General features: G+C 42.3%; 14 protein-coding genes and 2 non-coding genes across 21 annotated transcripts; 9 read left to right on the top strand and 7 right to left on the bottom strand.

Moving 5' to 3' along the window:
- Positions 1-1,805: 1,805 nt before the first annotated feature.
- On the bottom strand, positions 1,806-3,940 carry LOC108093390. Its single transcript, XM_017193409.2, has 3 exons — positions 2,992-3,940; positions 2,098-2,934; positions 1,806-2,038 (listed from the first exon to the last, which is right to left on the bottom strand). Exons 1-3 carry the CDS (start codon positions 3,745-3,747, stop codon positions 1,865-1,867), a joined length of 1,767 nt encoding a protein of 588 aa, XP_017048898.2. The 5' UTR covers positions 3,748-3,940; the 3' UTR covers positions 1,806-1,864.
- Positions 3,941-7,057: 3,117 nt separating this feature from the next.
- Positions 7,058-11,648, top strand: LOC108093416. The gene is made up of 4 exons (XM_017193459.2): positions 7,058-7,730; positions 7,788-7,867; positions 8,086-9,138; positions 11,422-11,648. Exons 1-3 carry the CDS (start codon positions 7,360-7,362, stop codon positions 9,135-9,137), a joined length of 1,503 nt encoding a protein of 500 aa, XP_017048948.1. The 5' UTR covers positions 7,058-7,359; the 3' UTR covers position 9,138; positions 11,422-11,648.
- An 823-nt stretch (positions 11,649-12,471) lies between these two features.
- LOC108093415 (nuclear hormone receptor FTZ-F1 beta) lies at positions 12,472-18,152 on the bottom strand. Its single transcript, XM_017193458.2, is given in 8 exon segments — positions 12,472-12,931; positions 12,999-13,153; positions 13,222-13,324; positions 13,454-13,603; positions 13,662-13,964; positions 14,866-16,421; positions 16,424-16,669; positions 16,762-18,152. Coding segments are annotated over 7 exon segments (2,466 nt in total). The 5' UTR covers positions 16,539-16,669; positions 16,762-18,152; the 3' UTR covers positions 12,472-12,847.
- A 21,853-nt stretch (positions 18,153-40,005) lies between these two features.
- LOC108093414 (skin secretory protein xP2) lies at positions 40,006-41,285 on the top strand. The gene is made up of 2 exons (XM_017193457.1): positions 40,006-40,110; positions 40,211-41,285. Exons 1-2 carry the CDS (start codon positions 40,108-40,110, stop codon positions 41,096-41,098), a joined length of 891 nt encoding a protein of 296 aa, XP_017048946.1. The 5' UTR covers positions 40,006-40,107; the 3' UTR covers positions 41,099-41,285.
- A 1,101-nt stretch (positions 41,286-42,386) lies between these two features.
- LOC108093413 (titin) lies at positions 42,387-53,359 on the bottom strand. The gene is given in 11 exon segments (XM_017193456.2): positions 42,387-43,397; positions 43,399-43,562; positions 43,662-43,765; positions 43,827-44,602; positions 44,605-45,416; positions 45,975-47,706; positions 47,994-48,919; positions 48,922-51,325; positions 51,377-51,877; positions 51,941-52,122; positions 52,851-53,359. Coding segments are annotated over 11 exon segments (8,151 nt in total). The 5' UTR covers positions 53,086-53,359; the 3' UTR covers positions 42,387-43,082.
- A 530-nt stretch (positions 53,360-53,889) lies between these two features.
- Positions 53,890-62,784, top strand: LOC108093427 (WD repeat domain phosphoinositide-interacting protein 2). Its single transcript, XM_017193482.2, has 4 exons — positions 53,890-54,205; positions 59,926-60,656; positions 61,276-61,839; positions 61,903-62,784. The coding sequence occupies exons 1-4, from the start codon at positions 54,168-54,170 to the stop codon at positions 62,001-62,003; spliced, it is 1,434 nt and encodes a 477-aa protein (XP_017048971.1). The 5' UTR covers positions 53,890-54,167; the 3' UTR covers positions 62,004-62,784.
- Positions 56,096-59,355, top strand: LOC108093426 (ankyrin repeat and LEM domain-containing protein 1). Of its 2 annotated transcripts, XM_017193481.2 has the most exons (2): positions 56,096-56,694; positions 56,743-59,355. In XM_017193481.2, exons 1-2 carry the CDS (start codon positions 56,207-56,209, stop codon positions 58,319-58,321), a joined length of 2,067 nt encoding a protein of 688 aa, XP_017048970.1. In that variant the 5' UTR covers positions 56,096-56,206; the 3' UTR covers positions 58,322-59,355. The 2 variants fall into 2 exon arrangements, with proteins under 2 accessions (XP_017048970.1, XP_017048969.1); XM_017193480.2 differs by having other exon boundaries at positions 56,096-59,355.
- Positions 59,213-59,352, top strand: LOC122320593. The gene has a single exon (XR_006245713.1). It is a non-coding gene; the product is annotated as a U4 spliceosomal RNA (small nuclear RNA).
- A 337-nt stretch (positions 62,785-63,121) lies between the features above and the next one.
- Positions 63,122-68,047, bottom strand: LOC108093425 (glutamate receptor ionotropic, kainate 2). The gene is made up of 11 exons (XM_017193478.1): positions 67,857-68,047; positions 67,641-67,787; positions 67,489-67,551; positions 67,229-67,432; positions 66,959-67,170; positions 66,563-66,904; positions 65,911-66,342; positions 65,339-65,697; positions 64,851-65,281; positions 64,518-64,786; positions 63,122-64,337 (listed from the first exon to the last, which is right to left on the bottom strand). Exons 1-11 carry the CDS (start codon positions 67,927-67,929, stop codon positions 63,864-63,866), a joined length of 3,006 nt encoding a protein of 1,001 aa, XP_017048967.1. The 5' UTR covers positions 67,930-68,047; the 3' UTR covers positions 63,122-63,863.
- A 2,006-nt stretch (positions 68,048-70,053) lies between these two features.
- Positions 70,054-71,373, bottom strand: LOC108093424 (cilia- and flagella-associated protein 299). Its single transcript, XM_017193477.2, has 2 exons — positions 70,920-71,373; positions 70,054-70,839 (listed from the first exon to the last, which is right to left on the bottom strand). Exons 1-2 carry the CDS (start codon positions 71,247-71,249, stop codon positions 70,444-70,446), a joined length of 726 nt encoding a protein of 241 aa, XP_017048966.1. The 5' UTR covers positions 71,250-71,373; the 3' UTR covers positions 70,054-70,443.
- Positions 71,374-71,413: 40 nt separating this feature from the next.
- Positions 71,414-76,847, top strand: LOC122319704 (cilia- and flagella-associated protein 299). Its single transcript, XM_017193469.2, is given in 3 exon segments — positions 71,414-71,803; positions 75,946-76,198; positions 76,201-76,847. Coding segments are annotated over 3 exon segments (726 nt in total). The 5' UTR covers positions 71,414-71,464; the 3' UTR covers positions 76,335-76,847.
- Positions 72,271-74,105, top strand: LOC108093422 (serine/threonine-protein phosphatase 2A 56 kDa regulatory subunit alpha isoform). The gene is made up of 5 exons (XM_017193468.2): positions 72,271-72,549; positions 72,615-72,805; positions 72,862-73,195; positions 73,326-73,555; positions 73,618-74,105. Exons 1-5 carry the CDS (start codon positions 72,370-72,372, stop codon positions 73,916-73,918), a joined length of 1,236 nt encoding a protein of 411 aa, XP_017048957.2. The 5' UTR covers positions 72,271-72,369; the 3' UTR covers positions 73,919-74,105.
- Positions 76,848-77,119: 272 nt separating the features above from the next.
- LOC108093421 (glutamate receptor ionotropic, kainate 2) lies at positions 77,120-81,195 on the top strand. The gene is made up of 12 exons (XM_017193467.2): positions 77,120-77,438; positions 77,495-77,644; positions 77,707-77,769; positions 77,833-78,039; positions 78,331-78,548; positions 78,603-78,752; positions 78,809-79,245; positions 79,303-79,480; positions 79,538-79,761; positions 79,816-79,953; positions 80,203-80,633; positions 80,693-81,195. Exons 1-12 carry the CDS (start codon positions 77,342-77,344, stop codon positions 81,115-81,117), a joined length of 2,718 nt encoding a protein of 905 aa, XP_017048956.1. The 5' UTR covers positions 77,120-77,341; the 3' UTR covers positions 81,118-81,195.
- A 507-nt stretch (positions 81,196-81,702) lies between these two features.
- On the top strand, positions 81,703-95,597 carry LOC108093420 (glutamate receptor ionotropic, kainate 1). Of its 2 annotated transcripts, XM_017193465.2 has the most exons (13): positions 81,704-82,107; positions 82,165-82,311; positions 82,371-82,433; positions 82,927-83,136; positions 83,496-83,707; positions 85,301-85,459; positions 85,521-85,679; positions 87,793-88,073; positions 88,130-88,319; positions 93,267-93,628; positions 93,699-94,129; positions 94,822-95,081; positions 95,144-95,596. In XM_017193465.2, the coding sequence occupies exons 1-13, from the start codon at positions 82,026-82,028 to the stop codon at positions 95,336-95,338; spliced, it is 2,751 nt and encodes a 916-aa protein (XP_017048954.1). In that variant the 5' UTR covers positions 81,704-82,025; the 3' UTR covers positions 95,339-95,596. The 2 variants fall into 2 exon arrangements, with proteins under 2 accessions (XP_017048955.1, XP_017048954.1); XM_017193466.2 differs by lacking the exons at positions 87,793-88,073; positions 88,130-88,319 and having other exon boundaries at positions 81,703-82,107; positions 95,144-95,597.
- On the bottom strand, positions 90,562-92,598 carry LOC108093423 (serine/threonine-protein phosphatase 2A 56 kDa regulatory subunit alpha isoform-like). 4 transcript variants are annotated; one of them, XM_017193474.2, is made up of 5 exons: positions 92,388-92,598; positions 92,103-92,313; positions 91,710-92,043; positions 91,350-91,579; positions 90,562-91,287 (listed from the first exon to the last, which is right to left on the bottom strand). In XM_017193474.2, the coding sequence occupies exons 2-5, from the start codon at positions 92,216-92,218 to the stop codon at positions 90,996-90,998; spliced, it is 972 nt and encodes a 323-aa protein (XP_017048963.1). In that variant the 5' UTR covers positions 92,219-92,313; positions 92,388-92,598; the 3' UTR covers positions 90,562-90,995. The 4 variants fall into 4 exon arrangements, with proteins under 4 accessions (XP_017048963.1, XP_017048962.1, XP_017048964.1 ...); XM_017193473.2 differs by having other exon boundaries at positions 90,563-91,287; positions 92,103-92,293; positions 92,359-92,598; XM_017193475.1 differs by having other exon boundaries at positions 91,177-91,579; positions 92,103-92,293; positions 92,359-92,598.
- Positions 95,598-96,049: 452 nt separating the features above from the next.
- On the bottom strand, positions 96,050-96,194 carry LOC122320594. The gene has a single exon (XR_006245714.1). It is a non-coding gene; the product is annotated as a U4 spliceosomal RNA (small nuclear RNA).
- Positions 96,195-106,522: the final 10,328 nt, after the last annotated feature.

Genomic DNA, 106,522 nt, shown 5'->3' with positions numbered 1-106,522 from the left:
TCATGTGTGATTCGTGGTTGTCTAAAAGCAAAAGAGCTGGTGAGTCTAGCGTTGCGCGAGCGTATCTTTTGAAATGTGCCAGGTATTTCAAAAATTGCTCCCCTTTCATCCAACCTGATGGGTTAGCTGCTCCGTCAGCAGCAAGGAAGTCATTCTTAAATTTCTTTCGTGGAAATACGTAGAAAGGTGGCATGCAGACACCTCCGGCAGAAATGGCGAGAGCAAGCGTAACTAAAACACCACGTTCAGCGGATGTGATTGAACCTAAATTCCTCACACCACGTTGTGCAACAACTGCTAAAGGTTTTTGCACAGTCGTCAAAGCACTTTCGTCCATGTTCCATATGTTTTCGGGTCGGAGTTTGAAGCGTTCAATTACGCTTTTCAAATTGGAAAAGAACATGTTAACGTTGTGTTTGTTGAAAGCAGTGGTTCGACCGAGGCTTGTTGCTTGCGGTATGCGCAAAGATATCCCGGAATGATGAGTCATGAAGCCATAAAGCCAGTCTTTTGAAGCTATACCTGCATCTCCATGCTTCGATCCATGCCAGTTTTGCGGAATTTTCCTTTGCATTTGATGTCGTCGAACTGCTGTCCGAGAGAAACCATGAAACATAGCTGATGCTTTTATGAGATATTTCTCAAGCGATGCCTCTTGGTCGTCAGTAAAAATCTGTAAAATAAGAATTACGTGGTTAAAATAGTTTTAAACTAAGAAGAAATGTCGCATTAACAAAGGTTTGAAACTGAAAATTAAAATATTCATATTTAAAAGATAAAATCATTTTATATAAAACTGTTTGCAATTATCTGTTCAAAAAGAAATGCTGTTATTTTTAAATTGAATTGAATTCAAAATTATGACTTTACATATTGTTTCAATTGACAAAAATTGTGAATATTTGACACTTTACCTGGTGATGATGGCCATAATAAGCGTTGGGCCCTTAGTTGACTCGGTCTCGCAAAGTCTCTCGGGGAATCCCATATTTTTCGGCAACAAGTGCCACCTTGCTGCCCTCCTGAACTTCCTCGATTGCCCGTTGAAATATATTTTCATCAATTTTTGCTTTTTTTCTTGCGTAATTGCGAGGCATGATGCTGAAAGACATTCATTCTCGATTAAAACGAGTTTTTCCCTTATCAAATTGTGTGGCGTTTTTACCCCACCTTTTCGCGGCGTTTTTACCCCACGCGCCATTTTTTTTCGAGGTGATTTAGTTTGTACAATTTTGGAAATATTGGCTAACTTGATACATGTACATCAGTATCAAGGTTTGTACTATAAGCAGACACTTACCTTTTTTTTCAGCCGTTCACTTACACTTGATTGAGCAATCTTTATAACAAAAATTTTTTGGCGCCAAGAAGTGAAACAAAAATGGCGCAATAGAAATTGTCACAACAAAGCTGCAGTATTCCGACCGACTGCAAAAACTGCGCATTATCGATCAGAATCGACATTATCAACGGTTACTCGTTTCGGCGGTTCATTTGAATTTAAAATCCAAATGGCGGTTTTACCCCATCTTACCCTACAGTGTAATTCAAATACGATTTTGCGCCCCTTAGATTTGGCGCCCGGGGCACTTGCCCCTTTCGCCCCCCCCTAGATCCGCCACTGTCCTAAACTACTTGTATTTCCCGTAGGTCATCAACGATTGCTGCTCAAATTGATCGGAAGAAAATGCCACAAGCTCAAATGTGGAAACTAAGCCGAAGTTCGAGACGTAATCTTGCTTTAATTAATTATTACGGTTCTTTTCACTGCAATATAAAATGCCAAAGAGTAATGCCATTTTTCTTAGAAACATTATCAATTAAATCATGTATATTATTAAACATAAAAATTGTTAAAATCGATCTATAAACCATACTGCTCTCTCCATAATCTCTTTTTTCTTGAAACTTTCAAGGGAGGATGATCAGCGATTATTCCGAAAGGTCGAGATTTATACAAAATAGCTTCCAGAAAGTGCATTTCGTAGGGCGAGACGTTGTGCATTGAAATCGAATAGGTGGAGCAGCACTCCATTCCCTGAAAGTAAAGATGATTTCATATTATTTTAATTACTCAACAGCAACCAAAGTTAATACCGTTCCAGCCGAGTGGGAGAGATATTTGCCCAGCCAAAAGTCCTCTTCGTCACGACTTGGAATTAAAAAGTGTTCCAGGGAAAGCGAAAAAAAGCGATGTCGACCGTAAAGATCTCGGGAGTCGCCGGCTTTGACCTTCAGTATGCGTAGGCACTTGCCCATCTCGAAGTCTTCGGTTCCTCGATTGCCTGGTTGGCACTTCTTAGCTGCTCCTTTGACCAACAGCTCCACTGCCCTTTTGCTGAGCACATAGCCAGCTCCACCGGACATGTAAACCCGGGAAGCCAACTTGAATGCCGAGCCAAAGTAAATCGGAGTTTCAGGGGAATGGGAATGAAGCAACTGCCGCATATTCTCCATTATGGCGTAGGTATCGTCATCCGCCTTGAAGAACCACTCCGCCTCGTGGCCATAATTCCTGTAGGCATGGCCAAAAGCGGCCTTGGTCTTGCCCCAAAGATTGCTGCGAGAGTCGCTGATGTTTAGGCCCACAATCTCCACTCCAGATGGAGTGGTTTGCGAGGAGCTCCCATAGAACACCACTCGATTGCAGTGGGTTCCCCACGTTTGGCTGATTCCCCTCACGCCACTCATGTAGTTTTTGGGCCAGGTTAAGACCAAGCAGATTATCCTCACCGATCGGAACATAAACCTGGCCACTCGATCGCTTAACGGTCGGTGGGTTATTGTTGTGGGAAAAGTGGGAGATCTGAGTTCTGGCAGGGGATTCACATGGCCAAAGGGTCGGAGGTGATAGAGTAGAAACTCCAGCACATGCATTTGCACGTCACGGCAATATGGGTACAAGATTGATCCACGGAAACAGCTTTCCCAGCTCTAAAAGAATATTAATTAAATTTATTAAATATATAATACTTTCCTTTAGGAACTCACCTGGTTTTTATAGACAGCTTGGAATGCGCAGGGCCACAGCCAGAAATTAAGTCGCAAAGTGAAGGGAATCACCATTTCCGATACCTTGAAGGACTGAAGTCCTTCGCTGGAAGCCCTTTTCATCCTTTTCAAGCACTCCCTGAGGAAGATCTCATCCTGCAGGCAGTTCCTGGTGGCCAGTTGCTCCAATGCCTCGCGGCTGAATATATAATCGGTGGTGGAAACCTGACCCACGTGGGCATAGATGTAGAAGTCATGCTGGGCCTCGAAGAAGATCTCTTCGGCTGGCGAGTGATGAGCCAACAGGCGGCGCAGGTTCTCCATGACGACATAGGAGTCCAGGTAAACCACCAGAAGCCAGTCGAACTGACCGTGGAACTCCTCGTAAATCCGGAGATATGCCTTCAGCAGAGAAGTGTCTCTTTGGTTTACAATGGTAAGGTGATTGCAGCGACGTCCCCAAGTGTTTCTAACATGAACAGCCTTCTGGGGACCCAACTCGAAGTCCGAAGGATCCATATAAACCAAGCAGTGAATGCGCACTTGCTTTTGAAGAAGCTTTGCTATGCGATCATCGTTCCACCGCTGACTTCTCAGGCCAACTTCATAGGTTCTTACCTTCTCTCTATAAGGCTTGAGAACGAACTCGACCAGATCTGCAAAGCCAGTGCTGTTGAAGTATATCAGCAACTCGATTGTCAAAAGCCAAAACAAGGTTGACAGGATCAAAACTCGGACCAAGCCAAAGAAGCGCATTTTTTGTATTAAACGAAAGGTTTCTGATTTATTTGCCGTACTCAGGAAAGGCAACTCGAATAAATTATTGATTGTAAAGCTTAATGGATGGAATAAAATCCAATTGTAAATTTGATCAAAATCGGTCCAGCCGTTTAGGAGGAGTTTAATGACTAACACACGTACAGAAGTTTTTACAGAAGATTTCCCGTTATACGGAAACGCTGTCGAAATGTTAGGGGAGGGTGGTCCCATACCGACCGGTCGTACCATACCGACCCCCCCATGTTTCTCAGAGATGGCGATGCTAGCCGAATTGTCGGTAACTTCAGTGAAAAGCTGTTATAACACAGACATTTTGGAGATAGATAGCCACTTTGACTTATTTTGTTTCACTGCAATTTTTCCGTTTGTTTTGTTTCAACGCCTGTGACATTTATTTTTGAGCTTTACTGAACTTGAGCTTAAATTTTTTTTTTCTCCGCATAAAAATCGGAGAGTACATTTTTCTGATCGTTGATAGTCCTAGCTTTCACTCACATAATTAGAATTACATCGATCTTTGCGTCTTAAGTTAATGCCGAGCAGTTAATCAGAAAAGGTCGTGGTGGTCCGAAACCGACCGCTAGGTGATGGTCCGAAACCGACCCCCATTTATTGGCAGCTTAATATGTCATAGCGTGTTTTTGAGGGAAAATATGAAAAAGTAAACAAGATTCAGTAAAGAAAAGTAACAGAAACAGCAAAAAGATTAGAAGAAAGCGAAGAGACAGTCATCAACGAGCGGCTTTCGAAAAACAAGGTTTTTTCAAGGCGAAAACTTACTATGAGAAAGAGGACAACTCAGACTTCATCAATTGACTACAGTGCCCTTTATTTCATACATTAATTTTTATTTTCTGGAAAGAACCTTCAATATATTTCTTAATAAACGTCAAAATCATTAAATTCTATTTTATGTTATTAAATTTTTCTGTTAAGAAATAGGGGGTCGGTTTCGGACCACTACTTTTGAGTACGACCAAAAAGTAGAGTTTTATATTTGCCTGAATATCTAACGCTTCAAAGCACCTACGCACTTACTAATCATTTAGATGTATAGTAAACTGATCCCTCTACATAGTAAATTTTTGAACTGAACTGAAAAATTGATTTTTCTCACCTTTATCGCTTTTGCCTTTTAGGGGGTCGGTATGGGACCACCCTCCCCTACATAAAACGAAGCCATCACCAAAACAAAAAAAACTTCTCTTCACTTCAATTCACCAAAACCACAAAAATTGAGTTAAAATACTATGGTAGCGTGTGTTTGTCAGTGTGATGAGGAAATAACTGGCTTTATATGCGATTTTTGGTATGTCGAACGGGATAGAAAGTATCCTATGTCCTTTTCCTGGCTCTAAGCTACCTCCCTACCAATTTTCAGCCCAATCTGTTCAGCCGTTCTTGAGTTATAAGTGGTGTAACTAACACAACTTGCTTTTATTTATATAGAAGATAGATAGATAGAAGATAGATAGAAGATAGATATACAGTAGAATCCTGTTATAACGACTCCGCTTATAGTGTCCGTCCGGTTTTTGCGACGAAAACTCCATGGCTTGATTGGTCCCTAGACAGACTTATACTCTTAAATCCTTCCGCTTAGTGCGCCTTCCGGGTATAACGACGAAAAATCGTCGGTCCCTTGAAAGTCGCTATAAGCGGATTCTACTGTACATAGATTATATATTATATGTATGTATATAGCATTCTACTCACTGTTTGCGAACTGGAACAGCAGACTTCCGATAGCTCACATTCCGTTTGCTGAAACCTGAAGTGTAGATAGTTGGGGCTGGGCACAGCCCTTGGGGCACACGCAACATTTGGAGGCCACATGGGGCAGCAGCCGAAAAAGGCAGCTGCAAACAAATTTTTTACTATTGTTAAGTGAACGATAGAGCATAGAAATGATGGAGATTTGGACAAAGAGACCGTTTCTCTTTCTCGGGGACCCTGCTTTGCAGATAAGCGAGGTTTAAAAAGAAAGGAAGCTAGCTTCGGCAAGCCGAAGCTTATATACCCTTGCAGTCATCAAATATGTCGAACAAAATGCATAAAGGTTAAACAACATCGAAGCTATGATATGACGACTTTTCTATTAATTTTCCATATTTTCGACTATTGTTCATATGGCAGCTATATGATATAGTTGTCCGATTTTTATGAAATTTTTTTCTCGGTTCAAGGGTAGTTCATAAAGTCGATGTTGTAAAAATTATGCTCGTGGAATAAAAAACAACAACGTTATGATTATTTTGCCATTATTTCTATATATATTTTTTGATCTTTCCTATGGCAGCTATATGTTAGAGTTATCCGATTTTGATCAAATTTAATCCAAAATTCAATAGTAATTAGAAAACGCCATCTGGAAGAAATCAAGTTAATTTGATGAAAAACAACGCGTAATAATTTTTTTTCCTTTATTTTTTTGACCTCTTGTATGGGAGCTATCCGATATAGTCGGCCGATCCGGCTCGTTCAGACTTATATACTGCGAGCAATAACTACACAACTTTTCGGAAAGTTTCAGCAAGATAGCTTCAAAACTGAGAGACTAGTTTACATAGAAACAGACAGACGGACAGACGGACAGACGGACCGACGGACCGACGGACCGACGGACAGACGGACAGACGGACCGACGGACCGACGGACCGACGGACAGACGGACAGACGTACAGACGGATTTCGATTCAGATCGTGATCCAGATCAAGAATATATATACTTTATGGGGTCTGAGGTGTCTCCTTCACTGCGTTGCAAAGTTCTGACTGAAATTATAAAACCCTTTGCTCTGCAAGGGTATAAAAATGAAAATCTGGCCGCTTGAAGGGTAGAAATGTGGTTTAATTTCAGATAAAATATAACGTGACGAAATCGAGTCTTATATTTTCAGATGGGAGTAAAGCATAGCCTAAGCGCTTCACGCAAGTCATGCAAATTATTTTTAGGTTCCTATCTAATTTTTTTTTTTTTTACGATCAGATAGGTAGGAGTTGGAGCGCGGGGCCACCCCCCCCCCCCAATGCGCGGGGCCCGTAGCATTTGCTACTCCTGCTATATGGCTAATCCGGCACTGGTGTTTATACTCGAGGACTCCAAGAAGGCGATGAAATAAAAAAAATGTGCGAGGATGCAAAGCTATGCACAATCCGCAAAAAAAAAATTGTATGCCAGATTTCAGTTTGCAAAGGAGCATTTGAAAAAACCACTGATTGTTTGGAAAAACGGTTTTGGGAAAAAATATATCTGATCCATCTATCAGATCCAAATCGACAAAACTTGGATTCAATTAATAGATAAAAAACTGCTGTTACTCCATACAAATAATAATATAATATTACCGGCCGTTAGAATACTGCGTCACTAAGCCTGGTACTTTAGGATATATGTATTTATTAAATTTCCGGTTTTGCCACTGACAGTTACGTGAATAAGTCCTAAAAAAATAAATTTGAACTTTCAGAACACAAGCAAACAGTCCAATATAAATCAACTAACCCTCAAAATGTCATAAAAAAAAATGTGTGTTTTTGTCCGGTTTTTTTTTGTTCCGTAAAGTGTGTTGTTAGGCAAAAATAAATATGGAGTGTTGTAACGTTTGCGACTACAAAAGTCAGAATAACGAGGTTTACCTTAGCACCATGAAGACTATCAACAGTTTTGACACAATTCGAAAACCTTATTTGCCCCAATCACCGGGTAATGCGCTGAAACGATCACCAACTTCAATCCTCAAAAACAAAACCACCAACAATTGTGAGGGTCAAACTTGCAGTTTGGCTTTTTGTCCCAATCAAGATAGAATAACATCCTTACGGATTACTCAAGACCTTAAACCGAAACCCCAACCAACTTTCAAGTGCGCGCCACAAAAAGATGTCCCAAAGGAAAATAGCTGTGTTCGAAAATATCAGGGTTTTGAAAACGGTTGCAGGAGCCAGAGCTTGGGAAAGTGCGGAAACTAAGCTTGATTTATGTATACTCTTTTGAAATTGTATTACTCCAATAGGTCACAAGAGCGCATTTCTTCAGGGCAAATGTGCAATCGATGTGGAAATTCCTTGTCCGTCAATAGCTTGTCTTTGGAAGGTATGTTAACTATAACTTTATTTTCTATATACATAGTATTGCATCGTTAATACAATCGAAGCCGAAGCTAGCTTCCTTAATTGTTTGGGATTGTTATAGATTCATCTCCAGACTTCAGTTATAAATAATTAAGATATGTAAAAAAGTAACGTTATGCTTTCAATAGATCAACAATCATTCGGATATTGAATTTTTTTTATTTTTTTTATTATTTCCAGGCGCTCCGATCTGCGGTAACCCAATGAACTTGGTGACCTTTGCCGAACCGGAAACACAAAATGAATCCCTAAACACCCATGAAGCATTTTACTCCGAAAACTTCCGATGCCCCATTTGCTCCGGTTATTTATCCCCATCTTGCTCGGACCAGCTTCAGATGCAGACATCCTCCGATTTGGGTATCGACTATTGCTACTGTTCGCAGACTCCCAACCCACCGGAGCAGGCAAGATTGCCGGATCAAGCAGATAGTTTGACTTTTTCAAATTGCAGTTGCGTTGGGCAACAGGAAGAGACTCGAACGGGTGAGACTCGAAGCTCTAGAGACGCAGCTGAGAAAGAACCAAATTTAGAGGACAGGGGATTCCAAATGCCAGATCCAGTAATCCGCAAGGTCTTTCAGGGAGGTGGAACTTCCTCTAGTGACGGCAGTGTTGCCTTCAACAACAGTTGCGACCACTCTTACGCATCGGAAAGTGAATCCATCGAACAATGTGCACCCTGGTTACTGCCCCAAAGCACTTTCGGTGCCCCGCCTTTTCCTTCCCCGGATCCCTTCAGTGCCTTTCCCCCACCCAACTGTGTGGATGCCAACTCCTTTCGGGCAGTCCAACAGCCACGGTCTCCGCCAATGCCAACCTGCGCCCTCAATCCGTGCTTCTGCGGAGCCAACTTCAGCGATGTGCTCCAGTCCCAGTCTGTTTACATGACGGACTACAGGCCATTTGTACCCGTGAGCAACCAGACCTTCGACCCTGCAGGGTTGGGATGCCAACCCGCCACTTTTGGCGGAGGCTGCAGGTGCCAGGACATGCCGCTTGGCGGAGGATTCGGAGCAAGCTGTTCCTGCTCCTGCCCCTGTTCCTGTTGCTCTGACCCGTGTCCAATCAGTCCCTGGTTTGGTCAGTGCCCTCCGAGCTGGCTCGCCCCCACCAATCCCTGCTGCTATCCACCCGAAGCCGTGTGCTGTGACTCTCCATGCCTTCTCCTGTGTAACCCCAGTGTGCCTCTGAATGGCTGTTGCATGCCCCCACCGAATTGCGGTTTTTAAGGTAAGTCTTAGGGCGTTAATAAATGTATAAACCCATTTTAACTTGAAATTGAAAATGAATAGAGTTTTAAAAGTATTCATTTGACTATCTACGCTCCCCAGAAATAATTTGGAATTCATCGAACGATAAATTTTGAGACAGTTAACTTACTTTTCAATAACTTGAACCAACATTAAACAAAAACAAGAAAGGAAGCTAACTTCGGCAAGCCGAAGCTTATATACCCTTGCAGTCATCAACAACATCGAAGCTATGACGACTTTTCTATTAATTTTCCATATTTTCGACTATTGTTCATATGGCAGCTATATGATATAGTTGTCCGATTTTTATGAAATTTTTTTCTCGGTTCAAGGGTAGCTCATAAAGTCGATGTTGTGAAAATCATGCTCGTGGAATAAAAAACAACAACGTTATGATTATTTTGCCATTTTTTCTATATATATTTTTTTATCTTTCCTATGGCAGCTATATGATAGAGTTATCCGATTTTGATCAAATTTAATCCAAAATTCAATAGTAATTAGAAAACGCCATCTAGAAGAAATCAAGTCAATTCGATGAAAAACAACGGCGTAATAATTTTTTTGCCTTTATTTTTTTGACCTCTTGTATGGGAGCTATCCGATTTAGTCGGCCGATCCGGCTCGTTCCGACTTATATACTGCGTGCAATAACTACACAACTTTTCGGAAAGTTTCAGCACGATAGCTACAAAACTGAGAGACTAGTTTACATAGAAACAGACAGACGGACAGACGGACCGACGGACAGACGGACAGACGGACAGACGTACAGACGGATTTCGATTCAGATCGTGATGCTGATCAAGAATATATATACTTTATGGGGTCTGAGGTGTCTCCTTCACTGCGTTGCAAACTTCTGACTGAAATTATAATACCCTTTGCTCTGCAAGGGTATAAAAATACTTGTCTTAAATAAATTTAACTAACACAATGCTTTATACAAAATGGTTAAACTCGGTTTTGTCGTGTTCGTTATTATTGGTAAGCCTGCTTGTTATACCCTTGCAGAGCAAAAGGGTATTATAATTTCAGTCAGAAGTTTGCAACGCAGTAAAGGAGGCACCTCAGACCCTATAAAGTATATATATTCATGATGAGCATCACGATCTGAATCGAAATATGTATGTACGTCTGTCCGTCGGTCCGTCTGTCCGTCGGTCCGTCTGTCTGTTTCTATGTAAACTAGTCTCTCAGTTTTAAAGCTATCTTGATGGAACTTTCCCAAAGGTGTGTGTTGCACGCAGTATATAAGTCGGAACGGGCCGGATCGGCCAACTATATCGGATAGCTCCCATACGAGAGGTTGAAAAAAAAAAATCGACTTGATTTCTTCCAGATGGTGTTAATTAAATACTTTCGAATTTCGGATTAAATTTTATCAAAATCGGATAACTCTATTATATAGCTGCCATAGGAAAGATCGAAAAATCTATATAGAATTAACGGAAATAAAATGATAACATCGTTGTTTTTCATCAGAAAATCATGATTTTTTTAGAGTTTTCTAACGATTCTTGAATAACAAATAAAATTTCATCAAAATCGGACGACTATATCATATAGCTGCCAAATGAACAATAGTCAAAAATATGGAAAATTAATAGAAAATTCGTCGTAGCTTCGATATTGTTTCGCCTTTGTGTATTCTGTTCGAAATATTTGATGACTGCAAGGGTATATAAGCTTCGGCTTGCCAAAGCTAGCTTCCTTTCTTGTTTTACTATATATTTCAACTCTTGTAATACTACCTAATTCCGCAAACCCATTAACAAAAATGTATCTTTTGCATTTAAATTTTTTTTATTACAAAATATTGCATTGATAAGATATTTTTAATTGTTGATCAATTGTTGTTTGAATTTTAATTATTACAATTATTTAAAAGCAATATGAAATTAAATATTTACTAAGGGATGAGTAGGTGTGCAGCGGAATCAAACACCTCAAACAAAGAAAGAAATTTATAAACTACAAACTCTTGGATTATAAATTTTGAGCAAACTTTAAATACTTAAGCGAAGTGCTTAAGTAGAAAAATTCAAGCAGCTCCGTCAACATTCAAAAAACTTGTAAATAAGTGTTTTGTTAGTTCATAATCCTTCTATTTTGAGTGTGTTTGCGATGCTAGCGAATTTCAAAAACAATTTAGTTTCGATTGGTCTTAATTATTTAACTACGGAAATCTGTAAATTGATATTAGGTTAAGGGACTTTATCCATTAAATTAACATTTAACTATTTTCCATTTTACTTAGGGTTAAGTTGACGGACAGAAGCGGTATAGGGCAGAAGACCACGATCAGTATGAAGTGAGATCCTCATGAAATGGTGCAATCCAAAACAAAAAAAGCTAACAACTTCAAAACGCGTTCTGAATTATTCTTAAGAAGACTACACGTGAACTGATACACTAAACTTTTAATACAAAGGAGCAAATAATTTTGAAACTTAAAGTGTTAATAAAACAATCTCCTAACAACAAGTTATAGATGTTTGTGAAACTCTCCGCAAGATCGCTTGGACTTCCGCCTTCAACTTTAGGTTTGTTAAGCTGTTATCCCTTTAACTTCCTTTTGTGGATATAGGTTTATTATATTTGGAAATACATTTGTTTAGTGTGATTTTCTGGTGGGGCAGGGAGTTTTAAAGTTAACGTACTCACATATAGACACACACATATGCAGGATACATATCTAACTATCTAAGATATAAGCAAAAATTATACGCTTAATATTGTTTTGTGTATTTACGTGTTTTGAATCCTGTTGCAGGATTAACTTCAGCTATTTAAGTAAAGGTAACATAACTATAATATTGTAAAAATCAAATTAAAATTACAACTCAGATATAAAATAATAAATTTGATTTATGTATGTAGTTGTGTTTTGTTTTTTTTATGCAACAAACAGCATAACTGGAATAGTCCTAGCCAACCAGGGATGGCAATTTCGAGTGGTCTTTTGTTTTATATATGTATGCGAAAACATCTGGCTGAAGATATTTATGTATTATGTAGACATGGGTGAAATTGCACTAAAACTAAATGCTACAACATTTAAAAATTGGACTTTTCATCCGTCTTCTAATGATAAATATAGTTATAGATATATTATCGAAAATTCCAGCAGCCCAGCTCTCCTTAAGAACCAAATCGGTTTCTCGTTTTATTAAAAATACATTGAATATTTTCCCGTATATAGGAAGGTATAAAAACGTTGCTAGCTGCTGCAACTAAATGTACTTCTTTGCCTTTAGTGTGTTCTCTGCCTTTTTGTTGTTCTCCCTTCATAATAGTAAAAGTAATATTTTAAATAAATTTGTTTAGTCTTTTCATTTTCCATGTGTGCTTTAGTTTACACTATACATAAGTCAAATATGTATATATAGCAAAATCAATATATACTTTTCTTACTGAAACTCTAGCCGACAACAACAGCAATCCAGGGCCCTGCACATGGCTTATATCAAAATATATATTGGTGTAAAAATTTGGCAATCTTGCGCTTAGATTCAAATTCGACCAGTGGGCTTGATGTGGCTGCTATCGTGGCTTTGGTTTTTAGGCACATGTTTTCAGAGCTTATAAGTAGAGAACTTATCCCTAGAAGATACGTATCTAATACTAAATATGTAAAAATTCTGTTGCCAGCGGCAGCAGCTCTTCCTCTCTGTAATCAATTGTCAATGTTCTCCGCGCAAGAGCTCCATTAGTAGATTGAAGTCGGCCCCATCGCGAGTTTTGATCGTCAGCATCTCTTTGCCCAGCTAGTGGAACGAATGAATGAGGCAAATATAGCACCGGTTAAATGTGGATATTCCATTCTTGACTCACCTGGCACGTTCGCTGCAGGTCGGGAATGCGCAGCAGGAGCTCTCCAAACTTCGACGGAGTGTCGGGATAATGGGCCAGGGTGTAGGCCTGCAAGCTCTGCAGCGCCTTTTCCTGGCACTCCCTCACCTTCACCGCCTCCTGCAGTTCCGTCGTATCTGCAGAGACACATGTGTTTCATAGGCGATAAGTTCGCTTTTCCTCGTATGCAAATGCAAATGCTTACCTGACTGCAGCAGCACAATCACCTTCATGGCGACGTATTCGTAGCGATCAACGCGTAACCGCCGCAGGTGATCCGTCAGATTGAGCATCCGTTCAATGCAGGTCTGCAACAGAAAAGTTTTTAAATTGCTGCCACTGGTGACTAGTTTACCTAATATGCATGCCCACGAGTATACCAATGACCTCGTTCCTAGCAACAGCTCCGAGTGAAAATATAGACTTTTAATGCTCACCTGCAGGCCATTAGTTTTTGCTTGTGAAAGGGTTATTTTTCGGCCCTGCGACATTTTGATCTCGCCGGGGGTGTCGATCGACCTGAAACAGCAGGAGAAGAGCAACAGTTCGCACCACGAGTTTATGAGCAAGCAGATCTGGTCATCGATCTGAAAGAGTTGAGGGATGAGTTAGGAACCTAAAGGAGTGAGGAACTGCACAACGAACCGAGATGTTCTTGAAGAGCGGAAGGCTCTTGCACCATTTGACGATCTTGTAGAGGCGGTGGTCGGCCACGTTGCACAGGTGGGCGATTAGATCGGGGTTGGCGTTCTCGCCGTTGGACGAGAGACCTGCGCTGGCCAGCAGCGGATTGGTCAGCTGCGGTTGCGGCTGCGCGTTGCTGCCGGAAGATCCTGCGGACGAGGTGGACGACGAGGAGCTGCCCGAGGCGAACGCGGACAGGGGCTGGTTGATCCGGGCCAGCTCGGCGTCGGTGTACTGCCAAAGGTGCTCGACATCCATGATTTCCTGCAAGCGTGCAACAGAATCTGTGTCAGATGGTGGTCTTCCAGCAAAGTGATTACGTATGTAAGTATGTAGCAAGCAGCCCTGTGTACATATACCTATTATTAAGCACTGCTTGATAAGCAGTTAACATTATTGTATATTCCTTAAGTTAAGTCATTCTTTATGTCCCCCTTACTCCTTTAAGAAACACTATGTAAACCCATCTCTATGTATGTACGTCTCTCTCTTGCTAAGCATTAACAGAGATGATGAAATAAAGATCACTTTTGCTGCGACCACGGAAGAGAAAACACCCTGATTATATCACTACAAGTAGATAGCCAATTTAAAACCAACTTTTCTATGCACACCAACAATAATGTGTTACATATCTCTCGTACATTTATTTTCTGCTAATGAATGTAATGACTTTACGTTTAATTTAAAATCATTCCCAAGTGAAACACTCTTCATCTATCATCTATCATCTAGACATCTATTATCTATCATCTATCATCTATCATCTATCATCTATCATCTAGACATCTATCATCTATCATCTAGACATCTATCATCTATCATCTATCATCTATCATCTATCATCTATCATCTATCATCTATCATCTATCATCTATCATCTATCATCTATCATCTATCATCTATCATCTATCATCTATCATCTATCATCTATCATCTATCATCTATCATCTATCATCTATCATCTGTCATCTGTCATCTATCATCTATCATCTAGACATCTATCATCTATATCGCCTCTATTGAAACCTAATCTGTTCAAATGAAAACATAACTTGGACAGAAATAATCTGAGCAGTCAAAGGATATTCGCATCTGATTTCCTCTTTCTTGCAACCCAAACATGCTGCAACCTTTCACCTTCTCTGGTGCCGCTCAAGCTCACCTGCAACAGGGGCGGTACGCTTCCGGTTCGCAGGACGTGCTTGCCCGTCTCCGCCGCCTCCTCCGATTTGATGGAAGCTGCCCCCAGGCTGGGGCTCGCTGGCAGGGAAGTCGAGCAGGGAATGGCCACGCCCCCGAAGCCGTTCAACTGATGCAGCCGCTGCTGCTGCTGCTGTTGCTGCTGCTGCTGACTGGCCACCGCTGCCGCTTGGTCCGGACTGAGGAGCGGACTGAGCATCGAGGTGGGCAGCGTGTAGGAGCACTGGTACGTGGAGCGGCCGCCGCGCGTCCGGTCCTCCCGGATCGCCTCGAGCTTCATGCCCTTCTGGAGGCACTTCTCGAAGCGGCAGGCCGGGCACTTCTTGCGCGTGGAGATGCTCACCTGGCAGGGGCCGCCGCGCACGCACACGTAGTTCTTGCGGTTCTGCACGGTGCGCTTGAAGAAGCCCTTGCAGGACTCGCACGAGAAGATGCCGTAGTGGAAGCCGCTGATCTTGTCCCCGCAGATGGGGCACGGCGAGTTGATCAGCTGCTGGCGCGAGATGCCCGCCGGGGAGGCCGGCAGCGAGGAGCCCGATCCCACGGCGTCCACGGCTCCGCTGGATGCCGCGTCCATGCTGAGGTTCTGCGCCTCCTGCCCCCCCTGCCCCCCGCCCGGTGGGCCTGTGGACGAGGCCTCGACCTTGAGCGGCCGGTAGAGCACGCCGTGGTGGTGCACGCCCCCGTTGCCGTACAGGCTGCCTGCGGGCGGGGCGTGCCGCGCCTGGATCGGCGAGTGGGTGGGGCTGAACTCGGAGCTGTAGCTGTAGCAGCTGCTGTGCGAGGCGTCGCTGTTGTTGCGGCTCAGCGAGGGCGTGTAGGGGGCGTGGCGCGAGGTGAGCGGCGACTGCGAGGGCGAGCTGTGTGTGTACACGGAATGTATGGCGGAGTCGGGGCTGGGGTTCGCGGGGAGCGGCAGGTGGCCCCCGCTGCTCGACTTGCTGCGGGCGGCCAGCAACGGCGAGTTGTCGCCCAGCGGCGGCTCGAACTTGAGGTTGATCGGGTCGCTCTGCGTCGGCGCCAGCTTCGTCTTGAGCGCCGCCGCCGAGTGCGACTGGGAGGTGGACATGGGGTAGGACTTGCCCTGCTGCTGCAGCTCCCCGGCGATGTTCTCCAGCTCCGTCTTGATCGGCTGCAGGGCGCAGGCGGGCTGCAGGGGCGTGCCGGCGGCGACCACCTCGCTCTTGATCGCCGGCTCCATTTCCATCAGCTCCCCGGCCCCGTTGGCCTCGGTGTCGCTCAGCTCGCCCTCCCAGGACATCGGCCGCGGCCCGTTCTTGTCCGCCGCCGTCCTGCGACGCACCTTCAGGCTCTCGATGTTCGCCAGCTCCGCCTCCGAGTCGGACTCCTCCTCGTGGCCGCCCGCCGGCTGCCCTCCCAGCGGAATGCGCAGGCTGGCGTGGCCGTAGTTGGCGATGACCGGCACCAGGTTCCCGTTCGGCGTGGGCAGCTCGTCCAGCTCGCACTTGATGTTCGTCACGGACACGTTGTGCCGGGGTCCGCTGGCTCCTCCGGCCAGGGGGGCGTCGTGGTTGCCACGGCGGTGGTGCACATGTTGACCGGCAGTTGGTAGCCGCCGGGTCCTCCGAGCGGAGCACTCTGCTGCTCGGCTTTTATGCTGGACATGTTGGGCATGTTGCTTGCTCCTCCTCGGGGATCTCGTTTCTCCTGAGAATGGCTCACTAATCAACGGCTCTGGGCTCTCAGTTGTGCAGTTTGTAAAAGTTGGAGAGGTGTCGCTGATGCAGTTCCATTGTGTTGTAAAACTGGAAGGCAAGACGGGATGAGAACGTTAGTGATCTTCTCGGCCAAAGTGGACACGCATTTTAAAAGCGTTTTTGTGAGCTTGGGAACTAACCAACCAGTTTGCCACCGACTCTGGAAACTTTTTCCGGCTGGGCTTCTCCCACAATTCTATTTAAATGGGTTCTCTCGATTGCCTAGCAACGCGAACAAAGGCCTTTCACGGGAATGCGGAGGGCATACGGTCGGCAACGAGGTCAATGCCACCCTGCAGCCACCCACCCTGGCGACCTTGCCCGACCTTCCACCGGCACTTATGCTAATTGGGTTCGGCTTCAAAGAACCGTTCGAGGCGGTTAGCGTAATTTCGCTCATTCACTCCTTATCAGCGCTGCGCTGACCAATCCGTACCCACTCCCCCTCCCTTCTGGTCTCCCCATTCCGCTTTGGACACAAACAATAGCTCGATACATACATACGTACTATGAACATACATACATACATACATACATACTTACATACATCCATACAAATGAATGTACATACATACATACGTACGACTTATAGGCTATGGGCCAGCAACGAAAAATGTCATCGACCCGCGGCGATGGAACAAACGAGCGATGAAGCAATCGGCCAAGCGAAAGAGCCGCAAAGCCGATGGGATGGATGGAATTATCATAAATTTAGGGTACAATAACCCAGGGCCACTCTGCTGTGGTCTTTTAGTGGACACATGAGTTGTGAGATTGGGCAGATGAGATGATCGGAAATTAAGTGCAAAACATTTGAAGACTTTTCTACGACTTATTTTCTGTCTGTATCCTCCGAAATGATATTTGCTCATATGTACATATATGGAATTTCCAAGGATGTCCAAGGATCGGTCGAAACTGGCCGACAATCAATTATGTACATATCTACTGCATGAATATGTACAGAGTATTATGATTTACTGCTAAAAAATAAAAATTTGCATTACTTTCAGACTTGTTTTTATAAATTACCAGGTACCGCAAAAGATGCGTTACATTGTAAAGCTGAACCCAATCGACCCCGAAGTAGAGTTTATTGCGTTTAGCGGGGACAACAACCCACGCACTGCACCAAGAAAAACTGAGAACACGAAAGAGAGGGATAATCAAACCCAGCCAGAAGGAGAGAGGGAGAGAGAGCGGGCGAGTGATAGCGAATAAGAAGCGACGCGCAGAACGCAGAACAAGCAAAGGACGACCTTCAAATAATGTTGAATTTTGTACGCAAACGACCTTGCATAAAACAACAACAACCACGACGACGACGGCGGCGGCGGCGAAGCAAACCACGAAGAAGAAGACTCAGCAACGAAGGCAGCTCCACACACACACGCCTGCACTCAAAGAGACATACATACACTCTGAGTAAGACGCTACAAGCGCCCACAGCGAAGCATATAGGAAGGGGAGGGGTCAGATGGAAAAAGAGAGAGAGAGACAAGCCAAGAGAGCGCTTAGCTTGCGTCAGTTTTTGTCTTTACTTTGGGGTTAGATAAAGAACAAAAATATTCTTTGTGATGTATTGCATGTGTGTATGTAAAAAATTAGCACAAAAGAAAATAAACAAAAAGTTTTTATGTACATTCATACATGCATACATATGAAAAAGAAAAAGAGGCACAAGATTGATTCTCAGCTAAGATTGCGTGGGTGCTTCTCCAAAGGGAGAGTGTCGATAGGGAGAGGCGAAGAGCAAGTGGTCAGTATTTGTTTTTTTATACCCTTTAATCCCACGAGCATGATTTTCAAAATATGTTTGGAGTTTTTTAAAAACCCTTCAGACGAGAAATTTTTTTTATTAAAATCCAACAACGTTATCATATATGTATGTACATATGTACATACATAGCTGCCTTAGGAAAGATCGACAAATTTACATACATATATAGAAATAACGGAAATAAAATTATAACATTGTTGTTTTCATCAGACAAGCATGATTTTTGGAATATAGAGTTTTCGAAAGACTTTTGAATTTCATCAAAATCGGACATGCCATATGAACAATAGCCGAAACTATGGAAAATGAATAGGAAAATCGTCAAAGCTTCGATGTTGTTCAGCCTTAATGTATTTTGTTCTACAAATTTGATGACTACAAGGGTATACAAGCTTCGGCTTGCCGAAGCTAGCTGCTTCCTTTCTTGTTTTTTTTTTTGCTGATTTTGATGTTCTGGTTTTCAGGAAAATACTCTTTTGGGGGTTTGGGGTTCGGAGGGCTCTCAGAGCCCGACGAATGCAACCAAGCGAAGTTCGACGAGGGCTCTTTTTGGCTTCTCGGTTTCCGGTTTTTGTCACTGTTCCTCTTGTTGTTGTTGTATTTGGGACAGAGCTCTACACACACAGATGGCGTGAAAAGGTGGACAGGATTCAAGATTTAGTTTTAAAGGTTTTAATAACAGATTTTATTCAAAGAGTTTTTCTTAGATTTTAACAAATGTGAGGATTTGTCTTAGCCTTAAATTCAATGCAAGTGCCTATGTACATTTTTATGTCTTACACCTGTCTTCTCAAGCACGACTTGCATAGCGTTTCTCTAACAAACCAACTATTCGGTCACTTATGTACAAATACATACTCGTACATACATATGTATATGCATGTATTCTTTCCATTTTCAAAAGTTCAGGATTGAATTTTGTAAGTTTTTTTCTAACTTCACTTTGAGTCACTGACCACCAATTTTTTAGACCACCCACAGATGAACGGTTGAAATTTAAAATCAAACAGAACCACATGTCCATATTGGTGAAAAATAGGATTTCAAAACAGAATTTTCAATCTATGAAGTGGCCACCACAATCTCCCGACATGAATCCAACAGAAAACTTGTGGAGTCATGTGACATCGCGGCTGGCGAAATATGCAGTTCCTTCAAGTGGAATGAAGGAGTTGTGGGAATGGACACGGGGCGTATGGAATGCTATTCCTCCGGAAATGGTACAGCGGTATACCCAAAGTATGCCCAATCGCATACAAGAGCTGTAAAAGTCCAAGGGGATGTGGACTCATTTTTAAAAAATCATTAATAAAAATATTTGTTAAAAAAATAACCAGAGTGCAAAACTGTAACATTTGACTTTTTTTTACAGTTTGGCGTGTCATTTTCTTTAACTGATATCAAATGGCCTTTAATTTTAGTAAATAGTAGTAAATGATATAACCTACAAAACAAGACTAAGATCTTTAAAATGCGTTCATTAGAAAAAAAGTTTCAGACCTTTGAAGTTGAAACAATGAAATCGTGTTACAGTTTTGCTCATCAGTGTATATAGTCGGATTTTGATAACATTAATTTGAAATTCGATAGTAATTAAACAGAAAAGGAAGCTAGTTCGGCCAGCCGAAGCTGATATACCCTTGCAGTTATTAAATATGTATGTCGAACAAAATACATAAAGGGTAAACAACATCGAAGCTATGAAGATTGTTCTATTCATTTTCCATATTGTTTATATGACAGCTATATGATATAGTCGTCCGATTTTGATGCAATTGAATTCGAAATTAAAGCGTTGTTCATAAAGTCTTATTCCTAAAATCATGATAGTCTGATGAAAACAGCTATATGATATAAAAGATATAAAAAAGGAAAAAAATGGATGTTGTTTCAAATAATCTAATTCATCACCGTATTGATAGATGATAAGTTTTTCTGATAATAATGGTTAGTTTTACTGTCCTATACTTTTGCCAACATCTCAAAAAACTCCTATCCTTGAATAAAAGAAATAGTTTTAAATTGCATTGCTTAAGATGCAAACATGCTACCAAAGTAAAGTTATTTAGGATTACCTTTAGTTTGAACATAACTGACTTAAAACCTCATTTATTCAGCATTACCATTCTGAAATGCATTTTTGGTGCATTTTGACAAGCCCCTAAAAAATAAAACAAAAACCCAACATGGCATTCCAGAAACTCGAGGTCAGCTTGGTTTATACCATAGAGTGGGGAGCGAGCTGAAGGCATGACAAGTCCGCTGACCGAGAACCCACCCACCAGAGAAGGGGAGTTGGGCCCCATTGTCCATTTGGTGCTCGCTGTCTGTCGTTTATCGATTTATTATCGGGCTCTGACTTTGACAGCCCATCGAAAGCAACTCCAGCTACACAGAAAACTCCCCTCAGAGCAATGGCAAAAAGGGTTGACCTTCATGTGTTTCCTATTTAAAATTTCTTTGTTCTTTTCTGTTTTTGCGGAAGTGTGCTCCCTTTAAAAGAACATGGCGTACTCGTTGCCTCAGCCGAGAGTTTGGGATTTGTGTGGGTGGAAATTCATGTCAATAATATTCATGACATTGGCATGCTTTGTGGGGCACGAGCTTCGGGAGAAGGACTTCCCGTTTATTCCTCCCTTGCGACCTCGGGCCCTCTCCGAGGGGTGGATAACATCGCTGTTGACTCCGGAGTTTGCCCACTGAGTAGGAAGTTGGTTTCAATTATGCGACTCATGAAAGCGGCGAGGGTACTCTTTTTTATTGCATATCTGTTTTCATTTAACGACAGCAACCCCACAAACCCGTGGCGATGGGGGTTGGTAGGATGCACTAATTGAGGCTAACGGAATTCCGTATTGAAAGGCTTTCATGTGGTGTGGCCGTCCCAGTGAGGGGCTACAAAGTCTAAACAATTTTGGCTTTTCGTTTCCTAGCACGAAAATAAATAATAAACTATTATGTTATGCACCTAAAACAACTGCAATTAGTATCACTTTGAAAAAGCTTTTTTGTAAGCAAAATTTTAATAATTATATACAAACTCGAAACTAAATGTATAAAACTGATTTGTTTTTCTCATTGTTGCAAAAACTATTATTTTGAACTGCAGGAAAGAAAAACCAAAGCAAGCGGACACACGCCTTTAACACTTTTGCCAATTGAAAACAAGGAGCCAGATATTGGAATGGGTAGACACTAGCGGTTATCTATAGTATAGGTCAACACTTGCAAATTGTATTACCTGGCAATACGGCAACATTTTTTTATGTGGCACTGTCTCTGCGAGTGCTGTGAGCTTTTTGATTAATCACCTCGACCCGCAGAGTCGAATGGCTGGACGGTGTTTTGAGAAGGGGAACAGACGAGGAGAACAGCGGCAGGTCATTAGCATAATGTGCAACAGAAGTTGGCTTATGGAAAATGCAAATACAAATTGCGAAAGTTGTGCTGCAAAAGCCAACAGGTAGGACTGCATTAAAACAGAGTTGCCAAACTCTATTGTTAAATATTTTTTGAAAAAGTGTATTTCAAATGACAAATGATTTGAATAGCTCGCTTCTACACCTTAACTACTTTTAAAAAATTGAACAACTCTCTTCAGTACAATCTATTATTTAACGTGTAACGCGTATGTAGTACGCTTCCAGTGCAGCTCTGCCTACTTCACTTCTATACATAAAAAGTAATATGTAAAACTGCAAGAACTTGATTTTCAACAGGTGCGCCAGGTCTCGTCTCGTATCTGGCATCGATATGACCATTGCTGTAATAGCAGAAAAGATAAAATGGCGAACGAAATATGTATAAAACCGGTACCAGTGCGATTACTTCACTGAAGAAAATGCTAATCTTGTGGTTACGCTAAGCAGTAACAAATTAAAAGATTTAATTTTTGACTACATGATAGATTTAACTAAGATATTTAAAATTGGGTTTATTTCGAACTCAAAATGCTGATTAATTTGCGAAGGATAAGTTCGTTTTAAGATAGTCATGACTACCAATTTAAGATCTAATTTTTTTTCTTGCTGCCAGAAAGTTGAAAAACAGAGAAAACGAAGCGAACATTGAGAGCGGGTTTGGTCGCCTAGGCCAAGAAACCAGAAGACAACGTTGTCAACTCAACAGCAGGCAGTGGAACGAGCAATATAACGACCTAGACACATTCCGCGAGCCTGGAAGCTCCAAGCTCCACCGTACGAACAGTCACCCAGCGGTGGTGAAGCCCAGACATTTTCGGGAAATCGCAATGTTGCGGGCAGGTTTTCGACTTCTGCATAGCAATTACAATTTACCGTTTGACAGACCAGAAATGCTATTTTTTTTAGTTTCTGCTTTATTATTCTGTTTATTTTTGCCGTGTTTAGGGGAGACGTACTGCCCGTCAGATTGCCAAAGACGGAACATTGTTGCATTTCCATTATCCATAAACTACGTTATCAGCGGGGCCTCCACTCCATCGCGATTATCGAGCTTCGTAGCACTATCAATATCAACAAAAGATAAGTGAAATCGGTGGAGCGAGAGCGAGGGAATCGTTTTGCTCACAAAAGAATATTTATTTATAAATCTTGTTCTTGTTTTTTTGTTTTTTAACTTGTTTGCAGCTGACTACACTACAACGCCGACTCAAGGTCGTTGAGAGTGTTGCTTATGAATACAGGAATGTAGTTGAAAAGACACGAAATAAATCTGGGTATCAGTTCCCGGATTAGCAGACTTCCGTGCTCTTGTTAGCCATAAATCTTGGTTTCGGTCGCTATTTCAAAATAACTACTGCACAATAAACTTCAGAAAAAATTAGTAGCATTGATATTCAATTTATTTTAAAAAGTATTTTAATAAAATCAATATTCCAAGCAAGTTATTTTAATAACACACCTGTAGGTCTGTTTAAAAAGTCATAAAGTTTTGTTTACCAATGCAGAAAAAGCCGATGGCCGAAACTGGTCATTAGATATTTCGGACCGATAGCTTCTTTTGACCTTTGATGGCAATCAACAAATTGATTGCAAACATTGCTAAATTGCCTAAATTGCTGTTTTAACCAAACTAGATCTCTACTAGGACATACCAGCGAAATAGGTTAGCTTGATAAACGGTCCTGGAGTATATATGTTACCCTTCAGCAACCCTCTGCCAATAACAAGCAGATTGTTTTCAGTGTTCGCACAGAGTAGAACAATTCTTGACTACCGCCCACCAGCAAAGCAACGCACTGAAAACGTCTCGCAGCCGACATACCGACTTTTTTCTAAGCCCGACTCCATTTGGACCCGCTTTTAGTTTGCTTCTCTTCTCGTTTTGCAGCAGGTCTGGGGTGCCTTGAAACCCGTTTGAGCTCGATGCTGCTGCTGGGTGGCATGTTGCAGGTCTCGAGCTGCAACTGCCGTTGCCAGCGGCTCTAAATACGATTTTGGCATGGTCCGGCTGCGTGCGTTTAATTAATATCAAAAGCCAGCTCGGCGACGCGTACGTGCAAACTTCAAGAATACGAGGCCAACCGACAACACGAAAAAATTAAACAAAAACAACAACTGGATGAAATATTCAGAAATACTGGCAAGTTGTACTGGGACAAGGTGGTTACGATCGCATTCAACCAAATGCAGCTGAGTTGTTCTCGCAAATGTTGTTGCTGCTGATTTTAAATTTGCTTGCATGCGTGTTAGCACCCGGCTCTTGGCCAAGTTAGATGCATCTGGGGGGTTTGGCTACATTGATCAAACTGATTTGGCTGGTTGCAATTTAAAGTGTTTGGGTAATCGATAAACTGGAACGGTTCCTCTTCATTGAGATAGTTATAATACCTTCGTTCCAAGATGCGTTTAGGTTGACTGTTTCTATATTTAATTTAAAAGGTCCAATTCAATTTCATTTGCTCTTATTTAAAGAGAACATGCAAGTAAAACCCCAGTTCAACACAAACGGAAAAAATGGGTATATATATGTATTTTGTTAATATCCGGGTAAAAGTTTCATAGGTTAAAATTTAGGACCAAAACAAAATGTACTTAAATATTCCACAAAATTTCGCAACATACGGATAAAGAATATTGATTAGTGAAATAAAGAACAAAATTAGAGCACCGCTGCACCGCTGCCACTAGAAACAAGTGTCAAATTAAGTTAAAATCTTGATTCCCAATATTATTCAAAATTGTTCGAATTTTTGTTTAAATACCATTTGTAAGTATTTGAATATCGATAGTTCCATGTGTGCTATATCTACTGTACCTCAATTTGTCTTATTTATACTCGTTGGTATCGAAAAGACCCGTTGCTTCATTCGCCTTGGCCCTGTGCCCAAAAATGCATCCCGCCTCCCACTCTAGGTTTTCTCACCCAACTACATACGTCTTTCTCTTTCTTTTCCTCTCTCTTGTTTGTCAACAGCTGCATGCTCCCCAATCTTCTGTCGCTGCTGCTTCTTCAGCTGCAGTACTGTAAGTGTGTGCATTTGCTGCAACCCCTTCCTCGACTTTTTTCACTTTACTATTACATTTTTCGGGCAAGGTCATCAGCGAGACAAAGTCAACGGCCGCCAATGACCCTTCTCTCGCTCTATCTCTATCTCTCTCTCTCTCTCTTTCTCTATTTCCCTCTCATTTTTCTGCGCTCGACTCTTTCCGTAGCTCTTACGCTGGCTCTGCTTTCTGCTGCTTTTCTTTCTGCCTCATTTACAACTTGTTCTTGGCGCAGGCGAAGGACCTAAAGAGGATGAGTGGGGGAAGGTAGGGGCAAAGGCAGTCAGCATGACGTGTTTTTTTACTGTTCTTGACGGTCGTGGCTCTCTTGTGTTCCTCCTCCGTGTCTTCCAATTCTTCGTCACATTTGCTTTTGTTTGAGTTTTTATGTCTTGGCAACAAGTCGTCGTGCCACTTCTTCTTCTGCTGTCAATGCTTGAACGTACATACATACATACATACATAGTTGGCCTTTCTTTTGTCCGTTTCTCTACGTTGTGCTTCGACTCTTGCCCCACCTCATTCTCTTTTCCTGTGCCTCGTGTCTCGTTCTTGATGTCTTGTTTGTCCCCCAACTGTGTGCAATGATCTCTTTTTCACTGTTCTTCAATCTTATTTTTATTGTTTTTGGTTGCTGCTCTTCTTGAAACTAAGTTCTACAACACCCAGGCCATGGGTTCAAATTGTCTAAATACTCCCAATCGCATCACCCTTTTTCGATGAATTGCTGATTTTCCTACTCGTCATTTTTGTGCTTTGAACAAATATGTTAAGACCAATTTTGTTTACAAGTTTAATCCGGCTGAAATTTTAAAAAAATCGGAGCGGTTGAGATCGGAACAGTTGGCAAAAATAAGTTTAAGTACACCATAACTAAATGTAAAATGTTCTAAACTACATATGTATATAAAATTGTAATATAACAAATAATCAACTCGTTCTTTTTAATGAAAAGTTTTTAAGGACTTGAAAGACGAATAAATTTCGAAAAAGTTGGACATTTATATCATAAAGATCATATAACCGGAAAAGGAATAATCGGAGAAGCTATAGGAAATCCTGCAATTTCCTCGTCATTTAGCAATTTGTGTCTATAAAGTTTTATTTCTATATATTTATGTATATGTAAATCGAACTACGATGTTTTGTATCTTCCATATAAAAAGTTTAGAAAATAATGAAAAATTTGAAATAACTTGTAACAATAGGAATAAATGTTTTATTAAAGATTTGCGATAAGTCTAGTCGTTTAAGAAACTCAAGGTATAGCTGCAAGAATTTAAAAGCTTAGGCTCGCCGAAGCTTCCTTGTTTTTTTTACCCTTGCAGAGCAAAAGGTATTATAACTTCAGTCAGAAGTTTGCAATGCAGTGATGGAGACACCTCAGACCTCATAAAGTATATATATACATACGTATGTTCTTGATCAGCATCAGCATCCTCCTGTCTGTTTCTATGTAAACTAGTCTCTCAGTTTTAAAGCTGTATTGATGAAACATTCCCAAAATTTGTGTAGTTATTGCACGCAGTATATAAGTCGTAAAGGGCCGGATCGGGCGACTATATTGAACAGGTCCCATACGAGAGATGGAAAAAATATTATAACTCCGTTGTTTGTGATCATATCTACTTGATTTCTTCTATAGGGTGTTTTTTAACTACGTACTGTAGAATTTCGAATTATAGAAAATGATCGAAATATATATACATATATAAATAATGGAAAGAAATTTATAACGTTGTGGTTTTTTATCCCAAGGACATGATTTTTAGAACATAGAGTTTCCTAACTACCCTTGATTCGGAAAACTATGTCATATAGCTGCCATAGGAGAGATCGAAAGATCTATATAGAATTAACCGAAATAAAATTATAACATCGTTGTTTTTCTTCAGACAAGCATAATTTTATGAATACAGAGTCTTCTAATGACTCTTGAATTCCGAATTAAATTTCATACAAATCGGACGACTATATCATATATGTACATACATATGTAGTTGTCTTATCAATCGTCGAAAATAGAGAAACTGCATAGAAAAATCGACCTTTATGAATTTTATTCGATATATTTGATGACTGCAAGGGTATACAAGTTTCGGCTCTCCGAAGCTAGCCTTCTTTCTTGTTTTAATACGTAATAGGAACTTTGTGTTTTAGACTCATATGAAAATTGCTTAAGAGAACCATTAGTCATGATGAAATACTGTGCAATTAATCAGATAGTTTAAAATAGTCAAAACAATAGTAAATCTAGTTTATACTTAATTTTCAAGGGTACAAGGATACGAATGGTAAATGGTAAAATTACCACTTTAAACGAACATCTGAAACAGAAGCAAATTTTCACTTTATAAATGTATGTACATATGACTGCTATTAAAAATTTATTTCGCTTCCCTAACATTCTTTGGTACTACCTAAGTAAAATTTCGGCCCACACCGATGTTGATGTGTGAGTTTATTCTCAGCCATCTTAAGAGGAACAGGTGTTTATCAATCAAAATGTTCTTATCTATCGAATATTAACTTTATTAATTTACTTTCGCGCTACTTTTATTACACACGTTGATCGAGAGACTTGAGATAATAGCAAGACAACTTGTAAAACTACTAAGCAGCCTTTCGTGGTTAAATAATTCGGTGTATTTAATATTTATTACATTATACACAAACCGCGGAGTGAATCATTTTCAAAACAGTGAAAAGCGATTTGTTGGTACTTTTCCCCATATGAATGAATGTACACACACCAACGAAATGGTATTTTATAGGCGACTTCCCAAGGTCGTTGGTTGACTTTTGGAAGAGGGGAAATATTCGCAGTAGCCGCGACACAAAACAGTCTTTGCTTTCGTGACTGTATTTCCTGTTAGAAATGTGATAATTTTTTTACACATATCTACATACATATGTATGAACATGTAGTACATACATACATATGTACGACTCTAATTATTTTTTTGCGTCAATCTGCCATTTGTGATTAAAAGATGGACACACTAATAAGCCGTGCGGTCCTAACCTGTTTAACGCGCTGCTATTGACTGAAGTTGCATTTTGAAGGAAATAAATTAAATTAAAAATAAAAATACAATTTGCTGCTAAACATCCAAATTAACATTTTTTTCAAATAATAAACGGATAATTAACGACAAATAATTAATAAAAAAAATATTAGTTTTAATTTTAATGTAATCTGTCTGTTCGTTTGTATGAACGGTGCGGTCTTAAGGGGTTATATACCTTTTTCAAAATCAAAAAATCGAAAAAAAATTTATGATTTTTTTTTAATTTACATACTTTCAACAATTTTTCTGCAAAATTTTTTAGAGATCGGGGCACTAGAACCCAAGATACAGCCGTTCATAGCGCACGGTGTACACGACAACCTAATGTCCAGCTAAAACTTTAAACGCGATTATCTCGGAATCGCATTTTTGAGAAAAGGTCATTGCGGTGAGCACGATATCTCGGTAACCACACACCGATCGATTTGAAATTTTGGGGGATTGTTTGTAGATTCAATAGCTAGTTCGTGAACGAAGGAATTTTATTTTCGACAAATTTTTCTATTTTTTTGGAGCGAAAAACTAAATTATTAGACCTCAAAAAATCAGTTTTTTTGAAAAAATAATCACTGTAACTGTATAAAAATTTTTTTCGTAAAATCCTTCGTTCACGAACTAGGTAACACTATATACTAACGTAGTTTTTTTTTTTTTTCTGTTGAGCCGTTTCCTTGTTTTCATGCTCACCGTGAGCGCCACTACTGAAAAAAGGACTTCTGCGGCAAGGACTATAACTTCCACAATTATGAATATTTTCACTCGAAATTTTATACGAATTTACTTAAGGACACGTACGTTGATAAAATTTATATTGTATTTAAATAAAACAATGGTAACATGCTAAAAAAAAATAAATAAAAACCCTGTATTTCTCTGGTGAAAAAGGTATATAACCCCTTAAAAATTTTTTTAGTAACAAAATTGGAATACAAATGCTTTCTAATTACCAATCATTCTAAGTGATTTATTTGAATCATTTTAAAATATGTAACTTATTTTAAAATATTTAAATCATTTTTAAATATTTAAATCATCTTAAATTATTTTATTTTGTTTAAAAGCAATTCACTTAAAGAAATTTATTAATCTATAACACATAATTTGTATAAAATATTCTAAAGAACTCGTTATGTTTTGTATCCTTGTGTGAAAAAATCAAGGACAATCTAACAAGGTAATTATTAACAGGTGGTAAAATTACGCTCCAATATATGTTTCAAATGTTAAAACATAAATTGGACTAATTTATAGTAATGCGGCCATTAAGCTTCACGACACCTCAAAGTATTTAATTTTCATTAGGGAACTGCATCATGCAGTCATTATGCGCAGCGTCATATTCTTTAAAAAGCTATACTCTTAAAAGCTTAACTGGGCATTGAGATGCCGAGAACCGAAATAAACCTGAAGCAGAAAGAAACACGTTTTTTCTGGTGGGGAGCAATGGTGAAGAAGGAATGAGTGGAACCAATCAAGCAAAGCGACTGAGAGGACAAAAGAAAAGGCAAAGCGTACGAGGGCGGAATAAGATTTTACGCAAAATATGCACACCCTACCAGCTTAGGTACAATTTTTTTTTAAACAAAAATTTGTATGAATTTTAAAGCAAGTTCTTATTAATTGATAGAATATTAATACAGAGAACTTAACCGTTGTTCAATCGACTTCTTCAAAATCTTTGATAGGCCCTCGTAGGGGCAAGCAAATAAAAAATCCACACGAACTGAAGGCGAACCCTCCTAGCTCAACCTATGGATGGTGGCAATATTCGAGTGGTTAGTCATCAGTCGCAAGTAGATTGTGAAAAAAAAATTCAGATAGAAGATTTCCAGCTTTGGCCAATGCTTTCCAGACCCGACTTCTCGATCCTCTACGTCGCATTATAATAGTTTCTAAAAAATTTATTGATTGGCTTTTTCTGGAATTCACGGCCAATATTTTAACCAGAAGAAGCTCGAGTTGAAGTAAAGCCAATGTTTGGGGTATCTAAAGGCGTTTGTCTGGAGCCATGCGCCAATCCGTTTTTATCGTTTTGCCTTGATTTGATGAGATTTTTATCGATTTCTCGTTTCTAAACTCAAGTCCAGTCGAGCCTGATCCCACCAGCCAAGCCAAGCCAAGCCGAGCAGAGCAGAGCCGGCAGCTTCTTATTCATCACCAAGTTATTCTTCGCATAAATTAAATTGGCTAATGGTCATAAATTTCGGCTGGTCTGGGCCCTGATTGGTTTGAGCTTCTTTAGCATCGCTTTTGGGGATTTATTGGCTGACCTTCAGTCTTATAAATAAATAAACAAAAAAATCTGTTGTTCTTTGCGTTCTGTAGACTCTCTGATGGTTTTATCCTTAATTGAGTGATGGACAAAAGGTGGGATACCTTATTGTTTTGGAAGGAGTTTCTATTATTTTATTTTTTTTCACAACCGAATTTTAAGTGTGCAGCAAAAAGATTTTACTTGATTTAAGTATTTAATATTTTTATGTCATGTGCCATAAACATCAACACAACACAACAAAACTACCGTAGTTGAAAGCCACTATTTTAAATTTATTTAAATAGCATGAATTATTATTGTTATTATTGATTTTAATATGTATAAAAAGACGGGAAATCTAATCCAGTGATCCCAAATTTATCAAATAGGCTACGTTCCTTTTGAATTTCAACAAAGTTCAAATGGAGTCCAAAAATGCTTCCAAATGTTGCACAACAATCAGCAACAACTGAGTGCTACAGCAACTGCAACTGCAGCAGCAGCAACATTTAGGCAACATGTTTTTCGTCTTTTCTGCGGTCCCGCGTTACCTTCTACCACCAACTGAAAAGTGGCGAGCCAAGCCAAGAAATCGGGCAATGTGATCATGTTTATATAGACACGTATAGACAAAACAAAAACGACAAAGGCAACATACAACGGCAACCGAACAAACGGCTGCACAGTTATGGCAATCGGTAAAGTTGCCAGTTGCAAAAATCAAACAAAATGGCACGAAAATAGCGAGAGGGCAACAGCAGCGGCAGGCAACAGCAGCGGCAGGCAACTGCAATGGCCAAAAACTGAAAAAAGACCAAAAGAAGAAAAAGCCAGATACCCGCTACCCACTTCCCTGTTTGCACACCTTAATGCACCGCTAATAATTAAACGCAAGCGCACATGGTAGATTTTGTAAGTGTATTTGAACCAAATGACAGTATTCTTTGATCGCAAAGATTCTGTAAAATCAACAATCTTGATTTAAGTTTTATGCGTTTTTTCCTTTACTACTTTACTTTCCGTCCTACGAACATCTGAACAAAATAAAATAGCCCTTTAAGAAATGAAATCTAAAGAACGGCAAGCATCTCTGTTAGCAGCAAATGGAGCTGCCTTTCAGCTCTTTCTCTGGTTCTGTGGAAGAAAAGAGCTGCCACTTGGCTGGGTACTTTTTGCCGCTTTTCACCCAGAGTTCTTGGCGAGGTTACAACAAGGTAAACCTGCTGCCATGTTATTGTATCTTTTAGTTGGATCTTTCGCCTTAAACAATGGAACAAAGCAGAAAGCGTTCTCGCTACTCTCGTGGCTGGCTTGTGAGCTGGAGTAGAAAAAAAAGTATGGTGAGGAGGTCAATGTTGCAATTGTTAACTGCTAATTAGCAGTCACAGTCAAAGCCAGGGAGAGGAACAGCGAACGTCGAAAAGCATGTATCAATTTATGTATAGCGAAGTGGGGGTGAGATGCCTGGGGGGGAGGTGGGCATCCGCGGAGGGGAAATCGGTGGCGGCTGGAACGCCCAGAGGCATAGTAAAGAACCGGTTAACAGCTGGCACCCAACTGACGAACGAAAAGTAGTCAGCAGCAGCGGTTTAAGATCACCGAAAGATATGACTAGAAAAGTTAGTTTTCTGACATATGGAGTCAGTCTTAAATATTTTAAATTGTTGGAAACATAATTTTTTTCTTACAATATTGAGTGGCAGCAACTAAACAAATGTGACTAAAAGTTTTTATTTCTTTAGCCAAAGTTATGAGAACGAGTGCTGTAAATTAACATCTGAGGTCGCGCACTTACAAAAGAGTTCAAGAACATAAGCTGCCGGACATGAAGGATGAAACGCGGAGCCAATCAACTTGCGGTTAACCTTCAGACATGTGGAGGGGTGGAGGGGTGTGGGGGAGGAAGGAGTGCGTAGCCCAGCTTACAAAATGAAAAGAGTTAAGTCTGCAACATCGGCAAAAGAGTGAGCGCGCTAAATAAGAACAGGCAATAAACACGAAAACCGCGAGTCGACGCAGTCAAAATAATAATGAGCCAGACATTTAAAATGGTTTATGAGACAGCCCCTTCTGCAGCTCCAAATTCAGCCAAGCTAAACCTCATCAGCAGCATTGGCAGCCGCAAAATTGGCCAGTCTTCGATTTTTCTAGGTCAAGCCTCACGCGAAAGCAGAAAGAGCAAAAGACTCAGCCAAGAAATGTGTGGTAAAGTTCAAAACGTGCCTGGGCCATATTGTTCAGAGACATGCAGTGCTATACCCGGCCAACAATTCTCCTCAGATATTTTCTGATCGAGCCCAGCTCTGCTCTCATTTTCTTCGACTCATTGTCGAAACAATTTCCGGTGGCCTGCACCAAAAAAAAAAAATTTACTTAAATATATATATGGATCGACATTACATTTAGGAAAAAATTCTACAAACTCGAAATCTAAAATTTATTATTAAATTTATATTGTGATACTTCGAAGTAATTTTTAAAAACTCACTGATACCTTCTTTAGATATCCCTAGTACTCGCTATAATAAGCTTTATGTAGAACGAGTGAGTCAGCCAAGCGCTGCACAGTGGTCCGGCTATATGGGAAAAGTGGTCATAAATCAGAAACTCAACGTAGAGAGTTCATAATTTGAACTCGGGGGTTTTGGGGATGGTAATTTGCATTTGTTCGTAAATAAAAAAAAATTACATTATATTTTTATAGGATTTTCACCACTTGTCACTTTTAAGGTTAAAAATTTTTATGTAATCGGAATTGAAACTAGCTAATACTTTGGTGAATTACAGTTCAAATATTCGAGAATTGATGAGCATTACAAATTTTTAAATCCAAATTTTTAAACAAATTGAAAAATTGGATTTATGGCAGCATCCGGATAACTGTGCGCTGGCTCGGATTCAAAGTCGGCCCAGAGCCTTCGCCACATGAAAGTAGTTCAAGTGGCCAACGGCGCCGTTACATTTCACTGCTTATGAATTGAAGTGGCCGTCCAGTCACCGACTTCCCGAATCCCCGTTCCGATATTTCCGCAGATTGGGGCGTTAATTAAATTGTTTTGATTTCAGGGGCTCGAATGTTTTTCTTTTTTTTTTTTTTTTTGGTGCGGAGGCCTTATGTGTACGCGTTGGGAAAATAAAAAGTTGGTGACTCGCTGCCCTTGAATGGAGTTACTTGATTTGATATGTAGATGTCTAAACATTTCCTTCAGATATTAAAACTAAACCTTCGAAAAACGTTCAACCTTAGAAGAAAAAAGATTTGATGCCGAGATGCAAATTTTATACTCATGTTCAACCAACTAGATTTTTTGTATGAAGTAAGCTTATTTTATTTTTTGGAGATATTTTACATATTGAAAATGTTCAGCTTACCATTTTAAAATAAGTTCCAATTGTCCCTTTTTCAGTCTATGAAGATTTTTATAAATTTCCGTTACTTGGCTGAGCAGAATTACCAAAAAAAATCCAGTCAGGAGTTTTGGTTGGACATTGTTTTTTGAATGCACAATCTAGTTTGTTACATTTTACTTATACAATTTTTTTTAATTGGCTTGCACTTCGTGCGTACTGATCGGCTTATAACTTTTCCTGTAAATTATTTGTCCGACTGGGAGCGATACGCAAAACAATGGCAATTGAGGAAATTATTGCACGACAAAAATCGGCGGCCACTCGGATTTTTCACCTGTAAATTATTAACGGTAAATTACTCATCCAGTGGCGAGGCGAGCGCTCTTGTATGGGTTAACGAGCGACGGGCAGCGAATTGACAATAAAATAAACAAAATGCAGCCGCGAAAAAAGACAAAACTTGTTGGAGCTGCAAACGCGGAAACTGTTGCAACCGAATCGAAACCAGAAAGACTTTTCTGCACACACCGTCCAATCAGAACCAACACACGCTCGCACTTTCCGACACACACGCACGCCCACATATACACACACACGCACGAAATACGCTCTGCACTTGCCTCTCGGCTGCTTTCTTCGAGTTGCTTGGATTGGGTTTATTTTACACTACGGCGGCGCTCTTGTTGCGTTTTCCTCACCTTTCGCAGAATTTATTGACATTTTCAGCGTTCGCTTTGTGCGCTGCTTTCTTCGCGTGAGCGAGCGTGCGCTCTCTGCTAGTCCGTTCTCTACGTTCTCCGCTCTCACTGTCTTTTCCTCTCCCCCACTCAACACTTGCTTTTTTGTTTACAATAAAACACTCGCAACACACGCACAAAAAATAACCTTCAATTTTAACTTATTGCGCGCTCAAGTCGCTATTTTTTCTTTTACTTTGCGCGAATAAACATTGGCTTCGGTGTGCTAGTGCAGCTTTAAAACTTAATCAACGCCTTTGTGCACTTTGTTTCGCTTGTTTTCCACACTCCCCATTGCCCAAGAACACACACCCACACCCGCAGCAAAGACGACCTTTGCGGTGCGAGCGAGATGGCACGAACCGAAACGAAAACTCCGCCACTGGTATCCCGATCAGCAAAATGCTGACTGCGAAAAGGTCTCCGGTCTTGCACACATATTTTATTCACCGACTTTATTACAAGATATTCGACAATTGCGGGCGGCGCAAATGCGCGACCTGGCCACTCTTTTTCACTCACATTCGCTCGCAGCGCACCACGAACGGCTTATCCGCTCGGTCCGATTCCACAACAGTCCCGCTCGCGATGAGAAAGCAAAATGTTTGTTTTGTTGACAAGCTAGCGGGCTGCCAGACTTCGACACAAAGAGAGACAGTTCCTCCGAGCTGCCGGACTGGCGAAATCGAGAGCTGATAGAAAAACTTCGATGGCGCACTCGCTGGTATCGATTGTTGGTCGGTGGTAATCGGTAATAGAGTAATAGAGTTTTTAAACAACTCTTGAAATTTGAATTAAATTTCCTAAAAATCGGACGACTATATCATATAGCTGTCATATGAACAATAGATGTTGTTAAACCTTTAGACATAATGCTCGACGTTTGTGATGACTGCAAGGGTATATAAGCTTCCTTTCCTTTTTATATAAAATATTATACGTTTGGGTTGTATCGAACCAATTATGAAACGGAAATCTTTGCGATTAAATTTCTCCGGTTTCTAAGCGTCTGACGAACTTGTAACTTCGCATACGTTTTAAGGACCGATAAAGAAATTTTCATTATCCTTGTTGGAACCGCCAGGATTCATAAATTCTTTCACTGATATCCCGTAAATGGGTAAAAGATACAGAGTTAATGCGTAATAGTAGGGCTTATATTAAATTACGAGACGAAACATTTCAGTACCACATGACCCCAAAGAATTAATTAATAAATTGTACTTAGAATAAAAAAAATAATAGCTTAACGAACTAAAAACTTAGAGAATAATTTTTAACAAGCTAGAGTTTATATCACAGTAGCGGCTGAAGGTCGAACAATAAATCATAATTAAATTCTCAAAATAAAGAAATAATAAAATAAAGAATAAAACAATGCATAGTACAAAACCGTGGGGTGTTTGATATAATAAAGCTTACAATCATTCTATTGGCAAGACTATCTTTGAGACAAGAGTTATGAAAACGTAGTAACTGGCCCACAATGGTGTAAAATAGAAATCCATATATGTATGTACATATGTAGTTTTGTTAAATACAGCTTTACACAAAAAGAGGTCAGGGAAATACTTTTTTGAAGAAAACCAATATTACCAGTAAATTTTCTTTTTATACCCTTCCAGAGCAATGGTTATTATAATTTCAGTCAGAAGTTTGCAACGCAGTGAAGGAGACACCTCAGACCCCATAATGTATATACATTCCTGATCAGCATCACGATCAAAATCGAAATATGTACGTCTGTACGTCTGTCCGTCTGTCTGTTTCTCTTTAAACTAGTCTCTTAGTTTTGAAGCTATCTTGCTGAAACTTTCCCAAAAGCTGTATAGTTTTTGCACGCAGCATATAAGTCGGAAAGTGCCGGATCGGCTGACTATATCGGATAGCTCCCATACGAGAGAATGAAATAAAAATTCTCACGCCTTTGGTTTTGGTCAGATCGATTTCTTCCAGATTGCGTTTTCTAACTACTATTGAATTTCGGATTAAATTTGATCAAAATCGGATAACTCTATCATAAAGCTGCCATAGGAAAGATCGAAACAAATATATATATATTTCAAAATATGGAGTTTTTTACTAACCCTTGAATCGAGAAAAAAATTGCATTTAAATCCGACAACGTTGGCATATAGCTGCCATAGGAAAGATCGAAAAATCTTTATGGAAACAACGAAAAAAAAAATTATAACATCATTGTTTTTCATCAAACAAGCATGATTTTTGGAATATAGAGCTTTCTTGAATCACGCATTGAATTTTATCAAATTCGGACAACTACATATATCATATAGCTGTTGTTTAGCCCTTATGCATTTTGATCGACATACAGTGGTGGCCACGAGTTTAGCACACTATGCAATCCCCCCATTTTTGAACTCCAATTTCACCTTTTCACCAATTTCATTTTTCGCCGAATTTTTTTTATATATGTACGTTTGCTCTATTAATAGGACAACATGCACCGTTAATTTTGTCCCATTCGCTTTTACCGTTTTCCCTTACCAAGCCTCTGAACCTAAATACCTCAAAATCAGACTGGACACCAGTTTAGCACACTCTTCATATTTTTAGTTTTTGACAACGGTGGTCTCGTATTTTTTGGTTAAAGTTAACTGATATTTCTTGTTGTCACTTAGAGAGTATAAAAAGATGTGTTTGCAATCCCACCAGCTTCTAAGTGCTTAGAAGGACAGCAGGAAGTCATCCAGACTCTTAAATCAGCTTGGAAAACGATTTTAGAGATTTCTGAAGACTTAAAATGTTCCCGCAAAATGGCTTACAATGCTCTAGGACATATTGAAAGCAATCAAAGTACCAAACCCACCAGGGAAAAACCCAGATCCCGAAAAACAGATGACAAAGAAAAACGACTTGTCAAAAGTGTTTCTGAAAAATACTCATTTAAGGGCTCTAGAACAATAAACATCATCAATATTTAATATAGATTTGTTCTCGAGGACTGCAAGAAGGCGATGAAATGGTAAAAATGTCCGAAGGTGCATAGCTGTGCAAGAGCTGCACGTATCCAAAAAAAATTTTTATGCCATAAGTATTTCAGCTTTCAAAGGAGCATTTGAAAAAACCACTGATTGTTTGGAAAACGGTTTTGGGAAAAAATATATCTGATACATCTATCAGAACCAAATCGACAAAACTTGGATTCATCATCCCACAGAAAATTGTTCCAAACAATGCAAGATAGCTTTAGAACTGAGAGACTAGTTTGAAGAGAAACGGACAACGAAAGATAAATTTTAAATATTATTGTTATACGCAATTGGTCGACACTAAATACATACGTTTAATAATTAGTCAGCTAAAACGCTTTGGAAATTAATACATTTGCGACAAGCGAAAGGCCTTTTGACCTAGCAGTTTGTGTGCTTTATTTCTCACATAATGCTATTCCTCCCGCAAAGTATTATTTACATCAAATGCAGTCAATTCATTATATTAATAAAACCGTTTAGGTATCATGGCTGCTGTGTGGCGAGTCAATAAAGACTTCCAAAGCTGGGCTTCGCTAGGCCAAAAGCTCTTGTTTAAGCTCATTTAAGTTGGTAGACCCAACTAATTAGAGTCAAAGATGTCGAGCTTCGGTCGGCCACTTGATTTACATTATTATTGGGCAATGCTCAAAATGATAAACTGCGGTGGTATGCTAATCCGAGAGGCTAAGTCCACATGGTATTTCATTTATTTAATCATTTTTTAGACTCACAAAGCATTCTTGGCGTGCAACAAATGAAATTGGCGTGCGTTGGTCGTGCATAAATTGGACATTTTACTTTTATTTCCTTTGAACGTGGTTAGCTAATTGGTTAATTAAGTGAGACCTGGGGCAAAAAGTATCGACGAAAATGTATTTTCTGCTAGCCATGCTATTTTGGTCAAATTAAATGTTTGTTGCTGTGTGATTTTTTTTAATGGCATTATTAAAACGGCTTACGCCTCATCTGCTGTCCATCTGCTTCTTCTTCTTCGTAACAATATCTTGTATTAGTTTTTTAAAGTAGGCTAAGCAAATTCGCGAAACGCCATCAATAGATTTCGTTTAAAGTGAAATATGCTTTTGGATGCTGCATTCATGCATTAGAAATTAACCAATATGCAGGGGTCTCGATGGGTTTTTATACAACAAATGAACAAAGCGCATGAAATGTGTGAAGGTCGTACACGTAGAAAAACCAGATGATAACTGTGGTGATATGTTTAATAGTATTATATATTATATTATATTTTTTACAACCCTGCACCATCAGTTTCTTTTTTGTAATATTGTTTTTTATTGATAAAATCATTTTCATAAACTGATTACCAAAGCCTTTTTTTCAGTTTTATAACGCTATATTGGCTGTGATACAAGACCTATCAAAAAGAGGTGGGGAAAAGTGCCTCCTCACGATTGGGTAAAAAAGTGGCAAACAGTCAAAAAAAGACAAGAGAAGTGGGAGCAAAAGTGAAACTAATTTGGCCCTTGGGAAAGCAATCGAAGAGCACACTGGCTGGGACTTACAGGGCACCTAGAGTTCGGATATACCCATGCGATACCCAGTGGAATCGCCTGCAGCGGAGCAGCTCAGCCTGCTTGCTCATTTCATTAGTTACAAGTTCACCGAGGCTGCGGCGGAGCTGGACATCCTTGAGCGCTCGGCCAAGCATGTAGTTTGGCCATTAGCACCGGCTAATAGCCAAACAGACTAATTTCCGCTAGCTGCAGCGGCGAGCGTGGATCGGCTGACCTTTGACATTAGCCGGCGGAGGCCCTTAAATCGCTGCGTGGCAGCTGCCGCGCATGCAAATGAGTGTTGGCGTGTCCCGCGGACGCTCAATCCACTCCACTCGGTGGAGGTTTGTGCCCTGTTGACATTGCCGAGCCCATCAAAATCTTCCGATAACGTCGAGCGGTTCGAGCGGTTGCCTCTGTGCGCAGCCACGGACTTAACCCTTTGCTGGGCCGCCCTTTTCCATATCTGTCTATTATAATGGTTTAGCTTGGTAATTTTTTTAAAGACAAGCAACTAACAGCGGTCTTAGGGTAGACTTTAATCACTAGTTTTTGAACAATTGTAGGGTTTTAGCACTTCTTATGTTGCCTTCAATTGGAATCCACTCAGATCAGCATAGTCACCAAATGATTTCTGTCTCAAAGCTTACTTACTTTGAATTACTATTATTGTAACGAATTTAATTTTGGAGGGAATATCTACTGGTTGAGATGATCTTAAGTCGACTATTGCCTTGAACTAATCCAATCGGCAAATATGGTTTGCCTTTGTAAAGTCCCATAAACAGAAATCCTAAGCTGCACATTCAGAAATTAAATTCGAGTCCAGTTATTGAGTTTCAGGTTCCCTTTTCCTTTTGAGCACTGACAAAGGGACAAAACCTTTGGCGAAGGGATCTGGAACTAATTGATAAAAACGAATACATATATCTATTTGTTATTCTTAAACAAGTTAAAGTCATAACGATGTAAATTAAAGCCTACGGATGTAAGTCAGGCCGAACTTTTACAGATTTAATTTTGTTGAGCTGTGATCGCCCCACACCCATCGCAGGGTTAACGATCGCTGCCGCACTCTCTTCAAAACGGACTGCCTTTTCTTCGGCAAGAAGAAGCGCAAGCCCTCGCCGAAGACGCGAAGACCGGTAGACGGCTGGCCAATCTTATTTTGGCCCAGACCGAGCCGAGCCCAGCTTTCGTATAAAAGTGACGACCCATCTGCAGTGGGTCATCATTCAGCTTGAGCGTCTTGCGACCAGAGCTTCCCAGCAGATCCAACGAACTTTAGGAGCCACTCCAACAAATCAACAACAATGGTGAGTGCCCCGTCCACTTGACTCACCGCTGGCCAGACAGCCGCCGACCTTGCCGTGCCATCGTGCCCTCTTTGCTCATCCGCTTCCGCTTCCCTTCCAGAAACTCTTCGTCTTCGCTGTGTGCGCCATCGCCGTGGCCTCCGCCGATGTGTCCCACCTCAACCTGGGCAGCGGCTACAACTACAACAAGCCCACGCCGACCTTCAACATCCCCTCGGCCCCCGCTCCGGCCTACCTGCCCCCCGCCCAGGAGGTGATCTCCGCGCCCGCTCCCGCTCCAGTCTACTCCGCCCCGGCTCCGGCTCCCGTCTACTCCGCCCCGGCTCCGGCTCCAGTCTACTCCGCTCCTGCCCCCGCCCCAGTCTACTCTGCGCCGGCACCCGCCCCCATTCCGGAGTACCTGCCCCCCGTCCAGGACATCCCCGCCCCGGCTCCGGCTCCGGTCTACTCCGCTCCAGCTCCCGCTCCAGTCTACTCCGCTCCAGCTCCCGCTCCAGTCTACTCCGCTCCAGCTCCCGCTCCAGTCTACTCCGCCCCTGCTCCTGTTCCCGAGTACCTGCCCCCCGTCCAGGACATCCCAGCTCCAGCTCCAGCTCCAGTCTACTCCGCCCCTGCTCCGGCTCCAGTGTACTCCGCCCCAGCACCCGCTCCCGTTTACTCTGCCCCAGCTCCTGCTCCCGCTCCTGAGTACCTGCCCCCTGTCCAGGACATCCCAGCTCCTGCTCCAGTCTACTCTGCTCCTGCTCCCGCTCCAGTCTACTCCGCCCCTGCTCCCGCTCCAGTCTACTCCGCTCCAGCTCCTGCTCCTGAGTACCTGCCTCCTGTCCAGGACATCCCAGCTCCAGCTCCCGCTCCAGTCTACTCGGCGCCCGCTCCCGCGCCAGTCTACTCTGCTCCTGCCCCCGCTCCAGTGTACTCAGCCCCAGCTCCAGCTCCCGTCGAGTCGGGCTACCAGTACAACGTGCCCGCCAAGCGGTTCCGCTTCTAGGCGGCAGGCGACAGGTGGCAAATGGCAGGCAACAGGTGGACCAGGTAGCGCCACAGCCATTCGCGCGGGGACCGCTTGTTAAATTAACAAGCGCCGTCGCCCATTGTTGTTGAATATTTGTTGTTACGCAAAGTTCCCGTTGAGATTTTAGCTAATAAATAAACATATAAAGTTATTAAAATGTGAAGACGAGCGTTGATTGCAAGCGGATCGATGGGGAGAAGGGCCTGATCGCCGTTGCGCGACTTCGGCGACCGCTTTCATATACATTAACTCGGCCCATTACGCCTGTCGAGAGATCAGCAAAGTCGCGTAAGCGGTGCTCCAACAAAGATCCAGGTTATACAAAGGTGACCTCGGGTGTAGGCCATGAGTGCATTGCCAAACTTTTGCTTGGCCGCTTCGACAAGACTGCTTAACTTGTATATAACACGCTGATATGCGGCAGTTAAGGACTTTTGATACTCCTCGATTTTTCAAGGGGGTTGGCCAATGTGCCAAAAAATAAATATATGTATATCAGTACTCCGGCAATCGAAAATAGCTTTCAAATATATTGCAATCCCAGAGTCTTCTTAGTTTATCTTAATCTTTACCGATATTAAACGCTATAGTCGTGTGCCCCGACAATCAGATACCTGATACCCATATATGGAGTCAGATGAATTGAATTGTCTAAGGATCGTGCGTAGACATAGTTAGCTGCGTTGGCTTAGGTATCTACTTTGGGTAAGTTTGGAGTACCGGATATCAAGACGGACGCACCCCAACAGAGGTATGAATGAAAGATAATCGCGGTTTGTGGGCGTGGCACTTTCTTTAAAGCCTTTTCGCTGCGTAGGAAGCCTAGGCGTCGCAGATTTTCATGATATTCCTATCATGAAAATCTGCGACGCCTAGGCTTCTCTGTGAGTAGAGTCCATGTTTTTGTAAAACAAAAATAGTGGGCATGGCACAAAAATGGAACAAACTTGCGCTACAAACAACAAGAACATACATATGTACATTTTAATGCCAATTTTCCAGCTCTTACTACTCCCCAAGATCTCGACGTGTATTCAAACCGGCAGTCAGACTGGTATAGGTGTACTCGTGGATCCCTATTACTCTTCTTATAATGGGTATACAAATGAGCGAACTAATGCAAACTTTTTGCCTATTTAAGCTTGTTACCTTAGGGGCTCTTCGGTCGAAAAGGCCTCCAAACTCATTCTGAGTTCCAACTGTGTACTTAATCCACACCCAATTTACTTTTGATGTTGAACGACAAAATATTTACTTTTAAATATTTGTAACTAATGATAAATAGTTTTATTATGAACATTAGGTTTGTGTCCATCTTTGATTTAAGTATACCATTTGCGTTATGATATAATGGATGCGTAGTATAATTTTTAGAGTATGCACTGCATTATCGTTTCAATTGCTTAGTTATGTAATTAACTCGTTATATAATTTGTTTACATGTCAATGCAATGAGCCTTGCACGAGTTTAAGTGTATATTTATTGACTATATTTATTTATGATCGTACTTGTTTAAATTTAGATAGTATTAATGGTATGTATCATATATAACTTATGCTTACTTTGTTAGAGTTCAAAAAATATACAGATAAAATTAAAATACTAGGCGATGTTTGTTTAGCTTAACAGAAAGGAAAATGAAATAACTTTAAAAAGAAAACCGGGATGAGTGGTAGTCCAAAACAACCGATCTAAACAATTTAAAGTATTTAAAGGTATACTTTCATGTAGTGATCGTCATAGGGGATAAAAAGTATCTTTGGACAACTTTTCAGAGAATTTGAATCAGTACCGAATCTACATTGATTTAAACACAAAACTGTTAAGGATAAAATATTGCCGTGATTGCATTCCTAATCATTATATTTAGTTCTTTCAACTCCGCAAGACGATCGCAATCGTTCTCAAATGACAATCTACTATATGTACAGATTCTTCTTAGGCGCCTGTCGGCGTTTGTTATGTGTCGTAGTCGTCCTGCTGCGAGCTGAAGTAGCTTACCAAGCCACTGAACTCGCCCACGGCAGCTGCTCCCGTTGCGGGAGGAGGAGCTCTGGTGTCGTGAGCCGATCCCGAGTCATCCTCGGCGATGGGCGCAGGTGAGTTGGCAGTCTCTGCCGAGCCTGGCACCTCGCCGACCACAGCGATCGGCGACTTTCCGCCTGGGTACGCCTCCAGAGTGGTCAGCTTCTTGCTGGTTATCACAGAGGCTACGGGAGGCTTGTGGCTGCCGGCCTCGCCGGCCGCTGCTGGAGGAGGTACTGCGGCGGGGGGGCGGTCCTGCGACCAGGCTCTTCCCGTGCGTCAGAGCGGACACCGAGTGGTTCGTTGGTGGCCCTGCCGGCGGAGCACTCACGATCACCGAACTGGGCGCTGCGTGCGCGGGAGGCGTGTTCAGCGGCGGGGGCGGGTGGTAGTATCCGTACGGGGAGTATCCACCTGCAAAACAGCATATGTTTAAGGCCAGACCACAAGTGGTAGGAACAACCAATCGGCAAAAGCGACTACAGTGAGTGATTTGCTCGTTATTATGCTTACGTGCTCCGGCTGCGTAGTCCACGGATCCTGGCCGCATGCTGCCAGGTCCTGGAGGGCCGCCGACCCGAGGCGAGAAGTTGGGGTTGCCGTAAATAGGAGGGGCTCTGGAAAGGACCGATGATGGTGAGACTGGTGAGACTAAGCTCGACTGAATTTCCGACTCACCTGTAGGGGTTCAAGTGGGGCGACGCGTGCCTCGCTGGAGGCGGTCCGGAGCCAAAGACTCCCCCTATTGGCGGACCGGAGGGTCCGGCGTGGTGCTCCGCCCCGTGGAGGTAGGGTGGCCGTGGGTTGCCGGAGCCACCGCTCGCCGTCGACGTGGGTGGGCCGGATCCGCGCAGAGGCGGCGGCGGTCCGTAGGTGGGTCGCAGGGAGGCGTGGGGCGGTGGTAATCCAGGCGGCAGCTGCGGCCGCAGCAGGTGCCTCGGGGGTCCGCTCGACGACGACGAGGGGGAGCGGGAGGCCGCGCCGGCGGGGCTGGGCTGCTGGCCAGCCACCTGGCCGTAGAACCGCGCCAGCTCCGCGCTGCTGGGGTACATGCCGCCGGGCGGTCCGTGACCTCGTCCGTGGGGCGGCGGCAGGTGCGCCGGCATCCGCGTGATCACAGAGGCCTGCGGCGGGGCCGCACTGGCGGGAGCGTCCTCGTGCGGCTTGAAGAGCGGCTGCGGCTGTGCCTTCGCCTTCTCCGCAGGGAGCGAACCCGGCGTCGAGGAGGAAGTGGCGGCCGTGACTGCCGCGGCCGTTTGCTGCTTCTGCAGCTGATCCCTGAGCGGAGTCACCTTTTTCCGCCGGCCCCTCGGCTTGGAGTCGGGCGCCGGACTCGCGGCAGCTGCCTCCGGCGGACGCACTGCAGCCGAGGCGGCCGCAGACTGCATGAGGTGCGCGGCTGCCGCCGCCGAGGGCATGGACATGACCAGGGGCAGGTGCTGGGCGGACCCGGGGGGCCGCTCGCATAGCTGCCGCAGCCCAGCGGCTGGCCGAGCGGGGCGGAGAGGGCGTTCTGCAGGAGGTGCATGGCCTGCGGCGGGGGCACAGTCTGCGAGAGGTGGCGCTGCAGCATGGGGTGCATGCCGTGGGGAGGGTGGGGCGGCAGCAGGGACGCGGGGGGGTGTGCCGGACCGGCAGAGAGGGGGAACTGGTGGCGCAGGAGCGGCGGATGCATGGTGGGCATGGGCAGCCGCTTGCGGTGGGGCTCCTGGAGGCCGGACGCACTGGGCGCGGGAGCGGGAGCTGCGTGATCGGTGGCCGCCTTGCTGGGCTGCCGCTGCTTGGAGGGCGTAGTGCGCAGGACCTCCTCGGCGCCAGGCAACTCGCGGGCTGCCACGGCCGCGCTGAACTGCTCCTCCTCCTCCACCATGCGCGCGATGGCGTCCTCCATGTCCTCGGGCAAGTCGTCGGGCAGCTCGGCGTCATCCAGCTCCGACTCGTCCACGTCGTCCAGGTCCCCGATCGCCTCGCCCTTGCGCTGCAGGTAGTCGATGTCCAGCACCTTGGCCTGCCGAATCACTGAGAGTGGCACCGTCGAGAGCGAGTCTCCGCCCGCCGCCTTGCCGGGCGTTCGCTTCTCGGGCACGGCGGCACCGGACTTGATGGGTGTGAGGCGGGGCGTGGCCGCCAGCTTGGCGCCCTCCGCGTTCTTCTCCGCCAGCATCCGCTTGATCTCCTCCTGCCGCTGTATGAACTTCTGGCGCTCCTCGGGCGGTGTGTCAGGCCGATGGACTCCGGGCTTGATGCCGCCATCGGAGCTGTCGTCGTCTGCATCAAGGGATAGAGAGAATGGAATTGGTAATTGGTCAGCAATTGGTGAAGTGGATGCCTATCTACCTGTCGAATTGGTATCTATTATCTATGATATACTGCTACAGTCGATGTCCTCATGTCATTAAGTTGTTTCAAACCTCTAACCCAACCGAACTATCTAAGCCTCCAATCGTTGATTAAGTTCAAGCAATTAGGATAGCTGAGGTCCTCACGAACTACATATACAGTAGAATCCGCTTATAGCGACTTTCAAGGGACCGACGAGTTTTCGTCGTTATACCCGGAAGACGCTCTAAGCAAAAGGATATAAGTCTATAAGACCAATCAAGCAATCGAGTTTTCGTCGCAATACCCGGACGGACACTATAAGCGGAGTCGTTATAACAGGATTCTACTGTATTTGCTGACACAGAAGCTTCTGGGGGTTTAAACCTTAAAGGCTAAGTTGTCCTAAGCCTCAGTGCAAAATGCGTAACTCGAACCCAACTGACAAGGCAAAAAGCTCCAAGGGTTGCAACACCGAAGAGTATCTCCAGTACTGGCAGCACTTACCGTCCTCGATGTAGGCGTAGCGGCGTCCCCTGGTGCGGGTGCGGTCGTCGGAGGCGGCTCCGTCCTCCTCGTCGGAGGATGGCGGCTTCTTCTTCTTGGCCTTGCCCTTACCCTTTCCCTTGCCTGACTGCGCGGCGGATGCGCTAGGCTTGAGGGGCTGGGAGCGGGGCTGCTTGCCGGAGCCCTTGCCCGACAAGGGCGCACCGGCCTCGTCATCCTCGTCCTCGTCCTCCTCCTCCTCCGGCTCGCTCTCGCTGATGTCGTCGTCGGAGTACTCCAGGCGCTTGGCCTTCTTCGCCGACTGGGTGGCCAGCTTCTTCAGCTTGGGCGACTTCCTGGCGATGCCAGCCGCGGAGCTGGACTTCTTGGCGGCCGCCGCCGCCTTCTTCTTCTTCTTGGAAGGATTCCAGGCGCCGTCTTCGCTCTCGGAAGTGGTGTCGTCGCACAGATCGGCACTGTCCACGTTCTCGGACAACTCGTTGTCGTCGTCATCTTCCGTCTCCGTTTCGGTGTAGTCCGAGTCCTCCTTCTTCTTCTTTTTGTTCTTTGAAGCCCGTCGCTTCTGGTCTTCCTCCTCGCTCTCGTCGCTCTCCTCCACCACGAACTTGCGGTCCTTGCGCCTCTCCCGCGCCGCCCTCCTGGCTGCCTTTCGCTGCTTCTTCCCGCGACCGGGTCGCCTGTACACCTCCAGACTCGAGTCGGAGTCTCCGGATCCAGACTGCGAGGTGTCCTCGTCCGAGTAGCTGGACGTCTTGAAGTCCTCATCGCTGCCGTGGTCCTCCTCGCTGCTCACATCCAAGGTGGTCAGTTTGCGGGGCTTCTTCTTGGCCGGTGGCTGCTTGAACTTGCTGCTGCGCTTGAGGGGCACCTCGTCCTCGGACGACGAGTGGCTGCTGCCGCTCGACTTGGCCTTCGGTTCCTCCTTCTTTTCCGGCGCCGCTCCCTCCGCAGGCAGATCCTCGCGTCGCGCTTTCTCCTTGTCCGCCTCAATGATGGTGGAGATGTCCTTGCCGCGACCCAGGTTCCCTGCGCCGGCGACCTCGTCCATCTCCTTCTTCAGTGCCGAGTTGATGAGGTCGTCGTACTCGTTCAGCCGATAGCTCACATTGATCTGCCGCCTCTTGCGCAACTTGTAGATGGGTTCGTCGTCCGAGTCGGAGAAGCTGCTGCTGTTGTCGCTGCTCGAGCCGGAGCCCGATCCCGACCCGGATCTGGAGCCACTGCCCCCGGACTTCCCGTTGCTGAAGTCGGACTCGTTTCCGCGGCGGCGTCTGGTCCCCCGCTTGGCAGCTCGCCGGTTGCTGCGCCCGTCTCCGCGGCGCCTCTTCACCTTCTCCGGCTTGCCAAGCGCCTCCTCGTCCTTCTCGTCATCATCGTCGTCGTCGTCGTCTTCGTCCTCCTCCTTCTCCCTCTTCGAGCTGCCGTCCTTCGCCGCCAGCGAGGCCGCCTCCTGCTCCTGGCGCGCCAGCTCCGCCTGCTCCTCGGCCAGGATCCGCTCCTGCTGCTTCTGGGCCACCATCGAGTCGAACTGCTGCAGCTGGCGCTCCAGGGCGGCTATGAGCTGCTCCTGCTGGCAGGGCGGGCAGTGCCAGTCGCCCTCGGGGATGTAGAAGAGCACTGGCGAGAGGCAGGAGCAGTGGTAGCCCTTGTTGCAGGCGGGAGTGTCGCAGAGCAGGATCCACTCCGGATGGTCGGACTTGCCGCACTTCTGGCACGCCTCCTCCGCATCCTCCTGTTGAAGAAAACGATGTTTGTTCAAAGCATTACTTTCAGCTCTTGATTACATGCATCTATTAAAGTCTGCTAAAGTAGTGGGCAATCGCTTTAATACCGATCGAAATCTATCATTTTGGGCTTAAGATTAGGAATAAAGCTACTACAACCATTTCGAATTTGAGGAGATTCGTTGCTGGATAAGTTCGCGCCTAAAATCGTATTGAGATTCTAATGCCATTTGCCTGTTATACAAGTTATATCTTAAGCGCATGGATATAATATATAACTAAGTTTTCTGGTTACCTCTTCTTGGTCTTCGGCGTTTTCCTTGCGCACTGTGCGCGCCCGCTTCATGGGCACCACCTGGGACTCGTCCTCCAATTCGGATTCCGGCGAGAACTCGTGGTCGGAGCGGAAGAGCGGTGAGCCAGGGTCTGTTTCGTAGTGCGGCGGCTCCTCCTCCTCCTCCTCGCTCTCGGGCTGCTCCTCTGAGTCCGAGGACCAGCCGTCCTTGCCCGGGCACTTTTTCTTCTTCTTACTGCGGGCCTCCTCCTCCGCCTCGCTGGCCTCGGACTCCGACTCCTCTCCCGAGGGCTCCAGCACTGTTGGGTCTGCCTCCTTTGCGGCCTTCTTCTTCTTCTTGAGCTCCTGCTTCATGGTGCGCAGAGCCACCTCCTCCTGCTTTCTGCGCTCCGCCTCCTCCTTGATCTTCTGCTGGGCAATGCGCCGGGACTGACGCACTGGAGTCTCCGAGTCGTTGGTCTCGATGATGTTGGTGGTGTCAACCTCACGCTTCTTCCTTGGTCCTCTTCCCCGGCCCACCTTTGCTTTAGGCTCTTCTTTTGGTTCCTCCTTGACGTCCTCCTTCTCCTCCGGCTTTGTCTCCTCTGCTGGTATTTCCTTGACCGCATCCCCTTTGGCCTCGGACTTTTGATTGGCTAAATCTTTAGCGGATTCCTCGTCTTCTTCGGACTCGTGCTTCTCCTCGGCTTTCATTTCTGTCGGGTGCTTGTCCTTGGCTCCGCCTCGCGTCCTCTTGGGCTGAGGCAGCTCGGAGTGCACGACAGCAGCACCTCCGCGGCGACCAGAGCGCCGAGCAGACCCCTCGGGCGGAGAAGACTCCTCTTTAACGGGAGGCGGCGAGTTCTTGACTGTCCCTGCAAGGGGATCCTCAACCTCTTCCTTGATGTCCTGCTCGTTGTTGCGCTTCAGTTTCTCGCTAACGGCGGGGGAGATGGATCGCTCGGCGAGGACTCCTTGGAAAACGTCTCTTTGGCGTCCTCGCTGCTCCGTCGCTTGCGTTGGCGCTCCTCCAGGTGACCGGGAGCCGTGCTGGGAACAGAAACCGCGGGCGGTATGGTCTCGCTATTCGTCCGCTTCCTGGGGATGGCCTCCTCCTCGCTCTCCTCCTGCCGCAGTTGAGTTAGGAGATTCTTCTTTAGTGGCTTGGTTACCGGTGCCTTCTTTGGTGGACTGAAGGAGCTGGTCGGAGGTGTAGCTTCTCTGACCGGCTGCGTCTTCTCGGCACTCTTTTCAGACTTGGGCTGCGGCAAATCCTTTTCGGGCAGGCTGCCCTCCGTCGATTTCTTTAGTTTCCTCTCTATAATTTCTTCGAGAGTGGGCTTTTGTTTGGTTACAGTGGCTACAATCTTTCTCCGGCTGCGGGGATCCTCCTCTCCGCTGGAGGACGTTGTCTCCTCGATCTGCGTTTTTTGAGCCTCAATCTTGCGCCTGGTCTCAACGTTGGTGGTCTTGGGTCGCATCTTAATGCGCTTGCCCCCCACATCCTGGTCATTAAGAGCTGGGTCTCCGTCCTGCGGCTCCTCCTCCTGCACCTCGCTCTCGGAGGTGGAGTTCCTCAGAGCGGGCTGAGAGTCGTTAAGCCGTCTTTTGCGATTCAGGAGCACAGAAGGCTTAGGTACAGATATTGGCTCACCATCTGGAGGTGGCACTACAGACGGCTTGCGATTAACATCGTTCTCCGTTGGCTTGTCGTTCCCTTGGGAAATCAGGTTTTTCGAAGTACTCGGCACTTCACTTTGTACCATTTCCGTTGGTTTATCTTCTGCGTGGGAGGAATCGCTGCCTTTGATAGTTTCGTGACAGGTTGCAATAGCATCGCCAATAGATCTTATCTGATCTTTAGGCAGACTGGAGGGTTTATTGTCGTTCGCAGCCGTTTCTGAACCGCTTTCAAAGCGATCTTTAACCTTTTCTGGCTTAACTTCCGTTTCGTTGGTAGGACTTACTTCGTCGACTTTGCTTGAGGGAGGACTAACGAGGGGTTCACATTTATCAGCATTCTCAACTGAATCGGTGCCCACTTCCTTTGGGTCAGGGTCTAAAGCTGCTTCTGTGGCGTTTGTTTCCGTTTCCGGTTCAGTTCTGGTTTCATTTTTGGTGTTATTCGGTGTTTCTTCTTCACTCAACACTTTGACACCGCCTATAACAGCCTTCTCCAAATCCTTAGTAGAATTCAGATCATCAGTTACTAATGGTTTATCAGTTTCACAGGATTCGGTTTCTTTCTTAATTGGATGACTTTCATTGCTTTCTTCTTTTAAGTGCGCTTTGAAAGTGTCTTCCTTTCCTGCGTTCTGCAGCAGTTCCTTATCCTTAGGCGAAGATGGTTCTCCTTTATCAGAGTGGTTTTGCATTACTGAATCTTTGCTTTTGTTGTTTGTTATATTTTTTTCTGTTACTTCGTTTACGTTTTCATCTTTTTCGCTTTTTTCGACAGCGTTGATTTTGAATTTCTGCTGATCGCCGGACTCCTTCTCTTTGACGTCTTGTGTTGGAACTTCTTCGTCGGTAGCTTCTTGGCTTTTATTAGTCTTTTCGCTCGGTGCGGCTGCAGGTGGTGTAGCTTCGTCGCTCGCTGGAGCCTCCTTGAGTTCGCTGCCATTTCGGGGAGGGGTCGCTTCCCGGCTCCTTTCACTCTCCCCATTCGTTTTCTCCTCGTTTAAGCTGGCGAAAATGCTGCGCTTCGCCTCAGGCTTTGGAGTTTGCTTCATGGGGCTCAGCTTGAGGCATCCCGGCTCTCCGAAAAAGAAGGTGGCCTTCGGCTCCGAAGACTCCGTAGTCGTCTCCTCCACGGGAGCTTCGTTTTTGCCATTGCCCACGAGGCAAGCAGCTCCCCATCCTTGGCCCATCACATGGAGCACCGGATCGTCGATGGATTCCCCGACCTCCGGCTCAACCTCGAAGTCAAGGTCGTTCAGATGATTCTCCAAAAAAGAATAAGGGATTGCTTTGCAGTCACGTCCCGATCCTTGACCTTTCACCAGTACTGTTGGGTCCTCAATCGCCTCACCCACTTCATCTTCGTCGTCGTCTTCTTCGATATCCGCCGCCGCACTATCGACGTCCTCCTCCTCCTCGCCCTCATCCAACTCAGAATCCTCATCGTCCTCCTCTTCCTCCTCCTCTCCGGACTCTCCCTCGTTCTCGTCCTTGGTGCTCTCGTAGCGACTCGGCTTCTTGATGCGCTTGGTGTCCAGCAGAGTGGGTCGGTGCTTCTTCTGCTGCTCCTCCTGGTCGGCTGTGGGGCTGCTGTCCACGTCCTCGATGGTTCGCTTCTTGGCTGGCGCCGGCGAAGCGCTGCCCCCCAGTTTCGTCTGGCTGATGAGCAGTGGCTGAAAGATCGAGATTGAGATTCATCCCCATTCGGCTTTTGCTATAAATACCTTGACCCTCTTGGACTTCTGCTCCTCTTGCTCGGGAGAGCGCAGTTTTATTTTCAAATTGGGCACCGTTTTCACGGGCTGCCCCTTATGTCCTCCTCCTCCAGGTCCCTCTTCCTCTTCCTCTTGGTCTTCATTGCCCTCCTCATCCTCGTCCTCTTCTTCCCTTTCCTCTGGAGGAGGCGGTTTTGCCGGACAACTGTTGCTGCTGCTGGTGTCCTCGTCGGCCTCGCCGATGTCCTTCGAGGGCAGAACCACCTCGTTGCCGCGCAGCCTGGCGATGAGGTTGACGAACTCCTCCCGGTTCGTGGCGACCACCTGCCAGATTTCCTCGTCCAGGTGCTCTTGGTAGATGCGCAGGTTGCAGTCGGCGTCTTGGGTCAGCCAGTAGGCGTGACCCAGCCGATCCCGCCCAATCGGCTCTGAGCGCAGGGTGTCGGCGTTCAGGGTGAGGATGTGGGCCCGGAACTTGGCGTTGCGCTCGAACTGACTTTCGAGGAGTTCCTGGACGGATGAGAGACTCGTTAGCACTAATACCCCACTGGTGACTTCAGTTTCGCCTCTTACCCGAAATATTCGAAGCTTGACCTTGAGGCTGGAGTTCCTGTAGCCAAACCGCTCGATTTCCCAGGCATCCTGGACCGAGTAGCCGAAACAGAACTTGCTCAGGGCCGACTCCCAGCTCTTCTCGTGGACCGTCTTTCGAGTCTTTCGCAGCAGCTTTATGTGCAAGTCCCTTAATTCGGGTACTAAAAAGGATAAGTTATTATTTTATTCTTTGGGTAATCACAGCCCAAGTAGTGTGATGGTAAGTATTAGTAATAGTAGTAGTAAGTATTTTAACAGAAGTGTATATTACTTTTTTTGAGGTTCCCTAAACAAAATAAATGTTACGCTGTTTTAAAATTGTAATTGTATAATTATATTTTGTAAACCGGAGGCAGCTTTACTTTTTTTTATAATATTTATAATATGTTTTATATTTTATATACATATATTTAAACAAATGTTTGTTCGTCTTATTTCATTCACTTTTTAGAAAAAGAACTGCAATTAAATTGCAAGCAGTGTAAAAAAAATTTACAATAATAAAAACATACAGTTTTTAATAAGTATAAACTTAATACAAAAACAAAGGTAAACAAATTTACTTTTAACAACAACATACTGGTAGGGAATATTTACATGCTCCACTCATTTGTTTTTGTTGATTGCGCTTGTGTTGAAAAGAAAACAAAAACTGGTGCTCTCTGTTGCACTCTCTTCTCTCTCTCACAAAAAAGTAAGCACGAGTGCTCTCTTTCTCTCCCCCTCGAAGTGAAATTAACTATACTGCAGTAGAGCAACTTGGAACACACAACTTCTGTGATTTTCATCTGAGCTTATCCCGAATAATTAAGCCTGACATAACTTAATTTATCAAAGCTCCACCAGGCACACACAAACACACTACGCTCTCCCAAACACACACACTCACCTTCGTTGTTGTTTGTCAACCACTCCTGCAAATGCTTGAAGCTCGGTAAACTCAGGCCCAAATCCTTGGCGAACTTCTGGAGGAAGGCGCATATAACCGCGAAGTCCGGGTCGTTGGCGCACGTGTGGAGTGTGGAGGTCAGGGCGTCGTCATCCTTGCACTCCTCGGATAGCGCCTCCGCCGGAACCGGGATGCGATCGGGGGTCGCCGCAACCGCAGCTGAGGACGCCGCCATTTTTCATGCGTCCCCGAGTACGGGTGAAAATTTTCGTAGGTGTACACTAAACTGGCAAAACCGCACAATGGGCACCGAAAATGCGACACATTTGTTCGCAGTTCACGCTCTCGTTTCACACGGCAATTAAAGTAGTCTAGTTTGCATTATTCTTGCCGCGGCTACTGCGATTTTACGGGAAAAAAAAACCTAATTTAAAGCAAAAGAAAAGGCTTTATTTTCGATTGTGAGTTTCGGTGTGGCTGTGTCTTCTTTTCCCGAAAATACTGAATATTAAACTAGCTTGGAGCAAGTTGGCTTTTGAAGGTATATGAGGAACTAAAGTCTGTTATACTTTACGTATTTTTTAATGTATATTTTTTGGTTATTTTTATATTATTTTTTGGTATATTTTTTGGGTGTATTTATAAAAAAGTCTGACTCCACTGTCAGCTCATATTTATGTTAGGAATACAGTAAGTTGAAAAAAAATATGTAAAGATCCCCACCATAACTTTGGAGTCTCTAAATCGATTTGTGGTCTTTATTCTAAAAACCATTTGCAATTTTACCTTTAGCCTATAAAGTTTTGCCACTGGCCTGTCTTATATACATATACTGTAATATTACAACATCAATATACAAATATACTAGTTTGAGGGCTATAAAAGGGAAATTAAAAGGACTCACCATATTTGCCAAGAAAGTTCGAAACTACAAAACTTGGTACTTTTTCTGTTATACAAGTTTCTAACAGTACATTTAGTATCTTACGAAATGGAGCTGGTTCGGTTTCATGAACCAGTTCCAATGAGCAAATGATTTGTGTGTGTGTAGGGGGAATTTGTTGATAGATAGAACGAGAAAACAGAAACGGTCAGTGCAAAACAACAAAGACGACGCAAACGAAACCAATTTTATTTTTCGAACTCAACGCAAATCAATTGGCATTGCTCATCTGCCTGCGTAGATTTGTGTTTTTTGTGTGCTCCAACGGCGGAACACTGCAATAAGACACCGCAAATAAAAAAGCTACCATAGTATCCAGTGGCCAGTGAAAGTGTAACGCGATAAATAGATACAATCAGAAACATCCAGCAGCAATGGCCACATATCAGATGAACTTTAACCAGGACTTTACGTAAGTAGCAACAAAGGTGCTGAAATCCTTGGTTAGAAGCCAGGAAGGTCACCGTAGCGAAAAAGTGGCAAAACCACGGCTAACAATTGAGATACAAAAATCGACAAACGAGACGGGTAAACAAGGCGAAAACAGCTGCTGTGGGGAGTGTGTTTGTGGGTGAGCGTGGATTGGCGTCATTAACTCGTGTGTATGTAGTTTATTAGAACATGCAAACAAGCAGTTCCAATTACAATGACATGCATTCACCTATTTTGAAATACCGTTCCCGGGGGTGGGAAAGTAACCGATTACACTGTCCAACAAGACAGTCAGATATATAGGGGAATGCCTTCGGCCTCGCTAGCCAACACTGGCCGTTTAATGGGCTATTAAGCGCAGTATTTTCCCAACGATGACCACTGTATGGGGCACCCACACTCGCACACACGCTTTTTATGCGCAACAGCTGATGTCGTGATAATCTATTCATGTAAAGCTTTGTACTGAAGAAGGCATTTAAAAACAGTAAACAATTTTAGAACAAGATTAAAGTTTTCTCTTTCTTAGTACGCAAACAGATGTTTGCTCTTCGGAGAGATTACTGTTTCAACCTTAAGCTTAATTAACCAGTTTCGCTATTGCACGGTTTGCGATTATTTTCAATCAGCTGATGTCATTGGTACTAAACAAAGCAACGGAAAAAGTGCAAATCTGCATAACTCCCGCATTCTGCTTCGTTTATTACCACAACAACAATAGGAATAAACAAAAACAATCAAAATTACAGCCTATGGCGAAAGTCGAAAAAAATCCTAGTGAAATTGCAATAAAATAGGCAGCTGATAGATGCGCGTCATAGACAAAAAGAGAACAAAGAACGGCAAGTGGAGAGGCAAACAGCGCGGAGAGACAGGGGAGAGCAGGGAAATTTCTAATCAGAAACAAATCAATTAGCCCGCGCGGGTGAATGGACGCAAAAATACGAAGCAAACATTTTTTTAATATTATCAAATGGGTCCGTTTCCTTTGATTTTTTTTGACAGAGCGATACTTTTAAAGAAGTTAACAAAATGTATAAACAGTTTGTTATTAAAAGCTGTTACTTGTCTGTTATCTAATTTATCTCAATGAGTCAATGAAATTTTTTTAATATGTTTAATGAAATTAATTTTTATTACATTTTTTTTTATTATTTTATTTACAGTAGCTTGAAATTTTTGTTTTAAAGCTTAATAAACAATTGCTATTTCTTTATTAATTTTTTGTAAGTGATCTGAATAAGGTATTTTTGAGAGAGTCATCATTGCTTTTAAATTTGCTGTTCTTTATTTGGCAACTTGCAATCGCTCATTCAGCTGAATTTTTCAATGCGAACGACCTCAGGTGCACTTTTGACTGCTGTAATAATGTGTGGTTGTTTTCGATGCGCTGCAAAAAAAGTGGCTAACAACGTATTGGTTTATTATTGTTAATCACTGCGTTTGTTTACCAACAACGCGAAAACAAAAACAACTTCAAGCAGGCAACAACAAACTAGAGACCTCAACGCGCTATCGCATAACAAGGGGCCTAGTAACCTTGGGCCCCATTTTAGCGACGGTTACGCCTTTGGCGGGAACTAGTTTCGGTTTCAAGAGAAAAAATAAATAGAGTCGGACGCAGCAACAACACGTGTTGCGCTCATATATCAAGCTATTGGGTAGAGCTTATCGCTTAGAGCGTGCTTTCGAGCCAATTATGTGCCAAAACTTAGTGTAATTATTGCTGAGCTCACTTTGCCGAGACATAGAAACCGGTTTTAAAAGTGGCGCTCAAAAAGTACCATTTACCAAATGGGACTTCGAACATCTGGCAGCTCCGCCAACTTACCGACTACGGCCACACTGGCGAGGCACTGCAACAGCAGCAACAACAACAAAGCGCTGACATTGAAAAGGCGAGAATTAAACGATAATTGTTGGAGTTTGCAATTAGAGCGAGAGGGTGAATGGGTAAAAATCGATACGCAGAGAAGCAGCGATGGAGCAGCGCGCCAACTTCCTGGCTCTGACCCTCCTGGACGCCCTGGAGGACGAGAACGAGTCGGACATCCTGTCGATGCTGGAGCGGAACAGCATAAACGCAGGCATTGCGCCCTGCGATCGAGGGCTGGCTCCCCTGCACTACGTGTGCGGCATGCAGAACGTGGAACTGGCTCAGCGCATCCTAAAGCGGTTCCTCGAGTGCCCCGACCTCGACGTGGATGCCCTCTGCGACGGACAGACCACGGCGCTGCACATCGCCAGTCTCTACGGACGCACGGAGCTGGTAAGGATGCTGCTGGAGCGCGGTGCCCGGGCGGACCTGGCCGACGAGGAGAACAAGCTGCCCGTCCACTACGCCATCGAGGAGTGCCACTTCGAGGTGCTGCAGCTGTTGCGGGACCACATCTTCCGCGAGAAGCAGCGCCAGAAGAGGCAGCAGCAGCGGGTCCAGGTGGTCGACGCCCTGACCCCCAACCAGCAGAGGTACAACCACGACGTCACCTCCCCATACTACATAAATATCACCCACAGGCGGCATCGTCCGCAGCCAAAGTTCCCAGAGCCGCCGGAGGTCGAATGCCCCTCGATTCCACCCCTGCCGGACGAGGAGTCGGTCAACCTGTTCGCCCTCACCGAGGCCCACCTCACGCAGCTCATCCAGAGCCAGCGGGAGAACCAGACGCTGGACCCCGACCAGCCGAAGCGGCGAACGCTGATCGAGAGCTGGCGAGAAAAGGTGGAGCGTTCGCGCGCCCGCCAGTCGCTGCTCCACCAGTACGACGAGCACGTGGAGGCGCTGGTGGACGAGGCCCTAGGGCAGGAGGATTTCAGCTACGAGCAGCACCTGCAGCAACAGCTGCGGGGCGAGGAGAATCCGAAGGGCCAGCCGGAGGACGCTCCCTGCTCGGGCCGCCAGGTGTTCGAGCTGCTGGTGGAGCAGGTCTCCCAGGCCGTGGTCGTGGAGCCGGAGCCAGAGCACAGCTTCTTCACGGCCCAGGGGGAGGAGGACGCCGCGGCAGAGAACTCTCCGCGCCAGGACGAGTACTTCCTGCAGATCAAGGAGGCCTACGTTCACACCGACGACGAAAACGGCTTGGTTTTCTACGAGGCAAAGTTCCTGCAGAACAGCGAGGGGCGGGAGCCAACAAAACAGGCTCCCAGGGAGCGGAACCCCGATCTGGAAAGCAGCGTGAGCACGAACCACACCCTCCCGCTGGACTACGAAACGGATGCCCTGCGCCGCGAGTTGACCCAGCTGGGCGCCCCGGTCGGTCCCATTACCAAGACGACCAAGCGGCTGTACATCAAGCAGCTGATCAAGTACAAGCGGAACACGGAGGCGCTGCTGGCCGCCCAGAAGCACGCCCAGGAGGCGCAGATCCGCTACTCGGTGGAGCTGCATCGCACGCTGCGATCGCCGGAGGACTTCGCGAGGATCAGCGACTACTTGCCGCACGAGGCGGCCTCGGCGGCGCACTTCGCCAAGTCCGGCGTAACCAAGAACAACGTGCGGGAGGGGCACCTCAAGCAGAGCTTTATCTACATGCTGATCGATCCGCGCATCTCGCGGAACCTGCCCGGCGAGAGCGCTTTCCTCGAGAAGTTCGCTGTGTGGCAGCGGTTCCTCGACTCCATCTTCTACGTCGGCAAGGGCAAGTCCTCGCGGCCGTACGCCCACCTCTACGACGCCATGCGCCAGCACACCCGCCTCCACCAGAAGCGGGACAAGGAGAAGTCGAGCAGGGAGCGCGGCGGCGGCTTTCGAGCCCTGCAGCCAGATGTTTTCCGCTCGCCGCCTCCGGGAGACGCAAAGATGGGGAGCCGCAAGCTGGAGCGCATCCTGGACATTTGGCAGCAGGGCAGCGGAGTTGTCTGCCTGCACGTCTTCCACAACATCTTGCCCATTGATGCGTACACCCGCGAGGCGTCCATGATCGACGCCTTGGGCCTGGCGCACCTCACCAACCTGAAGCGCGGCGATTACTACGGACCCGCTCAGTCGTGGACGATGAAGCAGAAGAAGCAGCTGGGCATCGCGCTGCTGCTCAAGGCCATGCACATCTACCTGGCGGAGGGAGAGTCCCAGCTGTCGCCCAGCGACCTGATCTGAGCAGGGAGCCGGAGGACCTGGCAATAAGCACACCAAGTACAAAGTGCCGTGCGCAATTCAAAAATGTTCAAAGTTTGATCTCAAGATTGTGTAGATGGAAATGGAAAAAGGATTGGAAGCCCTATTATATGAGGAATTGGAAATCTGAAACTTGCGCCAAAAATTGAAGTATTTTATGCGAGGGGTGATTCACATTCTTGTGCATCCGAATGTTTCCTCCTAATTAACTTTTTCGGTGGCTAGTCTTAATTATGTAAACAAAAGATTGAAAATAAAAGTTAACGCATTCAAGATAAAGCAAGTGTTTGATTCGCAGAAACCTTTCGCCAAGTGTTGAATGTTTGTAATTTGTGTTCAAATTCAGTGGAAAAGAAACCAAATTATAAATTTAACATCCCCATGTTAAAACTATTATTTTTCGTTTATTCCTACGCATGGTGTTGGCCAACAATGCGATTTGTAAATACAATTATCGATTTTTCTCACTTGTGTTTCCTTTTTTTTGAGCTGCTGTCAGCTCAACAAGTGGTTGTGCTCTCTAATTTAATGCTTATTTTACTGCCCAACAGTAGGATTGTCAGCCAGGAGTGATGCAAGCGAAGAGTAAACTATTAACTTTGTTTTTACTTCCAAACAAATTTTTAATATTTCCTCAGCCGGCTGGGCGAAAACCACCCCAATAATGTTTGACCAAATCTCGCTTGTGCATTAGCAGCACTCGAACGCAGCAGCTGGAATCACAACTACAAACACAAACGCAAGTGGAGCCCAAAAGCATGCTGCACCTTTTGAATTCGTTGCTTGAGAAATTTTCGCCTGCGTGCGCATACAATTCCCAACTGGTTCTGGCAGTGCCTGCATGGAGTATAGGTCGAGCCGCAGTGGAAAGTTATCTTTGCGCAGTGGCAATACCGTAACCGATGAAGTTCTACTGAGGTGCGGTTATTGCTAGTTGAAAACTTTAACCAATACCCCGCCATGGGGACGTGAAATACCGTCCACTACGGCAATTTTTGGAAGCCCGAGAGGGCTAATTAAGCAATTCATTTCACTTAACGAGACTTAAGGGTGCTATTATTTCGCCTCCCCAAATTAGTTCAACACGTTTTGCTTGTGGTAGCTATTACGCTGCCGTAATGTCCAAGCTATAGGATCTGAACGTATTATACAAATTATTTAAATCCATTAATAGTGATGGAATTGCAATATATGTAAAATCATGGAATTTTAAATTGAATGTGTTTTAAAAGTGTTATGCACTTTAAATAAAAAAATATATACATTGTTTAGAAACGAATTTTTAATATAATTATTTATTGTCTTCTCTCTTATATTTTGAAAGGCAACAACTTGTGCTTATCTATTTTCTTTTTATTTTGCAATAAAAATTTGGAATTTCGATATGTTGTCAATTTTGTAGTTGGGTTCAGGCAGCTTGAAATCGGCTGGGAGCTATGGATCTGCAGGGCTTTGTTTTAAAATCAACGGAAAAAATACTATCAACTTGCAAGTCATTTTCCGAAAGCTTTGCAATTCGACTAAATATAATGTACATACATATATAAAATAAAACAAGTAATTTTATGGTTTCCCCTTCCCGACAGATCCCTCTCCGTGCTGAGTCCCACGGGCCTGCGCCTTTACTCGATTACCAGCCAGGACAAGGTGGAGGAGATCTTCGCAAAGGACAACACGGAGCAGATCCGGATAGTGGAGCGCCTGTTCAACAGCTCGCTGGTGGTGCTGGTCACCGCCCAGAAGCCCAACTGCCTCAAGATGCTGCACTTCAAGAAGAAGCAGGACATCTGCAACTGCTTCTACCCGTCGGAGATCCTGTGCGTCCGCATGAACCGCCAGCGGCTGGTCGTCTGCCTGGCGGAGAGCATACACATCCACGACATCCGCGACATGAAGATCCTGCACTCCATCGAGAACATCGCGCCGAACGAGCAGGGCCTCTGCGCCCTCTCCCTCAACTCGCACCTGGCCTTCCCCGTCTGCCAGACGAGCGGCGAGCTGCGCATCTTCAACGCCAGCAAGCTGCGCACGGGCATGACGATCCGGGCCCACGCCACGCCCCTCTCGGCCCTCGCCTTCTCGCCCAGCGGCGCCCTCCTGGCCACCGCCTCAGAGCGTGGCACCGTCATCCGGGTCTTCTGCGTGAAGAACGGCCAGCGGGTGCAGGAGTTTCGGCGGGGCGTCAGCTGCGTGCGCATCGCCTCCCTGGTCTTCTCCGCCAGCGGCGACTTCCTCTGCGCCTCCTCCAACACCGAGACGGTCCACGTCTTCAAGATCGACGCGCGGGCGGTGGAGGCTGTCGAACTGAGGGCGATAGGTGAGTAGCTGTCCTGAGAAGGAGAACGCAGTCCTGTCCTCATGCCTTTCTTGGGGTTGCTTCTTGACATGGTTTAGCAGTGTTAGCGTCCTCTACTTGTAAAAAAGATTAAAGATTAATAGCTTTTTTTAATTAAAAATAACGTAAAGCTTGATTTCGGTTAATGACTACTATTGTCAACAACTACTTACAATCTGTTCTTTGTTAAAATCTAATCAAAGAACTAAAAAACACGCAAAGCGTCACGATATTAGCATTCAGCAGTAAAAGATTGCAAGGAATAATTTATTTTATTTAATAATGTACGGACATAAAAATGTAGAGCCCACTTTTCAAGTAGGAGTACCAATTGCCAGTCACCAAAGTTTAATATTTCAGTTTGACAAATTTTTTACCTAAAGGTGTTGTAAAAAAATATTGTTCATATATGATATGTTGTTTGACTTGTGCGAAGGTCCCTTGTTCAAAAAGTCCCAGTTAAATTTATAGAATTCGTCAACGAAAGACATTTCGACTTTATAGCTGTTGATATAAATAGGCGAAAGAAAGTTGTTTTTATGTAACCTGCTTGAAGTTGACATGGGCTCGATTTAAACTAAACTTTCGCTTTCATTTCCAGCGGACGTGGCTGCCAAATCGGAAACCTCTGCCTCGGAAGCGACTGCAGCCACAGCAGCTGAGGAGGGCCACAAGTCCGCCGCGCCCGCCGCGCCCGCCGCCAGCTGGGGCGGAATGTTCTCCAAGGCGGTGTCCTCGCTGCTGCTGCCCACTCAAGTGAGCGAGGTCCTGGCCCAGGACCGCTCCTTCGCCACCGTGCAGCTGGCGCAGGGGGGCCTGAGGCACATGTGCGCCCTGACCCGCGTGCAGAAGGAGCTGCGCCTCCTGATTGCCTGCGAGGACGGCTTCCTCTACGTGCACGAGTTCTCCGCGGAGCGCGGCGGCGCCTGCAAGCTACTGTCCGTCCACGACCTGCGCGGCGCTCTGGAGGGTGTGATCGAGCTGCAGCTGAGCGAGAGCGTGCTGAGGTCGCAGATCAAGGCCACAGGGCCAACGGGCACGACGCAGCCCTCGCTGACGCTGCTGAAGAGCTGTGCGGCCAGTGTGCTCATCGAGAATCCGGACCCGATGCAGGACAACAGCTACGCGGGCATCCTGAAGGGCGACCAGGCGGATGCCATGTCAGGTGAGCGAACCCAGGCGGTCATTTTGAAAGAACTCGCCTACCAACGTCCCCAATCTCCGCCAGATTCCGCCAAGTTCCGCAAGCTGCGCGACGCCATCGACACTCCAACGAAGCTCTACGACGAGCGACAGTTTCCGCCCGTGGCAATTGCCGCCAAGGATTGACCACGGCGACGATGCCACAAGGACATGGTCATAGTTGATCGACAGCAGATGATTTAGCAGCTCTAGAGAATTCCACCAGGACATTACCTTAGATAAATCGCCTCAAGCTAATGTTATGACAAACCTTCCCTAAGGTGTAACTAGAAGCAAAATACTCTTCAAAAAAGTATTTTTAATTGTAAAATATAAGAATATCCACTTTTAGTTTCAGTATGATTATGTATATACTAAAGTATCTGTGAAAAAATATTTCCCAAAAAATGCCGATTCTGTTGTTAATCTTTTTAACTTATTTATGTCCTAGCATTCAAACAGATAATATCTTATTCGACTAATTCAACTCTATATTTTTGTATGATATCAATTTAGCGATAAGAATATAGAAATATGTTTAAATTTAGGTAAAAAGAATGGATACGGGGAAGAAAAAAATGTACCTTAACTGAATTAATCAACGTATTTAACCAGCTTTGCAAAAATTATATACCATAAAAACAACTTCGTAAATATTTAAAAAAATTTGAAGCCAAAAAAGGAGCAAAAGAAAGTGAAAATCTTAAGTATTTCTTTAAAATAATTTCAAATATTATTTAATAGGACAAAATAAATACTAGAGAAACTTCGAATCCAAAAACATTAAACAATATTTACCATAATGATTAAAGTATGTATTATTACGCTGACATAAAAATTAAAAACAAAAAAAAATGTTAAAAGAAATATTAAAAAACTGAAAAAAAAAAAAAAAAATGGAAAAACAAATAAAAACGAAAAAACCCCACTTACGAATATGTGGTTATTACATTTTTGAATATAATTGGAATATAAGCACAATTTCTGGTGAAGTTTAACAGTAACCAAATGGGACCTAGATCTAGGATTTTGAGAATATACATCTTTAATTTTGAAAAAAATATCATATCTGCATTTGAATTTAGTTTAGATGCAGGGTTTGTCGATTTGAATGTTCCAAAGACCCGGGAAATGCTTATCATAACAAATAATGTGTGTCTTGACTGAAATTATAATACCTTTTTTATACAACCGGCGATTTATACAAAGCAGGAGTAAATGTAAAATCAAATCAAGAGCGAAAACTAAATAATTACTTTTCCACCTTTAACCAAAAGAACTTGAATACTTTATTTAAATTTAAAACAATTTGAGGAGTCTCCAAAGACCGCTTAGGTTAGATGCAACGGATAGATACTGTCGGTAGAAAGTTGATTTAAGCTGGCTACTACATTAATTAAAATTTCGTTTTTTATCCTTTTTTTTGTGAAGGAACTTTCACAATGATTCCCAGAATTTATTTCTAGTTCACTTACATATATTATATGCCGGAAATAATTTTGTTGTTGATAACGGGTATAAATAAGAAATTGTACTAAATCGATTTATTAAGCCGAATTATATAGTTATGTCTTTTAAATTAAAGGGTATTACATCGGGTAAAAGGTAGGTACTAAAATTGGTGAAAGTTTTCTGTATAATTTACAAAAAATGATTTATGGTAGCTGGGTTTTTAATTTTAAAAATGTTTATTAAATGCTGATTTTTGGGTGAATGTTAATTGGAACATCTACGTAATTTGGCATGGAAATCGTTTTCAGAGAAATGAATTTAAGGAATTGGTATGGTTCCAGTAGCCAATGAAAACTTATGTCCTATAAAACTTTGGATGCTATCAAACTTGTCCTTAGTTGAAAACATGAAAAGGTGTTTCTTGATCAACAAAATATTGTACCTTATGATCAAAAGTGCCACACGTATTTAATAATTTCTGCGTTGAAGAGTTTTGACTTTGGGAAATTGATTTATGATGTCAATGCGTCGTATTAATTATTCACCCAACCCTCATTAGTCGAGTGGCGAAGGCTCTTTTTCAAGCTCCACTTCAGTTCGATGATGGAGGTGATGATGGCGGTGGTGATGGTGATGGTGATGATGTCGATGTTGCGGTTGCTCTGGCTCCACCTCCGTAACCAACTCGGGTTCGTCTTCAGAAGTATGGGCCTCACTGATCTGTGTTGCCTTGTCCACTTTCCACCCGATCTCGGGAGGCGGAGTGGATGTCTTCTGCGACTTTAGCGAGAACATGGAGCCGATCTTCTTCAGCTTGTTGTGCACCGATGCCTCTACGTCGTGGTCCCCAGAGCTCTTGAGGCTTTTCATGGATAAACCACGAGACTTTGAGGAGTGTTTGGAGCGGCTTGAAGAGGAACTGGACGAGGATGAGCCGCCCGAGCCAGAGCTCGTGTGCACTGGCTTAGTGGTGATCCAAATTCTAGCCGCGAACAACGCTTCTGACTTAAAAGCTTCTTTTAGGGAGATCTGTAAAGAGGAGAGCAAAAGTCGAACGGAATGTTAGCCCACATCTTTTAACTCTATTTAAATCATAGTTATTACTTTTACTTTACCGAACCAATTCTCTGCAAAATCTAAGCAAATGTACGAGTACTCCAAAACACTGAAGGATATCTTGATAAAAGTACAATCCTATACAATCCTCACCTTCTCTTCGATAGCCACGGATTTTACGTTCCAGAGGAACTCCGTGCAGCCGAGGACCATGGCTGCAAACAAACCGAGTCCCAGCACCAGGAAGACGCCGCCCACGTTCTCCAGCCCCAACTCGGGTGTGTCTCCTCCCTCCTCGTCGCTCTTCTCGCAGCTCCCTCCGCCGTGCATCTCCTTCCACCACTTGCGCTTCAGTTCCGCCAGCTGGCCAAGCTCGCCCAATTTCAGCACTGCTCCGCTGATCTGTTTGCGGTACGGGGAGTCTGGAAGCATGTTACGCAGATATAGTTAATCCCATTTTGAAACTGCACTCCGATCAACACTTACTGAAGGGCATTGCGATGCCGTAGCTCTTGTAGTCCAGCCAGCCGCCAATCTGCACCAGGTCGCACTTCCGCTCCACATTGTACTCCAGGGTGGTGGACTCCATCAGGAAGGCGTACAGGTTCTTGCCCTTCTGCACCCTGTCGACGCCCTCGTCGTTCGTTTTGGTGAAGACCGAGGGACTGGCGCTCTCCATGGCGGTCCACATCTTCTGGTACGTGCTGAAGTTCGAGTCCCGGAAGAAACCCATTGTGGAGCCGCCGGCCATCGCGCCGTACTTAATCTTGGTCTGGGCCGCCAGATCCTCGGCGTTGTTGATGGAGTTCGCCTGGCGGGAGTTCGTCAGAAAGGCGGCCAAATTGGCCGTGTAGGAGTTCAGCATCATGAGGGCGAAGAACCACCACATTCCAGTGACCAATCTGGTTGAGGCAGCCCTGAAAAACAAGTGATCTTCAGAAAGGGAACTATGTGCTCCGGAGATCTCCTCTCACTTGGGCAGAATGTCGCAGCCCTGTCCCATCAAAGAGCCGATCGAGAGCCAGGTGGTGTTCATGATGGACCATATGTTCTCCACCTCTTCGGGCTCCTTGCAGGGGTGGGGGTTCTCCCAGTCGTCCGGCGCCATCCGAGCCAAGGCGAACAGCAGCAGAGAGATGAAGAGGTACGCGGAGCCCATGTAGATCCACACGTCCAGCGAGAAGGGCGACAGGAAGGAGAAGAGGTCGGTGGGTGGGGCTGGGGGCTTGGAGAACAAGATACTGATTCCCAGGGTCATGAAGGGGGGTGTGAAGTCCACGGCCTGGCGTCGGGAAGACGTCATCGTCAAGTCACAGATGCCCAGATCGGCATTCTAAAAAGTAAAAATAAAAAATAATTGAAATGTTCAAGAAATATTCAAGCAAACAAGAAAGGAAATATATCATTAAATATTCTAGTATTAAAAACTCAAGCTTTTGAGTAATAGATTCTTGCCAGAGAATGTAATTTTGTAGTATTAGTAAGTAGTAAGTAATTTTGTAAAGTCTTCAAACAGAACAAATATTTCATTGAAAGTTAAACCTACCCCATCGATAAGTTGCCTCACAATTCCATCCCAAGTTTGGGTCACCTTGTTCAGGGCCCCGTACTTTCCGTCGGGAGACATTCGGAACTCGTACTTAAAATTCAGCATCTTGGCAATTTCGTTGATGAGGTCTATTGAGTAGCCCTCGTAACGGGCGTTCCCCATCAGGACCTCTCCTTCCTCCGGTTCCCTCAGCGTGAGAAAAGGGGCTCCCAGGCGGGAGGACACAATAAATGTTTTGTTGGACAGCTTTTGGCCCACCCTCTTCTCGCTTTCCTCGTCGTCATTAAGCACATCCAGGCCATTAACCGGATCCCAGGTGGCTAGGTCCAAAAAGCCGTTGGCATTCAACTCCATGAATCTAAGGGTGAAGAAGCTCCTTTGGCCATTCTCGTTGAAGTCGATTCGTCCCGTGGACGTCTCCTCGGATCGCTGCAATATGCAAATAGGTGATCGGTGATAGTTTAATAAAAAGTAGAAAATATAAAAAAGAATCGGTAAATATAGAAAGCAGACAATTTCATAGTACTGTGCATTTACGGTAAAATTTGTTATTTACCATAATTAAGCTATTGCTATTAGTTATAGTACTAAAATAAAATTAATTTTTTACTTTTTTCAGATTTTTATATGTAATAATGGAAGAGCTTACCGCCTTCATAAACTCAATGATGCGTTTCCCGAAGGGCCAGGGCTTCTTGCGCCTGCACTCAAGTTCGGGTGCAGAGAGCTCCTCGAAGATTCCGAGCTCAGTGAGCCCCTTGGAAAAGAGCCAAACGGCATCGTTGAGCAGGATCATTTGGGTTTTCACTCGGTCCGGTTCGACCTTGAAGTACCGCCCCTCGCGCTTCTCCCGCTCCTCCCAGTCGTGCACCACGTTCTTCACGTGGAAATCGGTGGGGTCCATCAGGCGGACCGTTGTAATGTTCGCTTCGACACCGGAAAGATCGCCAAACTCGATGGAGTGCGTGTCCAGCAGGGGTATGAAAATGCTCTGCAATAAATGGAATTAGAGTACGTGACTCAATGTTCACCTCTTTAATATCACCTGGTATTCGCCCAACATTTTCAACTCATTCGCTTGCTGTAAAATGCTTAGCAGGTTATCTGGAGAGCAGTGCAGGACCAAACAGTTGTCGGTGGAGAGCTTGATTTCCTTTAGGAAGGGCCTGTGGTCCTCATCCGTTCCTAGCTGCTTTACTGTGGTCGGGTTGCTGCTGGGCTCGCCGACTTGCAAGATATCCTGGAGTTGCTGGAGCTCTGGGGGTCACCATTCCTTAGACTGTTCATAAGGTACGGTTGTTAATAAGGCACGTACCTCTATCGCTCTCATAGACCACTGTGAAACTGCGCCAGCCAAAACTCTGCACAATCTCCGCGTATCCCTGGGATAACAACAGGTTATCTGGATGAACATTAAGCGTCATCGAAGAGTGCTCCCGATCTGGAATGGATTCATTGGGTATCCAGTCGTACACAATGTGCGGAATATCCAATGTATCGCATATTGAGGCAATGATGTCTGCAAAGTCCTAATGTTATTTATCATGTAGTCTATTTAGTTATTTCAATACTTGCCAGAACTGCTGCCTGTGCTGGGTCCGAAAATGGCGATTACTCCCTGGGAAATTAGGTTGCACACTAAAAGAGAGTTTTTTAAAGTTATATGGTATATAGTAGTAACTAGTAATAAAGTCCATCTTTTGAATACTAGATTTATTTTAGCTTACCCATTTTTTCCATGATGAAACTGTCATCCGTGTTGGCGTACATAACAATTGGAACAAGCTCTATGTTTCGCTCCAATATGTTTGCACGATCCACCGCCGTTCGAAATGCAATTTCCGATTCATCTTTGTCCGATGTAAAGATACTACCTAAAGCACATGCGAAAATTCTGTTCAGAGGCCCACTCGAGGCTGTGACCTAATTTAAAATTGACTTACCCACCATAAACTGATTTCTATCAGCGATCACTGGCAGTAAAATCAGAATATGAACAATAAATACCGAGTACATTCTGTAACTACGAATTCAGGAACTCCATTTAGTTCAACTGCTCGATTCGGCTGGCCTTTTTGATGATGTAAACTGGCAACGACGAAATTTTCACCCACTTTCAACCGTGATGCTCGGAAGTCTGCGATGCAATGAGCAACGTTCCACATATGAAATCAGAACAGAATCTGAGCTATGCTAAAATTAAAGAAGCGCGAGAGGAAAGACCCGTGAGAGCACATTATGCTGTTTGTTTTGCTCAGCATGTTCTAAACAATATAAAACATTCTCAGATAATACAAAATAGTTCTGAATCGGTGCCAAAAAAATGTTGTCTTCCCTTGTGATTTATAGGACGGATTCATTTGAATTGTATTGTATAGTTTCAGTTTTTTCATTCATGATTTAGTGTGGATCGTGTGGAGGAGAGTGGGTTTATTGCGGTCGGTGAATATTATAAATACATATGTATGTTTGTTCACTAAGTATGAATTCTACAAGGTAAAAAGTAATGAGATCCAGTCATGGCATAAGTGCGTAGTGTGTTTTTTTATGTTAGAGTAGGGGAATGTTGTCAGGGTTGGGCCATATTTTGACCTATGTCCATAAGTTCTGAACGAATGACAATTTAGAATAAGTTTATACATTTTTGGAAAGGTACAAGCGAGAGGAAGTGTTCACCAAAAATAGAGAATAAAAAAACAGAAACAAAAAAAGTTATAGGCGTTTGAAAAAAAAAAAAAAATGTAGTTAGCGTTGGGCCACCTTCAGAAAATCGTTGACAATATCGTAACGTGGTGGAATAAAATTTAATTCAGGTAAATCTGACATTATTTTGTTCATTTTTTTAATTATTTGGGATTTTACAGTAAATATCAAATTATTCAGAGTTGTTTTTCGTTTGTAGCGAGAAACACTAAGGAAAAAGATAAAAATGATTCATCTTCTTTCAATCCATCAACATATTTTTTTAATGAAATCTATTTAATTTATTTTGCATATTTTTGCTACCAAAAACTTAAATATTACAACAAAAATCGAAAATACACGAATAAAATGTAAAAATTATGATGGCCCAAGCCTGACTACAAGAGTGGCCCAACCCTGACGACATGCGGTATTAGTCTATTATGGTATGATATAGCCAAACTATATCTAACAATGAAACTATATCTTAGTATTTTGTAATATAACAACTATATAACGTATTTTTATGCTCACTTTGCGGATGACATGTTGTAATCTTGTGTTATTCCACCTTTTCGGCCAGGTTAAAAAAACTTTTTCGAGCACTTTTTTTTCACAGAACAACGGCACGTAGAAAAATGAAATTCCGAAATAAGTTGTCACGTGGAAAGTTTCGAGTGACCGATAGAAGTTTCTAGATACCCACTAACATATGGTACTAGAACGAATATTCAAAATATTGAGATGGCCCAAGCCTGACAACGGCCCAACCCTGACAACATTCCCCTATATATACGGAAAATCCTTAAAATTTTGTGTATTATATAAATAACAATAAAATAATATTGGGGGTGGCAAAGTTCACAGGCTTTGTATTGTTTTACTGATCTTCTTATGTCATTTTTTATGACTGTTTAGAAATATAAAGCTCGCAAAGGCAAAATGACTTCTGGCCGGAAAAGCTAAATGTCCATAATTGGATTTCCAAGAAAGGAAGCTAGCTACCAAAAACCATGCATGTATGATAAAAACAACGCTGTTATAATCTTATTTCCATTAACTCTATATATTAATTGATTAGAAATTCGAAACTAGTTAAAAAACACCATCTGGAAGAAATCAATACGATATGGTCAAAAACAACGGCGTGCTAATTTTTTTTCAATCTCTCCTATGGGAGATATCCGATATAGTCGGCCTATCCGGCCCGTTCCGAATTATATACTACGTGGAATAACTATACAACTTTTGGTAAAGATAAAAGATAAAGATAGCTTTAAAACTGAAAGACTAGTTTACGTAGAAGCAGAGAGAGGATAGACGTACAGACCTAGACGACTATGTCGATTCAAATCGTGATGTTAATCAAGAATATATATATTTTTTTGTCTTGAAGATGTCTTCTTATAATACCCTCTGCAAGGATATAAAAACTCTAAATTTTACAAACTACGCTTGTGCGATAAAAAATAACGACGAAACAGGTTTTATTTTTAATATTTTACAAGTTTTTCGGTCTTTCCTATGGTCCTAGGGTTTCGATCCACATGAAATTTATTTCGAATTTTAGGAAATCTTAGAACGTATTACCTTTGAACCTACTATTTTTTTGCACCGACAAAGCTTACTTAATCTAATCGTCCGGTGATGCTGATTAAGATGTACTTTTTTTTTATGAGGTCAGAAGTGTCAACTTCACCCAGTTGAGTAGTTTTGACATATGGTTACGCTTTGTAAAACGGTATAGCTTTTTTCCATTATTGTGTCGCGTTTCTATATTCGAATTATTTAAGGTTCGTACTTCAGACATAATTTTAGCTTTGACCTTTTCGCCCTCCTCCACCCGAACTAGACCTTCTTGCGTACAAAGTGGTCGTAAAAGACGACGTATCCGAACTTGGGAGAGTAGACCATCGACCGCTTAGCGTTCCGCGAGTACATGTTGAACTGGCCGCCCACGGAGATCATTTTGTGGTCGCCCCGGTGCATGAACATCAGGCCGTAGTGGTGGTCGTGCATCACCTGGTAGTTGTCGCTGTCGGAGTACTTCACCATGTTGTAGCGGGGGTTCGAGTAGCTGAGGTGGTGGGGCATGGGCTTCAGCCGGGTGCGGCCGGCGAAGACGCCCCGCCAGTCGGTGTGCTTTAACGCCTCGCGGTAGCAGTTCCTCCAACTCATGTCCAGGTCGATGTAGCCGGAGATCTCCGACCCGTCGACGTTGATGTACGAGGTGAAGACGATTGTCTGGAATACAAAGTAATGTATTACTTGCAAAGCCCCAAAAGGACGTCAAGCCGATTCAGCAGCGACTGTGGTCCACTCACCGAAAGGATCTTGTTCAGGTTGAGCAACTCGCGCGACTTGAACTCCAGAAGCACCGGGTCCTCGTTCGTCGGGGCCAGGAGGTCGCTGAACAACCCAATGTGGGACGTCTTGGGCCTGATGGCCTCCAAGGCGATGTCCACCCTTTTCACGTACTCATCTGGGGTGTACGGTATCTTGGTGGTGCGGTAGCCCAACTGGACGATGGTCTTGATGGTGCTCAGGTTGCCCAGGTAGCGGTGGTCCTTCACGGTGGCGAACGAGGTGATGTAGTCATTGTAGTTGTCGAACTCCAAAACGCTGAAGTCCACGCTCTTGCCCTGTGCGCCCATTTCAAATAGATTCCAGTGTCCCTGGACTTCAGCCAAGAGCTTTTTCCTGCTCTTTGTGTGTAACAAGAATACTTGTGTTGTGTGTAAATGTTCAGTGTGTTCTGATCAGTATTTATGAGTTTTATTTACGTACATTTTGTTTGGCTGTCATAACTTGTTCTTGAAAAACACGATACACTTAAGTGATTTTTTATAATTTAATACTGCGGCAGTTCATGGACACAAAGGCACAGCAACATGTCGCGTGGGTGGAACAGTTATCGGAAGAGTCAAATGTCGCGGGCAAAAGGCGGGACATCGCCTACGAGAACTATCTAAATTCGTTTGTCAAGATGGAGGACAGGCGGTACTTGCCCAACATCAAAGTGATGCACCGACTGGTTCCCTTGAGGTCCTCAGTAGGAGCGATGGTGATGACCCCTTCCCAATTCAACGAGGTGCACTTCTCTCCTTTGGGAACGAGCTTCTACTTCAGCGAGCAAAACGTGGCCAACGACCCTTTGACCATGGCTCTTGCCGAGCGTGAGAAGCCAAACGCGATCAAAACCCTTTCGGTAAGACATTTCACTTAATATATACGTCTACAGCCAAGAAATTCGACCCACATATTGATCTAAGTGGATCTGCGGACAAGGTAGGATTATTATTGACCGGCTGGCTTTCGATATGCCTTTGGGTATGTTGTATGACTTGTACTACAACAGCTGTATTTCTTAAACTTAAAGATTAGTGAGCGTATTCTTATTGTTTAAAAGAAAAATACATACTTTAGGATTGTGCAAGTGTTTTATTCGACCTGTCACATACTTTTCAACAAAAACTGCGTACCCTTTTACTATACGAGTAACGCGAACAAATTCGCACTTTAAATTCGCAAATTAAATCAAGAAATCGCAATAATAAAAATAAAATACTTGTGTGAATATTCTGAAAGAGGCTGTACAAACTTTGCAGAGAAAATGGAGGAAGGAAACTAAAAGCACTGCAAATGAATGGTATCACATTACCTGTTCTTTTCACATCAGTCTAAATTTTTCGTCTTTTACTCTATCCACTTATCGCCACCCAACGAACACCTATAAAACAACCGAAAGTAAAATTTGCATTTAAAACCTTAACAATGGACTATTCCGAAAAGACTTCCGATATCCCCGAACCGAAAATCTGTATTTCTACCAGCGATTTTGAACACCTCGAGCAACGTCAGACGTTCTATGAGAACTACTTGGAGTACCTCCGAGGTCCGGAGATCGAAAGTAACAAGGAAAGAGGTTTGATCGAGCAAAATGTTGTTCCGAAGGTTAGTGCAAGCTGTGATTCCTCAATGAACTCCATGTTTACTAAGGTGGATTTGGGTGCAACTAGATTTTAGCACAGTTGGACACTGAACTAGATGAAGAACGGGAATATCTGAAGGCGATTTTGTGTTGCGCCTACCAAATGTGTAGCGGACTGCGGGCGTATATTCAAAGTGAGATTAACAACGTATTCTTTCGCTGCATTCACGAAACGGAGCAAGTCGATGGGATCCCAGAGCTCTTGGAGGTCTTTGCCGAGTATGCTTAGCCAGTGTAGTATGTTTAAGTTATTTGACTGTGGATTTTTCTACTAGAATAATTGGTGGATATGAAGTGCCTTTAAAGGCGGAACAAGAGCAGTTTCTGGTCGATATCCTCTTGCCGATGCACAAACTTGACAACCTCGAGTTCTACCCCACTGAACTGGTGAAATGCATTACCCAATACCTCGAAAAGAACAACCTCCTGGCCGGACCGCTGATAGTCGGCCTTTTGAGGTTCTGGCCAAAGATGTCTACCAAAAAGGAGGTCTTGTTTATAGAAGAATTGGAAGGGATTCTGGAAATGGCCGATTGGCTACAATTTGATGTAATCCAGGAGCCTCTGTTTCGTCAGATTGCCAAGTGCATGTCGAGTACAAGTTCTCGGGTGAGACTGAATTGGGCTCCTTTCTAAATAAGATGTCGCTAGCTTGTGTATTTAATATTTGTTCATACAAATAGGACTTTAATTTTGTAACATTCAGTAATCCAAACCCTCAAATGAAACAAAACTATAGGTTGCTGAACAGGCTCTTTATCTGTGGGTCAATCCGGTGGTCCTAAGTCTGGTAGAGGCCAACTATGAGATCATCATGCCTATCGTGTTTCCCGCTCTCCATGTCATCAGCCACAATAAGTGGGTGGAGGACATTATGGACCTTGCCCTTCAAGTACTAAGTATGTTCCTGCGGATGGACAAAAATCTGTTCAAAGAGTTGGCCTTCAACTTCGAGGCAGAGCGAGAGAAGTTCGTTTGGATCCGCAAAACATAGTGACTTCATTGTACCATGCTCCATTCGTCTATTTTAGGGGGAAACAATTTGAGCTCGAGCGAGAAATGCGATGGAAGAAGGTTTACGAACTGGAAGCCAAGAACAGAGCCCTGCACTTCAAAGACCAAAAACTCCAATCTACGAGCCAAAAACTGAAATTCGAATTTAAAATTTATCCCGAATCTATAATAGAGGAATTGAAATCAGAACTCCGCGAGCCGAAACACAAACTCCACCAAATTTACAGGCCGTATGCAGGTAGCAGAAAACACTCTGTTCAGATGAAAAGTACAATAAGAAACTTTCTGTTGAATGTTGAAAAAAATGAAAAAACTTGATAAAAATTTGCTATACAAGTTGGAAAAAAGCTATACAAAATGAAAAAAAAAAAATTGTTGTAAGTGAAAGCCAGTTATCATTAGGAATAATTATGTTATCAAGTTAAGCACAAGGGACTGAATTGTTTTTATAACTTAAAGTAAAAAAAGGCCAGTTGTCAAAATAGAAAATGCTAGTAAAAACTAAGAAAGCATTTATAAATACATATGTATAAAGGCATTCAGATTAGTAAGTAGAGTTTACAATTAACACAACCCGCAGTTCCTATAACGCGTCTTTCTTCTCAATGCTGATCAAATTATAAAGAAGGACCCGCCCCCAAAGCTGAAAACGACGATTGCTGCGAATTCAAGAGTAAAACCACAGTGGGTGTGGCACAAAAAGATCGAAAAAAATATATATAGACAAGAAGAATCCCGCAGCTTCACCTGCGAATATTAAGTTGGTCTTTCGCTAATAGATCGGCTCTATCATAAAGAGCTTGAGCTTGGCTTTGTGTTTGATTCTTATTTACACATAATTTCCTCAATTTCACACCACCCTAGAGGTAGAGGTCATGGTGCGTTTTTATACCCTTGCAGAGTAAAGGGTATTATAATTTCAGTCAGAAGTTTGCAACGTAGTGAAGGAGACACCTCAGACCCCATAAAGTATATACAGTAGCGGATTTAGAATTTCAATCTGAAGGGGGTTTTCGATTGAAAAAAATACGAATAAGAAAAAAACGAATAGTTTCAACTTAATTTTACCGCTCTGCGGGACTTTTTGGTAGAGGTTTGAACCCCAAAAACCACCCCCGTAAATCCGCCACTGAGTATATATATTCTTGATCAGCATCACGATCAGAATCCAAATACGTCTGTCCGTCTGTCCTCCTGTATGTACGCAAACTAGTCTCTCAGTTTTAAAGCTATCTTGCTGAAACTTTACCAAAAGGTGTGTAGTTATTGCACGCAGTATATAAGTCGGAACGGGCCGGATCGGGCGACTATATCGGATAGCTCCCGTACAAAAGGTCAAAAAAATTACGGGAAAAATGATTTCTTGCAAATGGTGTTTTCTAAATACTATTGAATTTTCGGACTACTATTCGGATTAAATTTTATCAAAATCATAGGAAAAGATCAAATCCATGGGAAAGATCAAAAAATATATGTAAAAATAATGGAAAAAAATTATAACGTCGTTGTTTTTAATCCCACGAGCATGATTTTCAAAATATTGAGTTTTATAATAACCCTTGAATCAAGAAAAAAGTTTCCGACCACGTTATCATATAGCTGCCATAGGAAAGATAGAAAAATCTATATAGAAAAAACGAATATAAAATTCTAACTTCGTTGTTTTTTATCAGACAATTATGATATTTGGTATATATAGTTTTCTTACGACCCTTGAATAACGAATTAAATTTCATCAAAATCGGACGACTACACCATATAGCTGCCATATGAACAATAGTCAAAAATATGAAAAATTAATAGAAAAGTCGTCGTTGCTTCGATGTTGTTTAGCCTTTGTGTATTCTGTTCGAAATATTTGATGACTGCAAGGGTATATAAGCTTCGGCTTGCCGAAGCTAGCTTCCTTTCTTGTTTATGTTCTCTTTGCTAATGTCTCACAAATCGTTCAACCAACAATTAATAGAAGAAAAAAAATTCCGGAAATTGGTTTTTGTGGACAAAAAAGTCATTGTTGTTTACAATTTCGACTTTATGAACTACCCTTGAATCGAGAAAAAAATTTCATAAAAATCGGACAGCTATATCATATAGCTGCCATATGAACAATAGTCGAAAATATGGAAAACGAATAGAAAAACGTCATAGCTTCGATGTTGTTTAGCCTTAATGTATTTTGTTCGACATATTTTATGACTGCAAGGGCATATAAGCTTTGGCTTACCGAAGCTTCCTTTCTTGTGAATTTTAGTATCGGCTCTTCTGAATTTCAAATAGAATTTCTTCAGAAACGCCGACCCTGATGTATATCTTATTCCACTTATACGTGTTTCCCTTTCTTCTAGACTATCATTTTCGTGAGCACACGAGACTCTAAGGGCTTTAGTGTGTCCGGCTATATCGACTTGGAGCAGAGTTTACGGAGTTTTAAGGCGGTTGGGGCCAAGTCGCATCCGTGGTCAGATATATTTGCAGGCCGTCGCCGCCTTGAGCCGAATCGACAGGATCTGAGCTTCATCAGCTGGAACAATGGCAAAGTCTTCTACAACGAATCGGATAACTACAAGGTTATCCCAGATGCTGTAAAGGGCTTGTGCTTTTGTACAAGGGCGATGGCTCGCTGCTCAGCATCGAAAAATATATAACTGCAGAGCACCCACTATGTACCTATATAGAATCGCCGAAGCACGGGTCAACTGTCATTTACGATCACCGAATAAGACGAAAGTTGTGATTGAGGAGAAGCCATGGCTTGGTTTGAACTACTAAATAATAGAAGATTGGAATCCTATTTGTATGTACTCATCTCTAGAACGTAAGTTTGGTTTTGCGCAGCCTCAGTTAAACTAAAAAGGAGGCGTATTCAGTGTACCCTTACAATTTTGACTCGACATGCATTTGGCAATCTGACCAAAAACTCGCTCATGGATTACATCAGAATGCAGCCTATCAATCATTTCCGGAATCCCTCTGCTTATTGTACAAATGCGATGGTTCGCTGTTCAGCATTGAAATATATATAATTGCAGATAACCCACTTTGTACATTTCTAGCATCGCGAAAGCATGGATCAACTGCCATTTATGATCATCGAATAAGACGGAAGATGTGAGTGACAGGCTATGCCATTTAATAATTGAAATATGTAAGACCTATTAATAGAAATCCACCCGTGTTGTAAGTACTGTTTCTGAGGATATAGCACAATCTTTTCAATCAATCAAGTAAAGTATAGTTCCCTCCAAAACATTACCAATAAAATTCTTAGAAAGCCCAACTAACACATTCCTTAAATGAAAACAACATCGCTGTCGTCACACTGCTTGGCATTCCCGATGGGAAAACTGAGCAGAGGATGTCACAAGTGCCGGCCAGACTGCCTGATACCTCCGACGTCATGGACAAGCGCCACGAAGAATATCGCGAGAGATGCGCGTTGCGCATACGAGACGTGTGACGGGCTCTCTCTTCAAGACTGGAGAGAGGTCCCCCTGTCGAGATCCCACTCCGGGCGCGCCAGTTGACTCGGCAGTCAGTAGGCGAGCGAGGCGCTCCAAGACTGGTGCTTCCGTTGCGGGAAAATAAATCGTTTAAAATATCTCAACTGTGGGTGTGCTAGTCTTCGTGGATATACATTTGTACATATGCATCTGAGAAGTGTGCGCGAAATGGGCGCTGCATTTAGAAAATTCAATTAGTTCCGAGTGTCTTGAGGTAAACAGGAATTTGGAGAACAGAGCAATGCATCTGTGTCCAGCTAAAACCTATGCAATCATATTCGCCATCATCGAGGCGAGCCTTGCCCTTGGTGGCGACGGTCGCAATGAAATCACCGTGGGTAGGTTCCTCGGCGGTCTGTAATGGGAAGTTGCTCAACATTTTGCCGCCCCACAGGTGCCATTTTCTATGAAAACGAGAAGGAGATCGAACTCAGTTTCGATCAGGCATTTCGCGAGGTCAACAACTTGAAGTTCGCCGATCTGCGGTTTGGTACCATCAAGCGTTTTATGCCCACCAACGACAGCTTTCTCCTGCAGCAAGTTAGTGAGTAAATACCCCCAAGTCTCGGCAAGCAAAGTTTTGAGAAATTCATCTTCCGTGTGTAGCGTGTGAACTGATTTCCAATGGCGTTGCGGCTATTTTCGGACCAAGTTCAAAGGCAGCTAGTGGTACGCTAGAATGTAAGGCAGAAGACATATGTTCGTGTTGTGACGATCCCCGTTCTTTGGCAGATATTGTGGCGCAAATCGCGAACACGACCGGCATTCCCCACATAGAGTTCGATTTGAAGTTGGAGGCCACCCGCCAGGAGCACCTGAACCACCAGATGACCGTCAACGTGGCTCCCTCCCTCTCCGCGTTATCCCGGGCCTACTTTGAGATCATCAAGACCAACTACGAGTGGCGAACCTTCACGCTAATCTATGACTCGCCAGAGGGTAAGGAGTTGTGGTCTAGAAGAAAAGCTTGTACCGGGGAGGCAATGTCTAAACAGCCTTATAATTAGGCAGTGCCGAGAGAGTAGCTTATTGCCGACCTTGCTCGGAGGTTTTTCTTTAGTTTTGAACAAATAACTGGGGGAAGACTACTGATGCGACTGCTTTCTCAAAGTTTAACGCGACTCTTGACTTCTGGGAGGATTTTGCTTAAACTGTGTTGCAACTTTAGTATTTGCAAGTTTAGTTACATGTTTCAATTAATTATTTTAATTGATTTTTTGCTCATCTTAGGGCTGGCTCGCCTACAAGACCTGATGAACATTCAAGCTGTAAACAGTGATTACATCAAGCTTCGCAATTTGGCGGACTACACTGACGATTATCGAGTCCTGTGGAAAGAGGCAGACGAGACCCTCCATGAGCAGCGCATAATTTTGGACTGTGAGCCGAGCACATTAAAGGAGCTGCTAAAGATTTCCGTAGGCTTTAAGCTGCAAGGTCCCTTTAGGGTAGGTAATCCATTAAGGAATCCCTTTCAGTTATTGCAATTCATTTCTTTTAAGAACTGGTTTCTCACGCATCTGGACACGCACAGCTCGGGACTGAGGGATATTTACAATGCAGACTTTAAGGCCAACATTACCTCAGTGCGAATTAAAACAGTGGACCCCAATCCTTTTGAAAGGAAGAAGACCCGAATTACCAAGGTGGACGTAAGTGGAAAAGTTGGATGCTGGCAAACTTGGGTCTAATTTGGCATGCTCCGCAGCAAATATTGGGAAACCAGACCATGTTGCCCATACTCATCTTCGATGCTGTGGTCCTTTTTGCCAGCTCCGCCCGAAATGTACTGGCCGCCGTGCAGCCCTTTCATCCGCCCGATCGGCACTGCAGCAGCCCCTCTCCGTGGGTTCTGGGACCCTACATCGTCAACGAAATGAAGACGATCTCTGAGGACGACGTGGAGCCGCGCCTCAAGACCGAGAACTTAAAGCTAAACGAGTTCGGGCAGCGCACCCACTTCAACCTCGAGATCTACAAGCCGACCGTGAACGAGCCCATGATGGTCTGGACGCCCGACAGCGGAATCAAGACCCGGCGACTCAGCCTGGAACTGGACAGCGGCAGCTCCACCCAGGATTTCTCGGAGCAGCGCAGGGTGTACACTGTGGTAACGCACTACGAGGAGCCTTACTTTATGATGAAGTCGGTGGAGGAAAGCACTTATTTTGCACTGCTAATTGATCGTCTTTCTTCGACCAGGGAGGACCACGAAAACTTCAGGGGCAGGGAAAAGTACGAGGGGTACGCGGTGGACCTCATAGGAAAGCTCTCCGAGCTGATGGAGTTCGACTATGAGTTCATGATCGTCAACGGCAACGGAAAGTACAATCCAGAGACCAAGCAATGGGATGGGATCATTCGCAAGCTGATAGACCACGTACGTTCCGCACAAAAGCCCTCCAATGCTCCCTGAAATATATGCTTGAATTCACAGCATGCCCAAATAGGAGTGTGTGACCTGACAATCACCCAGCTGCGACGTTCCGTAGTGGATTTCACGGTGCCCTTCATGCAGTTGGGCATTAGCATTTTGCACTACAAGAAACCTCCGGAACCGAAAAACCCGTTCGCCTTCTTGGAGCCCTTTGCTCAAGATGTCTGGATTTACATGATCTTTGCACAGTTGGTGATGACTTTGGCCTTTGTCTTCATCGCCAGGTGGGTCGTTCTCAAATTTGTCTCGGGTCCTAGTGTTTCATTGTCTCGTTTCAGGCTCTCCTACCGCGAGTGGCTGCCACCCAACCCCGCCATCCAGGATCCAGATGAGCTGGAAAATATATGGAACGTACACAACTCGACTTGGCTAATGGTGGGCTCCATTATGCAACAGGGTTGCGATATACTACCGAGGTTCGATGTTGTTTGTATACCAAGCATGCTATTTCCAGTTACACTGAGTGAAGTACATTAAAAGGCAGATCTAGGTTTTCCACCATATACCACCATCTGTGCTGCTAGAACCAGCAACGCAACACTGTCTTGGAAAGTCCTGTACTTTTTAAACGAAGATGTCGATTAGTTCCATTTTGAATGACTAGACCTGTGGCAAGCTTAATCCAAGTTCCTTTACCTAAAACCTCCATTTCATCCCATTCCCAGAGGTCCCCACATGCGAATTCTCACCGGAATGTGGTGGTTCTTCGCCCTGATGATGCTCAGTACCTACACGGCCAACTTGGCCGCCTTCCTGACCAGCAACAAGTGGCAGAGCAGCATCAAGAGCCTGCAGGACCTTATCGAGCAGAACGAGGTGCATTATGGCAGCATGAGTGGCGGCAGCACCTCGCTGTTCTTCTCCGAATCGAACGACACGGAATACCAACGGGCTTGGAACCAGATGAAGGACTTCAACCCGTCCGCCTTCACCACCACGAACAAGGAGGGGGTGGAGCGGGTGCGCAAGAAGCAGGGCGACTACGCCTTCCTCATGGAGACGACCAGTCTGACGTACAACGTCGAGCGGCACTGCGACCTAACCCAGATCGGCGAGCAGATCGGGGAGAAGCACTACGGCCTAGCCGTGCCCCTGGGTGAGTGTTCCTCGAGGTACATCCGAAACTCAGTGTCAGTGTTTTCCCGCCTTTAACAGGGGCCGACTACCGGACCAACCTCAGCGTGTCCATACTCCAGCTGAGCGAGAAGGGCGAGCTGTACAAGATGAAGAACAAGTGGTGGAAGAACCACAACGTCACCTGCGAGGCCCTCCACGAAGTGGACGGGGACGAGCTGTCCATCATTGAGCTGGGCGGCGTTTTCCTCGTCCTGGCCGGCGGCGTTCTAACCGGCGTGATCCTGGGCATCTTCGAGTTTCTGTGGAACGTGCAGCACGTGGCGGCGGAGGAGCGGGTCACCCCGTGGCAGGCCCTGAAGGCAGAGCTCGCCTTCGCCATCAAGTTCTGGGTCCGCAAGAAGCCGATGAGGATCTCCGGCAGCAGCGAGAAGTCTTCGTCGAGGCGGTCGTCGGGGTCGAGACGCAGCTCCAAGGAGAAGACCCGCAGCAAGACGGTCAGCTAGGAGCTCGCAAACCACTGTCTTCGTTCTCACTGTGGCATATTAATAAAGAGATCGGAACAATCCGCAGCTCGTCCGCTACATATATTGAGATATATTTTTAGATATTTTTAGAACACCGCGGGCGCATTTGGGCATATTCGACGTGCTGGAGAATTTCCAAGGGTGGCCATAAGAATTGTTTTGTATAAAACATTAGTTTTCGGGGTTTTATCGCCCAAAGAATATAGAGTTCTTCTGTTTGAGCTAATTGTTTAATGGTCGCCAATAAATACCTAACTTTCAAATTTTCTTTTAGAAAAAAACATTGTTACAATTTTAGTTGATTCTTTTAAGTCATTACTTTCTTAAGCTGATACACATATAGATCGGGAAGCATTTATTGAAAGTTTCATTAACTGGATTCCTTCAGACTAAAGTATGTACTATGAATTGAAAATTTTTAAAAATATATTCTAACATTTCGTTAAATGTGAACTCTATTGCGCTCATTCCCTCTCCGTTGACACACTCTGTTTAGCTAGTTACGGGGGCGTCCGGCTTTCCTAATTTTAGAGCACATTTATTCATTTATTGGTTCATTTCCAGCCAGAACCCGTGCTCTTGGTCTAGACATGTGCTGGCGGCTGTGAGTCGCGCAGAGCAGATCAGACTCCGCTACGCTAATTCCACCGACAATAGATGTGGGTCTCGATGACGTAGGAAGACTCTCATAGATCGTCCACGGCAAAAGTTAAAAAGTGTTTTTTGTCAAGCTTTCTCAGTGTTCTTCTAGCAGTTCCCCGGTTGGGAACTTGCTGAGCAGTTTTTTTTCCGGAATTTTCTCCTCGCGCGATAAAATATTTGCTAATCATTTTGATAGAAAAAGTTTTCAGGGAGCCATTGGGACTGTGTATAAAATAAATGGCAGCATGTCCGCCGTACAGTTTCTTCTTCTTGCGGCACTGATTTCATCTAGTGGTGCTAACGAAGATGTTTTGGTGGTAAAAATTGGTAAGTGTGTAGCAGATGTTTGACTGGCAATGGAAAATGTACTGGCTGCTTTTGTAGGAGCCATTTTCTTCGACACGGAAATGAAGTTGGCCGAAGCTTTCAGTCTGGCAGTTGAGGAAGTGAATGCATTGAATCCCGCGCTGAGATTGGAACCCATTAAGCACTATCTGACCATTGACGACAGCATTGTGCTGCAAGACCTCTGTGAGTCAGCCTTGTATCCGGTTGCTGCAGAAAAAGACGTTTAAATATCGATTCGTTAGGTTGTGATTTGATTGGTAACGGGGTGGCCGCTATTTTCGGACCAAGTTCAAAGACAAACAGCGGTAAGTTTAGTTTTCCTTTGTGTATCCTTATTAAATTATTTTTAAACCAAAATCATATGCTTCGGCGTCATAAAATATTGTCTGGATGCTATAAGTATACAAATCCATAAAAACAGAAAGAGAGGGAGAGGAGGCCGTCACATTCTGTCCGCTCGCCTCGAGAGAACATCTAAAGGCTCGTCAACCTCGTTAATGATTCTTCAAAATATCAAAACACATTCACACATGGCAGCCGTTGAATTGGGCTGCAGAGAAGCGGATCCAAATATTTTTGCAGTAAATAAACCAAAGGGTGGTTGGGGACCATTTGAACCTGTGCCAAGAGAAATATCCCCAAATTTGTTTTTGTTGTGCTCCTTGTGTTTTGATCGCCACTTTCGTTGTGTGATTTGGTTGTTATCCGGATCATTCTAAACAAAAACACACAAGTCCAAAGATACACATTTTTCCCTCTCTCGCTTACATATTACGTATCTCTCTCGTTTACCTGCAGATATCGTCGAAGTACTGTGTAACGTGACGGGAATACCGCACTTGCAGTTCGACTGGCACTCCCAACCGACGCCCAGGGAGCTTCTCAACCACCAACTCACTGTGAATGTGGCCCCAATGGAGCTGTTCCTCTCGGCGGCCTTTTCAGATATCTTGGGTAGTGAGAGTTTCTCCTGGAAATCTTTCACTATTGCCTACGAAAAAAGTGCCCGTATGTACTGATCTAAACATTACTCATCAAATTTAAAAGTTGAATTGCACCGTAAAAAATAAAATGAGAGGTTGTCCGAATTTTAGTTACGTCTTTAATACATGTGCATTTAAAATCAAAGATTAAATAATTTTTTTTTATTTTAAGTCTAACTTTGTAATTTTTCAAACATTTCTTAGCTTTCGTTTAAACATTTTTGATTTCCGATTTCCCAAAAAAATACGATATTCCTCAACAACAAAAATAATAATCAAGACTTTCAAGTTAAATAGGTCATTAAAGTACATAATCCTTTTAAGCATCAGTAATCTGATGCAGACTTATTCGAGCATCGCCAAGTTAACCCATTCTTCCCAAAGACCTTAGTCGATTGCAGCACATCCTAGCACTTAAACAGCTCCACAAAACGGGGATTAAAATGCAAGAGTTCGAGCGGGGAGGCGACTATCGAATTCTCTGGAAGCGCATAAACAATGCCCGTGAAAAGTTCGTCCTTCTTGATTGTCCCTCTGACATTTTGGTTGACGTTATCAACGCCTCAATTGAGTTTAATATGACTGGGTCATTCAATGTGAGTATTAAATACAATTACTTTTGCTGATTTTAATGCATAGTTTTTTATATTGCTTAATTATTTTAAAGTTTTAACGTAGGTATGTGTGGCGCAAAATAGACCCTAAATATATACCTAAATATAATGAGTACTAGCCAATCCTATATGCCAATGTGGAGAAAAAAACAAATTTAAATGAAATGAAATTAAATTAAAAAACTAAAATGGTTTAATCTAGATCTATATTAATATTTTAAACAGGAAAGGAAGCTAGCTTCTGCAGGCCGAAGCTTATACACCCTTGCAGTGATCGAATATGTTTAACTAAATACATAAAGGCTAAACAACATCGAAGCCATGATGAATTTCTATTAAATTAATATATTTTCGACGATTGTTTATATGATAGCTATATAATATAGTCGTCCCATTTTTATGAAATTTAATTCAAAATTCAAGAGTCGACATCTGGAAGAAATCAAGTCGATCTGATCAAAAATAATGGCGTGAGAATTCAATTCATTCTCTCCTATGGGAGCTATCCGATATAGTCGGCCGGTCCGGCCTGTTCCGACTTATATACTGTGTGCAATAACTACAGAACTTTTGGAAAAGTTTCGGTAAAATAGCTTTAAAACTGAGAGACTAGATTGCGTAGAAACAAACAGGAGAACAGACGGACCGACGGACAGACGTATTTCGATTCTGATCGTGATGCTGATCAAGAATATAAATACTTTATGGGGTCTGCACTGCATTGCAAACTTCTGACTGAAATTATACTGCCTTCTGCAAGGGTATAAAAACGCACCGAAACCTCTACCTTTATAGTGGTGTGAAGTAAAGGAATTTATGTTCAAAAGCAAGCGTAAGCTATATGATATAACTGATCTACTTGCGAAATTTTCAAACCTTATCTTACATGCTTGATATATAACACTGTGCGACAAAAAAATGTTTAAGTTGATTTTTTCTTAATTTTCACTTCTACTAGTCAAAATAAGAATATAAGTTTTTGGATTTGTTAATATCAATAGCCAATCAGCTTCTACGCACACTCAAATGTCCCAAAAACGCGTGTTTTTGCATATTTCACAGCCTTATAATCACATATTGGGAAAATATTTTTTCACCGTTATAAGCGTTTTATGCAAGTTCAATATCTATTAATTAAAATGTATTAAGCAAATATACCGTTAGGCTTTTACCACAATGCTTTAAAATTTTTTTCCCCCAGCTCTATACTCTGGGCGACTTTATATGGAACTTGTTACGCGAGGATACCTCTGAAAAAGCCAAAAAAAATCTGGAAAAAAATTCACTTTAAAAAAAAATAATAGTTTATTGGAAGTAAAAAAAAAATAATATTTTGTGTTAATTATTTTCATAATAATAATTTCATAAAATTTGTCATAAAAAAAGAAATCCTATCACTTAGAAGGTGGCATAGATATTTTTGTGCATAATTTATGCATCTTAACCGAAAACAATCAAAAAAGTAACTTGAACAAACATTTCGTTAAATTTTGTCGCACAGTGTAATTGTTAGCTTTTCTTGGTGGGATTTCCAATATTCCTAGGAAACTGTAAACTAACTTTTGCCTTCAACAGCACCTATTTTTAACGAACCTTGATACACATATAAGCGGAGTCGATCGTTTTTATTCGCCGGAGTTTACTGTGTCTGTGGCGGCTGTCAGAATACGAACCTATATTCCCCCTCCGATTCACGATGAGAAAGATGTATTTAGCGAAGATGCTGATAACATGGTAGGATAGAAAATGCAAATCCCATTAATTTATTTTAATGTTACTTATATTTTTTTTTAAGTTCTTGTCACTTGGAACTCAACTTCTTTACGACTCTGTTGTCCTATTCTACAATGCCCTTTCGGAAATTAGCCAGCGACCCGGATTCTATATGCCACAATTTAGTTGTGGGCGTGGATTTTGGCAGCCAGGACCGCACCTAGTAGAACAAATGAAACAGGTGAGTTTGCAAAAGTGCTTTAAATACTAGATACTATATGGTTATGTTCAGCAGATCTTTCTTGTTTTTATGTTGCGACAGTATACAATTAATAGGAAAGTTTAAAATAATCAGCTTTAAAATTATGTTTGTACATAAAAAAACCAAAACCTCAAACTATAACAGTCCATTAACGTTTCTAAAAAATTGGTCAAATAAATTCCGACAGTATATGGATAGGGAAATAATGAAATATTCTTGTTAAAAAAAAAACAATAGTAATAAAATTAATTAATTAATGACAAATCTAGCCTTGATACGCAATGGAAGAATTATAATGGTATTACTTTCGTTTATTATTTTGAATCTAGAAATAGTATTTAAATTAATTAATAGTCCAGATATAAAACAATGACTTCTCCGACTTTTAAATTTATCCCTGCAGAGGGTATTCTAATTTCTGTTAGAAGATACCTCATGCCCCAAAAAGTTTATAAATATTCTTGAGCCGATCTTTACGTCTGTCCGTTTGTCTGTTTCTATTTAAACTATTCTAACTGAGTGGACGTCGAGATCTTCAAAAAGTTGTTCCGCCCATTGAGATTGTTTTCCTGAGGAACTGCTAGTGTATGTTTTATATCAGTTTTTTGTTCTTTCGAATGCCAGCTATATGAAAAAGAAGTCCCATCGTATATATGCCACGATTACTACCTGGAAATGTCGTTTATTTTCTGTTTTTGCTCTTTTCTGATGGTATAAATATAAACTTCAGTTTTAATTCTTAAATCCTTTCAGAGGGTATAATTATATAAATATTTCAGAACTTTGCAACCTAAAAATGCACATGTATTCTTGATCAGTACCATTCTGTCTGTTTTTATGGAAACTAGTATTTCAGTTTTAAATCTATCTTTCTGAAACTACCAAAACCGAGCAGACTGGTATCATAAGGCGTATCGAAGAAATAAAGGATTATAAATTATACAGACATGATTTTTGGCGGATGGCGTTTTATTATGACTTTCGAATTTCGAATTTAATTCCTAGGAAAGATCAAAAAATTATTTTATACTGTCTTTGTTATATAAGCTGGAGTTTAAAATTATCATATGACTGCTATATCGACTTGATTTCTTCAAGATGGCGTTTTCTAAGTACTATTGAATTTCGGATTAAATTTGATCAAAATCGGATAACTCTATCATATAGCTGCCATAGGAGAGATCGAAAATTATATATAGAATTAATGGAAATAAATTGATAACATCGTTGTTTTTTATCCCACGAGCATGATTTTTTGAATATAAAGTTTTTTAACAACGTTTATATTGAGAAAAAGTTTCATAAAAATCGGTCATCTATATCTTAAAGCTGCCATAGGAAAGAGCAAAAAATCTATCTACAAATAACGGAAATAAAATTATAACAGCGTTGTTTTTCATCAGATAAGCATGATTTTTGGAGTATAAAGTTTTCCAACGACTATTTAATTGCGAATTAAATTTGATCGAAATCGGGCAACTATATCATATCGCAGCCATATGATCTATCGTCGAAAATATGGAAAATGAATAGAAAAATCGTCATAGCTTCGATGTAATTTAGCATTTATACATTTTGTTTGATATATTTTATGACTGCAAGGGTTTATAAGCTTCGGCTTGCCGAAGCTAGCTTCTTTTCTTGTTTATCTGTCATTTGAATAAGAAAACTGGACTAAGCTATTAAAGAGAAGATCAAAGTTATAATAGAAAAAAAATCTTGTAATGAGTCTAGTCGTTTTACACACATTTTTCCAACTGCAAGGGTATGTAATCTTCTGCTCGTCGAAACCAAAACCTTTCTTGCTTCAACAACATTTACTAAAAATGTTAATAATATTAAAGGGGGACTTCTAGCATAGTATAGTGTTTCATTGCGATTGCATTAAATTATACCAAAGCTCTTAAGCATCAACTAAAAATATATTTGGGATTTCAAATAATGTAAAATTATAGGTTTGGGTATAAAAACGTCAATTAGGAAGGTCGATTTGGTACTCAGATCAAAATGAAAGTCTTTTGTGCTTTTGAGACTAAATAAACGCATTTTTAAGATTTTCTAAGGACAAATTTGGTAACCCAACGTTATTAAGATTTCCCCAAAGCATGTCAAGCCTCCCTTCAAAACCCAAAGGCTACAGATTAATAACGATGGCCAGCGGCAAGATTTTAATCTCGAAGTTTACAACCCCATCATTGATCGCGTAACCCATATATGGAATAAAGAGTTTCGGCTCGTGGACTATGAAAAAATACGGGAGAACTCAACTCAGGCCGTGAAACAGAGAAGACTTCAAACCAAAGAGGATTTCTCTCAAAAGCACATCCAGTATACTGTTTCCACTAGGGAGGGCGCACCGTACTTCAGCTGGCGGTCAGTAAACAATAACATTTTGATAAACGAACCTGAAGTGATGATTTTTCTTGTAGAAAGCCACCCGAAGGCGGTCACTACGAGGGAAATCAACGATTTGAGGGCTATGCGGTGGACTTGCTTTACGAGCTGGCAGAACAGTGCAAATTCGATTTCTCCTTTGAACAGGTAAAGGATAACAAATATGGAAGTTATGATCCTGCAACAGATGAGTGGGATGGCATTATTCGACAATTGATTGATAACGTGAGTACTAACAAAAAAATTATACCCCATATGAGTAAAAATGGAAAATCTTGGAGATCTCTTAAAGATGAATAAATAAATACCTTACCCCCTTTTTGATCCGTGCAGAGCCTATTTTAATTTCAGAAATAAGTTTACAACTTTTGTTAAGAAGACCTCAGACCCCGTTAAGTATATAAAATCTGAATCACCATCTTAATCGATTTAGACATGCCCGTATGTCCGTCTTTCCACTTCTCTGTTTATATGTAAACTAGTCTCTTAGTTTTAAAGCTATCCGGCTGAAACGTTTTCCAAAGTTGTGTACATTTTGCAAGCAGTGTATAAGTTGGAGAGCAAAAGAAATGATTACGCCGTTGTTTTTGGGCATTATTTTTTCCAGATGGAATATTTCCAAAAATTGAATGACTGTATATATGGCAGCCATAGGGAAGATTGAAAAATCGATATAAAAACAAAAACTAGAACGTCGATTTTTTTCACATAAGCAGTATTTTCGGAATATAAAACATTTTACAATTCAGCTAGCTTTAGCAAGCCGAAGCTTAAAATACATAAAGCTTTTATGATAAAGGCTAAACAAAACTGAAGCTATGATGATTTTTCATTATTCCTCTATATTCTTGATAATATAGTTGTTAGATTTTTATGACTTGATGGGGTTTTCTAACTGCTTTTGAATTTTGGATTAAATTTTATCAAAATGGGATAGCTGCCATATGAATATTAGTCAAAAATACGGAAAATTAATGGAACAAGAAAGGAAGCTAGCTTCGGCAAGCCGAAGCTTATATACCCTTGCAGTCATTAAATATAATATGTCGAAGCTATGACGATTCTTCTATTCATTTTCCATATTGTTCATATGACAGCTATATAATATAGTCGTCCGATTTTGATGAAATTTAATTTTAAACTCAGGACTCATTAGAAAACTCTATATTCCAAAAATCATAATTGTCTGATGAAAAACCACGATGCTATAATTTTATTTCCGTTATTTCTATATAGTTTTTTCGATCTTTCCTATGGCAGCTATATGATATAGTTGTCCGATTTTTATGAAACTTTTTTCTCAATTAAAAAAATGTTAAAAAACTTGATATTCAAAAAATCATGCTCGTGGGATAAAAAACAACGATGTTATCAATTTATTTCCATTAAATCTATATAAATTTTCGATCGCTCCTATGGCAGCTATATGATAGAGTTATCCGATTTTGATAAAATTTAATCCGAAATTCAATAGTAGTTAGAAAACGATATCTTGAAGAAATCAAGTCGATCTGATCAAAAACAGCGGTGTGAGAATTTTTTATTTTATTCTCTCGTATGGGAGCTATCCGATATAGTCGGCCGATCCGGCCCGTTCCGACTTATATACTGCGTGCAATGCACACCTTTTGGGAAAGTTTCATCAAGATAGCTTTAAAACTGAGAGACTAGTTTGCGCGGAAACGGACAGACGAACAGACGGACAGACGTACAGACGTATTCCCATTCTACTCGTGATGCTGATCAAGAATATATATACTTTATGGGGTCTGAGGTGTCTCCTTCACTGCGTTGCAAACTTCTGACTGAAATTATAATACCCTTTTGCTCTGCAAGGGTATAAAAATCGTCGTAGCTTCGATGTTGTTTGGCATTTATGTATTTTTTTTTATGTCTGCAAAGGTATACAAGCTTCGGCTTGCCGAAGCTAGCTTTTTTTCTTGTTTGATCTCTCCTATGGCAGCTATATGATTTTTTTGATAAAATTTAATCCGAAATTCAATAGTACTAAGAAAGCGCCATCTTGACGAAATCAAGTCGATCTGATCAAAAACAAGGCCTTGAGAATTTTGTATTTCATTCTCTCGTATGGGAGCTATCCGATATAGTCGGCCGATCCGGCTCGTTCCGACTTATATACTGCGTGCAATAACTACACACCTTTTGGAAAGTTTCAGCAAAATAGCTTTAAAACTGAGAGACTAGTTTGAAGAGAAAGGGACAGACTTTTACTGAAATTATAATACCCTTTGCTCAGCAAGGGTATAAAAACGCACCATGACCTCTACCTCTAAGGTGGTGTGAAGTTGAGGAAATTATGTGTAAATAAGAATCAAACACAAAGCCGAGCTCAAGCTCTTTATGATAGAGCCGATCTATTAGCGAAAGACAAACTTAATATTCGCAGGTGAAGCTGCGGGATTCTTCTTGTTTATATATATTTTTTTCGATCTTTTTGTGCCACACCCACTGTGGTTCCCCAATTTGTAATGTTACAACGATGTTGATAATAAATTTGGATTTTACTCTTGAATTCGCAGCAATCGTCGCTTTTACGCCCATCAGCTTTGGGGGCGGGTCCTCCTTTATGATTTGACCAGCATTGAGAAGAAAGACGCGTTATAGGAACTGCGGGTTGTGTTAATTGTAAACTCTACTTACTAATCCGAATGCCTTTATACATATATATTTATAAATGCTTTCTTAGTTTTTAGTAGCATTTTCTATTTAGCACACTGGCCTTTTTTTTTACTTTATGTTATAAAAACAATTCAGTCCCTTGTGCTTAACTTGATAACATAATTATTCCTAATGATAACTGGCTTTCACTTACAACAATTTTTTTTTTTCATTTTGTATAGCTTTTTTCCAACTTGTATAGCAAATTTTTATCAAGTTTTTTCATTTTTTTTCAACATTCAACAGAAAGTTTCTTATTGTACTTTTCATCTGAACAGTGTGTTTTCTGCTACCTGCATACGGCCTGTAAATTTGGTGGAGTTTGTGTTTCGGCTCGCGGAGTTCTGATTTCAATTCCTCTATTATAGATTCGGGATACATTTTAAATTCGAATTTCAGTTTTTGGCTTGTAGATTGGAGTTTTTGGTCTTTGGAGTGCAGTGCTCTGTTCTTGGCTTCCAGTTCGTAAACCTTCTTCCATCGCATTTCTCGCTCGAGCTCAAATTGTTTCCCCCTAAAATGGACGGATGGAGCATGGTACAATGAAGTCACTATGTTTCGCGGATCCAAACGAACTTCTCTCGCTCTGCCTCGAAGTTGAAGGCCAACTCTTTGAACAGATTTTTGTCCATCCGCAGGAACATACATAGTACTTGAAGGGCAAGGTCCATAATGTCCTCCACCCACTTATTGTGGCTGATGACATGGAGAGCTGGAAACACGATAGGCATGATGGTCTCATAGTTGGCCTCTACCAGACTTAGGACCACCGGATTGACCCACAGATAAAGAGCCTGTTCAGCAACCTATAGTTTTGTTTCATTTGAGGGTTTGGATTACTGAATGTTACAAAATTAAAGTCCTATTTGTATGAACAAATATTAAATACAGAAGCTAGCGACATCTTATTTAGAAAGGAGGCCAATTCAGTCTCACCCGAGAACTTGTACTCGACATGCACTTGGCAATCTGACGAAACAGAGGCTCCTGGATTACATCAAATTGTAGCCAATCGGCCATTTCCAGAATCCCTTCCAATTCTTCTATAAACAAGACCTCCTTTTTGGTAGACATCTTTGGCCAGAACCTCAAAAGGCCGACTATCAGCGGTCCGGCCAGGAGGTTGTTCTTTTCGAGGTATTGGGTAATGCATTTCACCAGTTCAGTGTGGTAGAACTCGAGGTTGTCAAGTTTGTGCATCGGCAAGAGGATATCGACCAGAAACTGCTCTTGTTCCGCCCTTAAAGGCACTTCATATCCACCAATTATTCTAGTAGAAAAATCCACAGGTCAAATAATAAAGAAACATACTACACTGGCTAAGCATACTCGGCAAAGACCTCCAAGAGCTCTGGGATCCCATCGACTTGCTCCGTTTCGTGAATGCAGCGAAAGAATACGTTGTTAATCTCACTTTGAATATACGCCCGCAGTCCGCTACACATTTGGTAGGCGCAACACAAAATCGCCTTCAGATATTCCCGTTCTTCATCTAGTTCAGTGTCTTACTGAGCCAAAATCTAGTTGCACCCAAATCCACCTTAGTAAACATGGAGTTCATTAAAGAATCACAGCTTGCACTAACCTTCGGAACAACATTTTGCTCGATCAAACCTCTTTCCTTGTTACTTTCGATCTCCGGACCTCGGAGGTACTCCAAGTAGTTCTCATAGAACGTCTGACGTTGCTCAAGGTGTTCAAAATCGCTGGTAGAAATACAGATTTTCGGTTCGGGGATATCGGAAGTCTTTTCGGAATAGTCCATTGATAAGGTTTTAAATGTATACTTTACTTTCGGTTGTTATATAGGTGTTCGTTGGGTGACGATAAGTGGATAGAGTAAAAAATGAAAAATATATGGACTGATGTGAAAAGAACCGGTAATGTGATACCATTCATTTGCAGTGCTTTTAGTTTCCTTCCTCCATTTTCTCTGTAAAGTTTGTACAGCCTCTTTCAGAATATTCACACAAGTATAAACTTTAGGTTATGGCCCTTCCTATCTTGATCGATGCACCTAATATGTTTGCTGGGTTTTTGGACAAGCAAATGCCTTAAGGAACTTTGTTGATTTTTTTATAGTTTTTTATACCCTTGCAGAGCAAAAGGGTATTATAATTTCAGTCAGAAGTTTGCAACGCATATATTCTTGATCAGCATCACCATCTGAATCGAAATATGTATGTACGTCTGTCCGTCTGTCTGTTTCTATGTAAACTAGTCTCTCCGTTTTAAAGCTATCTTGCTGAAACTTTCTCAAAAGTTGTGTAGCTATTGCACGCAGTATATAAGTCGGATCGGGCCGGATCGGCCGACTATATCGGATAGCTCCCATATGAGAGAATGAAATAAGAAATTCTCACGCCGTTGTTTAGTTGTAGTATTCGTAGTATTATGCAGAATACATTTGTCGGACTGACAGTCTCGAGTATTTGGGCAACAGAAACTATTTTTGCAAAGTTATAAACAGAATTTATTTTGTTTCATTTTTAGAATGCGCAAATCGGAATATGTGATTTGACCATCACCCAAGCGCGTCGGTCGGTGGTGGACTTCACTGTACCATTCATGCAACTGGGAATAAGCATTCTGTCATACAAGGAGGTACCACCGAGTCCGAATATATACGCCTTTCTTAATCCGTACGGAGTCGAAGTTTGGCTCTACGTAATGATCGCCATGATGATCACGGCCCTCGCCCTGGTTTTAACCGGTCGCATGGATCAATACGAGTGGGAGCAGCCGGTGGAGAACGAGGACCACGATCTCGAGCAGGAGAACACCTGGCACTTGCACAACTCAATGTGGCTGGTGTTGGGCTCGATCCTCAACCAAGGATGCGATCTTTTGCCCAGGTAAGTGGAGCTAAGAATGCTCGGCATAAGTTGGTTAGTTGTCAAATCTTGACCTCCATCCTTCGTTTAGGGGTTGGCCAATGCGTTTGCTTACAGCCTCCTGGTGGATCTTCGCGCTGCTCATCTCCCAGACGTACATAGCCAAGCTGGCTTCTTTTATCACCAGTTCAAAGATGGAAAACAGCATCAACTCCCTGCACGACCTCGTTGACCAGAACAAGGTGCAGTTTGGCACCGTCCGCGGAGGCGCCACCTCAGTGTACTTCTCGGAGTCGAACGACACGGAAAACCGGATGGCGTGGAACAAGATGCTGTCTTTCAAGCCAGATGCCTTCACCAAGAGCAACGAGGAGGGAGTGGAGCGGGTCAAACATAGCAAGGGCAGGTACGCCTTTCTGATGGAGACCACCAATTTGCAGTACTACGTGGAGCGGAACAAAGACCTCACCCAGATCGGGGAGAGTTTTGGAGAGAAGCACTACGGCATAGCGGTTCCCCTAAGTAAGTGGTCTGAACATTTTTCAATTTCATTTTATTTTAAGTGTATATTATATATTTTCTGAATCTGTCGTGGATTAAAACTGAAGAACTAGAGTAGTAGCGTATAGTACGCTTAATCGCTTACGTTGTAAAGACATAATTATCTATAAGAAACAACAGGAAAAAATCTTGTTACTTCAGATTTGTGATGACTGCAAGATTATAAAGGCTTCAACTCGTCGAAAAAAGTTCCTTTCTTGTTTTTTGTGATATTTGGGAGTCATATTAGATAGTCGGTGGTCGGTGGTCCAGCAGGTAGAGCGCTGGACTCCGGTCCGGAAGGCCCGGGTTCGAACCCCAGGCTCCCCGAGAAAAAGAAACTGTCTCTTTTTCCAAATCTCCATCTATGCTCTATCGCTCACTTAGCAATAGTAACAAATTTCGGCTCCCCGGACCCGCACACCCCCCTCGTCCACGTTACTATGGACACAACAATAGAACTTTCGTCACTCCTAGATGGCGCCAGGTGGAAACCCCACCGCTAGGATAGGTCGCTACTGGCTTATCACCAGTTCGATCGAAAATCAATGATAAATGAATCCTCTACAAAAATTGTAGGGGCTCTATGCTCCCGGGTGGAGTTAAAGAATGTAATTAGATAGTTTTGGCAAAATGAATAACAATTCCTTTGTCGCACCGGTATTTACTTGCAGATGCTGAATTCCGTTCGAATCTCAGCGTGGGAATTCTCAAGCTCAGCGAGAAGGGCGTTCTCTACAGGTTGCGCAAAAAATGGTTTACCTGCAACAATACTGCGTCCGGCTCGGATCAAACTGACACCCAAAGTGACCAGTTCACCATGGACTCTGTGAAGGGACTTTTCGTGGTGCTCATCTTGGGCGTGGTTTTTGCTTTTTTTATTGGCGTTGCAGAGTTCATGTGGCACGTTCAGCGCATATCGGTAAAGGAGAAGGTACACGTTCAACGGATTTTCTTATTTCCGAGCTATTTATTTATGATCAATTTTTATTTTAGATTCCGCCTATGCTAGCTCTGAAGGCAGAGTTTATCTTTTTCGTTCGATTCTGGTTGACCAAGAAGCCCATTCACTCCTATCGGCAGAGCCGTGATTCGACTTCCACAGGCTACTCGTCGCTGGGGCCGAATTCGAGTGCATCGACAGCGAAAAAGAAGAAAAAGTCCCAAAGAGCTGAGGACTATAGCCATTGAACGTTCATATAAATATATATATATTTTGTAGAATAAGTATATTTTACTGCCTATTTTAGTTAATACATTTTTATGGTGCACCCAAAAAGTTTAAAAATATCCATGTCATCGGAATTGATTATTACATAATCTAGACTTTTGAAATATTTAAAACCCAGACCGACTTCCATAATTGTCTTCTTCAACATCTGCTCGATAAAGAATACAAAAAAATGAAAATTAAAACCGCATAAAGATAGAAAAATTTAAAGTAATCATTTTTCCCTGTGGTTTAAAAACTTAAAAACTAAAAAAACAAGAAAGGTAGCTTGCTTTGGCGAGCCGAAGTTAAAACTTAAATGTAGACAACTACTCATCATATAGTACAACCCTAGTTTTTTCTAGTTTTCTGTTATCTTCTGATAAGTGTATGTATGATTGCCTAAAAACAAGACTTTTGGTTAAGTTCAAGCAAGACAGCTTTATCGGATCGTATGGTAATGCTGATCGCAAATATATATACTTTACGGGGACAAGTGTATTTCCTACACGACGTTGGAAACTACTGATCAAAAGTTATGTTTGAACTAGAAGAAGGTTCTTGCACAATTAAAGAACAATTGTCTACTAACAAAGGACAGACTTGGCAGATATCCAATCTGCCAATCCAAACTCATACACTAAGAGGTCGGTGAGGATAAATAATCCTGATAGAATTGATAGTAGAGTTAGCCCCTTAGGGGCCTTAAAAAATTGCCTCAGTGAGGAGGATCGTGGATCCTCCTCCTGGGCGAGCTATTGGTTTTAGTTTTCAACTAGCAATAAACGCAGCTCAGTTGGGACTTCATAGCTTGCGATATTGCCACTGCACAAGGTTGGTGATGCAAACAGTGAAGTTGTTGAGTCCCTCTAGCGAGAAAGCGCATTAACAGATTGGGAATTATTGGAGCTGCAAGCCCTTATATAATGGTAGGGTTCAAAGACGCAGCACATCCAAAACCAGTTGGCAATAGTTCACCCCTTTAATTGAATGAGCAACTTCAATGGCTCGCTCCAGGTCCTAGTGAATATTGGGGAACTTGACAGTGGCTGGAACTGGTTTCCCAGCTATTGCATTTTTATGACCTTCGAAAGCTTTCCTCCATCTCGAGCCATTCGATGACAAGCTCTGCCCGCATTGGGTCCGCAACTCAGTGAACCCCCAGGGACCAACATAAAATCGAATAGAATGGAAATGGCAGCTGCAGTGAAGAACGGGCCAAGTGTTTGGCTGCGTCCGGGTCAGATACTTGGATTATGCGAGTTAAGCCGCTTGCCCGCAAACCGCCCAATTTGTAAGCAGCTTTAAGTCAGACATCTACCGATTCCTCCTTAAAGTTAAAAGCCACTCAGCACATCACGTTCCACCTCAGCCAGTCCGCCGTATCCTACTCCTGGTTCCAGGCGTTTCGTGACCCAGAAGACGGGGTTAAACTGAATGGCCGCGATTAACAAACGACTCCGTCGGCCCGCGAAATGACCGGGCATCGCGCTTTGTAATTTAAATGCCTCTTTTATGGTGGCGCCATAAAATGTACAAATAAGGGTTAATTATGTCCCGTAGCTGATGGCCAGCATGAAAGCATAAGATGCCCAAATTTGTGGGTGGCAATTGGGTCAGGGAATGTTAATGAGTGTGAATAAAAACTTTTCAGTTAAAGAGATCTCGTTAAGAAAGAATGGATATAAGTTCGCAGGCAGGCGATTATAATTATTAGTGAATTTTGACGGGCAATAAAAAATATAAATAACATTGTTGGGAAGATTTATCATTTTTCAAGCCCTAGTCAATTATTCATCGTAATTAAATTATGAACTATCAAATTCGGGAATGAAGAGTTTTTTAACTAGCCTTGAACTATAAAAAAAATTTCACAAAAATCGGGCAACTTTATATTATGGCTGTCATAGGAAAGATCAATAATCTATATAGAATTAACGGAAAATAATTGATAATATCGTTGTTTTTAATCAGAAAAAAATTATTTTTGGAATATAAAGTTTTTTAACGATTCTCGAATTTCCAATTAAATTTCTTTAATCTTCGACATACATAGAAAATGAATAAAATACTCGTTATAGCTTCGGTATTGTTTAGCCATTATGTATTTTGTTCGACATATGTGATGACTGCAAGGGAATATAAGCTAGCTTCCTTTCTTGTTTAAAGATCTAATTCTAATAATTCTTAAATTTTGAAATGCTAATAATAAAAAATGATTACGTGATTTCAGTGGCAGTATTTTCTGAAATGTTTTGTGAAAAGTTTGAAAACTAAAAATCCATAATTTGTTTTGTGAGATATTTGAATACCAAATCAGTTTTGAATTTGTTTTTGGTCGGTAATGGCAGCTCGAAATTTAAAGACGGCTGGAAACTTTACAGTTGGTAAATGTCATTATTGGAAATAAATTCAGAAAAGATATTTTTGCAACCCACTTGGTTGAATGACCCTTAAAGAGATTGGTCTTCATTATAGCGGATTTAGGTATAACATGAACTGGCAACAAATCATTTAACACAACTTTCTCAGCCTCTGTCAAAAGTGACAGGCTCACAAGCTTATTAACCCTTGTCAGCAACGCCCCGCAACAATTCACTAAACGGATGTTGGCTATGTATACACGGAATACAACAAGGCAAACAAAAGCTTCTTTTACCAAAAAAAAAAAGGTGCCATAAAAAGCAGACTCACTCGATTGCCTCATCGACGAACCGGAAACAATTGACTCGATTACCCGGCAAACAAAAACAACTTGCCAACATAAACATGACAGACCAATAAAACCAACAAAAAAGGGCAGCAAAACAGAAAAACCACACAAAAACATTGTGAAAAGTGTAAAGAGTGCGTGTGAATGGATGTCGAATGGTCGGGGACTCGGGTTAAATGTGGGTCGACTTTTGTTTAGTTTCCGGAGTCCCACACTAGATTTCTTCCCATAGCTCTAAGGACTTTTTTGACAGGTTTTCAGCTTGTTTTGATTTGAATAAATGCGTTTGATTCCTCTTCCTTTATTTGATTTCATTGGGAAAACTGTTCACGCTGCTGCGAATGTCTAAACCGCACCGCCCAATTTGTGTTATTGTTATTTATGCCACAACTCTCTCTTTTTTCGAGGTCGAAAAAACATTCTAAAAAAACTGCAAATTGTTTTATTACCTGTTTTTTTTATTGCGAATAAAATATTAATTGGTATTTATGAGCTGGCATGCAATTTGCAGATGTCGATTTAAGTTCTTGCTGTGAATATCAAGAGCCTAGCCGTCGAATAAATCGGTATTGTTTTCATATTTAAAGCAGAAAGAGAAGCCTTTTTCAGCAAGTAGAAGCTTACATGTACACTCTTGGGCCAAAAAGTGTCAAAAATACTATAAAAAATATGTTTTTAACGCTTTAAATGTCCTGCAAGTTTAATTGCAAATCCGAAGAGCTAGTTTCTTTATTTTAATTTACTTTCAGCTAATAAATCTAACTAAAATTGCATTATTGTGTACACATTTCAAATACCTGGCAAGTTGCACTTGTTAACAAGAAAGGAAGCTAGCTTCGGCGGGCCGAAGCTTATATACCCTTGCAGTCATCATATGTAGGGGAATGTCGTCAGTGTTGGACACATTTTCAACCCTTGCCCATAATTATCGTTTTAATAAGAATTAAGATCATTTGCGGAAATACTACCTTGATCAAAAAGTTCCCGACTTTTCCACCGTGTGGCGCTCCCAGTCAAACGATTTCAATACATTTTTTTTCCCAGATTGGTATAACTGTTCTTTATATTCCCACCAATTTTCAGCGTCATCGATTGACAGTTGTCAAAGTTACGCTGTGTTGTTAACATTAACCTTTGAGCCATCTTCGATTTTTCCATGATCTCATATCGGCTGCTGTAACGCGTTCCGCAGAGCGGTTTTTTAAGTCGACTGAACAGGTAAGAGTCGCAGGGACCCAAATCCGGTGAATTCGGTGGTTGTTGGGTCGGATTCAGCATTGGAAATCATGTCTTTGGCGACCTCAACGCGATCCATTTTTTGTATGAAACTCAGTTCTTTTGGCACCAACTTTGCAGCGACGCGTCTAAAACCGAAATCATTAGCCAAAATATCTTGAACGGTTCCAAAAGCAATGTCCAACTCCTCTGCCATCTCTCTAATAGTCAATTTGCGGCTTATGGCCATCCAGTCTTTGATTTTGCCGATGTTTTCGTCCGTTTTCGAAGTGGCCAGAACGGTCATCATCGTTGATGGAATTTCGGCCACTTTTGAACCGTCCATGGCACTCGTGAACTGTTGTTAGTTTCAAAGCATTGTCACCGAAACACTTCTCAAACATTTCCAAAGAGGTCGGAACACTAATTTCATTTTTAACACAAAATTTAATGCAAATTCGTTGCTCTTGTTTTCTACCCATTTTTTAAAATCAAAAAAATCGAAGATGGCTCAAAGGTTAATGTTAACAACACAGCGTAACTTTGACAACTGTCAATCGATGACGCTGAAAATTGGTGGGAATATAAAGAACAGTTATACCAATCTGGGAAAAAAATTTATTGAAATCGTTTGACTGGGAGCGCCACACGGTGGAAAAGTCGGGAACTTTTTGATCAAGGTAGTAGTTTGAAAGGTAAAGGCAATAGGTATGTCTGACAATGAACATTATGTTGTGAAATGAAAAACATAGAAATGGCGAGTATTTAAAAAAAAAAAAATGTAGTCAGGCTTGGACACTGTAGCCATGGTTGGACACTTGAATTGCTACTTCAGAAAAGTAGCAATAAAAGAGGACATTATCCATGGATCAGGTGTATTTTATGTCTTTCTTTTTCATTATGAACAACAAATTTTACAACCAAGTATGAAAAAAAAATTAATCAGATTCGCAATTAGGACAAACAGGACAGCATTATGCAAGTCGACTTTACCTCTTTCCGTCGTTCGCTTGTAGCGTGAACCTCTTCAAAGGGAGAAAATAAATTATTACTCAAAGGATTTATTTATTTTTACTTATTTACTAATTAATTCACTTTTTGTTGAATCAAGTAATTAATTACCAAATTTATTTATTCATCCAACTCATACTTTATTTTTAGAACTTTAATCTATTTCTTTAATTAATATGTAGGTATATTTGTTCACAATATAGAAAAAAAATTATTTCATTGAATGTATTTACATGTTTTGTAGTGAATAACTGTAAAAAACATTGAAAAAATTAAAATATTCAGACAAAAGGAAAAAAACAAGGGTGTCCAACCTTGACAACAAAAAGTGTCCAACCCTGACAACATGAGTCATAACTCTACCGCACAACATAACTACCAAATCGCTTTATTTAGAACAAATTTTTTTTAGGATTTCGTTAAGGGGGAACCACTTAACGTATTTTTAAACTTACTCTGCGGATGGCATATTTTCCGCTGAATTATGCCACTTTTTTAGCGCGTTCTCGAATACTTTTTTCTTCACTATCACGACACTATGTCAACAAAACAGGAAAATTAACACTTAAGGGATGCGGCTAGGGATGAAAAGTTTCCCACAGTGATAACAATTAATACCACATTCGCACACAGATGGCCATAGTTGGTTTATTAGAAAAATTGCAAGTGTCCGACCCTGACAACTGTCCAACCTTGACGACATTCCCCTATATATAGGGGCCGTCCATAAACCTCGTGACGCTCCTAGGGGGGTGGGGGGTTCATTAGAGAGTCACGCTTTGTTGTAAGGAGGTTGTAATTTGTATATGTGATGCGTCACATAGGGGGGGGGAGGGGGTCAAAAAAGCCAAAAATTAGCGTCACGAGGTTTATGGACGGCCCCATAAGATTATAGTTGTCCGATTTTAATGAAATTCAATTCGAAGCAAGAAAGGAAGCTAGCTTCGGCAAGCTGGGGCCTATATACCCTTGCAATCATCAAATACGTCGAACAAAATACACAACAACATCAAACAAGGCTAAACAATTCTGATCGTGATGCTGATCAACCATATATATAATTTATGGGGTCTGAAGTGTAGAAAGATTCTTTGTATTGTTAAACTTTAGTTTGTGATGAAATGGACGGCTAAAACTTGTTAGTCCAGCGATCAAGTATATATGGCTTATAAGTAAACAACAAGATCATTATTTTGTTGACTTCATTAAAAATATTTATATGTATGTTTACCAGTAAATGACTAAACTATAATTCTTTCGAGCCCAATAAATACGTTTTTTGATTGCGTGTAGTAACAAATTCAGTAAATACGATTAATGGCCCAGTTCTTGCCAAGTTAAAGTTCAATATTGTCATTTTCCCTTGTAAGCCATTTTAAAGAGCTATGTTAGCCCAATTAAAATGAAGCTAATAGCCGAAAAGCGAAAAACAGTAAACAACGCTGTCACTTAATTTAATCACATTTGTGAAAACCACTAATTGACTTTTGAACATTAATGCCTGCGCACCATCGAAAACGCCAGCACACAAAGATTCAAACTCGAATGGCTGTTTGGTCATTCCACGAAGATGGATTTAAAGTAGGGGTACGACCGGGAACGAGAGTTGGGGTTGTAAAACGATGCCATAATTGGTTTTTCTGATATGCATACACAATTTTGGTTACCAGAACTCCGATATTTTTGTGCACTCTTCCAAAACCCCCGTCAATTATTGGCCTAATTAAATTATTATTTGCCGCAAATTGATGGCTTGCGGTAAGTTAGCATAATTACAGAAACATTCACGAGCTTAAATTCGGGATTTTGCTTATTGAAAAAATCCTTCTTAACACAAGAAACAATAATATTTTATAAAACTAAAGCTAATGTACCTAAGCAAAAATTTGTTTTTAAGAATTATTATATAAATATGCAAAATATATACAACCATCTAAACCAAATTGTGCAGCCTTAACTGCAAAAATTGGTGGAATTGATGGAATATACTTTCAATACTTTGTTAAATAATCTATTTGTGTTGCTTTCAAATATTTGTTACTAAAATTGGAAAGTAGAAAATGGAAATAAATGAAATGAAATTAAAACTGCAATGGGCAAATTATGGCAGCCGTACGATAAAATCGTTCAATTTTCAAAAATTTAATTTTTTTTTCTGCAGCCGTAAACATATAAACATAAGGTAGAAGAATTAACAACAGGTTGAATATTATCATATTATTGATCAGGGTCAACAGACGAGCCGATCTACATATGCCTGTCAGTTCTTATAAACGTCGTGATCTCGGGATATTGAACACGGAGATTCTAGTTTTTCTGCACTGCGCAAGTTCATAAAAAGGCAAGAAAGGAAGCTAGCTTCAGCGAGCCGATAATTTTATACACTTGCATCAAATATGTCGAACAAAATACATAGAGCCTAAACAACATCGAAGATAAGACGATTTTTCTATTATTCTATTATTATTATTCTATATTGAAGATTGTTTATATAACTGCAATATGATTTTTATGAAATTTAATCTAAATTCAAGAGTCGTTAGAAAATTCTATATTCCAAAAATCATGCTTGCCCGATAATAAACATATTTGTTATAATTTTATTTTCTTTGATTCTATATACAATTTTCGATCTTTCCTGTGGCAGCTTGAATAACCCTTGAAAAGAGGGAAAAATTTAATTAAAACTTGACAACGTTATCATACAGCTGCCATAGGATATTGTTTAGCCCTTATGCATTTTGGTCGACATATTTGATGACTGCAATGGCATATAAGAATCGGTTTGCCGAAGTTAGCTGCTTTTCTTTTTTTTTTATTATTTATATATATATTTTTCGATCTTTCCTATTTGAAATTTAGTAGGTATAAAACACCATCTGGAAGAAATCAAGTCGATATGATCAAAAACAACGGTGTGATCATTTTTTTTTCTGTAATTATTTGGATCTCTCCTATGGGAGCTATCCGATGTAGTCGCCCGATCCGGCCCGTTCCAATTCCAATGACTACCCAACTTTTGGTAAAGTTTCAGCAATATAGCTTAAAAAATGAAGAGAGAAAAACAGACAGACCAATAGACGTACAGACGTTATTCTATTCAGATCGTGATACTGATCAAGAATATATACACTTTATGGGATCTGAGGTATAAAAATGATGAGAGCGGAGAGAACGATGAAAAGGCGACTTCAGAGAGTTCCATATAAATATGTATGTACATATGTACTTATTATGAAGTAAATAGTGTAGATCGACGGTCATTAGCTTTCAGATGAGACATAGCAACTCTAAGCAATAACTTCTTTAAGTGAGTTTACGCCAAAGCCGTTTTACTAAAACAGAACTTTCAATCGTATTTACAAATATCACTGGCTGGATTTCTTTCACCTCTGAAATCAAATCCCTCAATTTATTTTAATTAATGTCTATCCGGTTTATGGATAGTGAACAAATCGGGTTTTGGCTTTTTCTGCTAATTGCCACTGGAAAAAGCGTATGTCACAAAAACTTGAACGAATGGAAATTTGCAAAGAAGTAGTTGACATATTTCCGCCGATAGAAGAGGTGTTCAAGAGGCTTCCACAAAATACACTATATTAAGGCTGTTTAATACTCTAACAAAGTTTCGTTTTACAAATATTTAAACTGTGTATCACTGGTACTTTTAAATTTGTGAACTGTTGTGAAAAAATTTAAACTACAAACAAAAAAAATATCTCTTAAAACTAAAAAAGAACTTAAAGAAAATAAAAATTCGACTAAATGATTTATACAATTTGTAATATATTCAGATTAACTGTGATCCTACTAAGTTAAATATTTGTAGCGTCTGTGTCATCCGATGTGTTCGACCACTGACACTTTACAATTCCACCGACTATTCGTTTCGTTTATTTTTCACATGCTATCAGTTTTCAATGAATTTTCATTTATAAAACAAGTCTTTCAGACTTTCGCTCCGCACTCCCCACTCACCACTCACCCACTTCACCTTTGGCCACTTTTATTTTTCTTTTCTATTTTTTTTTTGCAATGAGCTGAAGACACACACTTGAAAAGAGTGCGACGCAGAATGGAGTAAATCATTTAATTTTGTGCAAAACATGTTCTTACGTTGTAAATAGAATTTGCCTTGAAAGTAGCTAGAACTTGTTGTTAGTACTAGAATAAAAATTTGTGTTTAAGTTTTGTATATTTTTAAAAATTCCTAGTTTTTTTTTTTTTTTTTTTTACTACCCGCATTAATTATTTAAGAAATCGATACTTTTAGGGCTTAAACAAAATGAAAATCGGAAATGACCCACGGTGCACACGTAGTTAATCATGACTTTATGGTTGAGTGTGGGCGAAAAGGCTTGCGTGGAAGTTTACAAAAATCTGGGTGTGTGTTAACATGCAGTTCCCCGAAGTGCTCCACCGCCCATCCGCCCCTTCCACTAGCTCCATTCACTGCGATTGCCAATCAATGTTTGCGCAAAAATATTTGCCTCTCCATTTTTCCACACTCTTAGCTTTCATACCAACCCGCCGCAGCCAGTGCATGTGTACTCTTTGTTTGTATTTTCGATAAATCTGTCTAGGCTTGAAATACATGTCATGACGCTCAATTGCAGTGGATTAAATTATTAAAAAATGGCCTGGCACGCAAGCTGAAAAATCGAAATACGAAAATACCTCGTGTGGAGCTTGGGAGCAGGGCCCCAGGTTAATTGGAGCGGGTGGGTACTTTAATTTGATTAACATTTAAATTGGCTGCGAGTTGCTACTGAGCGTGGCAATGAATAATTATATCATCACTTGCGGTGAAACATATAGGGTTTGCCTCGGTCGACCCATCTGTCAATATTCATCTCGAGTCTCATCAAACTTACCAGGCTGAAATATACCTGAAAAGGACTGTGCAGGCTTAATCGCTTCGGGCCAAGTAGCCCTGTGGCTAACAGAAGCACAAATAATAACACAATTTTTTCCTGCACGCCATTTTCATATTAAATAACTTTGAATTTATTTCCTGCCTGTCCAGCTCTTCCCTTCTTCTTGCCTTGAGTTTTTATTGTTTCACGTAAGCGACAGGTGGAAAAGTTCCCAGACTTAGAGTCTGGTCTCAAAAAGTACTATAGGTGCAGGACAACTTTGGCCATTTAATTAAACATAAATCAGCCATAGCCGCTAAGACTTGTGAAGCAGTGATTGCTTTATTGCCTGTCCGAGAAAGGCAATAAGCTGTCTTCACTTCATTCAGTTCTCATAGAAATTAATTTTAATATTATTAAAAATTAATATGTAATTATTTTATTGGTAAATGCGCACAATTAACCAGTTGTTCAAATTAACTTAAGTAATATCTATTGTCCAAGCCCTTTATAACGCCCGCAAGCTTCGGAATTTTGTGGCACCCACAATTTTTAAGGTTTTGCTTTTTGTAGGGATGGTGGGAGTTCATCAATATAAAGACTACTTATATTAATTTTAAACAAAATTATTAATCAATTGTTATTATTTAATTTATTTTGTTTTGTTGAATACATATCCAACATTTTTTTGATACTACTGATTTACACCTCAATAACATTTGGCCCTGTTTTTAGTAATCTACAGATAGATCTTTGGTATATAGCATGCAGATTTTAGTAACCAGTAAGCTATTGTCTTCAATGAACTGTCACATGTACTTTTGAGCTTACGGGTTCTGCTGAGTCGCAATTAAAAAAACAAGAAAGGAAGCTAGCTTCGGCAAGCCGAAGCTTATATACCCTTGCAGTCATTAAATATGTCGAGCAAAATACATATTAATTTTCCATATTGTTCATATGAGAGCTATATGGTATAGCTGTCCGATTTTGATGAAATTTAATTTAAAACTCAAGACTCATAAGAAAACGCTATATTCCAAAAATCATGACTGTCTGATGAAAAACAACGATGTTATCATTTTATTACCGTTATTTCTATACTTTTCGATCTTTCCTATGGAAGCTATATGATATAGTACTCCGATTTTGATGAAATTTTTTGCTCGATTTAAGTGTATTTAAAAAATTTGAGGTTCCAAAAATTATGCTTGGAAAATTAAAAACAACGACGCTATAATTTTTTTTCCATTATTTATATGTATATTTTTCGATCTTTCCTATCCGAAATTCAATAGTAGTTACAAAAGGACAGCGAAAGGATTTTTTATTCCATTCTCTCGTATTGGAGCTATCCGATATAGTCGGGCTGA

Source organism: Drosophila ficusphila, unplaced genomic scaffold, assembly GCF_018152265.1.
Source record: "Drosophila ficusphila isolate 14025-0441.05 unplaced genomic scaffold, ASM1815226v1 contig_636, whole genome shotgun sequence".
NCBI classification, from domain to species: domain Eukaryota; kingdom Metazoa; phylum Arthropoda; class Insecta; order Diptera; family Drosophilidae; genus Drosophila; species Drosophila ficusphila.
This window is presented reverse-complemented; position numbering and strand designations above follow the sequence as displayed.

Bases quoted from the DNA above. Each gene is read 5' to 3' on its own strand.
- LOC108093423 (XM_017193474.2), bottom strand. From the start codon at position 92,218: ATGTGTAGCGGACTGCGGGCGTATATTCAAAGTGAGATTAACAACGTA. The intron at 91,580-91,709 runs GTGAGACTGAAT...ACAAAACTATAG, and splicing joins TGTCGAGTACAAGTTCTCGG to GTTGCTGAACAGGCTCTTTA. The intron at 91,288-91,349 runs GTTCGTTTGGAT...CGTCCATTTTAG, and splicing joins TTCGAGGCAGAGCGAGAGAA to GGGGAAACAATTTGAGCTCG.
- LOC108093422 (XM_017193468.2), top strand. From the start codon at position 72,370: ATGGACTATTCCGAAAAGACTTCCGATATCCCCGAACCGAAAATCTGT. The intron at 73,196-73,325 runs GTGAGACTGAAT...ACAAAACTATAG, and splicing joins TGTCGAGTACAAGTTCTCGG to GTTGCTGAACAGGCTCTTTA. The intron at 73,556-73,617 runs GTTCGTTTGGAT...CGTCTATTTTAG, and splicing joins TTCGAGGCAGAGCGAGAGAA to GGGGAAACAATTTGAGCTCG.
- LOC108093426 (XM_017193480.2), top strand. From the start codon at position 56,207: ATGGAGCAGCGCGCCAACTTCCTGGCTCTGACCCTCCTGGACGCCCTG.
- LOC108093421 (XM_017193467.2), top strand. From the start codon at position 77,342: ATGCATCTGTGTCCAGCTAAAACCTATGCAATCATATTCGCCATCATC. The intron at 79,481-79,537 runs GTACGTTCCGCA...TTGAATTCACAG, and splicing joins TTCGCAAGCTGATAGACCAC to CATGCCCAAATAGGAGTGTG. The intron at 80,634-80,692 runs GTGAGTGTTCCT...CGCCTTTAACAG, and splicing joins CGGCCTAGCCGTGCCCCTGG to GGGCCGACTACCGGACCAAC.
- LOC108093424 (XM_017193477.2), bottom strand. From the start codon at position 71,249: ATGGGCGCACAGGGCAAGAGCGTGGACTTCAGCGTTTTGGAGTTCGAC. The intron at 70,840-70,919 runs GTGAGTGGACCA...TTTGTATTCCAG, and splicing joins ACCTGAACAAGATCCTTTCG to ACAATCGTCTTCACCTCGTA.
- LOC108093420 (XM_017193465.2), top strand. From the start codon at position 82,026: ATGTCCGCCGTACAGTTTCTTCTTCTTGCGGCACTGATTTCATCTAGT. The intron at 83,708-85,300 runs GTGAGTATTAAA...TGCCTTCAACAG, and splicing joins ATATGACTGGGTCATTCAAT to CACCTATTTTTAACGAACCT. The intron at 94,130-94,821 runs GTAAGTGGTCTG...ATTTACTTGCAG, and splicing joins CGGCATAGCGGTTCCCCTAA to ATGCTGAATTCCGTTCGAAT.
- LOC108093416 (XM_017193459.2), top strand. From the start codon at position 7,360: ATGGAGTGTTGTAACGTTTGCGACTACAAAAGTCAGAATAACGAGGTT. The intron at 7,731-7,787 runs GTGCGGAAACTA...TTACTCCAATAG, and splicing joins AGGAGCCAGAGCTTGGGAAA to GTCACAAGAGCGCATTTCTT. The intron at 7,868-8,085 runs GTATGTTAACTA...TATTATTTCCAG, and splicing joins CAATAGCTTGTCTTTGGAAG to GCGCTCCGATCTGCGGTAAC.
- LOC108093390 (XM_017193409.2), bottom strand. From the start codon at position 3,747: ATGCGCTTCTTTGGCTTGGTCCGAGTTTTGATCCTGTCAACCTTGTTT. The intron at 2,935-2,991 runs GTGAGTTCCTAA...ATATTCTTTTAG, and splicing joins AAGCTGTCTATAAAAACCAG to AGCTGGGAAAGCTGTTTCCG. The intron at 2,039-2,097 runs GTATTAACTTTG...CTTTACTTTCAG, and splicing joins TCTCCCACTCGGCTGGAACG to GGAATGGAGTGCTGCTCCAC.
- LOC108093425 (XM_017193478.1), bottom strand. From the start codon at position 67,929: ATGTACTCGGTATTTATTGTTCATATTCTGATTTTACTGCCAGTGATC. The intron at 67,788-67,856 runs GTAAGTCAATTT...CATGTGCTTTAG, and splicing joins TAGAAATCAGTTTATGGTGG to GTAGTATCTTTACATCGGAC. The intron at 67,171-67,228 runs GTACGTGCCTTA...GGTGACCCCCAG, and splicing joins GGTCTATGAGAGCGATAGAG to AGCTCCAGCAACTCCAGGAT.
- LOC108093427 (XM_017193482.2), top strand. From the start codon at position 54,168: ATGGCCACATATCAGATGAACTTTAACCAGGACTTTAC. The intron at 60,657-61,275 runs GTGAGTAGCTGT...TTTCATTTCCAG, and splicing joins TGTCGAACTGAGGGCGATAG to CGGACGTGGCTGCCAAATCG. The intron at 61,840-61,902 runs GTGAGCGAACCC...AATCTCCGCCAG, and splicing joins CCAGGCGGATGCCATGTCAG to ATTCCGCCAAGTTCCGCAAG.